Source organism: Rattus norvegicus, chromosome 1 (assembly GCF_021556685.1).
Source record: "Rattus norvegicus strain SHRSP/BbbUtx chromosome 1, alternate assembly SHRSP_T2T, whole genome shotgun sequence".
Taxonomy (NCBI): Eukaryota; Metazoa; Chordata; class Mammalia; order Rodentia; family Muridae; genus Rattus; species Rattus norvegicus.
The window spans coordinates 254,207,091-254,337,972 of record NC_141534.1 but is presented as its reverse complement, the minus strand read 5'-3'; the positions used below and the strand labels follow the sequence as shown (position 1 = coordinate 254,337,972).

Genomic DNA, 130,882 nt, shown 5'->3' with positions numbered 1-130,882 from the left:
GTTAGAGCACTGACACGTAGTAGGTAGGAGAGGCTCCCAGGATCCCTTACTGTTCTCTCTTACAGTGTGTAAATTTGCAGTTACCTCAAAATGAAGAGCTTAGGAGTGTAGAAATGCTGTAAAGTTTGGCTTTGCAGGCCCAACCTGAAGGAGGTGGGAAGATTTCACCTTGCCTGAGTTAGTTGCTTTTTCCAACCATAGAGCGGGAACAACTTCACAGGGCAAAACTAAAGTGAGCAAAAGGATGGGAATCCTGTTTGGTTTGGTTTGGTTTCTGGTAGGTTTGTTGTTTTGTTTTGTTTTGTTTTGGGTTGTGGGGTGGTGTTTCTTCCTTTGAGACAGGGTTTCTCTGTGTAGCCCTAACTGTCCTAGAACTTGCCCTATAGACCAGGCTGGCCTCTGCTTCCTGAGTGTTGAGTTTAAAGGCCACACCACCCCGCTCCCCAGCATGTTTTCAATGCTCAAAACCTGTGGACTGGCAAGATGACTTGGTGGATAAAACACTTGCTGTATGTATTAATCGGGTTTCTCTAGAGTCACAGAATTTATGGGTAGTCTCTATATAGTAAGGGAATTTGTTACAATGTCTTACAGTCTGTAGTCCAACACCACACAACGGTCAGCTGTGAATGAAACCCCAAGGACCTAATAGTTGCTCAGTCCCACAAGGGAAGCAGGTGAAGAAGAGAGAATCTTCCTTCTTCCTATGTCTTTATATAGTTCTCCAGCAGAAGGTGGGACCCAGATTAAAGGTGTGTGTCAGATGACCTTGGGCTCAGATCTCCTTGCCTTAGTCTCCTAGGATTCATAACCACCATGCCTCAAGATCTCCATGCCAAGATCCAGGTCAGGAACTTGCATCTCCCAGCCTCAAGATCTGGATCACAGGTGAGCCTTCCAATTCTGTAATTCACTCCAGATATAGTCAGGTTGACAACCAGGAATAGCCATTACTCTGTACAAACCTGAAGGACTGAGTACAATCCCCAAGTCCCATGGTGAAGGAGAAGAACCAACTCCCCAGAACTCCCTCTCACACACCAAAAAGACACATGCACACCCGCACACACACACACACACTCTCTCTCTCTCTCTCTCTCTCTCTCTCTCTCTCTCTCTCTCTAATGTTTTTTAAATGTTAGTAGGGGATGGGGACTGAGAAGTGGCTCATCAGTTAATAGCACTTGCTGCTCTTGCAGAGGACCTGGGGTTGGTTCCCAGCATCTGAGTGGTGGCTCACAACCTTCTGTGACTCCAGTTCCAGGAGATCCCATGCCCTCTTCTAACTTCCACAGGCACTGCACACATGTGGTGCACATATATACATACATACATACATACATACATACATACATACATGTGTACATGCGGCAAAACACTCAAACACATAAAATAAAAATAAATTAGTTTCTATAGTGTGAATTTTGGTTTCTTAGAAAAAAAAACAAACCAGAATTGCTGTAAGAATAGCATTTCATGTTAATCCCAGGTGTGGGATATGAGGCTGCTTCAGATTGTCCACAGCAGCTGACAAGGATTTTCCTCGTGCTCTAGCAGGGGTGTGATTTTTGCCAGCTGCAAACAACTTCTGTGATTGTGTGATGTTTGGAGTTCTGGGGACTTTTCAGAGGGTATATATATATAAATGTTAGGGCCCTGAGAGGCAGGGTGGAATTCTGGGGGCTCTATGGAGGGTGTATAAATGTTAGGGCCCTGAGAGGCAGAGTGATTGTTGGGTGGTGTTGGTTGTATGCAGTTTGTTAAGAAGTTGTACAAAAGAAGAAGAAATTAGGCCCTGGGTTCGATCCCCAGCTCCGAAAAAAAGAAAAGGAAAAAAAAAAAAAAAGAAGAAGAAGAAATTAAATATCCTGATGGTGAAGATGAATCTTACCCCAAGGAACTCAACATTCCTCATCAGCAGGAAGTAATCTGACAATAATGTCACCCTCCAGACCCCTGACTTTATTCAGGGATCGCTTTTCCTTCCTCACTATCCCTTCTCCTCTCTTACCCAGTGTTAAGGGATGGGAAGGGTAGAAAAGGGATGGAGAAGGGTGAAAGAAAGGAGAACCCACAAAGTAGCTCAGGTCAGATACAATTTTTAAATGTTAGTAGGAGGTAGAGAGGAGGCCTAGCAGTGAGGAGCACTTGCTGAAAAATCATGAGGGCTTGGACTAGAGAGATGGCTCAGCGGTTAAGAGCCCTGACTTCTCTCCCAGAGGTCTTGAGTTCAATTCCCAACAACCACATGGTGGCTCACAACCATCTGTAAGGGGATCTGATGCCCTTTTCTGGTGTGTCTGAAGACAGTGACAGTGTACTCATATACATAAAATAAAAGTTCAGCTTTCACTACCCGCATAATGAGTCTTAAATAGGCCTACATCTGCTGGTCTACAGGGCCACAGATCTGGCGCCCTCTTCTGGCCTACATGCACACAGGCAGGCATTCAGTCATTTCTACGCTCTCATTCTTCCCAGTACTATCCCGGCCCAGCAATCAGACAGGAATCTTTGGAAATCCAGAGTTAATGATGCAGCTCAGTTGATATATTTGCCTAGCCCTAGGTTTGCTCTCCAGCCTTAACCCCAGGTACATGCCTGTAATCTCAGCACTTGGGGATGGTGGTAAGAGTCTCCGGAGATGAGGTCCATCCTCAGATACATAGCTAGTTCAAGGCCAGCCTGGGATACATGAGACCTTGTCTAGAAGAAGACAAGGAAGACGATAAGGAGGAGGGGGAGGAAGAAGAGGAGGGAGGAGGACCATCACCGTCGTTGGAAATCCAGAAGTCTAGAGTGCTACACATTCTAAAGCTGTCTGCTGGAAATGTACCTCCTCCGTTAGATGACTGCTCCCAGGGGCCCCCTTAAGTTTCTCATACATGCAACCTCTGCAGACTCCCCTTCTTCCTCTTCTGACCCAGTTCATCCCTGAACCTAGAGAGGCCACAGCCATTCCCGCTCTCCCCTCTTCCCTCCCGCACACACACCATTACCCATTCCTCTGCTCAGATGAGACATCTTCGGGGACACAGTGACATGTCAGCCCCTTACCCCAGGCCCTGGCATATTCAGCTCCTCCAGAACCTGCTCCAGTGTATCACATCTCCTCCCACCGCTGTGCCTTTTCTTCCACCTCCTGTTCTTTCCGCAGCTTGACTCAGACTCACCTCACCCCTTCAGGGAGTCTCCCCTCACAACCCAGTGGGATAGGCATCCTAGGCATCCGTGTGGCTTGGTTCCATGGGGATAGGTGTCCATCTGGCTTGCTTCCCTGGGCTTGCCCGTTCCCGCACTTGGCACATGCAGGGTCGCTGCCTATTTGCTTAATGGATCCTCTGCTAGATGAGGTTACCAGGGGAACTGGCTGGAGTAACGTCAGTGCATCTAGCTTCCAGCACAAATGTCCCCCAAATGATTCATGCCTGTTGTGTCTCCCCATGGCCCTGCTACTCACACATGTGTTTTCCAGTTGCGCACGTTCTTATGTCTTCCGATCTAAGACCCAATATAATATCTCTTCCCTTAAGATGGTGATGTGGAGTCTGGCAGGAACGAGAAGTCTCACATCCCACCCTCTGTGAGCTCTTAGTTCCATAGGAGACACTACTCCTCCAGCGTAGGGAAGAGTTAGAGTTACCTGCCTGTCTCCAGCCAGGTGTGGGAGAGCAGACCTGTAGTCCTATAACCACTGGTCAGCCTGGGCTAAATAGCAAGATCCTGTCTCAAAGAAAATAAGCCCTCCCTCCTTAGAGAAAAAAAAATCGCTTATTTCAGTGACCTAACCACCTGGAGTTCTATCATCAGCAACTCTCTCCAAAGGCAGATCTCTTTTTCTTGGCAACTTTTCCACCTGCGTCTGACCTGATGCTGGCTGTGACCAGTGGCAGTGTTAAATTATATTTATTTTTCCCTCCAGATACTATCGGATTGCGGAATAGGATTCCCAAACTCCTAGATATTATTTGGGACAAATATTAGAGGATACAAGAAGGCTTTTAAGACCAGAATGGGACAGTAGTCACGGCCAAGAACAATAGCAAAGTCTTAACCTGTTCTTAAGACACTGGCTGGGGTTGGGGATTTAGCTCAGTGGTAGAGCGCTTGCCTAGCAAGCACAAGGCCCTGGGTTCGGTCCCCAGCTCCGGAAAAAAAAAAAAAAGAAAAGAAAAAAGAAAGACACTGGCCAGCTTGGGGGGTGATCTTAGTTATTTTCAGTACTGGTAATGGAACCCAGGGCGTGGCATATGCTAGGCAAGTGCTATCGCATTTAGATACACCTCCGGGCCTAACTCTGACATTTTATAATTGAATTCTATTTATCCCCTCTTGAACATCATGAATCAGCAGGCTTTGTGCCTTACAGATAAAAGCAAGAGGCTAAGAGAGAACAGAAAATGATCCAAGAGGACACTTAACACCTTAACTTGACATTTCAGAGGATAGTCTTGCATCGCTACAGAAATATGGTTATGAGCCACATAAATGAGTCATAAAATTCACTGTAGCCTTTGGAGGAATTCTAGGCAGACTGGCTGAGTGCAATGGCTAAACATACCTTCTGCCACGAGGGGGCGCCCTCGCCTACTATTCCTGGGCACCGTGGGTTTCCGAAGCATCTCTGCACTTCCAATTCTAGTTCCTGGCTAGATTTCCCAAGCTAGCCTCTATGATTTTCTCATCACCTTCAGAATAGGCCTTATCTTTCTCATGTGTCCCAATAATTGTTCAAATTATTTCAAAACTTAACAACTCGGGCTGGCAGAGCGCTTGCCTGGCATGCACAAAGCTCTGGGTTCAATCCCTAGAGTTATGGAAACTGGACAAGATGGCGCCCACCGGAACAAAGCCAAAACTCCTTAACGAGCAATAATCATGCATTCCCTCACACCATTCTAGGGTTCTAGGGTTTGGAGGTGTTTGAGTGGGCAGCTTGTGGGTTTTGATGACACCAAAGCTAGATGTTAGCTTTGCCAGCATCTGAGGCTGGACGAAACATTGTCCCCATGAGCATTGTCCCGGTGGCAGCTAACTTGGTGCTGGCACTAGCATACTGTCAAGCTGGAAGAAGGTTCTGGTGCTTTTCATTTGGGAATCTTGAGCGTCTTAGTGGCATGATGACTAACATCCCCAGAGCAAGAGATCCAACATGGAACAAGGAAAGAAACCAATCCCCAGAGAGCACTCCTGGTCATTTTTACAACACTGTATTGGTTTGCATGTGGAAGTGGGGTGGCGAGATGACTACGGTGGATCAAGATGCTTGCTGCAGGAGCCTGACAGCCTGAGTCTGACCCCCAAAGCCCATGTAAAGGTGACTGAAGAGAACTACCTGCAAAGTCATCCTCTGCACCCCCACATACGTCATACGCAAGAGCGAATATGATACAGAAATTAATAACTTTTTATAAAGTGTGGAAGGAGTGTTATAAAACGTAAGATTAGAAGCTGAGAAGAGCGGAGGGCATGCTGCTGACCGCCTCCCATTCACCGTCCACATCCTGTTAAATAGCTCAGCCCTCGGTGGCGTCTCTATGCAATCCCTCACTTCCTTTTCTATGCTTGTACAGAACTCTGCCCTACCTCTAGTAGACACCCATCACCCTGTATTTCTCCCGTGGTGCCCTGTGCTTCTGAGAGCAGGGACATTCTACCAAGACTAGAGACCTGAGACACTAGGTGGTCAGTGGCTGCTTAAAAATGGACGTCTACCTGAGCTTGGTGGCTCATCCCTATAACCTGCGTGCTGGTGAGTCTGAGAGGGGGGATTGTGAGTTGGGCCAGCTTGGGCTACATAGTCAGACTCTATTAAAATGCATTTAAAAAAAAAGTAAGGGTCAGTGAGGCTGTAGGGAAGTTGATGCCCTTGTGTATTGTCATAGGGATTATAAGTGGTGCGGCCACTAATAAGTGAATTAGTGAATCTGCTCTAGTTCTGGATTCACAAATGGGGGACACACACATGCTAATTTTGCTATGACTTGATTTAGCTTAGTGGCTGGGCACTTCAAAGTCTCACACAGCCAGTACATTCTCACCTACAGTGTTCCTGATTTAACATCTCTTAAATCTATTTTTTCTCTTTTTTCTTTTCTTTTTTTTTTTTTTTTTTTTTTTTTGGAGCTGGGGATCGAACCCAGGGCCTTGCGCTTGCTAGGCAAGTACTCTACCACTGAGCTAAATCCCCATCCCCTTAAATTTATTTTTTATCTTGTTGCCCTGGCTCTTTCTGGACAACCCCCTTATCTGTGCTACCCAAGACGCTTCTGGGCAGCCCTTCTTGGGGGCGGTGGCGCTTTCCTTCTTGTACCTACATTTCGGCCATTACTCCCTCCTGTATCTTCCTGGCATGGTTTGTCCCACTCCCTTCTTCTCCAGGAGATTCTTTCCTTCTCCTCCCTGTGTTAATTCTCCCGGGAACCTAGAAGTCCTCTCTCTCCTCTCTCTCTCTCTCTCTCTCTCTCTCTCTCTCTCTCTCTCTCTCTCTCTCACTGCTCAGCCACTGGCCATTGGCTCTTTTTTTTTTAAAGATTTATTCATTTATTATATATGAATACACTGTAGCTGTCTTCAGACATACCAGGAGAGGGCATCAGATCCCATTACAGATGATTGTGAGCCACCATGTGGTTGCTGGGAATTGAACTCAGGACCTCTGGAAGAGCAGTCAGTGCTCTTAACCACTGAGCCATCTCTCCAGCCCTGGCCATTGGCTCTTTATTGATCAATCAAAAACCAATTAGGGACAAGGACCTTCAAACTGGACATGCAGATTCCCGATTTGGGAGCCAAATCAAGAGAAGACAAAGCATTAGAACCAATTCCCAACAGCAGCCTGTGTGGAAAACAGCATAGAAATTTGAAAATAGAATTATGTACTCCAACAATTCCACTTTTGTTTACACACTGCACCTAAAAGAATTGATCCGAGGGTCTTAAAAGATGTGTGTATGTCCATGTCCTTGGTGTCATTTCTCACACTAGCAGTAAGTGGACATACCCAGGTGTCCACCACTAGATGAATGGACACACAACACTAGAATTCACATACTAGGATAGTGTTCAGCCTTAAGTGAAAATCTGTCCCAAAGAGTGTGTGTGGGGATTCTGACTTGTGTCACAATATGGATGAACCTGGGCAACCATCACAAAAACTGTGCAGATTCCCTTCATGTGGGGTTCCTGGAATGACTAAATTCACACAAACAGGAAGTAGAATAATGTGAGGGGAAATGAGTTGTTTAGTGAGAATTGAGAATTTCCATCCTGTGAGATGGGAAGAACTCTGCAGATGGGCAGTGGTGATGGCTGCCCAACTATGAACAGACTTTGTGGTGACCAACAAATCAAATGGTGTGAACAGACTTCATGCTGCCCAATGGTGTGAGCAGACTTCATAGTGCCCAGTGGCGTGAACAGACTTCATGCTGCCCAACAGTGTGGACTCAAAAAATGACTGCAAAAGGCAAACTTTATGTTAGCACAAGTTTTTTAACATTTTTTTTGTTTTGTTTTTTAACATTTTAATGGAGAGTCTTTAGCCAAGGCTGGTATTCACTACGTAGCTGAGGATGATCCCCCTGCCTTCACCTCCCCTAAGAGCTAAGATTACAAGTATGTCTGGTTTATGCGATGCTGAGAATCTAGCCTGGCGCCTTGTGATTGCTAGGCAAGTGAGTTGCATTCTGAGCCCCAACTTAAAAATATTTTAAAGGAATATGTAACAGGTAAACAAAATATATAAATATATCCTGTTCATTCACAAGAACATTATTCATTACAAAAATAAGTGATTATTAATATTGCCCACATCATAAACACATCAAAACAAAAACCTTAAGCCATTATGTCGGGATGAGTCCATGAAGAAGTTTCCAGATTTTATTTTTATTTTATTTTATTGTTTATTTATTTTTTTAATTTTTTTTTAAATTTTTGGTGGCAGAGTTTCTCTGTGTAGCACTGGCTGTCCTGGAATTCACTTTATAGACCAGGCTAGCCTCGAACCCATAGAGAGAAATCCACCTGCCTTTGCCTCTCGAGTGCTGGTATTAAAGGCATGTACCACCACTGCCTTTCAAGTTTCCAGAAGTTTTCAACTGAGGAGAGAACCATCCTGACAGTGAATAGCACCATCCCGTGGGCTGGTGTCCCAGACTGAGTAAAACAAAGAAAGTGAGTTGAATACCAGCATTCATCTCTCTCTGCATTCTATAGGATGTGACTAGCCACCTCACTCTCCTGCCACCAAGGAGTCCCCAGCTACCCTGTCTTCTCCTCCATGGTGACTATACCCTCAGTGTGTAAGCTGAAATAAGCCCTTCTTCCCTTACATTACTCTTGTTGGGTATTTGGTCATAACTATAAGAAAAATAAATGATGCTCTAAATGGGAAACAATATGCTCGTCCTTACCCTAAATACACAGAAGAGGTGAGTCCTAAGACAAAGTTTGTGGTTAGTGACCAGGGACTGAAGATGGAAATCAGAGCTACTGACAAGACACACAGTGCTTCTTCTGAGGGTGAAGTTGTTCTGGAACGGGCTCTTATCAATGGCTGCATAGCTCTGTGAATACGCAAAAAAATCTCAAAATCACACATCTTGAAGTGGAAACTGTTCTGTGGAACTCTCCATTGTATGAGTTGTGCATCCCTTTTCTTTTAATGAATGGAAAAAGGAAAGTACGTTTGGCACAAGTCTTTGGGTTCTCTTTAATATTTACAATTTGGTTTCCTGTATGCAAACATACTCTTGGACTGGCACAATTCTTTTTGATCAACGGCTTTGCTGCTGTTGCCCTTGAGTGCTGTCCCATAAATGTATCTTTATGTTCTTGTACCTGGGAGAGAAGCGCATGAGTAATGAGCTTTCCAGCTGGGAGACAGTGAGTTGTTGGACAAACATCAAGGAAACAAATGTCTGCAGTTACATTCTTACTCAGTACTGCAGTTACATTCTTACTCAGCAGCAGCTCTTGGCCGCCATGAAAACAAACATTCATCAAACACCTGCCCAAAAATTCTCTCAGCGGAGAGCAGGGACAGCCTCCCTAATAAACCTCATGGCTCCCACGAAAGAGGCAGTTAACTGTCATCTACAAAACCTGTCAGGGCTCACGCCCCTCACAAACACTACACTCCTCCACAGAACCACACGAGGGATGGGACGATGGCTCTCAGCCCTTTGCGTAGGCTAGAACATACATGTAACTTCAAGGAAGTGACTGGGGTTGCTGAATGTTGCTTGCAGACCAAGACTTTTGAATTGGAAACTTACATAAGGCTGCCTCCCTCCTGGAGCAGCCAGCTCACGGCAAAGGGAAAGGACCTCACAGAGACCACCCTCCACTTCTAGAGACAACCCACAGTGAACAGTTGTGAGAGGAGAACCTCAGTCAACATTCTAGCATGGGGTGGGAATGGATTCATGAGCTCTGCCCCTAACTGACAGGGAGGGTCATGGGTTTTGTTTTAGATTTATTTAATTTGTATTTTACTTTATGTATTTATGTGTATTTTATTTTGTGTGTATGATGTGTTTGCTATGTGTATGTATGTGTACCACATGTGTACCTGGTGCCCACAGAGGTCTGAAGTTCCAGATAGTTATGAGTCACCATGTGGATGCTGGGGACAGAGAACCTGGGTCCTCTGCAAGAACAACAAATCCTATAAACCGCTTGGCCACCCTTTTAGCCCAGAGAGGTTTTGTTTTTTGTTTTTGTTGTTTTTTATTTTGTTTTTAGTTTTTGGGGTCTTTTTGGATACAGCTCCTGGTGGGTTGACTATGCTCCAATGGATGGCCCTACACCTAGAAATGTGTGGAGCAAAAAATGGAGTTTTTAAATGAATAATAAAAGGAGGTTGGGGTGGATCTGGGAGGAACTGGAAATTCATGTGGTCAAAATACATTGTGTGAAATTCTCAAAGAACTGATAAAAACGTTTATTTTTTTAAAAAAGGAAGAGCTGGAGAGATGGCTCTCCATTTCACGATTGGATTCAGATTAAGCACTGGTTGCTCTTGCAGAGGACGCAGGTTCAATTCGTCACACCCACTTGGCAGCTCACAACCATCTGTAACCCCAGTGCCATCAGATCGGACACCCCCTTCTGACCTCTGCAGACACCAAGAACAGACATGGTGCACAGACATATGTGTAAGCAGACCGGTCATACACATAAAATAAAAATAAATAAAATATCAAAAAATTAAACTTAAAGTATGTATGAACATAAATCAACTGTATTCTGTTGAGCTCCTGAAATGTGTTTCTGTTATAACAGCTGGACAATAACATTCGCTAATTTTCTCAAGAATTCATAGTATATTTTTCATGAGACATAGGAGTAAATACCTCAGAGTTTCCCTTGGAAACAAGTTCTTGCTATAAATAGCCCAGGCTGACCTCTAGCTCTCAAACTCTCAACCTCTTGGTCCCCTGCTTTAACCTTCCACACTCCCAAGTGCTAAGGTCACAGGCGTGTGCCTGCATGCCTGCCTTAATGGCCTTCGTGTTTCTGGGGGAAAATCACACTCTGGGCCAAGAATAGTAGATGCTTGCCCAGTGTGCACAAAGCCCTGAGTTCAATCCCTAGTACAGGCGTGGGGGTGCACACCTTTAATCCCAGCATTTGGGCGAGGCAGGCAGATCTCTGTGAGTTTGAATGGCCAAAGGCTACACAAACCCTGTTTGAAAACACTGAGGAATAGTGGGGTGGCACCAAGGCAGATTTGTCTGTGAGCTTGAGGCCAGCTTGGTCTACACAGTGAGTTCCAGGCCAGACAGAGCTACATAGTGAGACCCTGTCTTAACCCCTTCCAAACAACGAAACAACAAACAAACAACAAAAAATCCTTATAAAACAAAACAAAAAACAACCAAAGCCCTTCCCTGCAAAATCTAACATATAGATTAAGATGAAAAAACTCCTTAATTTATCCTGAGTCCAAACTTACCCTGCTTGATACAAATATCAAGCAAACCCACAATCCACCTCATCTCAGAAATCAAAACCTACTACATGACTGACCATCACTGACAGGTATCTTTTTTTATTTTTTTAGATTTAATAATTTATTCTATATAAGTACACTATCGATGTCTTCAGACATACCAGAAGAGGGCATCAGATCCCATCACAGATGGTTGTGAGCCACCATGTGCTTACTGGGATTTGAACTCAGGACCTCTGGAAGAGCAGTCAGTGCTCTTAACCACTGAGCCACCTCTCCAGCCCCACTAATAGGTAGCTTACTCAAGAGAAACTGAAGTCTGAATGAAGACTTGTATAGTCATGTTGTCATGATAACTGATCAATAAATGGTTAAGAGAACTGGCTGCTCTTCCAGAGGACTCAGGCTCAATTCTCAGCACCCACACTGTGGCTCACAACTGTCTATAACTCAGTTCCAGGGGATCTGACACACTCTTTAGGCCTCTGTGAGTGCCTGATACACTCAAGTGGCACACAGACATACATGCAGGCAAAAACCCATACCTATAAAATTAAATTGAAAAGTCAAACGCAGCAAGAAATTTACTAGTTTCCAGGGACCCAGGGAGGAGACAGCAAACAGCTGATACATTCGACCACTGATTATCTGAGAAGCAGAAAAATCGTGTGCAGAGGGAAGATATGTACCAGCTAGGTGACTGAAAACAGTTCCCTTTGCCCAGATAAGTCTCAAGATAGATAAAAACATATAAACCAACTCCTAAGGCCTTTCTATTAATGGCAGCTGAGGTCAGAGGCTACTCCCCCCCCCTCCGCCCCCCAGATAAGGTCTTCATGAGAACAAGTCCTTTGCTAGCTGAAAGAAGGCCAGAGAAGATACGTTTGGAGATAGAGACAAGGCAGGGGATTGCGAGGGAACAACAGGAGGGGACAAAGAGGGACCTCAGGCTACAGGAAAGCAGTGCACCTCCAACCACCTGTAGATGCTAAGACTGTCATCTCTCAGGTGGGGAAGAGGCATGGTGCCTTGGGCAGAAGAAAATTAACATTCCTCATCACTACAAACTATGGGGCATGATATGGGCTCTGCTTTTATTCTGCAAGGTAGAGAGCAGCCATTCTGCTTCCAGCAGAGCTATATAGATTTCATTGCCAGGCCCTCTGATCTGTGGTCTGGTCAGCATCTCACGATGCTCTTTCTACGTCCAGTAAGGGAGGCACAGCCTTCTCCCCATTGGCTGAATGATGAAGTTCTGATCCACAGAGGCTTTGAAAATGGCCTAAGACCAGACCAACTAACACTCATTGGATTGACCTGACTGAAAGAGAGTCAGCTATGTTAACTGCTCGGGAACCACAGAAGGGGTTTTGAGGAGCCTGAGCAAGGCAGGCAGGACTGAGGAAGAAGAAAGTTGCGGGCAGGCCAAGTGGTTACACTGAAGGATTGTCTGGGTTCAGGGTAGTCTCTGCACATCTGGCAGACAGGAACTAGCACCCAGGAGCAGGAGCGCTGGGCTCAGTACACTGAGGGAGCCCCTAACCTGAAGGGAACTCTAGCATCCCGCTCAACCAGGAAGAGAAAAGTTGATGTAATCCAGATTTGTAATAGCTGGTTTTCTTTACAGTCCTTCCGGCTCGGGACAGAAATAAGCTCAAATGAACTTTATATGGGGGAAGTTTTTGTGTAACAGAACAGGCTAGAAATTACAGAGGGAAACACAAATGAACTCATAAAGGAGCCGTGTGTACCAGGAAGCACTAGCACTTCCTTAGCTGGCTTTGATAGGAAATGCATGTAAATAAAGCCCCTGCCAATCGCTCTTCTGCTGCTCCTCAGGATGAGCTGGTCCTTCCCTCTCTGCTACTCCAAGTGCCAGGAAGAGTCCTTAAGCAACACTTCCTCCTCCTCTGCCTGACACCATTTTCTTCCCTCTTGCAACAGGAGCTCTACACATCGGGCAAAGGGACATTTCTTTTTAAAATCACTTTATTTTGTTGTATAAGTGTTTTGGTTGAATGTGTATATGCAGACCACGTGCATGCCTGGTGCCTGAGGAGGTCAGAAGAGGGGGTCAGATCCCCTAGAACTGGAGCCACAATGTGAGGGCTGGGAAACTGATCTTGGGTCCTCCGAAAGAGCAACAAATGTTTCAAACCATTGAGCCAGAAGCCAGAAGGGAAATTTCAAAGAAAAAAGACAGTCTCCACTCTACAAATCCTTCCAAGTACTTATGGGGAAAAACCTTGGAAACCAAGAGATTTCCAACCTTTCAAAGCACATGAATACTCCCCCATCATCCCATCAAAGCTCCCCATTTTGAAAATGGGGAATGCTCCCCCCCCCCGGAGCTAAATCCCCAACCCCGGGAATGCTTTTCTATGAAGCAGAACACTACCCCATTTTCCAACCCCAAACTTGAATAAAATCCTCTGTTCCAACAGTTTTTGTCCCGTTTTGATAGGCGGCTCTCCACACCAGTAACATGCGGATAGTTAGGGGAAAGCTTGTCTACTGGGAGGCTGCAGACATCACTCAGTGGTTAAGAGCTTTGACTGCTCTTGCAGCGGACCAGAGTTTGTTCCCAGCGCCCACTTCTGCTCTGATAACCATCTGTAACTGTAGCTTCAGGAGAGCCAGTAAACACCCTCACCTGGACATCCCCACACTCATATACATAATTAAAAGTAATTTTTTAAATAGGGGTTGTCTTAGGGTTGTTGGCCTTTCGCCTAGGCTCCACCCCACAGTTCCCTGGCAACAACCAGGTGTTGGCCGGCCTCTATTTCTCTACTCCCTCTCTCTATTCTCTCTCTCTCTCTCTCTCTCTCTCTCTCTCTCTCTCTCTCTCTCTGTCTCTCTCTCTTCCTCCCTCCCTGCCTTTCTCTGTCTCCACTGCCCTCTCAACTCCCCTCCCCATACCCTGAATAAACTCTGTTCTATACCATACCTGGTAGTGGCTGGTACCTCAGAGGGGTAAGGGATGCCTCAGCATGGGCCCCCAAAGGCACCCCTTCCCCTACACCGTACCGAGACACCAAACATATCCCTTCTCTCCTTATCATTTTATAAAACACAACAAGGATTACCATTTCTGTGATGAAACACCATGGCCAAAGCCACCTGGGGAGGAAAGGGTTTATTCAGTTTATGATTCCACAACACTGTTCCTCATCGAAGGAAGTTACAACAGGAACTGGCCCAGGGAAGAAACCTGGGAGGAAGGAGCTGATGCAGATGCCGTGGAAGAGGGCTTGCTCTTCATGGCTTGCTCAGCCTGCTTTCTTATAGAACCAAAGATCATCAGCCCAGTGATGCCATCCATGATGGGCAGGGCCCTGCCCCATCCAATCATTAATTAAGAAAATGACCTACAGGCTTGCCTATGGCTCAACCTTATGGAGGTGTTTTCTCAATTGAGGCTGCCTCCTCTGATGGCGCTGGCTTGTGTCAAATTAACATAAAACTGGCCACTTACAGGGGCTGAGGATGAAGTGCAGTTAATATCTCTATCAACATGGGTACCGTACCAGGCACCACGCACTCGGTTCAATCCAGCAACACGTAAATATACTTGATGTGTGCCTGTAATCCCAGCGCTTGGAAAGGGAAGGAAAGCCAACTTGGGGCCATCTTAGGCTACAGTAAGTAAATAAGGGGCCATGGAGTTGGCTCAGCAGGTAAAATTGCTTGCCTCACAAACCCACAACTTGAGTCTGATCCCAGGAACCTACGGAAAGATGAAAGGAGAGAATCAATTCCTCAAAGTTGTCCTCTGGCCTCACACTCAGACTCTGACTTATGTACCCACATACATCATACACAATAATGAAAAAATATAAATTTAAATATGTTTTCAATGATCAGATATTGCTGTTGCACTGGCTAGTTTTATGTCAACTTGACACATGCTAGAGTCATTTACCAAAAGGACTCACAATTAAGAAAATGCCTTCTGGCCGGGTGGAGGTGGTGCATCCCTTTAATTCCAGCATTTGGAAGGCATCGATATTGATTGATGTTGGTCCTAGGTGCTCACCAAGACGCTAAGACTTCGTTTTCCTGAAGGAGCAGAGAGGTACAGCCTCTCTCTCGGGAAGACTGACATCCAGCTAGCTCACTCTAGTCACTTTATTTAAACATCATACAAGGTTAATTGGGGCTGGGAAAGGTTCCAACTATCTAAGTTCTCTTGCCCTTGTTGCCCCTGAGAACAGACCTCCCACACAAATCTCGGTCCCTTTGGACCATAGTCAAAAGTAAGAACTCCAGGTTTGCCAGGGGTGGCTCAGGACCAAGATTACCCCAACAGCAAGCTCTCACATAGCACCAAGTGCAGACTCTCTAGAGAGACAACATTTCTTCAAAGTTCAATCTCATAACAACTTCTCAGCCTCTACTGATTGATCTAAACATAGCAAAGGTTTTGCTGAAACATTTCACTCAAAGCCAGACATAAAGGCTTTACTATACCACATCACTACAGCTCTCCCTCCATGTTTGAGGCCAGACTGGTCTACAGAGCGAGTTCCAGGACAGTCGGGGCTGCACAGACAAGTTCTGTCTTGAAATAACAAAAAGAAAGAAAAAAACAACAACAACAAAAAAAAAAAAGAAAGAAAGAAAGAAAGAAAGAGAGAAAATGAAAAAGAAAATGCCTTCTTAAAGTTGGTCTATAAACAAGTCTATAGTACATTTTCTTAGTGTTTAATGTGGGGTGGCCTTGCCCATTGTTCATGGTAGCACCCCTGAGCTGGTGGTCCCTGGTTCAATAAAAAAGTAGGCTGAGCAAGCCCTGAGGGAACAAGCAAGTAAGCGGCTCTCTCTGTGGCTCTGCTTCAGCCCCTGCCTCTGGGTTCCTGCCTTGCAGATCCTGCCTTGAGTTCCTGCCTCTGGGTTCCTGCCTTGAGTTCCTGCCTCTGGGTTCCTGCCTTGAGTTCCTGCCTCTGGGTTCCTGCCTTGAGTTCCTGCCTCTGAGTTCCTGCCTTGAGTTCCTGACCCATCTTCCCTACCTGTTAAGTGTAAGCAAAATAAACCCTTTCCTGCCCAGCTGGCTTTTGATCATAATGTTTCATCACAGAAATGGTAACCCTAATTAATACATACATATTTTTAACTAAATGCTATATTAGTTATTTTATTCTCCAAATATTGTAAAAAAAAGAAAAGGGGGGGGGAGGGAAGAAAAGAAACAACAAATACATTATAAACCACATTAACCAGAGTTTTCTCTTTCATATCCCTGCTTCTTCCCTTTATGCTTAAAAATGGCAGCTTACTAAATCTTTCTTACCCCCCACATAGAAAAAAGAATGGGAAATGCCACGGTCAAAAAGCGAGCAACCCTCTGGGATTTCCCAGACTGAGAAAGTGGTGTCTTATTTCAAAGAGCCACTTATCCAAAACACACAGACATACCACAATTCTAAAAGAGGGGAGAGGGTGCCAAAGCACAGCAGCCCCCACCTGCCACCTTAGAGATAGGGTTTCTCTGTGTAGCCTTGGTTGTCCTAGAACTTACTGTAGACCAGGCAGACCTTGAACTCAGAGATCCTCCTGCCTCTGTCTCCTGTGTGCTAGTATTAAAGGCATGTGACACCCACCCCCTCCCCAGCTAAGCACTTGACCTCAAATATGGAAAACCAAACTCCATTTAGGTTTCAAAGCCTACCAAGGACAACAAGGGGTTAAGAGGCGTTCTGCTTCTCTGCCGGTCAGCAGTCAGCTGTGTGAGCTTGGACAAGGCCCTTCCTTCCACAAGGCTCCATTTTTTTCTACAGGGGCAGAGGCAATAATAGGTGTTGACCCTCTACTAGGATTAAGAAGCCCAGCAGGGGTGTGGATCTTGCCACTAGAGGAGTTGGCACAGAATTGGCAAGGGAGAGCAAGTTCAAACCCCAGAAATCTCAGAACTTGAGACTGGCGTGAGTAGAGCTAGCTAGCTCCTTCCCTGTTTGCGTGTCTGCCTCAGGGTATGTGCGTGGACCATCTCCCACCACGTAGTCACATACGCAGCAGTCAGTCACATACGCGCTGTTGAGGCATCTCAGTAGCCTTATCTTTGAGCCAACTTTTCCCTCTGTGGGTATACTTACATCTTTCCCTCGATGTACACGTTCAAATCTAATCCCAATTTAAAAAACAAAGACAAAAACAAAACAACAAACAAGCTAAGATCATCTCAGAGAGCTGCTTCGTTAAAGATCTTCGGAGAAGGCCTTCCCCCACCCACCTCACTCATCAACCGGACTGGAATCCTGCTCATACTGGACTCCTCTTCACTCACTCCTGGCTTGGCTGACAGCAGGCATCGGACAGTAGAACAGCAGCTTCTCACTCCCTGATGGAAGAGGCCGACTTCGGACCCCACCCAACCCAAAACCATTCTGCCCTGCTCTCTCAGAGCGAGTGTAGCGGCGCCCGGACATCCTAAGAGGAGAGGCAGAACAGGGAACCACAGTAACCATGCAAGCAGGTTTCCGGGACCCTTGTGAGAATCCGTGTAACTTTTAGTTTTGTCTGAGAAATGTAAGGACCTGGGAAGATGGCTCAGTCCATAAGGAGCTCGGTGTGCACGCGTGAGGACCTGAGCTCAGGTGTCCATCACCCAGACTAAGACCTGGAATCCCAGAGATGAGAAGGCAGAGACCGGAAGATCCCTAGGGCGTGCTGGACAGCTGACCTAGCCAATTGGTGGCTTCAGGTTCAGTGAGAGCGACCCAGCTTCAGAAGAATGAAGTGATGGCTCAGCAGGTAAGAAGAGCACGTGATGGTCTTGCAAAGGGCCCAGGTTTGTTTCCAGCCCCTGCATGGTCGTTCACAAGCATCCACCTTTCTGGTTCTGGGATGGACAAGATACCCAGTTGTTGGGGTTGGTCTTGTGCGCTGTGTATTCAGAAGCTGAGTTCTGTGCTCCTGTCCTGATTGTAACCTGACCTTGGGGCACTGTATTAACTAATTTATTAATTAATTAACTAATATTAAAAAATGCTCCCCAATAATCCCTGACTGGTTAATAAAAGGCTGAACCTTATGACTGGGCAGAGAGGTTGGGAAGGCGGAACTTGAGATCAAGTGTGGGGTCTCAGGTAGAGACCAGGAGGAGAAGGAGAGAGGAGAGAGAAGGAGGAGGTTGCTGTAAGGCAGGATGTGGCCAAAAGAAGCTCTCCTTGAGGACAGTCATAAGCAGAGCAAGATTCAGTTGGCGAGTAACAGGGCATTTACCTGGTTATCAATAACCTAGCGGGGTTAGGATAGTCTCGGGACCTGTCCAGTTTAGGTATGTAGCTTATTAATAAACTCTGGTGTTTCTGTGTGATGAGCTAAATGGGAGAGAGTGGGGCAGAAAACCCCCAACAAAAATATTTCAATATAGTCATACATGGGAACAAAACACTCGTACACATAAAATGAAATAAACATATCTAAAGAGATAAGGTCGAAACCCGGTGTGGTGGCAGAGGCAGGTGGATCACTCTAACTTTGAGGCTAGCCTGGTCTACATAACCAGTTCTATCCCAGCCAGAACTACATGGTGAGACTGCAAGTCTTTACAATTGAGGAAGATGAGGAAGACATTCGAAGTTGGTCTCCATGAGCGTTTAGCCGTACGTGTGCACACACAAGCACACAAAGAAGTAGACAAGAGGAGAGAAGACAGGGGTGCAGCAGCAAGTGACACAAACCTTCACCCTGGAAATCCCAAACCAAAACAAACAGAGAAGGGAGGTGGGCATGTGCCCATGCCACTTACTGTGACTCTGGAGAAGGGGCTCGGGAAGAGCAGGCAGGCTGGGAGCAAATCTGGCATCAGATCCCAGCTAGCACTGCCCCCAGTGACTTAATGCTCTGATGGCCGAATCCCATTTTTCAGCAGCAGGAGGAGCCCAAGACACAGCTCCCTTCTGCTCCAAGTCTCAATATTCCGGGGCATCTCCGTCTGCATGGAACAGCCAATAACCTCTGGGGGGTCAGGGCCACGGGCCAGACACAGCAGGAAAAAAACCAGGCCTGAGCCCCAGGCGCCTCCAAGTTTTCTCATATGGCATTAGACACTGCTGCCTCTGTGCTCTGGACTAACTCCTCCTCTGTATGATGGGGCTGGACCAGAATAGAGCCCCGCTGGCTCTACAAGAGTCACTCCCAGCCTGACAGGGAATGCCACTCATAAACAGGGGCCAGAAGAGAGCAGACAGGAAGGAGACAGGTTCCCTTCAGTATCAACCCAAAACAGAGTGTTTCTTCTGGATCCTGTCCTCAGACCCTGACTAGCCACAGTGGAAAGCTGTGAGCTCACGTTCCCTTCTCTCTCAGAAGGCAAGGGTTGAGTGCTGGGGGAAGCCAGCGGAAAGTTACCACAGAGGACCAGGAGGTGAGACCCAAACACAAGATCAGACAAAACAAACTTTATTCCGAAAAAGCATACTGGGGTAACCTTGAATACACTACTGGATAAGGCACATGGCCCCTCTCTCTAACCACCCTCCCTACACCAAAACCCACCCCTGCGTGGCCTTCGTACACAATGTAGAAATTGTCTCCCGGGCCCACAAGAAGCCCCAGATTTATGGTTGGGAGCTGTCTGGGTGGTCTTGGCTTGGCCCCAGTCCTGGTTGTCAGAGAGGTAAGCCAGGGAGAGTACTGCCAGTTTCCAAGTGCTCTGGGCCACATCAGGGTGATCATACTATGCCATTTGAGGAAAGGTGGGTGTCATAATAGTCTTATCTGTGCTTCTCACATCACCAAGCTGTTAGAAGCAAAGCTGGAAGGCACACCGAGAAGAGCTAGAGAGCCCCAGAATGCTACAGGCACAACGGGGTATATGAGGCATCAGAAAGGCCAAGATGTGTGCTCCTGAGTAAGGTTGGCTGGCCTCAGACCCAGAGCACTGGGCCTGAGGAGATCCTGAGGGGGCTGGACCTGAGCTTAGACAGTGATCTAAAAGAGGCAACCAGGTAAAGAATGGGAGCTAGAACTGAGGCCCATCGTTTAGGGAATGGGAGGCGGGCAGAATTCTGTCCCAAGTGACCAGATCTTGTGCCTAAATTATAACACAGGAGCTTGGGAATCCTCTACCATCAAGAAGGAAACCAGTCTTCTCTCCCATGGCTCTTCCACCAGATGGTGTGCAAGAGGCTGCTTGTTCCCCACCGCAACAGCAAAGACTCCCAAACCTGCTGCTGGTCCCAGGCAGACCAGTTCAGCCAATCAGGGAGGGCTGTAGCATTCTGCTGGCTCTGGGAATCTTCGAGCAACATGCCCCAGCAACATGGAAACCTGCAACATAAGAACAAAAGTCACTGGCTACCACGGTGTCCCAGCAAAGCTCACCCCAGGCACAGACTACTACTGTCTCTGGTTGTAAGGGAGGGAAAATCACTCTCTGTGGAGCTGGACAGCAGACGAGCACAGGAGGTCATGCTGTGGGATTTCCCAGAGGAAAAAAACAAACAACAACAGACCTTCTTGTTGTTTTGTTTCTTTGGAGGATAGGGTCTTACCCCATGACTGAGGCTGGCCTGGAACTACGTAGCCCAGGCTGGCCTTGAACTCATAATCCACCCTCCATAAACTCCAGCACCCTAGGATTACGTGCCTGTACAAGCTCAAACTCCCATAAGCCCAGTGGGTACGAACTTTCTGTTTTGCAAGATGAGAAACACTCTGGAGGCACACGGTGGTGATGGCTACGCTGTGTGACTGTTCTCACTGCCACCAAACTGCTCTTAAAGCTGGTTATAGGGGGGTAAGTTTTAGGACCTGCTTTTTTTTTTTTTTTTTTTTAACCAATTTAGGAAAAAAACACTTCTGATGCTGGGTCCTGAACCAGGGACCTCATACATATTGTACATTATGGCACCACCAAGCCATACCTTAGCCTCAGAAAAAGTATTAGCTGTATCAAATATGTACTGACCCTTACTACATAGCCTGGTACTGAAGAAACTGGACTGTGAGGGTTCAAAGTCAACCTCCATCACTCATCGCCAAGGGGACTTGGGGATCTCACAAAAGTATACAAAGAATACATGCATTCAAGCAGTGTGCCCAGGCAGTAGGGCTATAGTGAGTGCTACATAAAATTTATACTCCACTCCAGCCTTCATAATAGCCGCAGACAATCCCACCTCTGCCACTGAGCTTGGAAAATGCACTTGCGGGGACTGGGGTGTGGCTCTTTGTCAGGTGCTCTTTGAACTGGACAGGAGCTCTGGCTTCCATGTCCTATGTCTTGTGTTCCCAGAGAAAGCTGAGCTTGAGTTAGGACCCAACATCCCTGGGTATCAGGGCTGCTGCTCATCCCTGGCCCTTGTAGGTATCAGAGCTGCTCTTCAGACACTGTGAATGAAGTTGCTTTCAGTTTGGAAGAGGAGGTGGCCCCATGCTCCCTACTAGAGGCCTATGGCACTTCCCGGTTATCCAAAATGCCTTCCTTACCTTAGAGGTGGCACCGGCTGTCCACCCCAGGTCCAGGCAGTTCTCAATTTGGTGGCAGAACTCACCCGCCATCTGCTCAGTCAGTGCCAAGATCTCTTACAAGCGACTGTCCTTTGGACTCGGACACCATCTGGTTATCCTTGGCTTCGTGTTCCAACAATGTGAACCAGTATTCAACTGTTCTCAGGTCTCTGGCTGGGAAGTGGGTCTCTAGCTTGTTTGTCATTGGGTGGACACCCAGTTAGAGAAATTCTCAGGGGAAGAGGAGCTTCCTAATCTTCAATGGGTCAACCTGAGGGAATGACCAAGACAGCATAGGCGCAGTCTTGTGGTGGGAATAGTCCAGTAAACTGAATTACCACGTGTGGCCGTGATACCTCTGGGATTTCTCAGAGACCTCATTATGCTAACAAACATTGTGAGTCTGTGCAGGGAAGGCAGCACCAGTGACAGACCCATTTACCTTCTAAACCTTTTGGAGGTAACACACGAAGGGCTCCCTAGACAACTCGCTGATTTAGAGGAAAGAGTGTGGTTGTAATCTTAAAACAGCTGTTCCTAAGAGCAGGATCTGGGTTCCCAAAGAGGCACCTTAACAGTCGCCGTCGGTCACGTGGGATCCCCAGTGAAAACATATTTAAAGGTGGGGTGCAGCAGAAGCTGGTGAGTGACACCTGAGAGGCCAGGGAAGTTAGTACATTTGGCCCAGTCTGGATGAACGCCAAGGATAAAGGCGTAGAGAAGACTTGCGTCGTTAAGTAAGGTATAGCCTGCGGGCCTTTGCTATCCGCCACTCCCGTAGGTGACCCCACCCAAAGACTTCGTTGAAGTCGTAGGGCTGTGCAGGGAGAGAGCCAAACTACAGCTAGCTAAGGCCTGTCCCCAGCTCCACTTGCAGCTGCCTGACTGCATTCTACACCATCCATGGCTGGAAGAGGGGGCAGGGAAGGGATGCTCTTCCTGCAGGGCAGGAGGGAGGGGGCAGTGGCGCAGTCCAAAGACTGTTTTCAATTTGAGAGCCTCCCCCGGATCTACGCGGCGGCGCCTGTCCACGTCTAGCTCTCGACAGGGAATGGGGAAAGGGACTTCCAGGCTTCGCCTGGAGCGGCCCAACTGGGTGTGTGCGTCGGCGCCTGGGATGGCTGCGCGAGTCCCTGGAAGCTGATATCTGGGCTGAGCTGAGCCACAGCAGTCAGACTAGAACTGAACGTCGGGGATCCAGGGCGCGGGCAGTGGAAACGCAGGCAGGGAGAGGGTGCAGGGGAGCACCGGCACGGGGCGGCGGCAGGAAGGGCTCGGGAGGGATCCCCGCACCGATCTGGGCCGCGGTGGAGCGGGTGGCCTCACACCACCTCCTCCTTGCCCTGGTAGCGACGGCAGCAGCCGTAGAGTGCCGAGAGCAGGTAGAGGCCGAGGCAGAGACCCCCGCAGACAGAGGCCGCCAGGAAGGCATGGTAGGCGCAGGGCAGCCGGTAACTCTTGAGGTTGCAGTAGCTGTGGCGCTGCGTCTGGTCGATCATGATGCCCGTCGCGGCCCCGTAGAGGGCGGCCGCCAGCAGGTCGTGCGCCACGTTGACCACGAGCCAGCGCGAGCCCAGCACGGGCACCAGCTCCTGCTTGCCCAGCAGCGTGATGAAGTAGAGCCCCAGAGTGAGAAGCCAGAAGAGCACCGACACGAAGAGCGCGAAGTGCACTGGGCCCTGGTACTTGCTGGTCGCGATGGTGATCCAGAAGGCGGCTCCGGCCAGCAGCTGCAGCAGCCGCAGCACTCCCAGCGGCCCGCGCAGAAAAGCCCGCTGCAGGCGCAGGGAGCCGCGGGCCGTGCGCGCCTGGGGTGGCGGCTGGCGCGGGGGCGGCGGGAGCATGGCCCCCGGACGCGGTGGCGGTGGCGGCGGCGGCGGCGCCCCGAGCAGCGGAATGGCGGCGCCTTGCTCGCGGGGGCGGCCCGGCCCCGGTGCTCCCGCTGCTCCCGCTGAGGCCTGCCCTCCTCACTCTACTCCGAGTCTTTTGCGCTGCTTCTCGTCAGCACCCTTCCTCCCCTCTCTCCTCCTCTTTCTCCCTCTCTCCAGCCCTCCTACCCGCTCTTTGGCCGTCCCTCTCGTTGGTCTCCACCCCTGCTCGCGCCTCCGGGCTTCCTGCCGTCGCGCCCTCCACCCTGGCTACCCCCTCCCCTTCTCCTCTGCTCCCATTCCTTCGTTCTAAGCTGGGACTGAATGCCCATACCCCTTACCCCATGACAGGCCTTCTGCCCAGGCTGCTGGGCCAAGTTTGCCATATCTGGAGCAACCTCAGCCCTCCCTGTTTTGCAGGCCTGGTTGATCTTAGGTCTTCGAGAAGGAAGCTACGACAGTGTCCTCCCAGCCTGTGACTAGACCTCCTTGATTAACCCTCTCTCCTGTCACAGGAGACTGGAGACATAATTCTCTTCCATAGAGGCGTTCGGGCAAGCCTGAGTGAGGAGGAGGTCTGAACTGACAGCTGTTCTCACTGGGACACCCTCAGTACCCCGCACTCGCCCCCCCCCCCCCCCCACAAACTCGTCCTGTCCAAAATTAGCCTCAGACTGTCTTGCCACGAAGGTCTCTTGGTCAGAGTAAGAAACCATCACTCGCTGGAGGCCCAGCTGCCTCACCACTGTGTACAGAGCATAGCCACGCCAAACATTTTGACCATTCCTTCCTGGCCACCTCCTCGTCTTGCTTAGATTAAAAATATGTCACCTAACATGGTCAGGACAAGCTTAGGTCTGAAAAATGACTTCTCCTATATGCTCTCGATGGCAAGGAGCCCGACGGTGCCAAGGTTTGTTGGTATCTCAGGGTCCATGCTTAATGTGTATTCTCATGTAAGCCTCCTAGGACACAAGACATGAGAGCACCCATTTTCTTCATTGTCCTGAAGCCTACAGGGTTTCAGGCCAGGGCACCGGTGATGGCTGCTGATGTCTCTTCTCTCCCACCCCACCAAGGAGTCAACCTTTGGGCTTCGGCAATGTTACAAAGCTGACCTGGCTGTTCCAAACACAGCACAGAGCTGTGTCTTGTCAATGTGGCATATTACATAATCTGTCCCCAACCAACTTCCAATTTCTTGGGTTTTTTCCACTTCCTTCCCCAACCCATGCCCAAACTCTGTCACTTCTTGCAAGTTTCCCACATGATCTCAGAACACCCTTTATTTTCCAGACACTCCTTAGCCAGCAGACAACATCCAGTTTAAGCACTTACTGGTTTCCCACACTCCATTCCCACACTGACAATTATTTGCTTGTCTGGGCCTCCATTAGAATCATCCTCCTGCAGTAGTTCTGAGTCTGCTACATCACAAACTGTGGTCTATTCTGACTTATCCCTCTTTTCCTGAGCCTGGCATATAAGACACCTGAGTACATATACATGGAGTTGCTTACCAATTGGCTACAGGAACAATATTGGACCTAAGTGTGGTGATTGGAATAGGTATAATCCCCACAAACTCTTCGCTTGGCCTATAGGAAGTGGCACTGTTAGGAGGTGTAGCCCCGTGGGAGTAGGCGTGGCCTTCTTGGAGGACTGTGTCACTGTGGAGGTAGACTTTGAGGTCTCCTATGCTCAAGCTATGCCCAGTAACACAGTCTCCTTCCAATGCCTGCAGACCAAGATGTAGAATTCTCAGCTCCTTCTCCAGCACCAAGTCTGCCTGGATGCCACCATGCTTCTTGCCATGATACTAAACAAGTTTTCAGTGGGAATGATGTCTCTTCACAGCCATAAAACCCCAGCTAAGACCCTAAGCAAGTCACATTTGCCTACAAGACAATGCCTGCATCAGACCACATTGAATCCTACACTTAGAGCCCCGCCCCCTTGGCCTGGAACAGCAGGTCCCTTCACCAGCAGCCCGGTTCCCCTTTGGAGAAAAAGAGCTTCGGCCTATCACTGCCACCCTGGTATACACTTGAGTACACACTACTCAAGAAAGCTCCAAATATATATTATAATTATAATTATAAATGCTTAAATCGTGGTGTGTAACACACCCACACAAGACAGCACAGCCTTTGAGTTAAGGCTGCCATTGCTCAGGCCACTGTCAGGCATGGAGGAGGGATTGCCCAACCCTCGGTGCCCGATTACTTCATCTGTAAAGTTATTTCATGCTGCAAGCAGATGGTGTTTGCTTATTAAATACTGAGAACCATTTTAGAGGCCAAGGCTGTGAGATATGTGTGGTTCGGGGAAGGGGATGTTTACTGTGTTAGGCCCTGTGGCGAGAAATTGTATTTACTGCTCCAGTTGACGGTGTTCTTAGCTCTGATCCACCAATAGGGACAGGAGTTCAGAGTGTCGAAGCAGTTGACCTTGTTCCAGGAGCTGCTAGAGACTCAGGAGAGCACAGATGAAGCTGATTCCTCATCCACAGTCCAGCACTTTTACATAATTCTCATGTTCTGTTTACAGATACTCTATCAGGGACCCAGAAAAGTGACCCAGAGTCTGTGTCACACTGGAATCAAAACCCGTGTTCTGACAGCCCCTGCAGGGATGTGCTCGGTGCCCTTGACTATGGTTGAGACTCTAACGTGCTTCTATCAGCTGAATCTGGATGCTGGACCGCTGAAGGCATTTCTATGAGCAGGGAGCCTAAGCCAACTGACACGAAGAGGAAGGAGAAAGGATTCGTCCATCTTACCAAAATAAATAAATAAATAAATAAAGAAAGAAAGAAAGAAAGAAAGAAAGAAAGAAAGAAAGAAAGAAAGAAAGAAAGAAAGAAAGAAAGAAAGAAAGAAAGAAAGGGTGGGGGCAATCAGGAGACGTGTGGGTTAGGGCGCCACCTGGTGGACACGAACTTTCAGCTTCAGGAGTCTCCACTGGTCGGTCTCCTTACATGGAAGAGTTCTTTCAAAAGCTTTGGGACGATTATTTTTAGCCCCTGGAATCTTGAAAACATTCTAAGAGGAGGCGGAGCAGACTCTCTGGAAAAGTGTAACTATACAGTCTTAGAGAAAAGCTTTGATTCTGTCCTACTCATGTTTGCCAGATGCAAACATGTAGACCGAAGGAAGGAAGAGGACTCATTCCTGTTCTCAAGTGTGGGCACTCCCTGGTTGCTAAGGGACAGAAGTCAAGTAAAGGAGGGTTATAAGCAAACTACAAAAGAGGACTGAGTTGTGACAGGACGGGAAGACTGGGGAATTTTTCAGTCACAAGCGTCAGGAAAGGTGGGTGGTACTGAAACAAGAAGGAACCGAAGACAAACTTCGGGTGGGGCTATCCCCTGGGGCTCTGAGCTTGCCGGATGTCTCCCCTAGGCATACCTAGAATACAAGACCTAGGCACACATACGATCCCTCTTTGTGTGTGTGTGCAGCCTGAGACCTGGGAGATAAGCAATATGTTTCTCCATAGAGGAGAAGAGTTTTGCAGTTAGGTGACTTACTCATCTAACCCCTCAAGGGGTCCCCAGGCCACAAAGAGCCTGAATTCTGGATAGCAGCAGGTGCTAGGGACAATAGTCTGGGCCTGGACAAGTGGTAAAGGAATTTGAATGGCAGTCTTAGCCCAGCCCCTGCTCACTCCGTGGGTTGTTAGTGAACTAGAGCAGAAGCCACAAGGTCCCCAGAGGCTCACTATACCATGTCATCAAGAGACCCAGGAGTGTTAATGGAGCCTTTCACTGGACCTCATGTTCTAGGGTAGCCTGGACTACACAAAACTCTCCCTCAAAATAAAAAGGAAAGAAAATGATAAATCATTTGCCCATTAATTGTGTGTGTGTTCATGTTTAAATGTTTGCGAAAAGGTATACATGTATGTGGAAACCAGAGGTTGACACTGAGTGTCTCCCTCTATCTCTCTAAATTATTTTTAAAACCATATCTGTGATGGTCTGAATAGGAATGGCCCCCATAGACTCATAGATATGAATGCTTGGTCACCAGGGAGTGGCACTACTTGAAAGGATTAGGACAAGTGGCCTTGTTGGAGTACATGTGGTCTTTTTGGAGGAAGTGTGGTACTTCACTAGGAGAGGGCTTTGAGGTTTCAAATGCTCAAGCCAGGCCCGATGTCTTTCTTTCTTCCTGCCCGCCCCACCCCAGCTCTAGATGTTGAACTCTGAGCTACTTCTCCAGTATCCTGTCTGCCTTTGTGCCGCCATGCTACCCACTGTGATAGTGAACTAAACCTCGGAAACTGTAAGCAACCCCCAGTCAAATGCTTCCCTTTATAAAAGTAGCCATGGCCATGGTGGCTCTTCCCAGACATAGAACAAAAGGTTTTATTTGAACATGTGTACATGCGTGTCTGTGTAGGGCTCCGCACAGGTATATGTGTGCAAGTGTGAATATATGCATAGAGAGAAGCCACAAGAGAGCATCGGGTGTTCTCTGGTACTCTCTACCAATTCCTCTGAAGCGGAGTCCTCTGAAGCTGAGGCTTGCATTTTGATAGGCTGGAAGCCAGAGCATGGTAACATCTACCCATCTTGTAGCTGGAGTTGCAGGTGTTTGTCGGGACATTTGCCTTATTGTGCTAGTGCTAGAAAACCATAGTTTTTGGGATATGTTTGGCCCCCATAGACTCGTGTGCTTGAATGCTTGGCCCATGGGGAGTGGCACTATTAGGAGGTGTAGCCTTGTTGGAGGAAGTGTGTCACTGTAGAGTGGGTCTTTATGCTCAAGCTCCACCCAGTGTGGAAAGAGAGCCTTCTCCTGGCTGCCTGTGGAAGACACAGTCTCCTCCTGGCTGCCTGCAGATCAAGATGTAGAACTCTTGACTCCTCCAGCACCAAGTCTGCCTGCACGATGCCATGCTTCCCACCGTGATGAGAACGGACTGAACCTCTGAAGCTGTAAGCCAGCCCCAGTGAAATGTTTCCCTTTGTAAGACTTGCTTGGTCATGGTGACTCTTCACGGCAATAAAACCTCAACTAAGTCTCTCTCTCTCTCTCTCTCTCTCTCTCTCTCTCTCTCTCTCTCTCTCTCTCTCTCCAGGGCATATGTGTATATATAAAAAGCAAACAAACAACAAAAACAAATAAACGACAACAAAACCATGACAGTGTACACTTGTCTCCCAGTACTGGAGAGGCAGAGATAAGAAGATCCCCGGGTTACTGAACAACCAGCCAGTCTAGCCAAATTAGAGAACTCCAGGTTCAGTGAGAGCTCAAAAATATGCCTCAAGCAATAAGGCAAGGGCTGGAGAGATTGCACGCGCGCGCGCGCACACACACACACACACACACACACACACACACACACACACACACACATTTCTGACTGCCCTAGAACTCTACTCACTATGTAGCCCAGGCTAGTTTTGAACTCACAGATATCCTTTTGCCTCAACTTCCCGAGTACTGGGATTGAAGCCATGTGCCTCCATGCCTAGCAGGGCGCCTGGATCTGAACTCTGGTTCTCATGATTTGCAGCAAGTGCTCTTAACCACGAGGCCATGTCTCCAGACCTTCTCTCAACCTTATTGTTTCATTTTTACTATTTGCTATTAACTGTGCCTGAGTGTTTTGTCTGTGTGTATACCTATATATCACACACATGCTTAGTGGCCTCAGAGGCCACAAGAGGGCAAGTTAGATCTTCTGATTGAGTGAAAGACGGCATTGGGCCACCATGTGGGTGCTGAGAATCGTGCCCAGGTCCTCTGGAAGAGAATCTAGTGCTCTTAATCACTTAACCATCTCTCCAGCCCTCGCCTTATTGCTTGAGGCATATTTTTGAGCTCTCACTGAACCCGGAGTTCCCCGATTTGGCTAGACTAGCTGGTTGTTCAGTAACCCAGGGATCTTCTTATCTCTGCCTCTCCAGCACTGGGAGACAGGTGTACACTGTCATGGTTTTGTTGTCGTTTATTTATTTTTGTTGTTCGTTTGCTTTTTATGAATTCTGGCGGTTCAAACTCAGGTCTTCAAGCTTGTGTGGAAACCACCTTACCAACCGAGCTTGTTTTTGCCTTGCCCCTAAAGTGAAAACAAGACCACAATGTGTCAAATCTATACATGTTGTTTTGTATCATAGAGAATAAAATCATGACTTTTCATTTAAAAAAAAAAAGAATTGCTAAGGGGAATCACAGTGTGGCAGTTTGAGTGATAAATGTCACAGGCATTTGGATATTTGGCCACCAGTTGCTGGTGCTGTTTTGGGATGTGTAGGAGGTATGTCCTTGTTGGAGGAAGTGTGTCACAAGAGGTGAACTCACTCCATTCCCAGGATGGTGTCTGCTTCCTGCTTGTGGCTCAAGATGTGAGCCCTCAGCTCCAGTCTCGGGGACCCGCTGCCTCTTGCCACCATTCCACCGTGATAGACTATTATCCGTCTGGAACAATAAGCACAAATGAATCTTTCCTTCTACAAGTTAGTTGCCTTGGTCATGGTGTTTCATCACAGCAATAGGAAAGAAACTAAGGCAGCTCGGTAGTGGAAAGGCCCCCTCTGAGTCTGTGGCTGGCAATCCTAGCAGAAGCATTGTGGGCAAGGAAGGCAGACTCCGACCTGGAACCCTAATCTTTACTGTCAACTTGACCGGATTTGGAACCACCTACCAGGTGCACCTAACATGTCTGCAAGGGTGTTTTCAAAGATGATAAACTGAAGGAGGAAGACTTACCCTGAATGTAGGGAAGACCATGTCACGCACCGGCTGGCGTCCAAACTGAAGGAAGGGCTTATTTTGGTTCACAGCTTGAGGGTACAGTCCACTGTGACAGAGAAGACATGGTGGGGGGAACATAAGGCAGATGGCCACATTGCGCCTGCAGTCAGGAAGGAGAGAGAGACGAACGTCGGTGGTTGTGCTGTATAGTTTTAGGTCAGTGTAGGGGCATCTGGAAGGAGGGAATGGAAGTCAAGAAGATCCCTCTATCAGATCAGGTTGTAGGCAAACCTGTAGAACATGCCTTTCCTTCTTGCTTAAGTTGCTTTTTGACAGTATGTGGTCTCACAGCAAGAAGAGTAATTGCTATGTATCTACCCCTTCATGATCCCGAAAATGACAATGAATTTGCCGCAGGTGCCTTGCTGGTCCCTTGGTGCATGGTGAATGGGGGGATGTAGAATAGGGGTATTTAGGTCAACTTTAGTGAGGAGGAGTCCATATAGTTGTAAACTATGGGGGATGGTAAACTATGCCAGGAAGCTTAGTGGGTAGAGTAGGTCTGAGACCCCGGAAACTTGGTGAATACACAGCTGAGATGGAAGGCACCTCTCTGCTCCCTGCCAAATCCCTGTCCTGGAACTCGAGTCACACTTCCCATGTAAGGAAACATGACCTGTAGGCCCAGAACTGAGTTCTCTGTGCTAATGAGGTACCCAGAGGCCCTGGGGGTTTAGTCAAATAAGCTCCCCCTTCCTGGACATTCCTCTCCGCAAAAGGTATTTTAATCTCAGGTCCACTCTGAGAATTCTGTATGCATGCATTTTCCACAATGAAAAACCAATAAACAGTTTGGAACCAAGGACTGTATCTTTTATCTACCACCACCATGGGGGGCGGGGAGCAGGCCTTTGCCTACAGAGCCACTGCCTATGTCTCCCTAAGGCCCATCTGCACGCCCAGACACAATGGCAACCAAGATAAGGACCTTCACCGATGACCAAAGCCAGAGCTCCCATTCTCCCCAACTAGTCCCCAGCCTGCGACCCCTGGCTCTGCTCTCAACTCCTCACGACTCAGAGGTGCCTGTCCATGAGTTTGAGAGTCCCTGGTCCCAGCCCCATAGCAGGTCCATGGATACTCCTGACACTTCATTCCTGACTTCTCTGACTGGGTGCCTGGAAGCCAGGGAATACCATCTTTGGCTTCCTCATATCCCCAGAGAGGTGTCTCAGCACTTCCCTGAAGCCTGGTGTGGGGTAAGCATAGTCATACTACCCATGTTTCACCTCCCCAGCTGCTGTGCCCCCATGGCAGGCTGGAGAGCAGTCCCACAGTGGACAGCCTCCAGTTCTGACACCACAGTTCATGAGCAACTGAACAAGAACTTGAGAGCTTGTGAAAGGCTGTCTGTCTGTTATGCTGCCAGTTCTTTGGTCCCCTGTCATGAATCGATAACCTTGACAGTGTGCCAACCACCACACCTGTCTATCACATTACAGTGTGATATTGTATCACATGCAATGTGACAATATTACATGTAGTCGTTCTGATAGTTAGGGAATGTGTTAGCAACTCGATTGTTCAGATATCAGGCCACATTGCGTCTGCAGCCAGGAAGGAGAGAGAGACAAACGTCGGTGGTTGTGCTAGATAGTTTTAGGTCAGTGTAGGGGCATCTGGAAGGAGGGAATAGAAATCAAGGGATATGTGAGTAAAACTTGCACGACTTGGAGGGTAGGAGATGGACCCCACAAAAATTCAGGGGCTGGATACAGAAGTCCCAAGGCTTTAGTACACTTTGAGCCTTGTCACACAGTGGGCTTCCTATGGTGTAAACCATTTATACTTCATACCACCTATGTCAACAAAAGAGGCGTGATATTCGGTAAGACCCTTTAAGAAGTTCAGACTGCAGAAAGAACGCACACACTAAGGCCTCCTGAGTTCCCAGACCCATTACACTCAGTATCTGTGGTAAACAGGACTCGCTTGCCTGCTAGCCGTTTCCCCTTGCTCTTGTTAGCAACTCGATTGTTCAGATATCAGATGGCAATGTGTGCAAAAGTAAACCACGGGAGTGGACTGGTTTGGATTGTTATGACAATATGTCTCTCTATTTGGACTAGCTTAAGACTGAGTAGATGATCCAGTGTCAGTTAATGAAATGTGAGGACAAACTTAATGGATAAAGTTGAGGGAAGACTGTCCTCATCTAAAATCAGTGCATGAATACTATCAAGGAATGAGAAGACAAAGACAACTGGGAGAAAAGATTTGCAGAAGACATCTGATAAAGGACAGCTGAAATAAACAAAGAACTCTCAAAAGTCAGCAAAGGAAAACAAATGCTTTATTAAAAATGAGCAAGGAGGGGGCTGGAGAGATGGCTCAGCGGTTAAGAGCACCCGACTGCTCTTCCAGAGGTCACGAGTTCAATTCCCAGCAACCACATGGTGGCTCACAACCATCTGTAAAGAGTTCTGATGCCCTCTTCTGGTGTATCTGAAGACAGCTACAGTGTACTTATATATAATAAATAAATAAATCTTTAAAAAAAAAAAATGAGCAAGGAGGGGCTGGAGAGATGGCTCAGTGGTTAAGAGCACTGACTGCTCTTCCAGAGGTTCTGAGTTCAATTCCCAGCAACCACATGGTGGCTCACAACCATCTGTAATGAGATCCAATGTATCTGAACAGAGTGGCAGTATAGTCACATACATAAGATAAATAAATCTTCTTTTAAAAAAAGATTTAAAAAAATGAACAAAAGGAATAAACTGCACCAAGACTTATGGATGGCAAAAAAACATATGAAAAATATTTAACATCCTATGTCATTAATGAATTGCAAATTAAAACAATGTATTGAGTACATTGAAAGCGAGCAAAATCCACAGCTGTGTACAGGATGCATACTTATAATCCCAGCTTTGGAGAGGCGGAAAGGCAGATGCAGGAGGATGGCGGCCAGTTTAATGTCAGGATATCTACATAACAAGACTTTATCTAAAATATAAATGATAATAATGACAATAAATCAAATCCAAAGCAATGGCAACACCAAATGCTTGCAAGGATGTGAAGAAGAAAAGGCTCATGGGAATGCAAAGTGGAACAGCCACTTTGAAAGACAGTTTGATGCTTTCCTATAAAACTCAGCATAGCCTTTCTAGAGTAATTATGGGTTTAATATCCACACGAAAGCCTGTTCATTGATGCATAGAGAAGCTTGATTCATTATTTCCCAAACATGCAAACAACTAAGATGTCCTTCAGTGGATAGACGGATATGTGAACTGTGGTACCCCCGCAATGGACTATTATTCAATGCCGAAACAAGATGGGTTATCAGGCCACAAGGAGACAGGAAGGAACGTTAAATGCAGAAAAGCAGAAGAAGCCACATTGAAAGGAAAAGGATATTCTGGACCGAGGAATATAGTTCAGAGGTAGGATATTTGTCTCCCAAGTAAAAGGCTCTGTTTAATCTCAAGTGTGGGATGGAATGAAGGAACCCCAAAAGCTATGTTTTGTATGATTCTATGTATACGTCACTCTAGAAAAGACAAAATGGTGGAGACAGTTGCCAGAGTGTAAGAGGGATGAGTGGGATGGCAGAGGATGGTTGGAAGAGCCGAACTACTCTGTATGGTATTACCATGGTGGATACAAGTGTCAAAGCCCAGCAGAGGAAATGGTAACAATGTTTTGTCAGTGTAGCCTCGGTGATTACAGCAAACACGCCCTCCTGATACAGGACCGTGGGAGAGGAGAAGGATATGCAGGCATGAGTTGTAAGCTAGGAATTCACTGGTCATGTATTCAATTTGATTGTGAACTAAAACTGCTCTTTTTTTTTTTTTTTTTTTTTTTGGTTCTTTTTTTCGGAGCTGGGGACCGAACCCAGGGCCTTGCGCTTCCTAGGCAAGCGCTCTACCACTGAGCTAAATCCCCAACCCCTAAAACTGCTCTTTTATAAGGTAATACGTCATAAAGACCTACGCTACCGTGGGTGGCATATACCTGTAATTCCAGGACTGGGGAGGCTGAGACAGGAGAATCTCAAGTTCCAGACCAGGTTACATAGTAAGATCTCATCTCAAACTAATAATTAAAAACAAACAAGAAGGGGCTGGAGAGATGGCTTAGTGGTTAAGAGCACTGACTGCTCTTCCAGAGGTCCTGAGTTCAAATCCCAGCAACCACATGGTGGCTCACGACCATCTGTAATGAGATCCGATGCTCTCTTCTGGCTTGTCTATGCTCATATAATAAATGAGTCTAAAAAATATTAAAAAAAAAAGAAAAACAAGAAGAAAACAGTACAACAAAGAAATAAAACCTGTGATGCTTGGGAAGAAATAGAGTCCTGATTGAATCTTGCCCGTATAACTTCGGCAACCGCATGGGTTTATGGGAGTCAATGTTGCCAGAGTACAGAGATAATTTAGCAGAATAATGATCAATTCTGTTGCCCTACTTAACAGGTCATTCAGAAACTCCCCCCTCCCCTGCCTCTGGGCCTCTGGTGGTGAGAGAAATCAAGCTTCTCTTTGCTTACATCATTAGCTGGTTAGGTTAATTACCTTCCGAGTTGTGACAAAGTATGTTGGGAGATTGGTTTGGACACTGCTAATTCAGATGCTGATTTCACTGCCCAGAGATCAGATTACAGTTTGGATGCTTGCTAGTTACAATCTGGGCTCCAGTATTGAGTCACCTCCTGTATCCATGTTTTATAAAGAATGCTTCCAGTTATCTCTGATTGGTTAATAAAGAGCTGATCAGCCTATGTCCTGGCAGAGAAGGCGGGACTTCCAATCCTGGGGGAGGGTTCAAAAGGGGGAGAGGGAAGAAGAGAAGAGGTGGCCACGAGGAGAGGGTCTAGGAGGAGTCGTGATGATCAGGTGGCCAAGGGATCCTCCATGAGGACACACATGCCACAGAGCAAGCCAGGACAAGACTGTCTTCAAACTGCAAGTAACACAGGGCCTGTGGCTGGGAAGTAGATAGCTTAGAGGGTTAGAATGGGTGGATATTTGTCCTGTCACAGTGCTTAAAGCTTGTTAGTAAACTTAATAGGTCTTCGTGTCACCTATTTGGGAGTTAGAATGGAAACAGGTAAGTGTCTCATCCTTAAAGTACTGCCTACAAAAGTGCCTGGCAAAAGCAACTTAAGGGAGAAAGGGTTTATTCTGGCTCCTGCAGTCCATCGGGGCAGGGAGTCCTGGTGGCAGGAGCCTGAGGTAGGTGGTCATGTTGCTCCGCTGTTAGGAATCAAGATGCTGGTACTCAGGTCCCATCCTTTGTCTGTAGGTCAGGATGCCCCCTACCCCCAGCCATGGGATAGTACCATTCACATTTGGGGGGATATTTCAACCTCAACCCACTCTAGATACTTCCTCACAGAGATGCCTGCTGGCTAGTCTCCTAGGTGATTCTAGAGTCTGTCGAGTTGACACTCATATTAACCACACAGTTGGCCCACCATGTTCTCTGTCCTCTTCCTGGTCCCTCTCCACTGTTTACTACTCTGCACCTGCCCTCTGAGGGACAGGGGGACAACCTACTTCAACCACATCAGAAAGCTCCTTTCTCTGTCTGGCTTTCAACTGGACTTGACTGATAAGATTTGCCCACAAGAAATGGGAGGGAGAGAAACAAGTCATGAAACATTTCCTCCCAATTTCATCCCAGATAGTAGTAAATTCATATTCGCTCTCTCTCTCTCTCTCTCTCTCTCTCTCTCTCTCTCTCTCTCTATCTCCTATCTCTCTCTCTCTGTCTCTCTGTCTCTGTCTCTGTCTCTGTCTCTCTCTCTCCTCCTTCCCTCCCTTCTCTTTCCCCTCCATTCCCCGTAAGAGCAGGTCACCATCTATAAGGAAGGCAGTACCAGAGTTCTTGCCACTTGTTTTAAACATTTATTTTATTGTTTTTAAATTGTGTATATGTGTACATGTGTGCCCCAGTATGTACAGCTGAGTGCAGGTGCCTACGGAATCAAGGGGCATTAGACACCTTAGAGCTAAGTTATAGGCATTTGTAGAAGTTGAACTTAAATCCTCCACAAGAGAAGGAAGTGTTCTTTACCACTGAGCCATCCGTCCATCACCAACCCCCCATTTTACCACAAACGGATTCACCCGGCACCTTAAACTTGGACGTCTCAGCCTCAGGACTTGTGAGAAAATAGATTTCTCAGGTTGGATGGAAGCTCACTTGGTCAAGTGCTTGCACATGGAAAAGCTTTGGATGTTTGCGTTTGCAATTCCAGTGCTTGGGGGTGGAGACAGGTGGGTCTTTGAGGCTTGTAGTCCAGCCGGCCTAGTCCTCGAGGCAAGGTAAGTTTCGGGCCAATGAGAGACTCTGTCTCCAAGAAAGATAAGTAAATCAATAAACAAAAATTAAAGGTGAGCAGCACCTGCAGGACACCAGCGGTTCACGCACCCCCAATAGATACCCAAATGAACACCCAATGTGTACCCAATGCATACCAATGCACACCTGATCCATACCAATACACACTTGAACACGCACACACTACGTACAACACAAACTCACCGAAAGAAAAGAAAATTAGCGTCTCTTGTTAAGCCATCCAGTCTTTGGTATCTTGTGATAGTAGCTGTTTTTTTTGTTTGTTTGTTTGTTTGTTTGTTTGTTTGTTTTTAGATCATCATGACAAAATATTTGATAGAAACCTTTCAGGTGGAGAGAGAGAGTCTTTTTTATGGCTCATGGTTCTAGAGAGACTTTGGTCCATGAGGACAGGGAAGCTGATTAGGAGGAGCTCAGTCCACTGGCAGCAAATCAGGAAGCAGAGAGAGAACAGGTGGAGTGAATGAAGGTAAAAACCTTCAAAAGTCTGTCCCTCAAAAGTCTGCCTCTGGAGAGCCACATCCAGCCAGGCCTTTCCTCCAGCAGGCTTGGAGCCTTCAAAATTGTAACACAAACTCGGTACCTAGCATTCAAAACATGGGCCTGTGGGAGACGTCTTAGACTCAAACCACAGCAACGGCCTGCCTATGATCATGTATCAAGAAAAGCCGAATCGTGGCTGGGGAGATGGCTCATTGGTAAAGTTGCTTGTCAGTAAGCCTGATAATCTGAGTTCAATACCCATGATCCCACGGTGGAGAACCAAGTCCCGCAATTGTCCTCTGCCCTCCACATGCATCCGTACCCACACAGAATTGACTTTCGAGTTACACTGTCGTCAGCCAAAGGTGAACATTCTCTTCGCTCTCTCACACCAGGAAAGCCATGTGAGCAAGTCCCAGCATTTGGGAACAAGAGCTGCCTAAGAACGCCAATGGCTGCAGGGCAGGGAGCAGCAGGGAGGGGGTCTGATGCTAGTCTAGCATTTGTAGGGAGATCAGGGATCTCCCAGGGTCTGTGGGGGATGGGAGGTGAGAACAGCCCCTATAAATACAATAACCTGTAGATGCTCACGTCTCTTATATAAAATAGCCAAGTATTTGTGCTGGAGTGTGGCCCCATAGCAAAGTACATGAATAGCATTAGGAGGTCCTAGGTTTGATCCCAGCATAACACACACACACACACACACACACACACAGAGAGAGAGAGAGAGAGAGAGAGAGAGAGAGAGAGAGAGAGATGTTACATGTTTTTACAACGTTCTTGTGTTTTTTTACTTTTTCTATCTCAAAATAAAATTATCTTTATTTTATTTAATTGAAATCCCAGGACTTAAAACATAAGACCTTATATGTGCTCTCCCACTTTTAGGTACCCCATTTGCTTTTCAAGCATTTACAGAATTTAGTTCTGGATTCAATTCCCAGTACCACAAAAACTAGTGCTGAAAGAGAATCAGAAGTTCAGGGACATCCTTGATTCTATATTAAGGTAAGAGGCCAGCCTGGGCTACATGAGACATTCGCAATAGATAAGTAGACAGACAGACAGACAGAAAAACAATTGGAAAATACAGTATTTTCAGTCTGTGGCTGTTCCAAGCACTCAGGCTGTAGTATTTCCTTTGGTTGTCACGGTAACACACATATTAAATTTCTTATTAATCACCTTATTTATTTTATGGCACACAGGACTGAACCCCTGATGTCTTTCATGCTAAGTCACCCTTTACAACCAAGCTGAGACTCCAGCCTCAATCGCTCCTGTTTTAGGGAAAGAGAGCTGAGTCACAGAAAGCTTCCATCACTTGCTTAAGGAAGAATAAGCAGAAACCTCTCCTAGACTTTCCTCGGGGGAAACAGCCCCAGGTTGAACCACACTGGAACACGAATCAGAAGGGCAAACACGTGCTCCATTTGCCCTTATGCAAACATCTTCCCAGGTCCTGAGCCCAGGGGAAAAGTGGATGAAAACCCCCAACTGAAACTAATCCAAAGCAGAGTTGCCCCGTGTGTCCCCAGGCTACCTCCCGTCTTCCTGAAGCCACGGCTGTGACAGCCTGAGTGGGAACTGAAGGCTGCTGGGAAACGGGTATCTATTACAAAATAAATCAGAGTCATGAAAACACACAAAGACCTGTCTGTGTTTTAAATTTTCATATTATGCTCATCTCAGATGTTTTGATGTTCTCCCCAAAGAGGTCTTATTTACCTTAATTGCTGAGAGATTTTTTTTTTTGAAGTCTATTGCAACCCAGAAGATTTCTTCATTATCCTCATCTTAATTTTTTATTGTATTTTATTTATTATTGATGTACTCGTGTGTGTGTGTGTGTGTGTGCGTGTGTGTGTGTGTGTGTGTGTGTGTGTGTGTATCCATGCTAATGTCAAGGTGTGTAGAGGTCAGAGGACAACTTGTGGGAGTCAGTTTTCTCCTATCATGTTGGTCCTGCCGGTCAAACTCTGGTACTCAAGCTTGGTTTTGGTGCCAGTGCCTTTACCCACTGAGCCATCTCACCTGTCCCCTTCATACCACCTTAATCTGGGCCCTGGATGAAAGCAAGTCTTTGTCTGAATGACCCTAGAGGGAAACTCCTCAGTGCCAACCTCCTTTAAACAGGGTCCCATAAAGCTCATGGAATGGTGACCCAGATTTGTAATCCCAGAACCCAGAAGGCTGAAGCAAGAGAATCTGGAGTTTGAGGCCTGTGTGAGCTACAGGAAGAGACACTGGCTCAAAACAAACCGACAGGGCCCTTTTTGTTGGTAGTTACCGTTTCCGGCACTGTTCTGTGATTCTCAATATCCCCATGTCTGACGAGGTTTCTCATGGCCTACATGCCGGAGGGGAGTGCCCTGCCTGCTCATCAGAAACACTGAATCATAAAACCAAGGTGACGGAAACAGTCCCATTGTGTGGTGAGCACCAAGCACTTGCCTGCAGAACTGTATCCACCCTGCCTTAGTCACATCTGACCCAGAAGTCACAAGTCCCCGATTCCAGCATGGTGTACCCATCTGAGCTGGTGGCATCAGAATTCCCAGGTCCTTTAACCATGGGTGTGCTGAGAGGCTGAGAAGCCCATCCTTCTGGTTTAAGAGCCTGGCACTTCCAAGCCGCACTTAAGAGGAATGTACTTGGCTAATTTCTCTTTGACAAGCTTGTTCTTGAATCTCTCTTTCATCTAATTATCTCTAACTCTCTTCATTGCCCCAGAACTTCAAAAAAATATCAGACAACCCGCCCATAGAGATATATTCTTTTGTTGTTTTGTGTTGTGCAGAGAGGGACAAGGAGGAGCTAGACACTGGGTGAGGAAGAACAGAAAATTCCCCTTCACCTTGCAAAAAGGATCCCACAGGTCCCAGCTGGTGGACATTTTGAAGTTACTTTTTACCTGTGTGTTTTGCTTGAGTGCATAAGCACCAGGTGTGTGCTCGGTGCCCTCAGAGACAGAAAGGGGCATCGGATCCTCTGAAACTAGAGTTACAGATATTTGTGAGCTGCCATGTGGGTGCTGGTTAAGTGCTCTTAACCACTGGGCCATCTCTCCAGCCCTCTTCTTCTCTTCCCTACCTGGAACGTTTACAGAAGAGAAACTAAACTTAAAACGTCAGCTTAGCTTTGATGTGAGAAAAGTCAGGGAAACTTGCTGCCTACACCTGCAGCACTGACAGGCGCCTGTCCTGACATTTCTAGACAAGAGCAGGAGCCCTCAATGAGGGAGACCAGTCTCTCCGGGCCTAACAGCTGGCTACATGTCTATCAACCCAGCACTCAAGAGGCTGAGTCAGGAGCATGGACGCTCCAGGCCAGTCTGAACTACAAAGTAAAACTTATCTCAAAGAAACAGAAGACAGCCGGGTAGACAGACAGACAAGAACTGACACATAGTAGCTCGGTGGCAGAGCATTTTCTCAGAATGTCCACAGATCAGATGTCCAGCGGTGAAGAAGAAGAAGAAAAGAGCCGCATGGAGCTCCTGCAATCCTTTGTCCTCTCCAACCCAACTTCTGAAAACCACGGGGGAGAAATGAGTTTACACTTGTAAAGTGCTGACTGCATTACTGCCACTCCGTAAAGGCCGCAGAATGCCTTTTCCTAAGTACAAATCACTCTGTTTCCTTGCTTACAGACCTTCAGAGCGGCAAGTGCAAGCAGGCTTCACTGGCTGCCCCACGCCTTCCCATCATGGCTACCTTGCTATTTAGAGCGAATCTCCAGGCTTTACTTCATCTCTCTGGAGAAGGTTTGGACTGGCTCCAGCGTGCTTTCTTCGCTCTTTTCCTTATTCTACCCAGGTCTATTCTTCCTCGTTCTAAAAACTTTAGCTCCTTCCTTTCACTGGTTATGTTCCTGCTCATGGCTTCCAGGGCCTCTCAAAGATAGGCCTCCTCTTTTTTTTTTTTTTTCGGAGCTGGGGACCGAACCCAGGGCCTTGCGCTTGCTAGGCAAGCGCTCTACCACTGAGCTAAATCCCCAACCCCGATAGGCCTCCTCTTTACCTTCTTCCAGCTTCATGTGACAACGATTGTAGCCACATACCAAGTGGTGGTTCAGTGTTAGCCCTCTGTTGCTAGGTTAACTACCTCAAGGCAAGGGTTGCAGTTCTCTTACTGCCCATCAAGGAAACTGAACCAGAAAGGGTCGCAGTGAAAGATGTCCAAAGAACTGTTAAGTACTTCCTCCTTTAGGTAACAACTGGCCCAAACTCTCACCGTTGCTACAGGATTTGAAAATCATTCTGAATGCAGGCCCAGGTGGCCCGGGAGGTGAAGTGAGTTTTAGGAACTGTAGGTTACAAGGATCTTAACAGCGGAACTCGATGCCACGCGCGCTGGACTCGGCCCAGAGGAAAGGGGCATTTGTCACGTGTACCCTGCAAGACGCGCCGTCTCCGGCCGCACCCGGTGTCAGGAATGCGACCCCACCCCGCCTCCGTGCCGGCCAAGCAGAGCCCGCCCCGGGTCTGACGTCAATTAAGGGGGCTCCTCCGGGCGTGGGGAGGGCGGGTGGGCAGGGTAGGTGGGGAGGATCCGGAGGACACGCCCCTCGCCGATAATCCGCGGATGATTGGACTCAAGGAATCTCCGCACTTGATTTGGAGGCGGTCACGGGAAGAGGGAGGGATAAGGCCGGTCCCTCCCCCTCTGCAGCAGCTGATTGGCTCGCGGAGTCTCCGTGTTCGATTTGGTGAAGTTGGCTCGGCTGCTCGCTGGAAGGCTATGACGGAGGATTGGCTGTGGAAGGGGCTCGGAGCGCTTTCTCTTAGGAACTGTGGCTGTGATCCAGGTGGCCCGGCCAGGCTCCCCGCTGCGTTCCGCCCGCCTCGGGCAGCCAAGACAACCAGGTAGGTAGGCCACGGTCCGGCTCAGCTCTGCGTGGGAGCGCGCGGGCCGACGGTCACAGCCAGGAATCCACTGGGTCTCACACCCTAGATCCACTTAGGGCTTCTCTCTGTCAGCCGCCACCTCTGAGCCCTGGGGCCCACTGTGTTGGGGATGTCGCCCTATAACTTCGGCCAAGATACCCTCTCCCAAGCTTTTAGCCAACCAGTCACCTCTGCTTGGCCCTTGTGATCACTTTCAGGGCAGGAAGCCCAGAGCTGCGCTCGCCCTTCCCCTAAAGCCCGAGAGGTGTTACAGTAGGTGTCTTAGCTGCCGATCTCGATTTGGGGGTCTGCTGGAACTGGCTGTAGGTTGACAGAACACTAACCTAACTTCCTATGGAGCTCTGGTCTAGCTCTGCTTGCTCTGACTCCCAAGCGAAGAGGCTAGTGTGGGAATCCTGCCTGTGAATCAGTGGCGACCTCCAAAACCCCCAGATGAAGATGGCAGAGTCTTAGAGATTTCAGAACCTTCTGGCCCCTTGTTTATTTGGAACACCTCAGCCACCTGGCAAGAATGAAAACACTGGTAGGCGCCCAGGTCAAACCACCTGGTTAATAGCCTGAGATCACCTACCAGCCTTGTGGAATTGAGCAAGTTACCACTTCAAGAGCTCAGCTTTTTCATCTGGAAAGTGACTTTAATAATAGTGCCGGCTATCAGAGGGGATTAGGATGCCACCTCACATGAGGAACAAAAGGCCCTCAAAAGTGCTGTTCTTGCTTGACACAGCACACTTCCTTCTATGAAGTTCGTCGTAAAACCGTGGCTTTAAAAGTGCACAGATGAGCCTGTCTCTCTGAAGCCCACTGAGTTTACATGTCAGTGTTAACCATGACCACGGTTCCATATAGCCCTGTTAAATAGCCTTCCCTTGGCGTCGTTTTTCATTTAAGCAATGTGCAATGTTGAGTATCCACAGTATGCCAGGTACTAGGATGGACACTCATTTCCTCTCTGTACCCAGTCAGGATTTTTTTCCCCCTCACTGTTTTGATGAACAAATGAAGCCAAGGAAAAGTGACATGTCCAAGGTCACTCAGTGGTCAGTGTCACGGCCACCGTAGGGGTTTTCAAATTCTTTCAGAAGGAGCTATTCCTTGCTCTACTAGTTCAGTTTTTCAGGCCATGCCTGTAAATGGGTCTGGAATAAGGGCCTAGTTTCTTTCTTCACTTCTGAGGCAGAGAAGCCCCGTGTTGAGCTCTATAGTTAGTTTTTTTTTAATGCTTTTTATTAATTTTTATTTATATGAGTACACTACAGCTGTCTTCAGACACACCAGAAGAGGGCATCAGATCCATTACAGATGATTGTGAGCCACCATGTGGTTGCTGGGATTTGAACTCAGGACCTCTGGAAGAGCCGTCAGTGCTCTTAACCACTGAGCCATCTCTCCAGCCCATTAGTTCTTCCTTTAACGACCAACTCAAAAATAAGTTGAACTTGGTCATCCTCAACACTCAGTATTTACTCAGGGGGTTCATTCCTAAGCTCTCGTGTCCATTTGTAGCTTTGCGATGAGTCCTTACTCATCTGTGCACAGAGCTGAGCTTATCTTGTCAGCTCTGGAACGAAAGCTCCATCTGTAATCTTAATGGCCCAGTGCTTTCACTTCCCAGTTTAAAATGTACCATTGTTCAAGTATGCACTGAGCTTCTTGGCGTAAGGTCTTGTCCAAGAAATTAGGAAGCGATTAATGATTGAACCTACTGAATGAGGCAGGAAGTGTCTCCTACCAAGTGTTCTGACCCCCACTTTATCAGTGTTCCTAATGTTTACCACCTGGCCCTACCTGGAATCCTTGCTTCACTCTGTTGTCTGACTCCCAGGGTAAGGCTTCCCACCAGGGAGGGGCCTCCATATCTAGAGGGGTCAAGGTTTCCCAGGGTTCATAGAGCACCGGGATTGTTAAGTGCTGGACACCAGACTGCCTGGTGGTTTCTTGCTTGGGTGTACTCAGCTCACTGGGACCTGGCCATTATAAAGCCCTGTAGCTGGAATAAAGTGGGCAGCCGTTTCTTCCTGCCAAAGGGCTGCTAGTCGATCCTTGGTCTGTCAGCTAGCTCTACAGAGAACAGGAGATTGGTGATTCTGAAAAAGGGACATCACCCTTTCTTCTACCACCCCAGACCAGCCTAAGAGGCTACCTAGGGCTTGACCGCTTAGCAGTGTTCTGCTCCTGCCAGATTCTGACCCTTCCACCGACTGTAGCCAAACAGTATCTGGTCTTCAGGGAGGCTAGGGGTGGGGAGGAGAAGGCTAACTACTAGTTGAGGCATTTTCTGGAAGCTAGTTAGACCTGTCCACACATGCAGCTCCCAGCCCACAAGGAGCAGGCAGCAGTGCTATCCTTCAATATAGGCCTGTCCCTGTCATGCATTGATGACACCAGTGCCAGCGCTGAGATGGTCAGCGTCAACCTGCTCTAGAACAGCAGACGGAATCAGCCCAGAGGTGATGGGCATTCCTGAGGCCTATCAACTACTGAGTGGCAGAACCAGGGCTAGAACGCTGAGTCTGAGTCACATGCCAGCACCCTGTGTGCTGGGCTCCACTGCAGTCCTAGAATTCTTAGTTGAAGCTGGAGATCTTCTGAAAAGGGCCTGTGGTTCAAAGCTGAGGATGATGTCATCTAGTCAGCACACAGCCTTGACACTGGTGACTGAACTAACCACTCCACAGACTTCACCCTGTGGGATAACTGATGCCCTTCACTCCTCATGGAAACGAAAGGAAGTGGGAAAACACCAGGCCCAGTGGTTTAACTGGAAGCCACAGTCAAAAGACAAGAAGGTCCAGCTTGGGCCCCCGCCTCTGCTGCTTTTGCAGTATTATCTTCTGGGGTTATTTTGAGCATCAGTGATGTCGTGCCCATCAGCCAGCGCACAGCAAACACCCACGCTTGCCTTTTCTTTCTCAGCCTCAAAGCGTGCCTTGATCACTTATCTTTTCTTATAGAACACATATAGAGCCCCGCGTTCCTGGGGGCTAATTACCACATGGGCTTTAAGTGGGCTCTGTAATAGTGCCTGAGAGACAGGTTTTCTTACTCCGGTTTTCCAGGTACAGATACAAGTTTTATGATTTTACCTTGATGCCTTCTGTGGGTTTATCTTAGGTAGTAGGTCTTGAAGAGTGAGGTTCTTAGGATAGAAACTAGGACAGTGTGAGCATGGCAACTACTGGAATAATGTTTCTGAATAATGAGGTGGACAGAAGGCCAGACAAGGGAGGGGGTAATGGTTCTGAAGGGGGTGATGACTCAGACTCTTCCAGAGAACAAAAGACCAGCAGGTGAGGGTGAGGGAGGGCTACTGCTGTGAGCAGGTTGAGGACCAACTGGAAATACTTGTATTTGTGTCACTTTTTCTGTAAACGTGGCATCATGTAGTCCCAGCTGGCCCCAGACTAAGGATGGTTTTCTAGCTTTTTAAGGTTTTTTTTTCATGTGGTGTTTGAGTGTCTGACTGCATGTATGTGTACATGCCTGGGGCCTGCAGAAGCCAGAGGACATCAGGTTCCCTGGAATTGGAATTACAGATGGTTGTGAGCAGACATGTGGATGCCAGGAACTGAACTCCAGCTTCTGAAAGAGCAGCCAGTGCTCTTAACTTCTCCCATCCTGACTTTGTACTTTAATCCTCCTGTCTCCACCTCCCAGATTACAGACCTCTACCACCATACTTAGTTGATGTGGTACTGGGGAGTGCTTCATGCATGCTATGCAAGCACACTGAAATAAATGAGCTATATTCTCAGCCCCCATTCCACACTCTGCCAATTTTTAGTAAATATGTACGTGTTTTTCTGTGAATGTATTTACTCGCTCTTGTCCGATACATGGCCAGCTTCTGGTTGACAGTGCCTCTGAAGGTCGGCTGTGGGAGTGCTCATGTCTGCCTTTCATTGCAGAGCACCTGTGATGGGAACTCCAGCCTCTGTGGTAAGCGAGCCACCCCTGTGGCAGGTTTCAACAGCTCAGCCCCGGGACCGGGGCCGCGGCCGCAAGCAGGCCTCTGCCAACATCTTCCAGGATGCTGAGCTGGTGCAGATCCAGGGCCTGTTCCAGCGCAGCGGGGACCAGCTGGCTGAGGAGCGGGCCCAGATCATCTGGGAATGTGCAGGGGACCACAGAGTAGCTGAGGCGCTGAGGAGGCTGCGCAGGAAACGGCCGCCCAGACAGAACCATTGCAGCCGGCTCAGGTACAGTGCCTGGGACTGGAGGGCTGCCTGTTCCACTGCTCTGGCTGTGTGGCCTGGAGCCAGTGACTTGGCCTCACTGTTCCTGTTTCTAGTGCTGTGGTGCTGGTGCTCTTGTGAAAGTCACATGACCCTGTAATCTCCCTAAGGAGGAAAGCCCAGTCGAAGCAGCACTACCTTATTTCCGTGACTCTCGGCCAGGTAGAAGGGAATCCTGTTTGAAAGAAAAATAAAATGACCAGTAGAAGAATTCAAAGCAATCCTGGTTAAAACCTTAGGGGGAACTAAAGAATTATGGTCTAAGATTTCGTGGAGATCCTACGGTGACAAAGCAGTAGAGATTTTCTCTGGCCCGTGTCACTGCCAGCCTAGGAATAGTGACCCTCAGGGGACCCAGGTAGACTACCCGGCCTTGAAGCCATCGCTACCTCACTTCCTCTAGGATCTTCCCTCATAGTCTGAACAGCAGAGACTGAACAGATCATCCGGTCTGACAGGGCAAGTGAGTCTTCACTGTTTGCACTAACGGATGTCATTTATACCTGACTTATGGTGCCACGAATGCAAGGCAGAAAAAGCAGGGGGGAGCCGGGCGGTGGCGGTGGCCATGCCTTTAGTCTCAGTGCTCAGGAGTCTGAGGCAGGAGCACCTGCGAGTTCGAGGTGATCCTGGTCTACAGAGTGAGTTCCAGACAGCCAGGGCTATAAGAAGAAACCCTGTCCTAAGGAGAACAAAAAGAAGGTGGGGAGAGACTTGAGTGTTCCACCCCTCCAGCCCCACCCTGTTTTGGAAAGGTGTCATACAGTTCTTGGGGCAGTCAGTCTCATTTTATAGTGACAAAACTCCATCCTGCTCTCCGTGCTGACCTGGCTTATCACACACTTGTTTCCACAGAGTGCCAGAGCTGGGTTCTACAGCGGCGGACCCACAGGCCAGCACCACTGACACGGCTTCCAGTGAGCAGTTTGGGAACTCCCGGAGGACAAGTGCTAGAGTCCACCGAAACTGGAATAAGCCAGGCCCCACTGGTTACCTCCACCAGATCAGACACTGACCTGTGAAGGGTGGGGAGGTCCTCCCCAAATACTGCAGGGACTTTCGCCAAAGGGCTCATGGAGTTGTAAGAAGGACATCTGTGCAGGCCCTGCCTAGGTGAAGAAAGTAGTAATAAGAATGCCCTCAGTTCAGCTCAGAACCAGCATGTGCTGGACTGCACTTTCGGGACCTGTTCTTACTAAGTGATGCAATACCAAGGTTGCCCACGAATCAGCCTTTCCGACCTAACAGTGTAACTGGGCAGCATGGCATTCCCCTGGAATAAAAGTAATATGTACTCAAATGCAGCATCTCGCCGTTTCTGCCACTGACAATTACTGTCACCACCCAGCAGTCTCTCAGTCTTGTGCCACAGGCCAGTGCAGAGGGGAAACTTGTTTAAGTGGAAAATAAAAACATTTGCATCAAGATTTGTCTGAGTCTGTTACAGAAGAGGGGAATCTCAAAACAGACGTAGCCAGATAGGGAAGGACAGGGTATTCTCCAGGAGATAAATCTGGGCTAGATGTTTTGTTTTTTTTTTTTTTTCCCCCCCCTGGAGCTGGGGACCGAACCCAGGGCCTTGCGCTTGCTAGGCAAGCGCTCTACCACTGAGCTAAATCCCCAACCCTGGGCTAGATGTTTATGTTTCTAAACTATAAGCCCTGGAGATCCTGGTCTTACAGCTTTCTCTTCCAGAGGTGGGTAGGTTGCAAGAAAAAAATGAGGTCTCTGCAGACAGGCCTGTTCCAAAGGAGCAGATCCAGGTCAGCCCATGTCAGCTCCACACTGCGGGCACGTGGGCACTGGGTCCTAGGTAGTGCGAGTAGTTGTCGGGAGCACCATCTCTCAGTGCCATCAAGGGTGGGATGGCACAGGACTAATCAATCTCTTTTACCCACTGCAGCACAATGGCCTGGTAGCCTAGGAGTCAAGAGCTCTGCCCATTATCCCAAACCATGTATGTGTTCATTAGTGTTCACGTCTCTCTCTTTGCCAGTCCCCACCCCCAGGGACAGTGATGTGCCTATATGGCAGGACTGACCTCTGAGGGCCAAGGATAAAAGCAAACCTCTCCTAAATTTGCATCTAAACCGGTGGTACTCAAATGCTGCGATCCTTTAATACAGTTCTCCTCATGTGGTAATCCCCAACCAAATTACTTTGTTCGTACTTCATGACTTTAAGTTTGCTACTGTTATAAATCATAATGTAAATCTCTGTTTACCGATGGTTTTAGGAGACCCCTGTGAAACGGTCATTCAACACCCTGCAAAAGGGTTGCAACTCAGACTGAGAACCACTGCTCTATACCTAATCCCGAATTCTGACTTTAAGGAAGTAGCCAGGACAAATACTATAGAGTCCCAATCAGAGAAAAATCTGTAGTAAGTATTCATACCAAAAGAAGTGTGTGTTCTATAATGCAGACTCAGGCCAGCTTTTGCAATGTTTTATGAAAACACTTAGTTTTCAAGAGCCAAGTCTCTGTAACTCCATGATGTCTGTCTTTGTCCTTAAAACTGCATTTACCTTGTCTTCCCACAAAGAAAACTGGACAAAGAGGTCAGAACTGAATTTGTTATTCATACATTTGCAATGATTTAAATACAATACATACAATTTCTACAGTGCATTAGAAGAACAGGGCAGCAGCGCTCACCAACCAGCTTCTGTTCCTAGACATAGGGGACAGGCCTTAGGCTGGCAGAGGGACGGCTGTTCTGAAGTACCTGGCACTCTGGGCTCCTGGCACTCCCAAGTCCACATTCAAGGCAACTTGAGTACAGGCTTCAAGGGAGGGAAGCAGGGAAGGCCGCCTGTACCCTTGCCCACCGGGCCTGGCACTGGCTCCCTCTTCCATTGGACCCAATTTCCTCCTGATGGCAGACCTGATCTGGAGCAGGACAGGACACAAGAGTCTCGTGCAGCACTAAGTTCTCTCCAGCACTCCAGCCAACAGGCTGATGTGAAGATAACTGTGAGGACCCTGGACCCCTGGACCCCTGCTGGCTCCTGTGAGGAGGAGGCAGGGATTCTCTCAAACGTGGTTCTGAGGCCAGAGTCCACATGGGCTGGATGGGATTGTCAAGTCGGGCAAACAACAGTGTCTTTGTCCACAGGGCATGCATAGCCAGTGCTCAGAGATTCATGGTGCTGAGTGGAAGCCCAGAGCAAGCTGGCTCCTGGGTTGGAATGGACAGGGAGCAGTCTGCTCCACCTGATGGAGGGCTGTGTCTTCTGCCCTGCCTTTGGGCGATGGGATTCAGGCAAGCAGTTGAGGCAGGCACAGCTGTGCTCCTCACTCCTGTTCTTTGGTTTTTTCAGGCCTTCAGGACGTTTCTTTCCAAGGCTGACTGACCAATTGCAGTGTGTGAGAATGCTCAAGGGTCCCCAGCATAGGGTGTAAACACTTCTGCTGCCTCTCAGCCACACGCGGCCCCCTTTCTCTCCCTCCTGACGTCAATTCTTTGCTTTGGTGTAGAAAGGGTTCAAACACCTGGCAAGGGAGAAGACAGGGAAGCAGGAAGATGCACATTGAGCTGGGCAGGCACTGGGGGACTGTTTGAAGGCCTCTCTTCAAGAAGCTGAGCAGAAACCAGCCCAGGACAAGAAGGCAGGGAGCCAAGGGGCATGGCAGTTAGGAGGCAGAACACAGGTCCTGTTTTTCCAGGCAGCAGTGACACATGAAGAACAGAGATGCTGTCCTGGCTGCTCATGAACCTACTGACCCACATCCCTGCTGAGAGCCACTCGAGAATTCAAACTGAACTCCTCACTTAAGAATGGGGAAAATAGAGTAACAGAAACATAGGATAGGATGAAACTAAGGACCAGGAGTGAGGCTGTGCCAGGCTCCCCATAGAACCCTCCTAGCACCCAGCATGCAAGTAGGCTAAGTCAGTTATCTCCGTGTTACACAACCACTCCTAGCAGAACACAACTGCCAAGGCTAGCCTTGCCCACTTCAGCTCAGTGCCGGGCAAGTTACAGCAGGGCAGAGAAAAGGGCTGTGTGCAGAGCCTCTTAGAGATGCAGAACACAAACCTGCTCATTGCCACAAGAAGTCAGTACCAGTGTGGCAAGAGGAGGGTCAATTTGGCAAAACCAGAAAGGAATGGCTTCTGTCTCTGGGCCAGCGATGGGCTTCTGACAGCTCAGTTCATGGAGTAACAACTGCTAGGTATCAGGGCGCCTGTGTCTGAGCGAATTTAGGTTCTAGGTTAAGGGCTTCTGATGTCAGAGGATTAATATGGGTTTTCCTATAAGTATTTAAATTTGTTTTTGTTTTTTTTCTGATGCAGAATATATTAGGGAACCTGGGTGGAGAGGGTTGTCAGGGAGAGATGGGACTTTCCCAACCAGCCACCAGATGCTAGGAGGGAGCTGCTCCTCTCAGCCACCTGGGCTCCTTGCCTGGACATCAGCCTCCCCAATACTCTGAAGGTCCAGGAGCACTCTGTCCCTGATTGTGCTTCTCCCTGTCGGTAGGAAAGCCCTGAGGGAGGTGGCAAGCAAAGAGGAAGGGCTCTGAAAGGCTCTGCTGTGCACCAGCTTCTCTGGCTTCCTGGAACCTGGGTCTCCAGGCTTTCTCCCAGCCTGTCACCTGCAGGATTTCTTCTGCCTGCCTGCCTCTGGGCTACCACCATGAAAAGAAGGGCTTCCGACTCTGGAAGCTCTGTGTGTAGGATTCACTTGAAGACCGCTGATGAGAACGGGCCGTCTCAACAATCACGGGTGGCATCTGGACGAGGTGCAGGGGACTCTTATTGTCTTTTAGGGCCTGGGTCAAATTTAGGATCTGCATTGAAAAAAAAAAGGTGAAAGGCCTAGTATTCTCTGCCTGCCTCTGTAGACAGTACCATTCTTCATGTCAAACAAAGCCAGTGGAAATACCATGGAAGTAGGCCATTTACAAAATAGGAATGGAAGGATGGAGAGGGCACCACACCCGAATGCACAAATATACACAGATGTAAACACAGAATTTTAAATGAAAATTTGAAAATGTGGGGGCTAGAGAAATGGCTCATACTTAAAAGGCACTGGCCGCTCTTCCACAACATCTGGGCTCAACTCTCAGTGCTTAGAACCATCTGTTTTTCTAGTTCCAGGGGGTCTGGTCCTTGTTCCTGGCCTTTATGTGCACCATTCATACAAGTGGGGTGCAGATAAACACACAAGCAAAATACCCAGATAATAAATAAAAGTAACTGAATTTTTTAAAGAAGAAAGCAGGAATCTGAATGGGCTCTCCATGGCAGTGGGTACAACCTCATTAACACGTTTTAAAAACTGTGTTTGCCTACGTAAGGCAGGAAGGTGGCTGGAAGGCCAGGAATCTGAGACCAACAATATGGTTGTATCCCTGCCTTAAAACAAGCAAGCAAACAAAGAAGACATTATAACCCCAAGTGGAGACAAATACTTCTTTGCCCTTTAAGACATCAGAATTAGAAAATGAGACCTGAGAGATGGGGAGAGCTCCAAGTGACAGACTGCATGGCCGTGGGGCTGGAATGTGGAATCATCACATGGGAAAGCTGAAAAGAATCCCCTTTGCCCTTGTAATCCTCTCTCAAAATCTGTGGTGCTGGGTTACAACCCAAAAGCTTCATACACACCAGGCAGGCGCTCATCGGCTAAGCCCTTCCTACCTGAGCCTCCCAAAGGTTCAGAGTATCCCACATGCCTGGTCCTGTCATTTTGAAGGGTAGGTAAATTGGCTGTGTGTGACTAAGCAAACTATGACTATCTGAGTCAGTCCTACCCTATGATTATTTACCCACAGGTCCATCAACTGATCCAAAAAGTTTCAAAACAAGTGACACAAAGTCAGACTACTCTGCTGGGTTCCTTGCAAGTTTCCCCTCCATTGTCCTTTGCCAGAACACACCGTAGGTCTGCCCGAGTGTGCAAACAGATTTCAATTTCTATGCTCAAACCAATGCTTCCTCTGCTTACAATAACACTCCTGCTGCAGAAACTGTTCTAAAGACATTACAAACACAAGGTAGAGAGAAGGTAAAATTTCACCTGCCATTCTCTCCAGCTTTACCCCTATCTAGACAGATGGTAACCCTAATTGGGTAAAATGGGAAGGCTACTACGATGTTGTCAAGAGACCGAGATGAGAAATGACTGGAGAAGGTATGATATGGACAGACGAGGTGCCACCAAGATTCTCCTAGGAAGCAAGCCAGTTCTTTATGCTGAGGCCTGTGATACTGGAGTCTACAATGTAGCTTTCTAAGTTGTGCCAGCCTCACTGGCCCATGATTTACTTGGAAAGGCAGAATATTGGTATTTAGATAGGTTAATAAATGACAGCTCTTAAAATGTCCCATTTCCAAAGAAAATGAGGGGTTGGGGATTTGGCTCAGTGGTAGAGCGCTTGCTAAAGGCACAACCGCAAGGCCCTGGATTCGGTCCCCAGCTCCGAAAAAAAGAAAAAAAAAAAAAAGAAAGAAAGAAAGAAAATGAGCTCAGGAAGCCCAAAGACTCTCTTTGGGAGCCTTTAGCTAAATGGCAGGAAAGTAAATAAATACTGTGGTGAAAAGACTAAAACATTCTTTGAAGATTCAAGTTAGTAAGATCATTATAGTCTCACACCCATCATCTCTTAGCACTTGGGAAATGGAGCCAGGATGTCAAGAGTTTTGGAATGCACAGTAACTTTAGGTCCAGCATAGCCTATACAACAACCTGCCACAAAGAAAGAGGTCCAAGAATCGGGGCATGTTAGCCCATACCTTTAGTCCCAACACTCAGGAGGCAGAGGCAGGTGGATCTATGTGATCCAACCTGGTCTACAAATTGAGTTCCAAGAAAGCCAGGGCTGTTACACAGAGAAACCCTGTCATTTAAAAAAAAAAAAAAAAAGGATTCAAGAAATTAACCTTTCTATTTACAACCATTTCCAAAACTCTAATTAGGGCAGGCAATGGAGCACCAGGCTCCAGAGCCAGGCACTCTGATCAGTTTGTATCCTTCAGTGCTGAGCTCTCCTTTTTTTTTTTTTTTTTTTCCGGAGCTGGGGACCGAACCCAGGGCTAGGCAAGCGCTCTACCGCTGAACTAAATCCCCAACCCCAGTGCTGAGCTCTCCTTAAGTGATACTTATGACACCAATACCCTACAATTTTGCTTAGTCTTTAAGATAGGGTCTAACTACATAATAGCTCTGACTACCCTGGAGCTCACTATGTAGACCAGGCTGGCCTCAAATTCACAGAGATCCAACTGCCTCCTGAGTGCTGTAATTACAGATATGCACCACCATGCTTGGGTCTACACAGTTTTGACAATACCAGGTTTCTATAGTTCCCTCTGAAGATGAAACAGAAAGGAAGAATACAACTTGTAACTCAAACACAAAACTAACTATGACGAGTGATTGCATGCTCACCATGTGCCCTGCAGTATTTTTACTTACCACGTACCATGAATTCTCTTATGCACTTGTCCCCACCAGAGCACAGCACAGTCACTACCCTATTTTATAAGCAAGGAAGTGCAGAGCCTTGCCCAGCATCACAGAACCGGTAACTGATGTGACCTGCCCTGATCAAGGCATGCAGCCTTCAGTGATTCAAGGCCAGTGTGCTGGTTTATTTACTAATAATGCACACAGCAACTAGTACAGGGCTAAGCACTCAATGAGTACTTCAGCAAACCCTGGTGTCAACATTAGGGAACAGGAAGGAGACTGCAGAAGGCTACCTTTCCTCTCCAGTATTTTAGGGCAGAGTCATAATTATATAAGGCACACAGTGAAAAGGGTGTCAAACACAATCCTGCTCTATCTGTTCAACATGAGCATATATAACGCTTCCAGAGAGAAAGAGACAATGGAGGATGTCCCAGGCTTACCTGACCTCTCATGACAGCAATCTGCTTATGGAACTGGCCCCTGTCGAAACCAGGATCTTTCTACAAGAGAAGGGCAACAGGGAGATGATGGAACCATGTGAAGGAATGTCCCTCAGGAACCCAGCTTTTTTCTCCCCAGTAAGTTTCTAAGAGTAGTTTACTCAGTACCCAGAAAGGAAGCAGAGGGCTGGGAAGTAACTACACTCACTATTTCCTTTCCCACTTAGAATGCTGAATTTTTGATCCTCCTGCCTCCCCTGGTTGAGTACTTAGCCCACAGGCTTCATATGGTGCTAGAGATGGAAAGAGGGCTCTCTGTATGCTAAGTAAGCACTCTGCAAACTGAGTTACAACAATGATCGGATTGCCAGGGCTGACACTTCTTTCAATCCCTCCAAACCAGCTCCAGCTGGCATGTAGGAACCTTGCTCTTCTGGCTAACTCAAGTGAGAATGGTGTAAGACAATATCCTTCTTGGCTTGTGTCAGGTCTAAGAAGAAAAACCAGAAAGAATGGCCTTTTTCCAAAGGGCTGACCTTGAAGAGTTCATATAGGTCCTCCTCCAAGTCCTTGACGAAGTTAGGGTCTGAAATCTTTGGAAGAATCAAATCTTTGATCTCCTGAGAGAATGGGACTTTCGCCTGTGGCAACCAGGCCCAGTAAAAAGGATCTGAAAAGAGAAAAGGGACACAGCAAAGCTGGTGCTGGAAAAGTCTCCCATCCTGGGTCTTCTATCAGGGGTATTCCAAAAGCAAAACAACTCTTCCCTGAAATACATCACCAACAAAATCCACATTCAAGAGTTGCTGATCCTAAGACTGCACAACTAGTAAACACAGGACTCAGACATCACACCCAGAGATGCCTAATCTCAGAGTTCTGTCAAGGGTGACAGAGGACCTTCCACAAACAGACCTATCCAGATGCAACTTCTTGCTAGACTTTCAGATGGCCCTGAAGATGAGGGCCTGCAGTACAAAGGACGCTAGTGACTACTCCTGTCCTCTCCAGAGTCTCAGTTACAATGTGGTATGGAGCACAACAAGGAAGACAGGGCACCAACAATTTATCTGCAGAGACCCAAATGAAATAAAAGATGAAAAGATAAGAAAAAACATCTTTACACTGATTCATTTACTTTGCAAGAATTAGAAATGGAACCCAGGGGCCATACACATGCTCCACATCCAGCCCATATGCATATAACTCTCTCATTACCTATATACGTCTAGTGGAAAAATAAAGGGTAAAAACTAACAGTTTATACTATGGGACAGTTGCTCTATGCTGCTGGCTATTGTGTAAAATGCCTGAAGCTAGCTACAGTGTTTCATCCATTCTTAGGCCGATCCTACCGCAGCCCAAAGAGAGCAGACCCCAGCACTGTTAAACTTACATGCCCTCCAGGAGTCAGGGTGCTTCAGTGGGAAAGCCAGTCCATTGTCTATGGCGGCCACCTTGATAACAGGCTCCCTCACCATCACCCAGTCTGTGTCCTGCAGAATAAAGAAAACACATGCTCAGGCCCTTTAAAATAGCAGCAAGAAGGGAGGATGGGGTAATATATAACTCCAGGACTCCGGAGGCAGAGGCAGGAGGATCTCTGAGTTCAAGGTTAGCCTGGTCTACATAACAAGTTCCAGACTAGCAGCCATGGCTACATGGAGGGTCCCTGACTCAAACAAACAAACAAACAAACAAACAAACAGCAGCAAGATGCCTCATCTCACCCCCCCACCCCCACCCCCACCCCCACCCCCACCCCGTTAGCTTAGCACCTAGATCTAACCTCTACTGGTTTTCACACTGTTCTCTGGACCTGGTTTATTAGTGGCATCTGAGTCTGTTCAAGATTCTCTGGAATTTCTCCCTCTTACCCTACCCCTTACTCCCACAGACAGTTGTCTTACTGTGTTGCTTAGGCTGCTCTCTACCCCCTGAATGCTAGTGTTACAAGTATGTACCATACACATTGCTAGAGGTCCTTGCTTATTCTGGAGCATGTGCATTTATTTACCTAGAACTTGCCTGAGTCCTTAGTAGGATAATGACAAAAACAAAAATAGTTGGAACATAGTCTAAGGTAAAACTTGAGAACAGAAGGAAAGAAAAGTTTGTGTCAGCCGGCCAAGGTCTTTTAGGGTGGCCCGTAGCTCAAACATGACTTCACTGATAATGGTAACAATGTCCCTGTTTTCCATTGAGAATCAAGGTGACAGGTGGCTGGTTTCTATACAAGGTAACCATCATGCCTCAGCCATACACAAAAGTGAAAAGGACAAGCCTGGCAGTGATGTGCACGCCTTTAATCCCAGCACTCAGGAGCCTAAGGCAGGCGGATCTCTGAGTTCTAAACCAGCCTGATCTACAGAGCTAGTTCTAGGACAGCCAGGGCTACAAGGAAAACAAAACAAACAAAAAAAAGTAAAAGAAACGACAAAGGGAAGGGAAGGGAAGGGAAGGGAAGGGAAGGGAAGGGAAGGGAAGGGAAGGGAAGGGAAGGGAAGGGAAGGGCAGGGCAGGGCAGTGCAGGGAAGGACACGACAGGACAGGACAGGACCAGAGAAGAGAGAGCCAACATTCCTGGCAGGCCACACGTGGAACACTGGGCCACTTATGTGGCTCCAAGGTTCCTTCAGGCTCAGTGGCCCCATCCCTGGGACAGGAACCGTGGCAAAGGTAGCCTGAGGGTCAAGAATACTAGCTGCTCTTGCAGGGAACATAGGCTTGGTTTCCAACACCCACATGGTGGCTCAGAGCCGCAGATCAGATGCACTCTTCTGGTCTCTGCAGACACCAGGTACACATATGGTGCACAGACATCTGCATAGGCAAAAACTCCACATGAATTCAACCTTCAGAGAGAAAAGGCACTGAAACGTTTTTTAAACTTGTAGGATCTGATTTATCTATTAAAAAAAAAAGAGTGCCCCATGGCTTACAAGGGTGGAAACCACTGGGATGAATCAGGCAGATCCGTTCACTGTTGTTACATTCCTCAAGGCTTTTACTATGCTATGGAAGCATGAAGCTCAGAGGAAAGAACAGAAAGGGTAGGTACTGTGCTCCAAACTTACTCCTTTCCTTGATGCTATCCCAATTAATACCACTCAGTATGATGTTCCTCAAACACACAAAAAACTATACCAATTATTAACTTTAAATCCTTGTGTTTCTCTGACTCTTCTGAACTTCTGTGACCCAAATCTCTATTCTTTGTTTCCAAAGTTTAAGGGTTACTCCTCCCATCCTCCGCTTTGATATTGAGCAACTTCTTACCCGACAGTTAGGATTATCCATCGGATAGTCATATTTGATCAACCAGTTGTCATTGCCTCGGTCTGCAAACAGAAACATAGTTAGCAGAAATAACTTGTCTGACTTTAGAAATGATGGATTAAACATTCGGGATGTAGACCACCCCTCCAAATGAGATCAACTATAAGGCAGGATAAATATTTTAAAGTCTCTGAAAGGCGTTGGTAATTTTAATACAATCATAAAAATTTGAGTCAAAAATCCCAGCACTCGGGTTGGGGATTTAGCTCAGTGGTAGAGTGCTTGCCTAGCAAGCGCAAGGCCCTGGGTTCGGTCCTCAGCTCTGAAAAAAAGAAAAAAGAAAAAAAAGAAAAAGAAGAAAAAAAAAATCTCAGCACTCAGGAGGCTGAGGCAGGAAGATCATAAATTCAAGGCTAGCCTAGTTCTTACCACAACACTGTACTGGAAGAGAAAGAAGGAGGGAGGGAAAGAAGAAAGGAATCTAAGAGCTGGAACCAGAAGAGACAGCACACACAGAAAGTATTCCGTACCTATGGCTTCCTCCCCTACAGCACCCACTGATTTGGAAAAGGTGGCTGGAAGGCTGGGAAATGAGACAGTGGCTCTTTTTTTTTTTTTTTTTTTTTTTTTAGATTTATTCATTTATTATATATGAGCTGTCTTCAGATACACCAGAAGAGGGCACCAGATCCCATTACAGATGGTTGTGAGCCACCATGTGGTTGCCGGGAATTGAACTCATGACCTCTGGAAGAGCAGTCAGGTGCTCTTAACCGCTGAGCCATCTCTCCAGCCCCGAGACAGTGGCTCTTGAGAGAGAACTTGAAGCCCACCCTGGAAGCAACCGAAGCTCCTCTTCAGTATCTGAGGCTACTGTGCCCCTGGGTTGCCGGTGCCTTATGTGCTGGCCTTCATAAACTCTACTCCCGACATGATATACTCAGGCATCTCTACAGTTCTGAAAAGTACCTGACAACCAAGCAAGCAAACACAGAAACAAAAGCAGACAGAACAGAACTGAGACCACGAACGCAGACCTGTAACACCTCCAAACGAGGGACCTGTCTTCTTCAGACCTGTAACACCTCCAAACGAGAAACCTGTCTTCTTCAGACTTTTGGATGGCCAAGTAGAATACTTAGCATCTTCGAGAAGATAAAAGGTACAGCCAGGAGTGGAGAGACAGGCCTATAACCAGCATTCAGGAGGTGAAGACAGGGAGATTGGGAATTCAAGGTCACCCTGAGTTAAATAAGACTTTTAAAACATCAGGGAAAAATAAAATTAAAGACAACACTAACACATTAGCAAAAGAGGGGAAAAAGAAAAGAAGCAAGTAGCAATTCTAGAACTGAAAACTCCCAAGCATGGGAACTGGAACCCAGCCACAGGCTGGTGGAGCACACTGTTAGACCCATCATTGGGGCCCAGAGAGCTGGATCACTGTGAGTTCAAGGCCAGTGTAGGCATACAGCAAGTTCCAGGACAGTCAGGGCTAAAAGGTGATACAAAACAATACCAGAAGGAAAGAGAAAGGGGGGGGCGGGGCGGGGAGGTGTGGAGAAGGGCCTCTCAGAAGGCTGAATCTGGACTATATGCTACGGAAAAGGCCACCCATAACCCCACTCCCAAAACAAACAACAAAAGATTTGTCAGAATGAGAATAACTGAGTCTGGTAAGCCATTTTTTAAATATGAGTACACGTTATGAATAAAATGTCCTTCCAGGTGGGCAAAATATTCTGGTAGTTTGGTACAGTGTCACATGCCTATAATCCTGACATTAATGAGGCTTGAGGCAGGAAGATCAAACATTCATGGTCACAGGCTGTCTCAAAAAAAAAAAAAAAAAAAAAGGAGGAGGAGGAAGAGGAGGAGAAAGAAAAGAAGAAGAGTAGGAAGAAAGGATTGGGAGAGGAAATAGAAATGAAGTGACAAAGCGGCAGGAAAGGAACAATGATAGTAGATAATTCTGCTGTTTCGGGAAAGGCAAATGGCTTTACAAAGTCTCAAATCTACTTAGCATGTTTGTCTTCCCTTTAGCGATTCTGAAACTACGTTCTGTGCTGTATAGGATTAAACAAATAAGTAAATTTATCATATTGTTTTACTTATTGTGTTACAAATAGTTGTAATGGGAGCTAGGTCAGTCTATATCCAGAAAGGAATTTTAAATCACAAGCGGCTAAAATGAACCTGTGTCAGAATGAAAATGGAGGCATTCATATGAACTTACAAATTCCTGTAGCTGCAAGTATATCCTTTTTAAAAAGAGGAACCTCAGAGAAACGGCAATTCCAGCTTGGAACCAGAAGATAAACCCAGAACATTTTGTGCCAGAAATCAAGGAAGTACTTATAGCACACACATATCAACAGAGCACAGGAACACTAGCCAAACTAGGGACGATTTGAGCATCAAAATAAAGACAGAAAGTGAGTGAATATATTAAATAAAATTATGTGGCTGGGTGATGCACACCGTTAGCCTCAGCACTCAGGAGAAAGAGGCAGACAGATCTCTTGAGTTTGAGGCCAGCCTGCTCTGGATACTGAGACCCTGTTTCAAAAAAAAACCCTACTTTTTCCATGAGACAATTTGGGTATATGGCACTTGAATGGTGTTCTACAGGACACCATCCAGGGGGCTTATTAAAAAATCACAGCATAGGGGGTTGAGGATTTAGCTCAGTGGTAGAGCGCTTGTCTAGCAAGCGCAAGGTCCTGGGTTCAGTCCCCAGCTCCGGGAAAAAAAAAAAGCTTAAAAAAAAAAAAAAAAAAAACACAGCATAGTAATTAAACAGAGGCAAAGGTCTGTCGGTCGGTTGGTTGGTTGGTTGGTTTTTCAAGACAGAGTTTCTCTGTGCAGCCCTGGCTGACCTGGAACTCACTTTGTAAAGCAGGCTGGTCTCAGACTCGGAGATTGCCTGTCCCTGCCTCCTGAGTGGTGGTATTAAAGGCAAGTGCCACATGTTTGGCCTCTGCCTGGTTTTCTAATTTCAGCATTTGCTCGTATCTCTGGTATTCTGGCTTCCTTTGTTACTTTAATTATTCTTCAAAGGAATGTGCACAGGGAAAATCCAGCAAAAGGTCTAACAGACACACACACACACACACACACACACACACACACACACACACACGGAACTCTTCTTCTCACGTTGCTTCTCATTGTACATGAGATATTTTCCAGGATGATCAGTTATGAAGTCACAGACTTAATGGACTGAAAAAATAGGTAACAAAGTACAGTCCCCCCTTATACAAGGGTGTGTTTCAAGACTCCCAGTGGATCGTAAAGCTAGAGCACCAAACTATATAGAAACTGTTTTCCCTCCTTCCCCCTTACCTATATGCTCCAATAAAGTTACCTTTTCACTTAAAGGAAATATTTATGCTTGTCTTGATGAGTCCCAATTGCTAGTGTTAATAATCTTGTATTTAGGACCTAGTGTTCAGCACAATAAGGAATTCTTTTTTTTTTTTGGTTCTTTTTTTCAGAGCTGGGGACTGAACCCAGGACCTTGCACTTCCTAGGCAAGCGCTCTACCACTGAGCTAAATCCCCAACCCCACAATAAGGAATTCTTATGGCAACAGCCAAGGGACTAGCTGAGATCACTAAACCAACAGAAAGGCAACTCTGCAGTGCAGATGTGCTGGGCAAAGGAACGATTCGTGTGCTGGCTAAGACAGCACGAGACTTGAAGCTACTCAGAGTGGAATATTTTTACAAGTTATATAAAACATATGCATTATTTATTTCTGAACCTTCCCATTTAATATTTTCAGACCACAGTTAACTACAGGTAGCAAACAACAGGAAGTAAAACTACAAATAAAGGAGGACTATGGCATAAAGTCAGTCATCAAGCAACAGCAAACCAACAACTGGAAGACTGGACACAGGAGCTCACTCCTGCTTTCCGAGAAGCAGAAATAGTGCTCTGAGTTCTAGGCTAGCCCGAGCTACACATCCAGTTCCAGTGTAACCTTATCTTGAAGAGGAACAGGAGGAGGAGGGCAGGGAGGGAGGAGGAGGAGGAAGAAGAGGAGCAGGAAGAGGAGGAGAAAGAAGAACAGGAGGAAGAAGAAAAAAATTCATAAAATTTCATAATTAAACAACAAATTCTTTAACCAATGGATGAAAGAAGAAATCACAATGGCAACTAAGAAAAGCTTATGAGACAATGGGAGCAAACAGACACTTTACCAAAATGTATAGGATAGAACAGCATAGCATTTGGCGACAGATTTATAGCTATAAATACTTATATTGTAAAACGAGAAAGCTCACTAATCAACAGCTTCACCTTATATCTTACAGAAGTAGAAAGAACAAACTGAAAGCTAATGGAAGAGAGAGTGTGACACTTGGGCAGATACACCCTGAACAGAGAATCAATAAAAAACAGAAAGCAAGGACACCAAAAGTTGGTCCTTAAGACCAGCAGGAACTTGTGGTGGCACACGCCTTTAGTTATGGCACTTGGAAGGTAGATGCAAAGGACCTTGGTGAGTTTGAGGCCAGGCCTGGACCACATGGAGGCTTCCAGGACAGCCCGAGTCACATGGTGAATGGTGAAGCCCTATCTTAAAAACCAAAACCACATAAACAAACCAAGATCAACAAAAGGGACAAAACTCTAGCTAGACAGAATAAGGGAAATGGATAAAAACAAGCACGGAAATATTACCAACAACTCTATAAACATGAAAAGAACTTAGCACTAAAAACAATTTTATGCCAAAAAACTCAATGACCTAGATGAAATGGAGAAATCCTAGACAACACAAAAACTGCCATGATTAAACCACAAAGAATCAGAAAATCTCCTAAGGAAACTGATTAGTCATCAAAATGTCATGTTAAGAAGGCACGGATCTAAAGCTTTTATCCTCAATACAAGAACTGGTCAGGTCAGATAAATTCAAGTTCACCAACATATTAAAAAAGAAAATCATGCCAGGCATAGTGACCCACTTAATCCCAGCACTTGGAGGCAAAGGGAGGTAGATCTTGGTGAATTCAAGGTCCCAAGGCAACCAGAGATAAAGAAACCCTGTTTCAAAAAGAACAAAAGAAAATTAATGATCTCAGAATCTACTTCAAAAAGTCATAAAAGTGACAGACTCTAGAATGAATGTAGTTTTCACAGGTAAATCCCAACTGAGGCTTTACTACCACTGATAACTTGCAGATACTACATCTGGACAAAATTTAACCTGGAAAATTGATCTGCCAGGCTCTCTCTAAATAATCATACCATTCAAACACAGGAAAACACCATCCTCACAAGGCAATGACTTCAGTCCCTACAGAGCTCCAGGCCCACCTCAATCCTTGGAGTTTGGAAAAAGCACAGAAGCACCCTGGGCTGCTCACCAGTGTTGCGGATGATGTAGTCCAGGACCACCAACCGCTCAAACTGCAATAGTAGCTGTCGGTTCGTGTTCTCGGGAAGAGGTTCTGCTTCAAAACGCCGTAGCCAATAGTCTGCATCTTTGTAGCCTTCAACAAAGAGCTGGAATGACCCGACCTACAACCGAGAGGAAGGAACAAAAGCTCTGTAGAGGCCAAGTTAAAGACCTCACAAGTAAGCCAGAGATCCACAAAGGCCCTGTGGAATTCACACCAGAGAAAGGAGCATTTCCAGAGTATCATGCCTTTATCTCCTTGTAGGTTCAGGAGAAAATGGGTGGGGAGACTCATGCACCCAAGCTGAAGAAGCCTATTCAAATGGTCTAGACTCTAGACGAATAAAGTGAGGACTGTTAGGTCCCTGACAGAAGTGAGAAAGACAAGAACCTCAGGCAGCCATTCACATGCACAATTAAAGTCTGTAAGCACCCCGCTTCCCGCCACCATCAACCATCCACTTTGTTAAGACACACAGGTGCGATCTATACCTTTGGTGGTAGCCCAATGCGGTTAAACCGCTGCCCAACTTTTGGCACTTTCTCTAGTGCAAGTCGCTTGCCCCTGGACTTTACTCGGTCAATGGCACTATAGTTGAAGGTTTCACTGGCCAGGTATACTACCTACAAGGTAAAGAGAAAAATACTTAGGTTAGAGTAAAGTTTAAGAAAGGAGACTAGCATGGCAGAGAACAGTGGGATGATCAGTAATAGTGTTTCTCTTCCAGGAAAGAGCGTTTCTCGGTCTTATGGTCCATGGTAACCAATATGGCTAATTCTGGATAATAGAATGTTGATAAAATGATGTATATCTCCCACAACTCTTAGTTCACATTTCCTAATCTGTGTTGCTGTAAAGAAAGGGCTCTGAGATGACAGAGCCACACCATCTCACAGTCTCAGATCTCTTGTGATATGAATGACTGGGGCATGGGAAGTCATGTCTGTGATCTCAGCATTTAACAGACAAAGGCAACAGACTCCACGCAAGGTTGAAGCCAGCCTTGTCTACACAGTCAGTTCCTGGCTAGAATGAGCTACAGAGTGAGACCTGTCTCAAATGGGGAATGGGAGGAAAAGAATGGGAAGGTAAAGAAAAGAGAAGGGTCTAGGCATAATGTTTTTTGTGCATTTTGTAAAGCTTACCCTTGTGTTATTCAAATCCTGATTTCTCTGCTCCCATATCTTGTTTCAACCTGGACATGGCATTGTAATGCTAGGACAAGAATCTCCTGCCTCAAGTTTGTGTAAACAATTCTTACCATTTATTCTCTGCCTTGTCAATAAATGCTGATTGATCACCCAATGGCTGGGCAGAAGAGAGAACAGGCAAGACTTCTGCCAGTGGGGTGGGGAGGGGTGGGATGGGTGTTTGCAGGGAGTTAGAGTGGGATGAAGGAGGGTCAGGAGAGCAGCTTGGCCACGGGGAGAAAAGAGAGGTTTTTTAAAAGACTTATTTATTTTTATTTATATGAGTACACTGTAGCTGTTTTCAGACACACCAGAAGAGGGCATCAGATCCCATTACAGATGGTTGTGAGCCACCACATGGTGTTGGGATTTGAACTCAGGGCCTCTGGAAGACCAGTCAGTGCTCTTAATTGCTAAACCATCTCTCCAGCCTCCAGAGGGAATAGAGACATGACAGTGGTTAAGAGCACTTGCTGCTCTTGTAGGAGTGGAATTCAGTACCTGGTATCCAAATGAGAAGACGCACAATCACCTTATAACTCCAGCTCCAGAGGATCCTTCACTGGCACCGCACACAAGAGCACATACACACATAAACACACATCATTTTTTTAATTAAGAGAGAGAAAGAGAGAGAGAGAGAGAGAGAGAGAGAGAGAGAGAGAGAGAGAGAGAGAACGAGAACACTCTGGGCATGGTGGTGCATGCCTTTAATCCCAGCACTCAGAAGGCAGTCAGATATCCGTGAATTCTAGGCCAGCCTAGTCTATATAGTGAGCTCAGGACAGCCAGGGCTACAGAGAAACCCTGTCTCAAAATCCCCCCTTAAAAAAAAAAAAGAAAGAAGAAGAAGACGAAGAAGAAGACAAAGACGACGACGACGAAGAAGAAGAAGAAGAAAAGGGAGAGGGGAAGGAAGAAAAGACACTATATACCTAAATCTTGGTCCAGAAGTCATTGAGAGTGAGCAGTAAAAGCACCTAGGTTTATAACCAGCTTGCCTGAATACAAAGACCAAGGAAGCTCTTAAATGTATATACAAGGCATCTGTGCGATCTGAGATTGTATATTAAATTCATCTGTGTCCTGAGAGTAGCTTTTATCAGGAGGAACTGTAAGCCTGTTCCTACCATCCATCCCCAAAAGGCTGAGTATCTCAGATTTAAACAAGCCCTCCCTGGACCCTCTGTTCCACTAACAGAACTCAGGGACCAGGCAAACCTGTAGCAAAAGAACTAAGGCTCCCCAGAACTGGGTCACTGACCTTTGTACGGGGTACAATGTTGAGTTCCAGTTTTTGGTCCACCAGGCTAGCCCCTGCTTCTGAGAGATAGCCCTGGTTGAGAACAAGGCAATCTCGGCCAAAGCAGCAGGGGCAGCACAGCTTCTGAAGCCATTTGGTCCACTTAGGGTTAAGGTTCCCGTATGGCTCTTCATTCTTGGGTTTGAAGACAGCAATGATCCTCTACATAGACAAAACAGAGAGAGGGCAGGGAAGGAGTTTAAAAGTCAGCCATAGCTCAGTAGAAAATCACATACTTAGCATTTATGAGGCCCTGATTCAGTGGAGACAAGCTGCTGGAAAGAGCTACAGCCAATGATACCAGACTCCTCAATCTTTCTTGCTTCAAGCCTTTGCTTTCCCCATCTTTCTTCTCTGATGTAACTCTGTGCTTCAATGTAAATGTGTTTGTAAGAAACAAAGTAAATGTATGTTTCTAGGAGAAAGACCAGAAGCCAACTTGGTAAGACAACTTTGGGGGTGGGCTGAGGAAGGGGTGGGCTCAAGACAGATTTTTCTGTTAACTCTGACAGTCCTGGAACTTGCCCTGTAGATCCAGCTGGCATCAAACTCAGAGATCCATCCACCTGCCTCTGCCTCCCAAGTGCTGGGAGACACTGGGAGGGTGGGGGATTGTCTAAGAAAGACACTCTAATAACAAAGTAACCAAAGAAGAAACAAAAATCATAGTAGGAAAAAGACTATGCTACATGATTACAACTGGGGCTCTCTTAAGACAGTCTGATAGGCAAAATTCAGGAGAATAGTACACACAATTCATTTTCTCTAACCTACGATTTAATCTGTTTTCCTGGTTTTATTGTGAGTCTTATTGTGTATCTCTGGCTGGCTTAGAACTCAGTGGTGTAGACCCTCTGAACTCGAACTCAGATCCAGCTCTTTTACCTCTTGAGTGCTGGGATTAAAGTGTGCTCTCTATACACACCTAAGCTCTGAATGCTTTCTTCCTCAGAACCTCAGGCCCTCCGGACTTGCTTTACATTTATCTCATGCCTTCTGTCCCCAAACTGCTAATTCAAAGGAAGAGAAGCAGATATGCTAACCAAATGAGTCATCTTATGACTCTTTTTTCTTCCCTAACTTAATTCACAGCCAACCCAAGGATGCCTGGGTCATAAAGCATTTTTTTGTTATCACTTCCAGAGTTAGTAGGTCACAGTAGACAGCTTATACATATCTGCCTCCATTGAGTACTAGTGAACTGACTTATCCCATTACTAATAATGAATTAAATATTGAGGCCAGATCCTTCAAAATCTTGTAAGGATTTGAAAAGATAAATAAATAAATAAATAAATAAATAAATAAATAAATAAATCTTTTTCGGGGCTGGGGATTTAGCTCAGTGGTAGAGCGCTTACCTAGGAAGCGCAAGGCCCTGGGTTCCGTCCCCAGCTCCGAAAAAAAGAACCAAAAAACAAAAAAAATCTTTTTCTTTCTAAAAAATACATTTATTTTTAAGGTCAAATTTATTGATAAAAATAAATATAAATATTATTTAAGTCTTTGTAATTACTTTTTATTTGAAAATACGGTCTCACTATGTAGCCCTGGTGGGCCTTTAACTTGTTCGATAGACCAGTTTAGTTGAATTCACAGAAATTGGCCTGCCTCTGCCTCCCCAATGCTGGGATGCCCCCACACCCTGCGACAGAATTACTTTCTCAACCAAAGTGCCTAGTAAGAAGCCTTGGCATGAAGTAGCTTCTGTGTTCATCTGGAACCCAGTCTCAAAAACCAGAGAAGCTGCCACAGGTTCAGCAGTACAGCCTCCAATGAAAGGGGGATGAAGACGTTCCAGATACCAATGAGGGCTGGAAAGTACTGGGGAATAAACTAAATTCTTCTCAGAACTTGAAGGTCAACTGCAGACAAGTGTCATTTATGTACTGACCTCCCAGGCTTCTCAACATCCTCCCACCATGAGAAAAGCATTAACTGACTCTTCAAAGGAATAAAATAATATGGTTATCTCAGTAACACAGGGTCATCATTGGAGAATACTGTCTAGATTAAATGATTGAGGGGATTAAAGGGGAGGGAGAACAGAGAACGAGAAGGGCATCTGGCAAGGGGGAAACAACACACCTCTTAGGACTAAGTACAGACCTCAGTGCAACTCAGCTCTGCTAAAATACGATCAGGACCTAGTTTGTGCGAGTGTGTGGTAGGTTTCTTCAACACCAAGCAGCCTCTGCCCTAATTTTCAAAGCAATGTTGACTGCATATAGTGGACTATGTTGCTGACAAATCAAAAATACTCTCCTCTCCACAGAGGACCAACTCTAAAACATTGCTGTGAAGGACACCACGATCAAGGCAACTCTTATAAAGGCAACCCTTTCACTGGGGCTGGCTGACAGTTCCAGAGGTTTACTCCATTATCATCATGGCAGGAAACTTGGCAGCATGCAGGCAGACATGGTGCTGGAGGAACTAAGAGGCACCCAGGATGAGAGTAACCTCCACACTGGGTGGAGCCTGGGCATAGGAACCCTAAAGCCCACCTACACAGTGATATACCTCCTCCAACAAAGCCACACCTCCTCCTAATAGTGCCACTCCTTATGGCCAAGCATTCAAACACATAAATCTATGGTGCCTAATCATTCAAACCACCACATCACTGACATTTTAAAAACATACCAAAAGAAAAAAAAAAAAAAAACAAGAAAAAACGGGTTGGGGATTTAGCTCAGTGGTAGAGCGCTTGCCTAGCAAGCGCAAGGCCCTGGGTTCAGTCCCCAGCTCCAAAAAAAAAAAAAGAAAAAAAAAAAAAAAACATACCTACCAGTACTCAGCTAGGAAAGAAAATGACTGATTTCCTCACCATTCTCTCTTCCTAGATACTTATCTCTTGTCATATATAGGAGAATGGGTCTGTATGGATCTGATTTTAAAAGTATCTTTCCTTAACCCTCACTTACTATGCTCCCTATTTAATATAGAATATGCAGATATCTTAGGAAGTAGCAGTCCATAAATAAACAGAACTGTACCAGGACCTAGGGACTTCTCACTAGCTGGTGTCAGAACCCACAATTACTAGAACCCAAGTTTCCTATCACTAACAAGCAATGACCAACATAAGGTACGAAAGAGACCCTGAAAAGGTGACGTGTCCATACATGTGCAGCCCAACTACCCACTAGAAAGACTGACGATCGGGTTGGGGATTTAGCTCAGTGGTAGAGCGCTTGCCTAGAAAGCGCAAGGCCCTGGGTTCGGTCCCCAGCTCCGAAAAGAAGAACCAAAAAAAAAAAAAAAAAAAAAAAAGACTGACGATCTCCTGGAGTCCAGGGTACAAGGTCAGCCTGGAAACAATGCTGAGCAAGCGGCAGGGTCAGATTCAGAAACAATGCTAAGACTCCCCTCTTAATAGACAAAACAGTCCAGATGTGATGGCACACAAACAAGGCCAGCCTAGGCTATAGAGTAAGACTCTGGTCTCAAAACAAAAAAAGAAAAAAGAAAAGAAAAGAAAAAAGGAAGGAAGGAAAGAAGGAATTTATTTCTTTTTTTCCAAGAACTCAAAACCTGAGTTTGTTTATTTGTTTGTTTGTTTGTTTATTTATTTTGGTTCTTTTTTCGGAGCTGGGGACTGAACCCAGGGCCTTGCGCTTCCTAGGTAAGCGCTCTACCACTGAGCTAAATCCCCAGCCCAAAACCTGAGTTTAAATAAATCACTCATACACAGCAATATATCCAGAAGTGAGTTTTGGTTTAAAATTTTTTTTTTGTTTTTTTTTTTCTTTTAAGTTCAGGGTCTAGCCTGAGTGCTCAGTGGGTTAAAAAGTACTTGTCATCAAGTCTGATGATCCAAATTCAATCCTTAGAACCTATACAGTTTGAAACAGAGAACTGACTTCACAAGTTGCCTTCTGACCTCCAACCTCATTCTGTGCATATGTGTGCAAAAATTCAAAATAAATTTTGTTTGGTACACACAACGTGGCAAGGTTGTCAAACTTCTTCCTTTTAAGATTTCCTTCAAGGGGCTGGAGAAATGGCTCAGAGGTTAAGAGCACCTGACTGCTCTTCCAGAGATCATGAGTTCAATTCCCAGCAACCACATGGTGGCTCACAACCATCTTGTAAAGAGATCCGATGCCCTCTTCTGGTGTATCTGAAGACAGCTACAGTGTACTCATAGATAATAAATGAGTAAATCTTTAAAAAAAAAAAAAAGATTTCCTTCAAGATAGGCATGGTAGAACAGAACTAGGATTCTCTTTAATTAGTAAGATCCCCCAAGAGAGGGAGAGTCACTCTTTTTAATGGTGTGATCCCTGGTAGGTCAACCACACTCCAGGTTGGGCCAGATTAGATTAAAATAGTTTAAAAGAAAACTCCAAGGGAGGTCAAAGTATTGAGGATTAACCTAGGAGGAATGGGGGGAAGGGGGTACGAAAATGATATATGAAATTCTTATATAATTAATTAAAATATTGTTTGTTTTTTTAAAGATTCTGAGGCTAGAAAGATGGCTCAGTGGTTCAGAACACACTTTATAACCATCTGTAACTGCAGTTCCAGAGACTCTGACCTCTGACATCCTTGGACCACTGCAGATAGCAGACACCACACATATATGCAGGCAAAACACTCACGTGCATAAAATAACATCAATAAAAAACGAAAGATCTCCTAAAGCCTTCATTTTTTTGTGGGTAAAAGCTCTATTTACTATATTGAAATTAAAGCTGAAATGCTAATAAAAATAAACAATACATAGTAACACAACCAATATTTTATGAAAAATAACCATTTCAAAACAGTATTGCAAACCCTGTAGTATCTGAGTTAACAGACGAGAACCTCATCCTCTATCTTCCTGGGTAGTCAAGGTTTCAGTATCTCCCACCATCTGACCTCCAGTCTCTGCCGTACATACAAAGGAAAATGACTGAGAGCAGGCAAGTAAAGACTAACATGTATTATGAAAATACTCATCCCTGAGCCCTCAAGAGACATTTCCAGTGATCCTCTCAAAATTATACTATTACTGCCTTACACAACACCATGTATCCCAAAAAGGCCTATTATGGACATCAGTAGGCATACAATTGTAAAACAGAACAAGACAACTAGTCATAGAGAAATATGCCCATAATCCAGGAATTCAGGAGGTGCAGGCAGGAAGATCAAGAGTACGACTCATTTTTGGCTAAACAGCTAGAGTGAAGCCAGCCTGGGCTACCTCAGACCTTGTTTCAAAAGAGAAACAAAAACAAAGGGGTCATGAGAAACTCTTGAATAGGTAGGTATCTGCTAAGGACAAGGAACTACCTACAAAGGGCTTTCCTGCGTGATATTTAACCCCCACCCCCCCTTTACTTTACTATGCAGCCCTGGCTGACCCGGAACCCACTCTGTAAATCAGGCTGACCTAAAATTCACTGAGCTCCACCTGCCTCTGCCTCTTGAGGGCTGGGGTTCCAGGCCTGCACCACCATGCCTGACTCATTAACCTTCTTAAAACTGGTTCTATCACATGTGCTGCAATTCCTGGGACGATGAATACCATCAAAGAGTAAATGCTAAGAAAACACCTCTGTAGTCAAGTGAGATCTGAAGCAGCAAGCATGTAAGTGAGGAGGGGTAATGTGAGACACATCACCATGACAACCGCTAATCTAGCACTTTCCAGTTTACTGTTCCAGGTCCTTACTTAATCATCTGTGGCAGAAACTACCATAAACTGGGAAGTAGAGTCAGGGCTGTCATAGTCAGGAGTCTTTCAGGATGAGCTGGAGCACTTGCTGCTCTTTAGAGGAGCAATTTCCAGCCCTCATATCAGATGGCTCTCAACTGCCTGGGGCCCTGGCTCCAGGGGACTCAACACTCACTTCTGACCTCCAAGAGCACCCACATACAAGTGACATAAAAACCTGCAGACACACTCATAAATAAAATAAATTAAAATTAAAATAGGCTGGGGATGGTGCTGCATACCTTTAATCCTAGCCATAACTAGGTAGGTGAACCTTTGAGAGTTCAAAGCCAGCCTTGTCTACATAGTGAGCTCCAAGCCAGCCAGGGCTACATAGTGAGACCTTGTTTCAAAAACGTGTCAGACTGTTCCAAAAGTAGTTATCACACACACTACTGGGTCCCCCTTGCCTGACATAACACGTCTAATTTATTTTGTAGGGAAGATAAAAGTTACAACTCCCAAGCACTAACCACTACAACTATTTTCTAGACAATAAGATGTAGGCAGAAAAATCTGGTGCAACTTCTAGGAAGGGCCGGAAAGGGTGGAGACACACATTCTTTCTCTCCCTTCTTCCAAAGGCTGACAAACAAGTAAGCTTTAAGTAGCCATTAGCAGAGGAAGTGTAGGCCACACTCTAAAGACTGGAAGTGAGGGGCTGGAGAGATGGCTCAGCGGTTAAGAGCACCCGACTGCTCTTCCAGAGGTCATGAGTTCAATTCCCAGCAACCACATGGTGGCTCACAACCATCTGTAAAGAGATCTGATGCCCTCTTCTGGTGTATCTGAAGACAGCTACAGTGTACTTATATATAATAAATAAATAAAAAAAATGTACTTGCAAAAAAAAAAAAAAAAAAAAAAAAAAGACTGGAAGTGAGAAGCCATGCTGGTTCTGAGGAGCTGGTTCTGTAGACTTCCTTTACATTTGAGATAAATAAACCTTTTCCACCTTTGGTCATTACTATTTAAAAATATCTGTCACACACAGGCAAGCCCAATGCTAACCGACACCAGAGCTGAAAAGAGAAACTGAGTTCACACAGCTGACTGCTTCTGAAACAGCAGAGTACCCAGGTGAGGAGCAGGACCTCGGAGCCAAGATGCCTTCCTTGGGGACGGACCTTGTACAGATCAGTTACACTGCAGCCAGTGTCACCTGTGGAGATGGAGCAACCTTCAAGGTAGTTATGAGGAACAAGTGTTAATATTCATAAAGCACAGCTCTAGCATAAGGTAAACACTACTTCAGTATTAATTAAATATAAAGACATCTGGTGCAGACTAAGGTGACAAATACCAAACTGTTTCTGTGGACCAGTCTAACCCTCCACAAACATTCAGGAAGTGGTCCTTGGTCCTAAACCACAGTTTCAGTGGGAGCAGGGCAAGGCAATCATATTAGTAATTTTTTTTTTGAAATTTGTATGTAGATTTTACCTCTAACGGAGAACAATAGCCAGATAATTAGAGCCTGAGATCCTAAACACCACCAAAAGCAAAGCAACAGTCTCAAAACCCTCGCTCGACCTACGGTCTGTCCTCCATAATGGACTGAGGTAACAGAAGTGACAGATCACATTACTCCCATTTATCAGAGCACCAGATCATTTCCCAGATGACCTGACATACTTCTAAATGAGGAAAAACAAAAATCTCCTTCCTGTGGCTATCAAAAGATCCAGGCAACATGCTACCCATTACCCACCCCCACCCACCCACCCACCCCAACACAATTTTTACTTAAATCCCATTTTGTTCTGGAATAAAAAAGAAAAGTCTTGCTGACTTGGTTAGTTGTGCCAGAGCTGAATCAGGGACCTTATATATATTCTCAAAGTTTTCTCTAATCCAGTATACAAACAACAGTTGACAGAATTGCTCTGTGGTTTTGGTCCTCTCAAGGGCAACTCTGGGAGAAGGGATTATTCAGTGAACTCTATCAAGAGCTCTAAGTCACAACCTATCCTGGCCACTTAACACAACAGCATGAAACCTATCTAAAGAGCACACATGGGGCTAGAGAGATGGCTCAGAAGCTGCTGCTCTTCTAGAAGACCCAGGATTCAATTCTCAGCACCATATGATAGCTCACAACCATCTGTGACTCCAATTCGGGGGATCCAACCATCCTCTGTGCACAGACACATACATAAAGACAAAATATCAAGGCACATAAAATTTTTAAAAATTAAAATAAGAAAAACAGGGAGTCCACACAGCACTTTGGAGGTTCAGGCAAGGGGAATGTGAGTTGGAGGCCAGCCTGGGCTACATAGTGAAATGAAACAGGGTACCTCTAGGTAGCCCTGGCTGTCCTAGATCCTCCAGCTTCTTCTGCCTCCTGAGTGCTGGGATTAAAGGCTTGGACCACACCTGGCTAGTTTTTAAAGTTTTTGGTTTTTGTTTTAAATACACACACACACACACACACACACACACACACACACACACACACACACACAGAGCAAGTAACCAGCTGCCCAAGGGTGGCACATGCCTTTAATCTCAGCACGAGGAAGGCATAAACAGTGTGATCAAGGTCAGCCTAATCTACAGAGTGAGTTCCAGAGACAACCAGGGCTACACAGAAAAACGGTGTGTGTGTGTGTGTGTGTGTGTGTGTGTGTGTGTGTAAGGGAATTTTCATACAATGTTAACAGTTTTAATACATATAACAATAGTATAGCACACTTTTAAAATGAACCATTTTGGCACATTTGAAAATATCAACAAGAAAGAGCTAACATATCTTGACCTACTAATCCTCTAAAAGCTCTGGTCTAATCTGTGTCCAAAGTTTTAAATTCTGATGAAGGTCTCAAAAGGATAAAGGTCACTTCTTAGCTGCCCTGGTCACCTCATGCCCCCACATTATCCTGCTTTCATACCCCCCGTACAAAAGCAGGTGACAAAATTAAGGTCAGCAAAACTGCCTTAGCTAAGTAAACTGCTGATATAGAACTGAAGAAAAATTAAAGGGCAGCAGACAGTTCCGTGTTTTTAAAGCTCCACGTTCTGAACTGAGGAACCATAAGCAACGATGTGAACCTTTTCCCAGAAGTGAGCAATAATCAGGACAGATGACACTGACGAGTCCACCCACGCTGCCACCAATGACTGTTAAAAAGAAACCTGGGATCCCTGCAAAGACAACCCCACAACACAGAAGCTGGAATTAAATCCTCAGAGCCCGCGGTGGGTCCACACATGGCTTTGAGCCAAACTAAAATAATTAAAAGGTGAAAGAGAATAGGCCTAAAGCCCCGAATCTGGAAGCAATGACTGGATACTTGTTCCAGTAGTTTGAGGTTAAGGGACCGACTGGAAAGCAGCACGAGTCAGGACTTTTCTGCCCCGTATCTGGTCAATTTCCTCTTTTCACTTTCCGCTCACGCCTCCTGCAAAAAGGTTCTGATTGATTTCTTCATCCCGCAAGGTTTCTCCATCTCTAGTCCCCAGAAGGATCCTCAATCTCGCCGGGGGCTGGCGCTGAAGTTTCTTTCCTGCACCCTTTCGATTCCCTCTTTCCCCGGTCCCGGGGCTCTGCCCCCACTGCGCCCGCACCCCCGCGCTCACCCCCTGAGAGTCCTTGACGAAGTAGCTTCCACTGGAGCCCTGGTAGATGCGCTCGGGATAGATGCTGCACTCGATGGCTATCTCGGCCTGCCGCACCACCACCTCGAACTCGGGGTCCTCCGGGAAGTCGTTTCGCTCGCGGTGGGTCTGAACGGCGTGCACCGCCACGGCCGCCTGGGCGGCCAGGGCCTGGGCCTGCGCCGCCACCGTGTGGGTCTGACCCTGCGCCGCCGCGCCCCGGGCCCGGTCCAGCAGGGGCTGCCGCTCCCGGTCGTGGCCCGGAGAGCACGGCGGGGACGGGCCGGAGCCGGCCGCCGCTACGCGGACCGCGCCCCCCGGTACCTGCGGAAAGTGAGCTCCCGAGACCGACGGGAAGGTGTACTCAGGGGGTTGGGCCCGCTCGGGGGACACTAGCGGGCTCGTCTCGTCCATCCCTCAGACCGCCGGCTCGGGAACCCGGCGCGCTCCACACCAGCGAGCTCGCGGCCGTGACCAATCCGCGGCACTCCCCCACCTCCCGCTTGGCCAACCAGGGCGCGGTGCTTCTGTAGCTCCGCCCCTAGCCTGTCCTGTTTACTTGGCGACGCGTAGGCACGGCCCCTCGCGCTCGAATAGTGGCCAATCAGAAACTGCGCCTACGCAATCGCGGCCTCCTCGGCTTTCGCGTCACCTTCTGTGAAGACCGCGCATGCTCTAGGAGACAAACCCGGGTCAGGTACGCCCTCTGCCCTAAGCCCGCCCCAGCTTCCAATTGGCAGACAGGTCTTCGGAAGCTTTCCTAATAACCGCTTCCTTACTAACTTGTAAATTGACTGGCTACACTGAGCTGGCCGTGAAGCTGCAAAATGTCATCTTTGTGTCACTAAGCACCAGTTATGGACAAAGAATTGAAACGACAACAATCAGATAGGTCACCTGTGCTATCTCAGAAGTTAAAAAATCCCAGTATTCAGCCAAGCGGATGCCTTTAAACCTTGCACTTGGAAGTCAGACGCTGGTAGAGGTCTTTGAGTTTGAGGCCAGAGTGGTCTACAAAGCGAGTTCCAGTACGGCCAAGACTACACAAAGAAACCCTGTCTCGAAAAACTAAAACAAAAACTAAATAAAATATCAGTCTTTGTGCAGTTTACATGGTGTGTGGGCAAATGACTCAATGCTTTATGCTTTGATCGTTGAAGAAAGCTTTGGTCCCTTGAGAATAAATTAGTCCGTGACTATTCACCTCAGTGTCTAGACACAAGTTGGTCCTCGTTTTCGTTAATAAAAGGAAGAAGAAAAATATGGCTTTGTTCACTCTGTATAAACACCACCTGGAGACAATCGGTGATATAAAGCTAACTATTAGCTGAAAGCTCACAATATTTTATAGACTTGAAAACGGGTTGGAGAGAGAGAAAAAGCTGTATACAGAGTCTGTACTAAGCGCCAGCTGCTAAAGGAAGTACCTAAATCACAAGTGGAGAAGGAAAGAAAAGACATACCATGCACATAAGGCATTGCCAACGAGAAAGAGGAAGAAGGTTAAAGCCTATTTAGAACAGTGTGCTTGGCTGAAAAGAAGCAGAGCTAAACACCAAAGGTCTAGCGAGGCCAGCAGAGGGCATGTGACATCCGGGAACTTCGGAGGAAAGAGCTTCCAGGTGTGAGCACATCCACTCCAAACCTAGACAGGAGTGGCGAATAGAGGCTGCAGGTATGGACCGAAAGTTAAGAGCATTTGTTGCCCTTTCAGAGAAACCAGAATCAGTTCCCAGCACTCATATCAGGTGGATCACAAAAATCTATAACTCTTGCTGTAGGGAATCTTGACAGCCTCCTTTTAGCCTCTTCCAGTACCTTCACACAGAGAGACAGAGACAGAGAGTTCAGGAGGACAGAGAGATAATAATAATAATAATAATAATAATAATAATAATAATAATAATAATAATAATGATGATGGCTGGAAAGATGATTCAGTGGTTGAGTATAGCACTCACATGACAGTTGTCTATATAACTGTGTGACGGTGTCACACAGGCATAAGTGCAGGCAAGACACCAATGAATATAAAATAAAATTTTTAAATCTTAAAAAAGTAATTAATTGGGGTTGGGGATTTGCTCAGTGGTAGAGCGCTTGCCTAGGAAGCGCAAGGCCCTGGGTTCGGTCCCCAGCTCCGAAAAAAAAAAAAAAAAGAACCAAAAAAAAAAAAGTAATTAATTTTAATAAAATTCAAGTGTAAAATGTAATACATCAAAAAAATGTAATTCGGGGTTGGGGATTTAGCTCAGTGGTAGAGCGCTTGCCTAGCAAGCGCAAGGCCCTGGGTTCAGTCCCCAGCTCCGAAAAAAAGAAAAAAGAAAAAAAAATGTAATACATCAAAACATGGGCTTGAAGATCAGAGACACTTGAGGTTAAGCTCTGCTCTATAAATGTCTAGCATTTCTTTAAGAAATTGTTTTCTAACATTTCTAAAGTTCCTCATCTATAAAATGTGAGTAATCACCATTACCTGTACTCAGGACACAAAAAGCCCTCCACAGACATCCCCCCCCTTCATAACCGCTGAGATCATTGTTAATGATATACTTCTTTTTTCTTCTCAGAACCACCAGCAGGTAAAACAAAGAGTTTTCACAGAAGATGACCAATCCCATAATCACCCTAGTGTTTTACATTTATTCGATTTTTGAATGTATGCATATACACATGTGTCACATATGTGTCCATGTGTGGAGATCAGAGGACAGTAAGCGTTTCTCACTTTCTGTTATGTGAGTTCTAGGGATCAAACTCAGGTTGTCAGGCTTAGTGACAAACGGCCAACCTGGTGACCCATCTCAGCAGCCCCCAATAACCTATTTTCTTGAGTCAAATTATTGTCCCAACCCAATAGAAGTACTTAATCAAAAGAGCTATTGTTTGACTGTATTGTGAGAATGCCTTCAACTTCCTTTTTTCCAGTGAACCCTAAAAGGGCTGAGAGGCTATCTCAGTGGTAGAATGTTTGCTTACCATACAGAAGACCCCGTGTTCACCTCCAACACAACAAAAAATAAACCATCCTGGCTAAAGATCTCTATAGCATTCCACTGGCCTTTCAGTCACAGGTAAAGTAGCTATGTAGGGATGTCTATGTAACTAATGTAGTGATGTCTGCTTTGTGGATCCTCAGAACCATGGAAATGGTATGTGATTTCATTCGTCTCATTTAGTTAATGGATTTTAAAATATGGGCAAGGAAAGATCCAAGATTCTGAGTTCTCCCTGGGATTCTGAGTTTTCCCCTCAAACTTTATTTCTGTGTTTACCCCTTGGAACTATATTTCCCCCTTAGGTAAGCGTGTGTCCTAATACACATGTGCTGGGAGAGCACTTACCCAGTGCTAAGTCTGCACTGGGCATTGTTTTAAGTATCTTACATGGATTAGCTCCATTAACTGCCATTAAAACTCCTATGATGTTGGATGCTGTGTCCCGACGAGACAAGGTAATTTGCTCTGACCTAACAAGCCATCTTGCTGAAACTACAGTTTCAAGCCATCAAAGAAACTACAGTTTGCAAACTCTTGTGCTAATTTATAAGTCTTCCCATAATTTGGTCCCGCACAATCTGTGATTTAATCTCATTTTTTCCTTATTATTTCCTAGCACGAGTTCTAAGAAGATCCCTTTCTTTCCAATCCATTTCTCAGTGACTGCACTTTAATCTACAATCAATTCCACAGTTTAGCTTACATTACCAAGTGAGTAATTAGTACCACATTGAATGTATTGTCCGATCTCATTTTACAGGCTAGAGAGCTTACTAAGTTACTCAAAACACACACAATTCGTAAGTAGCAAAAGATAGGATTTGAGCACAGAAATCAAATCTTTAAAAAACAAAGCAAAACTACCGTCCCTTTGGCGTTGTGTTCTCACACAAGTCCTGTAAAGCCCTCTATCACTTTCATCATTATTACTTTCTAACCTGCGGCTGAAGGAATCCTAATCCAAAAAGCAATTTGAACCAGTTTGCTTTGTCTTTCAACGCCTCACTCGTGTCATGAGTCCCATGAGAGACGCATCAACGACCAGGGCTTTTCCAAGCCCTGAAGAACTTGCTTCCCCCGCATGCACTTCACTAAACAAACATATGGCTACACGGACATCCGGGAACAGTATTTGGGAAGATTTGCTCCAATAGTGGCACTAGGTTTTAAATACAAAAGATGTGGAACACAGAGAGTCCCTATGAATGGAAATGTGCAGCGCATCATTAATTATAAAGCTGAGCTTCTAAATCTGGGTTTAGGTTTTCTCTTCATACTTAGCGGTGGAGTTGTTTATGAATCTAAAAATCACAACCTTTTGAAATGTAGCCACTTTGAACACACGTTCGACCTTATCTAGGATTAAAGTCTCTGCCTGGAGGTGTCTGAAGACGTGAAACCTGAGTCCTTCTTTTCGGTTGGGGTTAATGAGATTGGACAGCAGGCTCAGCCCCACCCCTTTTTCAGATCTTTGGCCCAGACTCCCAAAACACTGGGCCCCTCACAAAGATGGCACGAAAGAGGGCTGGACCAATGGGGAGTGGCGTTGCTCGCGGTTGCCTAGGTAACAGCCAATGAACAGCGGGAATTGTGCCCAGTGCGGCCGTAAGGGATGGCGGCGTCCAGTGGGGCTGAGGCGGGTGGAGGTGGCAGAGGGGAAAGTGGCAGTGGGGAGCCCGGAGCAGCAAAGATCCTAGCTGCTGGAGCCCCGCGTCAAGTCGGGGCGTAACAGTCGTCTTCGAGAAGCCGAGCTCAGGTTGGCCTGCGGCGCGGGTGGGAAGAGGACTTGGGAGTGCGGTCCACCAGGTAAGGACTGAGGCGGCAAGCAGGTGACTGGGCTGGGGAAGGAGCCTCTGTCCTGGCTGTACTGACAAGAAGGTGGCTACCAGTGGGATCCCAAAATTGGGTTTGGAGTTTCGATCCAGAGGTCGTAGCCCTGGAGAACACAGGACACTGGTTATCAAGAGGGGTGTGCCGGGCTGTGTCTGCAGGGAATGCCAGATCTGTGGGAGCTTGAAGAGCCTGTGGAGTGGGAGCCGACACCCCCCCCCCCAAAAAGGACAGAACCGGGCTGAAATGAAAAATGCAGTGGAAGACTGGGTTGCGTGGCGAAGTCTGGGGTTTTGTTTAATCTAGGGCGCGTCTGTGCCACAGGTAGGGAGATGTCCCACTTACTGAGGCTTGGGGAATGGGTTGTCATTTCTGTAATTCAGCATCCACGAACTACTTAGGACCCAACCAGAGTAACTTCACTATATTAGAGCCCGGCCCAGACACTGTCCCTTCCCTTAGCATAGATAGAATAGTGTTGTGACAATATTACTCCGGAGAGCCTATCACTCTTTTTTTTTTTTTTCTTTTTTTCGGAGCTGGGGACCGAACCCAGGGCCTTGCGCTCGCTAGGCAAGTGCTCTACCGCTGAGCTAAATCCCCAACCCCGAGCCTATCACTCTTGTGTCATTGTCTTTTTAAAAACCTTCTTCTTGGTACCAGTGTTCTCTTTTCATCTTCTTCAATCTAACCATCCCACATTCTCCCTAAAAATAAAACCTGCTTATCATAACAGTGCCAGTGCTTACTTTCCAGATAGGAAGGAGATTATAATTTTAAAGTTAAAACCCTAATTATTTCATATTCATTTAAAAACACGTTTTATTAAACAGTATTTCCAGTTTCCTAATCTTTGTTCATCAGAGCTTTCATTTTCCCCTCTTAGGACTCTAAAAACTTATGGTTGCTTCCTTTGTAACTAAAAGAATTTTTTGTTAGCTTGCCTACCCAAGGAAGTGGCTTTGGGAACAGTTCGGAGATAGTGTGGATAGTTAGGGTATCTGCTTCCAAACAAAAGGTCTCTAACTGGGATATGATTATTCTCAGGTTGGGGAGGGAAGAATTGTTGTTATTTTGTTTTAAAACTTCTTAATTTAAGCTGGACATACATGGTGGAGCCTCAGGAGACAGAGGCAGGTGGATCTTCTTGAGTTCAAGGCCAGCCTGGTCTACATAGTGAGTTCCAGGACAACCAAGGACTACATAATCCTCCTTCAAATAACAAACAAAAACGTCTTGATTTAGACAAAAGTTGCTGCAAATGCATAAATGTTCTTTAGTTAGCTTGGTTTTATGAGAGAGAGACAGGGAGAAGGAGAAAAGTGGGGGAGGCATGGCAATAGTGTTTACTGCTCCTGCAGAGGGCCAGGATTCAGTTCTTAGCACCCACCTGTAACTCCAGTTCCAGGGAATCTAAAGGCCTCTCAGGCCTCCACAGGCTCTTGTACACACATAGCATACAAACATTCATGCAAGTTCACACAGAGACACATAAACTCAAAGCACTTCTAAAAAATGAAAACAATTTCTTATCACTGTCTTCGAGTTCTGTTTGGAGCCATCCACTGAAGAAAAAAAGTAAGAGAGCAAAAGATATAGTCTCTTTCCAACAGTCCCAGAACAGTGGATTACAGGGACAAAAAAAAAATGGTAATTTTAGGTTACGTTTCCATCTGATCATTTGCAGCTTGTCTGTCACAAGCACAGAAAGGGCCTCTGTGGGAATGTGGATCGTGTTGGTTTGTGACTGGATTCCAGGTATAGATCTGAAGCCTAGGGCATCAATTTTCTCCAACAGGATTATTTAAGCAAGTATTATAGACGTCGATCTGTGTTCCTTATTAAAGTATTGGGTTTCCCATTTGCATTAGTACTGGATACACTTTATTAATCTATATTTGCCTCAGTAACTATGGATAATCTTGGTTACTGGTGAAATTCCCAGGATGTGACAGTATCACCTGTTTGGACACATGTTGCAGTTCCTAGACAAATGTATTCAGCCATAGCCCAAGACCCCTGAGTTCTACATATGTTCCTTTTAATTAGCACTTCTGATTTGAGTCTTGAAACTGTTCATGGTTTTAAGAAACCACTGCTGAATTTACTGTATCTTTCTAGATTGAAAAGGAATGGAAATTTGTAATATATACTCTTGAAAACCAGCACGGAATGGTGTCGGGGTAGGTTGGCAGGTGGTACTCTGCTTATTACCACTAAACAATGAATTAACCCAGCCCTTAGCAGCTTAAAACCACCCCACGATACTCCCAGATCCTAAGTCAGGACTCTAGACCTGACATCATGGAGATGGCTTCTGTTTATTCCATAGATTCTCCGGTGAGTGGGTCAGTGTCTGACTGGGAACTGGAACCATTTGACTGACAGCTCCTTCACTAACGACTGCTCCTGTCAGAGCTAAGATGACTGACAAGTGAGGATGCAGGGCGGTGGTGGCATACGGTGCTAGTGCACGCCTTTGATCCTAGCACTCGGGAGGCAGAGGCAGGCAGATATCTGTGAGTTTGAGGCCAGCTTGATCTATAGAGCGAGTTCCAGGACAGCCAAGACTACACGGAGAAACCCTGTCTCAAACCTTCTCCCCAATGCCCCCCAAAATTGGAATATCAACTGGAGTAACAGTACGTCCTATAACTGGCTACCTCAGTACTTGGGAGCCTTCCGATAATATATTTTATCTTAGAATAACATTTTTATTTCCATATATTTTAAAGACTTATTTATTTATTTTATAATACACTAAGTACACTGTCACTCCCTTCAGACACACCAGAAGAACACATCATATCCCATTACAGATGGTAGTGAGCCACCATGTGATTACTGGGAATTGAACTCAGGACCTCTGGAAGAGCAGTCAGTGCTCTAAACTGCTGAACCATCTCTCCGGCCCATATTTACTTATTTACCTGTGTAAATATATATGTTTATATATGTTCACATGCTATGGTACGCTTTGTGGAAGTCAGAGAGTAACTTGCTGGAATTGGTTCTCTCCTCCCCCGTGTGGGTCCCGGGATCCTGAGGGTAGGTTCCTTTGCCTGCTGAACCATCTCACCGGCTCCAGTCAGGTGTTCTTAGGCTGTGACTCAGGCCTCAAGCTATGGGTCTAGTAACGAGCAGAATGAACGTTCATGATGCTGTATTTGGTGTACATAGGTGATTAAGCATTTCTTCCATGGTGCTGTATTTGAAGCAGTCCAAGTCTGATCCAATCTAGGGAGACACTGCAAACATCTTTAGAAATAAGACTAAGCACATTAAGCAATAAAAAAAAGAAAGAAGTTTCAGTGGCTGGAAAGTTGGCTCAGCGGTTAAGAGCACTGGCTGCTCTTCTAGAGGTCCTGAGTTCAATTCCCATCAACTACATGGTGGCTCACAACCATCTGTAATGGGATCCTCTTCTGGACTGCAGGTAAAGCACTGATATATTAAATAGATAGACAGACAAACAGATAGACAGATAAATCCTTTTTAAAAATTTAAATAAAATTTCTAATTTTATCACCTTCCTTAAAATATTTAAGATATTAGCCCAAGAACTGACAGCATAACAATATCAACCAAAAGACAGCTTTACACTTAGGAGCATAGCTAGTACTTTGTCCATAGAGAATCCTCAAATACTTCCTTGTTTTCTCCCTGGTCCCTGTCCACCATGTGAGATCCAATTCTGGAGGTTCCCTGTAGCTTCCGTGAAGAGTAAACAGATATAAAAGCATTGTCCCCAGAAGCCCTGCGTGCCCACCTCTCAGTCACTGCAGTGACCCACCAACATTTGAGGAAAGAGAAATTGGTTAACCCCTGGCAAACATTTAAAGAAAGTTCCCTTATTGTACTGTCTTCTAAGTCTCCTGACTGACTTCTTCATGACAGTACAGTTATTAAATGTAGTCAAAGATAAACAGTTCTTCAGCCAAGAAGGGCAGGGCTTGCCATAAGCCCAGTACTCAGGAAGCAGAGGCTTTGTGAATGCAAGGGCAGCCTGGTCTACACAGCAAGCTCAAGGCTAGCCAAGACTTCATAGAGAGAACCTGTCTCGGAACGTCAAATATACCTACATACATGCTAATACACACACATACACACACACACACACACACACACACGCATACTCATTACATACACACATACTAATGCATACACACTCACAGACATACACACTCAGACATATACACAATCATATATACACACATGCTCATATACACAAACATACACACATTCATATATAAACATACACATATAAGCATACTCATTTTTATACACTCATTTATACACATACATATACACTCTCATATATATACACACACTCATATATACACACTCATATACACTTATATGCATACACACTCATGTACATACACACATTCATATACATACATAAGCTCACCTATACACACACTGATATGCATATACACAGTTATACCCATATGCATTCATATTATACTCATGCATACACATACTGGTATGCATACACACACTCATACTCACACATTAACATGCATACATATTCTGATATGCATACACACACACTGATATGCATACACACACTGATATGCATACATGCACAATCATACACATGCATTTATATTACACTCATATACATACACATTGATACGCATACACACATAGCCTACACATATGTGTTCATATTACACTCCTGCATACACACACTCATATACATACACACAGCTCTTCAGATTCAGGTGGGCATACTTTGAAGAGTTATGGAGCAATTTGGAATGTTTTATTTTGTTGCTTGAGATAAGACCTCATATGTAACCCTGACTGACCTGGAACTGAAAGGCATCTGCCGGCCTGCATCTCCAGAGTGCTGGGATGAAAGATGTGTAACGCCATGGCCAGCGTGTTTGCAATTTATATCATCATTTGACTTTGAAAAGCTAAAGATGGCCTGTAGCTAGCAGAACACCTTAACTCCACTGTGAAGAGTTTTCTCTCGAAATTCTTACGGAAAACTTATCTTCCTCTCATTAATGTTGTATTTGCTGTGAAGTCTCACTGACCTCAGCCCAAGCCTGCTCTGATCTGGGCTGATGATAAGAGTTTCAGTTTCTGTGTGGCTTGAAGGAAAGGAAGCTGTTGACTGGCACCAGGCCCACAAGTATTTAAAGATCCTCTCTAGTTTGGTGCACCAGACAGTACAGTCCCTATACTCTCAAGGAAAGCTGCACTTGTCCTGTTAGCATCAGGCAGGTGCCTGCGAGGGAGACTTTCAGTTAACTCTTCACCATGGCATCTTTAGTTGTAACTTTGTGTCTCCCTCTGGTTCAGTCATAGTCCGCAGGCTTTCCGATGGGAATCTAAAGATGTGCTTGTTCAAACTATAGGTTCCCAAAGCTTACACAGAATTGGACAGGTTTGAGGTCAAGCCTACGAATCTGCATTTTATCATTTGAGAAAACATTGTAATACTTAACTATAGAAAAGACAAAGGGGTGAATAAAAAGATCTAGAAAATGGAAAAATACTTCTGTTGTTTATTGATTCTGTTTATACTTTATGGTGACTTAAACGTCCATATCCCTTCTTTTTTTTTTTTTTTTTTTTTGGAGCTGGGGACCGAACCCAGGGCCTTGCGCTTCCTAGGTAAGCGCTCTACCACTGAGCTAAATCCCCAGCCCCTCCATATCCCTTCTTATGGGATATCCTTGAACACACAGTTTTTTTACCACCCAATAGTCCGCAGTGCTATTGAGATGGTGATGACACCTCTAAGACGTAGTGTCCTGAAACAACTATTATTTCTTTGCCCGATGAAACAGTGAGTCATTAGTGTAGGCCCCCGGCTCAGAGCCAGCACCTTCTATGTCTTGCTGAGTTCAGGTGTCTGTGATCAGCTGGGACAATTACTCCACATGATCGCTCCTCATCTAGAATATTAGTCTAGACTCCTGCATTTAAATATCTGTATCATCACCTTTGGTAACACTCCATTAACTAAGTAATGCACACAGCCAACCCAGACCAAGGCAACTCTGTCTTTTGGTAGGAGGATATCTCTTCCTCACCAGCGTCTCTGAAGGGACTCGGCTGCCCCAACCCCTCCTGTCATTTTTCTTAATCACTGCTTTCCTCCTATTCCAATCCTTGTTCACATGCCCCACCCCCACCCCCAGACACCACAGACTCTTTCCCTAGCTTAGCTGTCCAATTTTCAGAGAGCACCGTGAATGAGTCTGACCTAAGCCAAGGCTCAGCCTGAAGGAAGGAGGGCCAGCATAGTCAGGGAGGGTTGTGTGCTCATCCCTTGCTTAGGCACCAACAAAACCTTTGTTATGAGTAATGTTTAGGGTTTGGCTTTGTTTTTTTTAACTTTATGTCTGTGACGATTTGCCTGTGGGTCTATGTGTGGACTGTGTGCTTACTTGGTACCTGTGGAAGTCAGAAGGAGGTTTTTGGATCCCCTGGAACTGGAGATTAGATGGTTGTGAGACATGATGTGAGGTTGGGAATGAAACCTGGATCTTCTGCAAGAGCAACACGTGCGCTTAACCACTGAGCCATCTTGTCAGCACCACCAAAAAACTTCTTAACCACTCTGAGCTTGTGTTTCTTCCTCTGTAACACAAAGGAGTTTGCATTACATCTGTGTGGTTCTTTAACAGCTCAAGATCTCTGTGTATAGTCTCTATCACCCTAAATAAGCCGTCTTATCTAAGCGGACCAGATAACTTGTGTTTCCGTTGCTCTCTTACTGTCTTTGCTGCTTGCTTTTGCATTTAATCCTTTCCCCCATTGATTTATGTGGAGGCAGGTCCGCATAGCTGAGGATGACGTTGAATGCATGGTCCGCAGCGTCTGCTGAGATTACAGATGTGCACCACAGTTGTGCTGAGGGCTGCTCACCCCTGTACTTGACACAGAATTACCTTGTCCCTGGTATAGCCTGGTGTTTCACCTGCTGAGCCTACCGACCTTATTATAACTTCCCTGAGGGGACTCTGTTGATGCATCCACAGAACACAGCACGTGTCAAGTAAATATCTGTAGATTTAGCTTCCATTTCCATCACAGGAAACAGGAACTGGCTGAAAACGGAAGGGGTGAGGGCGCTTTAGCCGAGGTGGAGGTGGGGGGCGAGGATGACATTTTAAGTGACCTGAGGTAGGATTGTACTTGAGGTAAATGTGCACTTGCCGGAGCTCAGCCTCTAGTCCTCTCGCCATCCCATGACTCTGCTTTCTCTGTTTATCATAGTTGGCATCCTCTTCTATAAGCTGCCGCCATGACCCTGACGAAAGGCTCCTTCACCTACTCCAGTGGAGAGGAATACCGCGGCGAGTGGAAAGAGGGTGAGAAGCTGCCCTGGGGCAGCCAACTCCAGGGCGCCATTCAGTCCCCACTGCGGGACTCAGCTCCACGTAGAACCTTTCCTTTATGTCAGGGCTCAATGAAGGAACTAGAAATGAATCCAGTCTTCCCACTCCTTCATGTATAGTGCTTGGACACAGTCTGTTGTCTTAAATATGAGGTGCCCAGAAGAGCCAATTAAATTCTTTTGGGTGCAGTTTAGAGAGTTCAGGATTCGAGAATTAGTGAAAACCCTCAAAAACAAGTGACACTCCTTCCCTGACTCCTGTGACAGCTTTTGACAGCGGAAGTGATCCTAAATTCTTAGGAAGAACAAAACGCTTTGGAGCCGTGACTTTGCTGAAACGGCAGCACAAGCACTTTAATGGCTCAGTTTGGAAAGAAAAGCTGGCCACCTTAAGGTCTCTCAGTGTTCAGTCCCAGCAAGCCACGAAACTGACCCAAGGACGAAGGCCTTTCCACACTAAAGAGGGGCGAAGGGCAGCTTTTCGTGGGTAAGGCTGTGGAAAAGTGTGGGCTGCTAAGCCAGTGAGAACAGGACCCGGAAGCTCCCCCATTCCAACCTGGTGCCTGTCCTTCTCTTTGCTCAGGCCGGAGACATGGTTTTGGTCAACTGATGTTTGCTGATGGTGGCACCTACCTGGGTCACTTTGAGAATGGGCTTTTTAATGGCTTTGGGGTACTGACCTTCTCAGATGGGTCAAGGTAAGTATTAAGTCACTCCTCCGTCGTTGAACTAGCAAGACTCTGATACAAGTATGAGCCCTGGTGGTTGTCTGTCCAACCCCGAGCTTGCCCAGGCACTAAAGGAAACAGAAAAGGGATGAGCAGTTCTTTTCTTGATTCCTTTTCTTTTGAAACTAAGCTTTATTTATTTCTCTGTGTTCTTTATTTGTGAAGGATGTGCCACAGTGCTTGTGAGGAGTGAGTTCTCCCCTTCCGCCATGAGGGTCCCCAGGATTTAACTCAGTCATCAAGTGTGGGGACAGGTTTCTTTTGTCTACTAAGCCATCTTGCCTGCCTTTGTTATTTTAAAATAAATGTCAGAGCCAGGCACTGTGGTGAATGTTTGTAGTCCTAGCACTGGAGAGGCAGAGTAGAGAGTATCCTGAATTTCAGGTCATGCTGGTCTAGGTGGCACTGGTAGAGTTATGAGATGAGCTCCACCACAGAGCTCACCTTGACTGACAGACACACGGACGACTGCTCGCCTCAGTTACCCCACACAGCCAACGTACCCACTGAAGGCTAACTAACCTCTTGGTCTCTCTGCAGGTATGAGGGGGAGTTTTCCCAGGGCAAGTTCAATGGTGTCGGAGTCTTCATTCGATATGACAACATGACCTTTGAGGGGGAATTTAAAAATGGGAGAGTGGATGGCTTTGGTAAGTTTCGGCTCAGCAGAATGGAACATAGGTGGAATGCTCCTGTGTCTTAACTCTCCGGTGGCTCTCTCCAGCAATCTGCAGTGCCCATGCCTGAAACTCTCTCCTCCTCTCCAGTCTCTGCGTGTCAGGCTGACCCGTCCTCCCCTCTGTCCTCCTCACAGGCTTGCTGACTTTCCCAGACGGTTCTCATGGACTACCCCGCAATGAAGGCCTGTTTGAGAACAACAAACTTCTGCGCCGTGAGAAGTGCTCCGCCGTGGTTCAGCGGGCTCAGAGCGCCTCCAAGTCAGCCAGGAACCTCACTGCCTGACGGAGCTCTGGGTGCAGCCGGAAAGTATCTGTAAAGCAGTGGTGTCCCTTGTGTGCGTGCGAGGTGAACAAATGAACCGGAAGTGAGATGAGAATGACCCTGATGTCACAGCCTGAGAGGTGCTCTGTCCCCTGCCAGGCAGGAGTTCAGTGGCAGGCAAGAGTGGAGGGTTTTGGCCCCAGGACCCTACGGCGGTTATGTCCTCCCTGGCCCTGATGCGCTCAAGCACAGGGCCTGCCCCTCTGCCATGTCATTCCCAGGACCTTGGGTTTCCCAGTGCTGTGGCCTTCTCTCCATCTGCTGTCAAGCCACAGGGAGCATCTTCATTCCACCCAGATAATCCCAGTCCTGTGTGCTGCCATTGAAGAAGTCAGAGAAAGACAGGAGTGACATAAATCACAGCAGCTCTGTGAAGCCCAGGCCAGAGCTCTTCTGGGTGTTACCCACTCATTCACTGCATTTGGAGGCCTGGCTCTGGGCTGGTCTCTGTGTCTTCTTATCCCTCCTCAGTGTAAGAGTGTGGTTTTCTTCTCCCTCGGCTTTACCTGACTCCTCCTTACCTGAGTTACAGCAGACAGCCCAATCCCCCTCTGTGCCTCTCTCCTCCCTTAGATGTCAGACAGGATCCCTTTATAGAAAGCCATGTAAGAAACTAGTGTGAAGGAAACGTATGGCCCACATTTGTTACTCACTCCGGGGCAGAGGGCAACCCTATCCGGGCATCTGTGAAATGATCTGGAATCGCACTGAGAGAGCATTCCTTCCCAGTGTACCATGATCACACTCATTGTCCCTTGCGTGTTCAAAGATTTGGATCCATCCTAGTGTGAGCTCCATTTGACTCATGACTCTAGAAGCAAGAGTCTTGGCTCTCAGGCCTGGGACAGATCTTCCTGCCAAAATCATCATGACAGGGTCTCCAGTTAGCCTAGGTCCTAGCCCAGCCTGAGCCCTAGCCCCAGGCCCCATCCTCAAATCTCTCTCAGCAGCAGACTGTGGTGGAGATTATAGCTGTGTGCCTCTATTTATCATCTGATCCGTACTGTAGAAACAAGTGTTTATAGGAATAAACCAATCACAGAACTGCCTAGAATTAGTGTTATGGATTTTCTGGACTTCAGGCCTCATGAATATCGACCGTTTGATATTTGTGGAAACTAAACAGAGAGGTGCTTGGAGCTAACACTGAACACTTCGCGACATGATGCCATCTGTTTCTCAGAGCCCCTGTGGGGAGCTGCAGAGAGAAGCCAGCCGGTGGAATGCTTACTCTGTAAGTGTGAGGACCCGAGTTCAATTCTCTGCACTCATGTAAATAACTGGATGTGGCTGTGCACGCTTAGACTCCCAGGCCTGGGACTCAAAGACAAAGAATCTGTGGGGCTGATTGTGTAGCCGGCTTAGCCTAGCCTAAGTAGTGGGTCCCAGGCACCAAAATGGATGTCTCCTGGGAGACACAGAACGTTTACCTATAACTACATACACATCTGCTGGGAAGTAGAAGGCATGAGATCTTTAAAACCAGCAGGCTCAGTTTGTCCAGGCTAGAAATGGCAGGGTGGATGGGGTTCCTGTCCGACATGTTCTGACTATAGCTCCCTTCCACTGGATTCTTTTCACCCTGAGCATCAATGTATACAAGCCCCGGTACCAGTCACTGCCAGACTTACTGTGACCTCAAACAAGTCATCTCCTGCCCATGTTTCCCTTTTCCCACACCCAGCAGCAGAACATCCCCACCATCCCAGCTCATTTACTTACAGTTCTTACATCAGTCTTCCCTACAGCTCTGGGAGAAAGGTTTATTCTAGCCGAGACCCGGGGAAATTAGAGGACTACTCTAAGACCTCATAAACGCCAGGGGTCCCAGAACTTAAAGCCAGGGCTGTTGAAGCCCGAAGGCTGAGCTCTTAGCCAGCTTTGTGGGCTGCCTCTCCTGGCCCTAGATTTTCCCATCAGCCCTAAACCTCCTATTCTAAAGCCCCACTGGTCTGGAAGGTGACCATGAAAGAAACACAAGAGCCATGCCCCAGGCTTTGATGCCATTAGACACCTACTTCTGGTGATTAATAGTCTTTTCTCGCCTCTGCCCCAAACAGGGCCCTGTTCTCTATTTAATGAGTAATTTAAACTTTTTGTCTTGGCTTCTCTGCTGCTGGTCCTACATCACCACCAAAATGAGCTGAGCATTTTGGAGAAGGTTCTCTTTTTGATCGACGTGTCAAGTGTTTCTAAATATCTCAGCTGAGCTCTTTTGTCTCTTACTCTGTCATTCAAAGCCCATGGGGAGTTGGGGAAATGGCTTACTTAGTAACCAAAGTGTTTGCTACACAAACATGAGGACCTGGGTTTGAGTCCCCAGGACCCACATAAAAAGCCAGGCATAGTGGTACGCCTGTAACCCCAACACTGGAAAACAGAAACAGGCAGATCTCAGATGTTTACTGCCAGCCAGTATGACCAAAATGACAAACTCCAGATGTAATGACAGACCCTGCCCTAAAAAAATAAAGTGGTGAGTGATGGAGACCACCAACATCAGTCACTAGTCCTCACATTGTCTGCATGAATAATTGCGTATGTCTATACACATTTAAAAAAATCAAGTTTTCCTAGACTAACCCTCTAATAGCTGGCCTTCCCTTAAAATTACTAAGGCTTCTCTCAGTGGTGAGAAAAGACTGACCATGAAGGTCGCACAGCCTTAGGAAGATCCTTGGTATCTGGCCAGGAAGTCTACTACTATAGGCAGGCATTCAAGTCTCACTTGTTATATTTTATTATAGTAACAACGTAATCGGTTTTGATAATAGACAAGTGCCTTCAGAGAAGAGGGTGATCCTCTCTCCGTCCCAGTCTTCAAGATCCATACCTGGGCTTGTCTTCTAGACTGTACATCAGGTGTCTATCCACCAGGTGTCATTATTTATAAAGGTGACAAGGTGCTTGGACCGTCCCAGTCACCCAACAGTGGGGATCAAAGTTAGAGACAAGACTAGGATGTGAGTTAGGAAAGGACATCGTGGCCAGAGTGCAGCTTGGATGCCTTTCAAAAAAAAAAAAAAGGGACACATTCCGATGAGGCCATCCCTGGCTATCTGGCCACATTGTGCACAATTAAGATTTCTAGCTTCAAGTTAGAAGTGAAGAAGTCAGTTTCCTTGGTTTTCAGCTGCACCCCTTACCCTTTATTAGGGTCCCTGGTTTACTCATCTTAGTACAGAATAAAGTACCTACAGTAGAGACAAGAGATTGTTCCTTCCTGGTAGGGGGTCTCCAGGGATTCTGTGCAGGGTGCGGAGGCGAGAAGCCACAGTTGGAAAAGGAGCCTTGTGTGTGTGGGGGGGGGGGGGTGGATAAGAATGGCCCCCATAGACTCAGATTTGAGGGCTTACGAGGTAGTACTGTTTGAAAGGGTTAGACGTGTGGCCTTACTGGAGGAAGTATGTCACTGGAAGTGGGCTTTGAGGTTTTCAAAAGCCCAAGCCAGAGCGAATGGCTTTCTCGTCCTGCTTCCTTCAGATCGGGAGCTCTCAGCTCCTCTAGCACCATGCCTGCCTGTGTGCCGCCATGCTTCCCACTGTGATGACAGTGGACTCACCCTCCCAAACTGTACACTCCATCTCAATGCTTTCCCTTACGAGTTGCCGTGGCCACAAGGTTCTGACTTCAGAGTCAAGGATACAGGAAACGGGTGTGGACTCCCCTCTGTGACTAAGGAAAGCTGCGGAGTTTCCCTTACAAGAGCTGTTCACAGCAACAGAACTCTAAGACAGACAGACGTATCGGGGAACGGGGCATTGCTGTAACAGGCCTGACTGTGCTTCGTGTTTACAGAGTGTGGACTTTGGGACTTAGGACGAGGAAAGCATCTGAACACTTTCAGTGCGGTTCAATGGGCCATCCTAGTAAGAGCACGGAAGAGAGGTGCTGAGCGCAATGTATGCCATTATGGCCACAATCAAGAGGTTTCCGAGGAACAGAGCAGTATTACGTGGCCTAGAGATAACTGTTCTTGTCATCATTCTGTCAAAATGTGGCTGCTTTTTGCCTCGTCCTAAAAATCTAGAGTCTAAATTGAAAAGTTTTGGATTAATACAATTGGCAGAGATGTCAAGACCACCTAGTTTTGACTTTGTCACATGGTTATTAGTGTTCGGCCTTAGGCAGATCTATAAGGAAAAGGTTAAGTGGGGCAAGGGAAAATGTAAAATGTAAACAAAATATTAAAATTTGAGGAGAAAAAGAGCTCCAGTATAATGGAGTTAAATCCAGTGCTCAAGGATATTTAAAAAAAAGTTTAACGAAAACTCTGATGTTAAATGGAATAAAGGGAGCAGTGACCTCAGGGCAAGACCCCACCCAGCTAAGCTTCCAACTTGTGAAACAGTTTTAAGGAGAAGCAGTGAGGGAAACCATCAAAACCAGAAAGCTGATGGAAATGTATTTGAACGAGGGGGGAAGTTCCAGCCCCACCAAGCAGCAGAATTTGGCAGCTTTAGCCACACGGTTCTGACTTTAGAGTTAAGGATACAAGAAAAAGGTTATGGACTCTCCCTCCATGACTAAGGAAAGCTTCTGAGGCCAGACGTGCATCAAGGACATCCCTGCGTGGGGGCCCAGAGAGGACATTGCATGAAGCTGCGAAATCGAATTCTGGAAACGATGCGATGTTGGAGATGCCAGAGCCATGGGATACCATGGGATACCGGCTGAGGAAACCTATGAACAGGGTGTGGAACCAGCCGAGAGAAAGAAGTGTGCTGCACTCCACAAAGCTGAAAGGAGTTGGAGATCCGAAGAGCACTTTGGTATCAGAGAGAAGCAGAGTTTGGAGTTTGCCCAGCTGAGTTTTTTTTTGGTTCTGTTTTGTTTTATTTTTAAAATTTTTTTATTAATTTTTATTTATATGAGTACACTATAGCTGTCTTCAGACACACTAGAAGAAGGCATCAGATCCATTATAGATGGTTGTGAGCCACCATGTGGTTGCTGGGAATTGAACTCAGGACCTCTGGAAGAGCAGCCAGTGCTCTTAACCACTGAGCCACTTAATCTCCAGCCCTGCACAGCTGGTTTTAAGGCTTCTTTTGGTCCAGTATTTTCTATGTTCTCCCTTTTGGCATAGCACTGTATATTCTGTGACATTGTATGTTGTAAGTATCCGACATGGTTTTTTATTTTGATTTTACAGTGAGCCTCAGAAGAGACTTTGAATTTTGGACTTTTAAGCAGTCTTGAGCCTGTGAGAGACTATGGAAAATTTTGAAGTTGGACTAAATGCATTTTGCATTATGATATGGCTACCAGCCTATGAGGCCAGGGGGCAGAATGTGGTGGTTTGAATAGGAATGCCCCCCCAACATATATAAATGCTTAGGGAGTGATACTATTTGAAAGTATTAGGAAGTGTAGCTTACTGGAGTCAATGTTGCTGGAGGTGGGCTTCCTGGTTTTTCAAAAGTCCAAGCAAGGCCCAGTAGCTTTCTGTTCCTGCTTCCTGTGGATCTAGATGTAGACCTCTCTGTTACTTCTCCAGCACTGTCTGCCTGCAGGCTGCCATGCTCCCTGCCATGATGACAATGGACTGAACGTCTGAAACTGTGAGCCAGCCACCATTAAACACTCTCTTTTATGTCATGGTCATGGTGTCTCTTCACAGCAATAGAACACAGACAAAAATAAGCCCTAATTCCAATGCCCTGCTCCTCCTCAGACTGTGGGAACGAGAGTCTGAGACAGCTCAGACCAGGTGTCCCCCGCTTGTCATTAAAGCCAGCCATTGTTGCTGAAATCCAAGCGAAGCGCCTCTTCCTCTGAGGGGCTCAACTCCTGCAAGGGGGCACGGCAGGGACCTCCATAGTAGCCAAACCAGTCCATGGTTTTCTTCAGCCCTGGTATTCCGAAGCGCCGGGTCACCTGAGAAGAAGCACGTGTTAGAAAAGACTGCAGAGCCCCCCTCACCCACCCTCACCTCTGACACATATCTACCGAGACCTTGGATCAGTTCCTTCATAAGTCTCCCATGTAAGAAACTCTAATCAGGACTGGGGAGATGGCTCAGAGATTAAGAGCACTGGCTGCTCTTCCAGAGGTCCTGAGTTCAATTCCCAGCAACCACATGGTGGCTCACAACCATCTGTAATGGGATCTGATGTCCTCTTCTGGTGTATCTGAAGGTAGCTACAGTGTGCTCATATACATAAAATAGATAAATAATTCTTAAAAAAAAAAAAACTCTAATCAGTGGTGTCTGGGGGACATTGAGAATCCAGATTGGACCCCAGAAGCTGGTCAGGTATGGAGAGACTCAGACTGAATAAAGAAATTCCCTGTGGGGGTTATGGAGAAAGTCTTCCCCAACAAGCATATGGGCATTCAGCCCTCACGCTGGGATAGATAGCCAGCCTAGAGGAAGGCAGCAAGGCTGGGGACCAGAGCGTGATCTATGTCAGGTCCCTGCAGCACAGCAGCTCTGGTTAGCAAAGAAGGGGACGGCTCTGACGCCTTGAGCACACCCCAGACCCTTAGCCCCCAGCATCCTGGCCCGCCTAACACCCACAGGTTTTCCCTGGCCCTATTTAAATGTTTTCATGGAAAATGATTTATCACTGGACAAAAGAGGTTTATTGTAAAACATATGATTTATTACGTAAACAACTTCTCTTCCCTAGAAACATGAACGGCCTGAACAACACGGTAAGTAAAGGCTTGCGTATTACAGTGGGGCACCGGCATCTACTGTCTGCGTCTAAAACTACATGGGGACTTTTATATATTAAATGAGGCTTCCAGCTTCTTTCCTTTTGTCATAGCAACTGGTCGGAAATATTGGGATGACTCTTTGATGACCCCCAAATTAGGAAAGAACCCATTACTTAATAAAGTCCCATTGGGGGGGGGGAGGAGGGAAGGTTTAGAGGTACGGGTTTCATAAAGAGTAGAAGCACTGGGACATTACATTCAGTGGAGAAAGGTTGGGACAGATGCCAGATAACTGGCTTACAGCTATCCACCACTAGAGGCCAGCCATCGTCAGCAAACAGTTTTCCCACCCAGGATGCCTTAATTGCCTGGCTTTTAAAATCCCGAAGCTTCAGATGGTAAAAACCTCCCGAAGAGGACAGAACCACACAGGACCTGGAGAACACTTTGTTTCTACCATCAGTTTCCGAAGGTAGTTCATGTGCTTTCTCCTCAGCCCTGGAGAAGGGGCCAGTGGTTTGGGTAGCAAAGTCCTAAATATAGCCTAGGACAGGAGGCTGGCTGGGTGGGAAGGCAGGACATCCCCTTGGACAAGGACAGGGCAATAAAGTGACATCAGGCTGCTGTTGGAGTATGTGAGCCTATATCTTAGGCAGCAGCAGCAGCAGCAGCAGCAAGATGTTCCAGGCATTCCTGAGTGTGTGCCCAGAGCTGGCACATGAGGGCATAGCCTGAAGGTTGGGACAGGATAGGGTGAGATGACCTCAGAGAGCTTTAATGGCAACTGGGCTTCCCGTCTTTCTGGGGGGACAGCCAACTTTGCTTCCTCTGTAAAGTGAGATGGTATCTACACTCATCATAGACAGGACTCCAACATCAGAGGAGAAAATGCTGCTGGCAACATTTGGAGTGGTCCCCAAGACCCCTGGAGGCCCTCCCTCCTCCTGTCCTGGCAGGATGCAGATGTAGGGCCCTGCTCTCATGTGGTAGATGGAGTGAGAGAACCATGCCTTCTCCCCAGTGGAATGGCCAGAGTGTCCAGGGCAGCCTGGGCCTAGCTTGGTTAGAAGGCTTTATTTCTACAAGTTCTTAGAACCTGTCGACACAGTCACTTCCAGGAGAAGCTCAACATCCAGGAAGAGGCCTGCTTTTCTTCTCAACTGTCTTTCCTCTAAAACTGAGGAGAGGATCCAAGCTAGGAAGAAGACAGAAGGTTCACCCACACCTTGCTACAAAGAGTCAGCTGCTGAGTAGTGTACAGACAGCTTGAATACTTGCCTCTGATGCAAAACTTACAAAGCAAAAATAAATCAAGGTAAGGTGGGCCCAGCAGCACAGGCCTACCATACTAGCAATTCAGGCAACTGAGGCAGGAGGCTCACGTCCTGGCCTGCATGGGTTATAGAGAAAGTTCAAGGGTATCCTGGGCAATGTTTTGTTTGTTGATTTGATTTTGTTTCTAGAAACAGATTTTTTAGGGAAAAAATGTCTTAATGAGGAAAAAAAGTCAGGAAAGTAAATGATAATAAATATATCTTAATATATTCTTAAGTCTATATCAGATATTTAAACCTAAAGTAAGTAATGCCCTAAGTTTTATATATCCAATTTGCTACGTATTGTTTTCAACTATGAATGTTCAGAGTGAGAGAGGTCACAACCTGGGAAATTAAACTTTCACATTTAAGAGGATTCATTCTTTCCAATGAGTACAGATGAACACTCTGGACATCACAGAAAACAGGCAGGTGAATCTGTTCTAGGTGTAGGACACTTGTCTTCAATCCCAGCACTTGGGAGGCAGAGGCAAGTAGACCTCTGTGAGTTGCAGGCCAGCCACAGTTACACAGAGACCAAGTTGTGTGTGTGTGTGTGTGTGTGTGTGTGTGTGTGTGTGTGTGTGTGAGAGAGAGAGAGAGAGAGAGAGAGAGAGAGAGAGAGAGAGAGAGAGAAGGAGAGAAAGAGAGAGAAGGAGAGAAAGAGAGAGAGAGAGAACTCTGAAAGATAGATTGAAGAAGGAAGACCAACCAGAGACCTCAAGCCCCTGGGCACACCACAATGTTGAGTCCCCTGGTTCAGAGGTGGGACTGAAGATAAATCATAAGTTGCCAGTGGGCACAACCAATAAAAACTCCAACATAAGTTGGGGAGATGGCTTAGTAGGTAAAGCACCAGCCAGCCAGGCCTAATGACCTGAGTTTGATCCCTGGAATCCACATAAAGGTAGAGAAAAAGAATCAATGCTATGAAGGTGTCTTCTGACTTTTACATGCGCAGCAGGCACAACCCAATAAGAAAAAGATTTAAAATAAAAGTTCTGCAGTTGAGAACACTGGCTGCTGCTTCAAGAGGTCCTGAATTTAGTTTCCAGGACTCACATGACGGCTCACAACCATCTATATCTGTAGTCCAATGATCCATTAATCACCATGGATAGTTTCAACTACAGAACTCTACACAATATTTGAAGATTTAGTATCAATTCTACATCATTTCTGCTAGGAAACAGAAGAACAAAGAACATTTCCTAGTTCATTTGATGAAGTTAAACCAGACTCAGTGGAGGAAGAAGGAAGAATGAGAGGAAGGAGCGAGGGGAGGAGGGTGGGGAGGAGGGAGGGAAGGAGAGAGCGGAGGAGGGAGGGGAGGAGGGTGGGAAGGAGAGAGCGGAGGAGGGAGGGGAGGAGAGAGAAAAAGGTAAGAGAAAAGCTAGATCATATTCCTCATGAATGGGGCATAAAAATCTTAGCAAAATATCAGTAAATTAAATTTCAGCAATATATCAAAATAGACACATACTGTGACTAAATGAGGTTTGTCCCAGGAATGCACATCTGTGTTAGTATTTGAAAAGTGGCTAGCCAAGAGCCCACCTTTAATCCCAGCATTCGAGAGGCACTCTGTGAGTTTGAGGCCAGCCTGGTCTACATAGCAAGTTCCAGGATAGCCAGGACTATATAAAGACACTCTGTCTCAAAACATAAAACAAAGCAGTGATTTGGGGGCTGAAGAGATGGCTCAGCAGCCAAGAGCACGTGCTGCCCTTGCAGAGGACCCAGGCTCAGTTCCCAGCACCGGCATGAGTAGATTACAACCATGTGTAACTTCAGTTGGACTTCATGGCCACCAGGCATGCACATGGTGCACACACAGACATACAGGCAGAACACCTACACACATAGAATAAGAATATATAGTCCACCACGTTAGCAGGCTGAAGAACAGTCACAAAATCAGAGAAGTCAATATGAAAAAATTCTGACAAAATTCAGCACTTAATGATTTGTAAAAATTCAAAGAAAACTGGGAACAGACAGCAGTGATCTCAAGTTATAAAAAGCCTCTACAAGAACTCAGAGCAGGGCCGAAGAGATGGCTCAGCGGTAAAGAACCCTAACTGGCTGTTCTTCCAAAGGTCCTGAGTTCAATAGTTCAATTCCTAGCAACTACATGGTGGCTCACAACCATCTGTAATAGGATCTGATGCCCTCTTCTGGTGTGTTTGAAGACAGCTACAGTGTACTCACATACATTAAATAAATAAATCTTAAAAAAAAAAACAAACGACAAAACTCAGAGCAAGCGTTATACTTGTGAAAGCCTGAGTGCTTTCTCTTCAAGATCAGGAACCAGGAATTTTATTCAGCCTAGCACAGAAGTCCTAGTCAGTGCAGAAAGGTAAGAAAAGCAAATAAATGAGAAAAGTCAAAACAAATACAATTAACTCTTCATACGTGTACATGATATAACGCCTATGGGTAGGCCACATGACATCTCTTTGTAGATGATATGATGCTTATGTGTAGTTATATGACGTCTATGTGTCGATGATGATGTCTATGTGTAGGTGATATGACGTCTGTGTAGACAATATGAAGTCTATGTGTAGATGATATCTACGTGTAGATAATATGACATCTATGTGTAGATGATATGAAGTCTATGTAGAGCACAAGAAACCCTTCCTAGAACTACGAATTTGTCCAGCAAAGTTACAGGAGGTAAGATATTTAAAAATCAGCTATAGGTCTGGAAAAGTAGCTCAGTGATATGGCAAATTTCCTAGCATGCTTGAGGTCCTGGGTTTCATTGTCATCACACATGCCATGCATGTTTGCACGCCACGTGTTCAGGTACACACACACAGAGAGAGAGAGAGAGTCATGTTTCTAAGCACTAGAATAGCAGCAATGAACATTCAGATAGTGAAATTAAAATACAATTTCACTTGCCCGAAAAAAAGATGAAGTAGTTGGATATGGTAACATATGCCTTTAATCCCAGAACTTGGAAAGCAGAAATAGGCAGATCTCTGTGAGTATCAAGCCAGCCAAGTCTATGTACTGAAACATCGGTATGTTTTCAAACTATGTCTAGAACTTCTTTGGAGAAAAAAAAAAAACCTGCAAAACACTGAAAACAAAGAAGATTCCAGTGAGTAGAGAAGGCGCTGTGTTTAAGGATCAAACGAGGACACGGGGGGCATTGCCCTCCCAGACTGGTCAGCCATTCCTAGCAAGAGTGTTTTTGTAGATATAGAAACGATTGTTCTAAAATTAATATGGAAAGACGAAGGAAGCAATTACCTAAAGCAATATTGAGGAAGAAAAACAACCAGAAGGAAGCAGCCTGCAAAGGACATTGGACCCCTTCCTCTGCAGCTATAACAACCCGGGCTGTAACACAGGGGAGACATGGACACATAGATCAATGGAGAGAACAGAGAACCCAGAAACAGACTCTTAAATCTGCTCAACAAATGGTTTTGGAGGCACTGGATATCCATTAAAGAAAAAAAAAGGAGCCTTGGCCAAAGTCTCAGGCTTTACACAAAAATTAACTCAACAAACTTTTACAATGTTACTATAAAACTTTTAGGAAAAAAAAGTAGGAGAATATATTTAGCAACAAGAACTGAACAAAGTCTTCTTAGACTTGACATTGAGAGTGTGATTCAAGGAAGAAAATTGACTTCATCAAAATCTCATTTTTTTTTTAAATTTGAAACTTGATGGGTCAAAACCATGTAAAGAAAAAGGACAAGCTAAAGACTAGGGGGAAATATTTTAAACACATACCCAACAAAGGACTAGTGTGTATCTCTTCAAAATGTAACAGTTAAGAAAGACATTCACGAGCTGGAGAGAAGGCTCAGTGGTTAAGAGCACTGACTGCTCTTCCAGAGGTTCCGAGTTCAAACCCCAGCACCCACATGGTGTCTGATATGGATATCTGAGTGAAAGGACTGTGCCAAGCAAATGCAGAAAAAGACACTCCATGTCCTCAGCCACGTGTCACTGCTATCAAACGAGCTGGATGAACTAAGACAGTACAACCTGCATGCTGGTGGACACACACACATTCATGTTAGGCTGAGGCAGGAGGATCTCAAGAGCCAACGAGTTCAAATCCAACCTGGGCAATGTAGTGAGATTCCATTTCAAATAAAATAAGAGTATGCAATTTTTTTTCAGTTTGCTTCGGATTTCAAAATAGCTTTGATCCAGATCAGCCTTCCCTGCTAAGTCCTCCTTGATCCGCCCCCCAAGGAGCTAGAACACAAGGTCTGAACTGCAGAGTACCTTACTGGACAGCTTTCCTGGAAAATCAAAATATCTCCAGTTCTCCCCTGCCAGTCACTCTGACTTCTGGTATCTGTACCTTGTAAAGGTCACGCTGCACTGTCTCTAGGCTTTGAATCTCTAGGTATAATCGCAGACTTACTGATGTTGCCATCTCTCAGGACACTTGTTTCGATGCATGTTCGGAGGCAAAGACTGCCTATATATCCAAAATGAGAAGGGATGGACCATTAACTGGCCTACACGGGAATTCCAGTGAACTCCAAAGCTTGAATTCACAGAGTTCACTCTCTCTGCAATCAGGGTTTCCTGGGGGAGGCTGGAGGGGTTGCCACACTGGGACATTCTCTAAGTGAACATTTTGAGAGGGGAGGATTGAACAGGGACCCCGTGCCAGTACACCCTGGGAGCTCACCGCAGTGTTGGGCTCGATGAGGCGGTGCTGCAGTCTCTGGGCAGCTTCCCCCTGCCCTGTGAGGCAGAGTCTCTCCAGCTGGCACACCTGGGCCCCCAAGACATTGGCCAGGCCACATATGCCCCCAACAGCTCCTGCCCAAAGGAGACACAGAATAACCATCAGGGAGGAAGGACCACTTGCTATACAGAACCCCAAACCTCGGGACCCACACCTTTTCATTTGGGGAACATGGGACGTAGATTTCTATAACCCTTGGGTGTGTTCTGTGTGTCCAGAATATGCACGTCCAGAGGCAAAAACTCCTGTATGTTCAAAATGAGAAGTCTGCGTGCCAGTTGCTATTCAGAGCCAGCCACAGGGCAGGGAACACAGCCTGCAGGGCAGCCCTTCCCTACCTCCCACCCACCATGTTCCCCCTACCAGGATCTTGACACCTTAGAGGTTGAGGAACTAGGAACTGGAGTTCTGAAATCTCTTTCCTCCAGTTAACTAGTAGGGAGGAGGAGAGCGCTCCGGTCATGGGGTCAGGAGCTTGGGCATTTCCCCCGATTGCTTTGTGATGTGAAAATCAGCCTTCGATTGTGATTTTAAGATGATCTAAGGGTGATCCTAAGCAGAGCTAGAAGGGAGGAAGACCAGAAGGAAGACAGATTGGAATGGTATGTTTGCTGGTTGTAAGATACCCACTATGGGGCCAGGAGAGGGTTTTGTGGGTAAGAGAGGCTTACAAGTTAAGCTTGGTGACCCAAGATCAATCCTTGGGACTTGAGCGATAGGAAAGAAACATCTTCTCAAAGCTGTCCTTTGACCCCCACACATGTGCCATGAAGCATTCGTACCTTCATACATACACATGCATGCAAAATAGCTAAGACAATTTTAAACACGGCAGTGATAGTGCATGCCTTTAATCCCAGCGTTCGGGAGGCAGAGGCAAGTGAATCTCTGAGTTCAAGGCCAGCCTGGTCTATAGAGAGAATTCCAAGACAGCCAGGGCTACACAGAGAAACTCTGCCTGTGTTGAAAAACAAAACAAAACAAAATACAATTTTTTAAAAAAATTAATGAGAACAAATTTATTTAAAAACAAAAGATACGTAGAGAGATGTGGCAAAAATGGAAGCGGGCTCCAGACAGGGCCAAAGAAATCTAACACTTAAAGAGGTCACCTAGCATGGGAATATCTGAAAAGAGACAGTCCAACACACAATTGTTGGCATTCCTTCTAGACTCTGCCCAACAGTTACCTGGCAACAGCTGTGTAGGCTGGGCTTGCCTTGAAAGGGACTGTTTGGCCTCATTTTGCTCTCTCTGACTCTGAATCTCTTCTCTCTCTGACCCCTTTCTCCCTCTTTCATCTTCCCCCTCCTCTCTCCATGTTCTCCTGGCTGGCCTCTTCTTCTCTCCCCTCTCTTCTCTCCCCTCTCTCCTCTCCCCTCTCCTCTCTCTCCTTCCCCTTCTCCCTTCTCCCCTCCTCCCAGTCTTTCTCTGCCTCTACTCCCTTCTCAACTCATCCTCATCCCATACTCCCAAAAAACAAAAAACAAAAAACAAAAACAAAACAAAACAAAACAAAAACCCAAAAGATACTCATAGACAGGCATGGTGGTGTTTGCTTTTAATCCCAGCACTCGGGAAGCAGAGGCAGGTGGATCTCTGTGAGTTCAAAAGCCGGCCTGGGCAACATAGCAAGTTCTAGTATAACCAGGGCTACCTGTCTCAAAAAAAAAAAAAAAGAAAGAAAGAAAGAAAGGAAGGAAGGAAGGAAGAAAGAGAAAGAAAGAAAGGAAAGGAAGGAAAGAAAGAAAGAAAAAAGAAAAGAAAAGAAAAGGAAAGAAAAGAAAAGAAAAGAAAAAGTACTAAGGTGCTGGACACTAGCAGATGGAGTTGGTCTTCTAATCCTCACAGACCACTTCTACTTTTAGGGTAAAAGGGCAGGCCCAGTGAGGGCTGGTGTCTGGGGGAATAAATGACATGGTTGCTCACACCTCCAGAGCCAGTGCCTTCCCCATCTGGATTCTCAGGAAAGAGTGACAAATGCCCTACCCCCACCCAAATGCCCCACCCCCACCCCTTCACTTTAGAGACAGCTGAGTGGTAAAGGGAGAGAAGCAAGGACCTTGACCAAAGGCAAGTCTGCCTGGCCTTGAGCTAAGGGAAACAATCCACTATTGCTCCCCCACAGTGCTAAAACTGCTACTCAGATCTCAGGTCGTGGATGCGGCTGCCCCTTTGCTCTACCCACCCAGGGTTAATCCCACTTGAAGTCAAAGGGTGACGCTGAAAACAAACAGGAGCGGCTGGTCTCAGGACTGAAGAGTCTGATCAGACAGCTGGAGATCCCATCCCAACCCCCCCAGGTCTGACAGTTTTCTCTGTCCAACGCAGAGAGGCAGAGGAAAGTGGACTGCTGGCCTGGAACAGAGGCCCGAAACCTCTGCTCTGAGAATGATTTACAGGGTGAGATTAGAGGAGTTAATTTGGTCGTCTAAGCATGGAATTGCAACTTCACCAACTGCAGGCATCCGTACAGGCCAGCACTGTCCTCATACGCCCACCCAAAAGGGTCAAGCCTAAGCACCCATCATTGAGACAACTGTTTCCTGCAGACCCAGATGCCTGGGAGCGTCTTGGTTGGTCAGGGTGGTTCCAGAACAGCAGGAGGCTTACCCACAGCATAGCTGGCCAGGAGGAAGCCAACTGACCCAGCCAACACCTGGAAATCCTGCTTGCTGGTCTTGTGAACAATCAGCCCAGTCCTGGTCACCTGTAGCAGTAAATGCGGTCTGAGAGCTGGGTCCAGAACCGCCAGCCGGGATGTCAAAATACAGCCCAGTACACAGCCCCAAGTTCCGGCAGTGCCTCGGGGAGCCCACCCAGCAAGGCCTGACATAGGTCTCAGAGGGACTGACAGAGTCCTCAGAGCTGCTCTGGGTGAGAAGCTGCCATGCTGGAAAGGGAAGGAGGTCCCAGTCTGGGAGTTGCAGTCACTCACATCTCCACCACTGTCCTTCAAGCCAATGATATTTGGGTGCTGAGACAATGTGACCACGGCATCCACAGGCAGCTCTAGACCCGTGTTGCCTGGGACACTGTACAGCACCACCGGGATTGGAGAAAGATCAGCAACCTGTAGGCACAGAGAGAAAGGAAGGGGAAGGCAATCGCTTGGGTCTGGAGGGCTTCAGGCTCACCCTTACAGGCCCAGGACTGGCTCGCTGTGCAGGACTATGTGGCAGGTCTGCCTCCTGAAGTATGGGTAGCAATGATGGGTAGCAAGTTTCTGAGTGCCGTCTGCACACAAGGCACAGCTTGAAGCTATGTATGCTGCAGACCTTGTGGAGCTCTGGAGAAGCGCACAAGCCAGATGCCATTATTCTCCCTGTCTCGATTTACTTTATTATTTTTAATCACAGGTATATGCACTCAAGTGCTGGTGCCCTCAAAGGTCAGAGGTCGATCCTCTGGAGCTGGAGTTGTATGTGGTTGCAAGCTATGCAACCTGGGTGCTGGGAATTGAAGTTAAGTGCTCTGTAGGAGCATTATGCCGTCTTAACCATAGAGCCATCTCTCCAGCGCCTATTCTCCCTGTTTTAAAGGAAAGGAATCTGATAGCAAGAGGTTAGGTAAATGGTCTACTGCCACACAGTTGGTACACGATGACATCATACCTATGTCCTAGAGTGCCTATTAACATGGCATATGCTCTCCACTCCTAGCTTCTCCTTAGGCACCGCCTCCATCCCTGTCAATCTTTTGGTCCACACCCACCCCTCCCACCTACCTTGGTGTAGTGGTGAATGAGGGCAGCGCTGTTCATGCGGCCGCGATAGTAACAAGGGGTCACCACCATGGCGGCATCAGCACCCACCTGAGCCATGCTGACAGTCATCTCTACTGTGGCTTGCGTGGCTGCAGTGAAGGAGACGGGAGAAGGCAAGCAAAGCTGGCCTCAGTACATCCCAGCAGAGGCCCAACCTCAGGGCCAAGGAGCCCGGACTCCGCCCCCATCCCACCCCCACCCCCCGCCCAGGGAACCCCAGATCCCATGGCACTGTGTCCTCACACTCGCAGCCAGAGCCGGCTATCAGGAGCTTGTCCTTGGGTATGGCCTGGCGCACTCGGCTCACCACCTCTAGGCGCTCAAGGCTGGTCAGGAATGGAAACTCTCCAGTAGAGCCCTGGACCACGAAGCCTGCAACACAACCCCATCAGTTCATCGCTCCCATTCCGACTGTTTCAAAAACATCAGGATGCTGATACATTGCACAGTGCCCAGGGTTACTTTCCTACCACACCCTTCCCATCCCTGTCCAGCCGAAAACAGAGGGTTCTCATAGAGGCACAGCAGTTTTCTTCTTCTTCTTCTTCTTCTTCTTCTTCTTCTTCTTCTTCTTCTTCTTCTTCTTCTTCTTCTTCTTCTTCTTCTTCTTCTTTTAATTTATATATTTTATTTATATGAGTACACTGTCACTTCCTTCAGACACACCAGAAGAGGGCATCGGATCCCATTACAGATGGTTGTGAGTCACCATGTGGTTGCTGGAATTGAACTCAGGACCTCTGGAAGAGCAGTCAGTGCTCTTAACCACTGAGCCACCTCTCCAGCCCAAAATTTCTGACCAATTTCTTTTTTCTTTTTCTTTTTTTTTTTTCTTTTTTTTTTTTTCCCCAGAGCTGGGGACCGAACCCAGGGCCTTGTGCTTGCTAGGCAAGCACTCTACCACTAAGCTAAATCCCCAACTCCTGAGGCACAGCAGTTTAAGTGAAACATTTTAATTATACCAGAAAGAACAGTCCATAACTTACCCTGCACCCATGTTCCCAGGGCCCATAACAACCCTCCCACTACCTTCCACTTGGGCTTTCTGCCCCAACTCAGGTGTTTATTGTTCATTGTCATGTCTTTCTACACTTGCAATAATAAATGTTTAAAAATTATTATGTAAATACCACGAACAAGATTATACCTCAGAGAAATGGCCAACCCTGTTTTATTTTATCAACCATTTTTGTTTGAAAGATGTCTAACACGTATCCCTTACAGGTGTCCACATTTTCATTTCTTTGAAAGTCAAACAGAACTGATACCCTTAGCAGAACCCAAAAGGAATGAATGTTAGCAGAATCACTTCCTCTTGTGTTTTTCCATTTACTTTCTTTTCCTTTTTTCTCTTCTCCATGCCTATAATGGTTATCTCCCTGTGATGGTTAATCTCAATTGTCAGTTTGGTGAGATCTAGAATCACCCAGAAGACAGGTTTCACAGGTTTCTGGGCATGCCTATGAGGGCTGACCAGCCCATTGTGGGTAACGCCATTCTCTAGGTTAGGATTCTGAGTCATACATAGAGGAGAAAGTAAGCTGAGCACACAGTCATTGCTCTCTGCTTTTTTCTTTTTCTTTTTTAAAATTTATTTATAATATTATAAATATATTTATAATGTGTGTGTGTGTGTGTGTGTGTGTGTGTGTGTGTGTGTGTGTGTGTGTTAGCACACTGTTGATGTCTTCAGACACACCAGAAGAGGGTATCAGATTCCATTACAGATGGTTGTGAGCCACCATGTGGTTGCTGGGAATTGAACTCAGGACTTCTGGAAGAAGAGTCAGTGCTTTTAACCACTGAGCCATCTCTCTAGCCCTTTACTTTTTGATTGTGGGTACAATGTGAGCCCCTGCCTCAAGTTCCTGTTTTTGTGATGCTTACTCCTCCAAGATGGAGTTGAACCTTATACAAGGAGCCAAAACAAACCCCTTTTCCCTTAAATTGCTTTCCTCAGTGTGACTATCAAACACCGCCCCCAAACAGTGGCTGAGATGCCTATTTAACATATCAAAAGCAGACCTGGCTGCCAGCTTCTTCCAGCACCTCCCAGTCTCTACCTGCTACAGGTGATGGCTGGCATACCTCCCCTCTACCCCCAACTCTTCAGCCCAGGGGCTGAGAGGCCTTCCTCAGAGGCTCTTCCCTTTACCATCAAAGTCCAGCCATTTGATTGTCTGCCCCTTTTACTCTTTCCCTTTTTGGTGACTCTCAGATCTCCTCACATGACTCAGGGTCGAGTCCACTCTGTACTCTCCCAATGTCTCTGCCTCTGGCTGTGTTCTCCCTTTTATCTACAATAAACTTTCTCCTCCACCACACCTATGAGCAGTACTGTCCTGTCCTGTCCTGTCCTGTCCGTCCCTCCCTCTTTCCCTCCCTCCCTCCCTCCTTCCTTCCCTTTCTTCCTTTCTCCTTCTCCTCCTTCTCCTTCTTTCTTCAGTCAGGGTATTTTATCAGTGTTAGGAAAGGTAACTAAAACAATGCCCTTCTACAAAATCAAACTACCCCTCCCCAAACAAAACAAAACAAAAACAAAAACAAAAACAAAAAAACCAAACCCACCGTATTAGTAGTCCTGGCACATGTCATGTGCAAAACAGAATCAAGAGTTCAAGGGCAGCCTGGGGGATATGGGACACTCTGTCTCAAGCAATAAAAAAATTGTAAGTAGGGGTTGGGGATTTAGCTCAGTGGTAGAGCGCTTGCCTAGGAAGCGCAGTGCCCTGGGTTTGGTCCCCAGCTCCGAAAAAAATAACCAAAAAAAAAAAAAAAAAAAAAAAAGGTAAGTAGTGTACAATCAATTACAGTACACCTGGATTTTAAGTAGAAGAAATGGATAGTAAATCTGGGAGCTTATCAGCATACAAAATCCATGTCACACAGCCCTGGGTGATAAGCCATAAAGTTAGTGGGAACTATCAGCAGTCACCCGAGAGTAAGGAGCAAAACCGCTGCCCAAAACTGCTGCCGGGAGAGACACACAGTTTCCTGGCACTGAGGCTGAGAGAGTGTGTTCCTGTGAGTCAGCCTGTAGGGAACACAGCGTGATGGGCATGCAGCTCCTTACCACACACCTTTTCCATGTTTACTGAGGCCTTGGGTTCCTGAGAGCTGCCAGGAGCTTTGTTCCCCTTTGTAATACTACAAAGAACCATGTTGAAACTAAAAGGATTTGGATTCAGCTAGATCGAGTCCTGAGGTTTGTTCCTCAGGCCTGGGAAGGTAGAACCTCTTGTTTTGCTGCTTCCTGCTCATGCCCCACTCCTTTGAAGAAGCTGCGCATCCTGGTGAGGGCTTCCATTTAGCCAACATGGGACCAATCCTCAACTATTTCAAGACCGAGATCTTGTCAGTTCTGTTTAGTTGCCATAGCTATCTATCTGCTACCTCAAGAGGCTTTTACTATGGTCTCAAAGCCAGCCATAGTCACTCCAAAGTCGCTCTTCCTCTGTAGACAATCCCAGAACCCCCTGGGCTCCACAGGCAGAACAACGGTAGTGTGTGACACCCTGGCAGGCAGCAGCCAGCTCCGTATTCCAATATCCTGAAGCACAGCCTTCTGCTCTCAGCCCCCTGCCTCTGGAATCAGGCACTAGACCTACACCCCAGGCCTTACAGAGTTGTTTTAAAGGCTCAGCTAGGAAAATATCCCAGCAAGTACTTTGATGTCTAAGATCTAAAAAAAAAAAAGCCCCTCCTTCACCCTGGCCACATCTCCAGTGGCAGGCCAGACACATTGCATCAGTCTGAAGAAGCTCAGAACAAAGGACCTTATGAGGAGAGCAGGAAGAGCATCGGCAAAGCAACAAGTAAGATGATTGGAGCACAGGCTCTAAGTTGGGAAAACCAGGACCAGCCCTCGGGGTGGCCCTCTCACCAACTGAGGGCTTGAGAAAAACGGCTTTGCCACCAGGCATGGAGGCACACACCTCCAACCCTAGCTCTCGGGAGGCCAAGACAGAAGGAGTATGAATACAAGGCCAGTCTGGGGTACTAAGAGAGAGCCTATCTCAAAATTATAATTTCCAAGGAAAGGGGGAAGAGGGAGCAGGTTGGAGACGTGGTGATTCAGTGGTTATGAAAACTTGCTGCTCTTCTTGAGGACTGGAGTTCAGTTCCCAGGCCTCAAGTGGGGCCATATTTAACTGCCTGTGACTCCACATCTAGGAATCCAGTGCTTTCTTCTAGTCCCCAAAGATAGACAACAGACAGGCAGGCATGCATGTTCATACATACATACACACACATGTACACACACACACACACACACACACACACATACACACACGGGACAGACACATATACACGGACATGTAAAAATTAAAATATTTTATTTAAAAAAAGAGAAAATGGCTTAACCAAACCTTAGCTCCCTTAACTGAAAGACTAAGATATTGGTATTTCTCTCAAACAGGGAAGTTGAAATGAGAGAGTCTTTGTAAAGTATTTATACCAGACCTCCAGATTAGGGGGTACAGGACTTTGGGAGTTAAAAGAAACTTCACCTTAAAGCAGGAGTGTGGCTGGGTCAGAAGGGAGTGCCTCTCACCTCCTGTGTCTCCCCTGAGCAAGAGGAGTCCCTCCCTCTCATTGGAGCTGGCTGCTCAAGTGCGTGAGGCTGCTGAGTGGAGCTGGGGCTTCACAGGAGACCTGGTGATTTACTGTGGCCAACAGGAGACACGGTGTCTCACAGAAGAGGCAATCTTGGTTACTGTTATGGCCCCTTGGTGCTTCAACATCACTTCCTCCTCTAAAGTACCACCTAGGGACCCCTCTCTGGGTCTCTGGACTCTGAATCTTTGTCCTCTGAGCTTCCCTTCTCGGTTCTTTATCATGTTTCCGGTTGTATGCTCAGAGGCGCTCGGAGCCCTTCAACCACGGAAGGACGGAAGGGATCAGACAAGCTTTCTCACCGTAGCCTCTTCTACAGGACGAGAACAGAGAGCAGACAGACACCAAAGTCCTCCTTCACTCTAAGTTCCAGTTTTCTGGCTTTTTCTATAGCCTTCACCGATCTCTTAATGTCCCTGTTTATCAAGACTTGGGGTGTGTCTTAGAGACCACTTTCTTGATTTGATTACCATAGTTAGATTCCTAAAAACCACAGAAGCAAATCTATCATGGTTCTCTCCCGTCTACAACACACTGCCATTCTCCTGCCTCAGCACAGTTGGTCATGGTATGACTTTCTGCTTTGACCCCAGCAGAAATACCTCAAAAATTCAAGAGCTGCCAGGTGTCTCAAATCCCTGTCCCCCTGTGTCCTGCAATCCACAGTATCTTGCTGCCATACTGTGTGCTCTTCTTGCTTGGCCTGGAATCAATCAGGGACAATGGCCCTATTCATGATGTCCAACACAGACTCTCTGAGGTGGGTGTTGATAATTTGCTCTATACTCATCCTATATCTGAGTTGGAGGCTAGCCTGATCTACAGAGTAAGTTCTAGGACAGCCAGGACTACAAAGGAAAACCTTGTCTCCCAAAACAAACGAGCAAACAAACAAAATGGCCATCAGAAACCTGTAGGCCTGAAGTAGAATTTTTTTAAAAGATTTATTTTATGTGAGCACAGTCACTGACTTCAGACACACCAGCAGAGGGCATCAGATTCCATTACAGATGGTCGTGAGCCACCATGTGGTTGCTGGGAATTGAACTCAGGACCTCTGGAAGAGCAGTCAGTGCTCTTAACTGCTGAGCCATCTCTCCAGCCTCCCAGAATTTTTTTTTTTAACATGATCTAATTTATAACCACTCTCCGGGGGAAAAAATGCCTGACAAAATGCTTAAGCAATTTCCCAATGAACTTTAACGGAATTAGGCCTAGAACTGAGAAGTTAGTCACCTCCCAGCTGACTCGGGCTGTTAAGCTGCTTTTTGTGTCTAGCCTTAACTTAAGTCATCTGATTGTCCTTTTTTCCTTAATAAAAATATCCTCTCCAAGAGTCTATATTTGAGTGGCCTGCCTCTGGGCCATTTTGCTTACAACAGGACTGCAATAAAACTTTGACATGTATGTACTTGTGGGTTGACGGCAAGTGTTTCAGCTTTGAATTTTGAAGACAAAAATGGAATGCGCAGAATGCCAATAACATCCTCCTTATAGCACAACAAACAGAACCAAGAATCAACATGGGTGCTAAATGAACACTTAATTTAGTCAACTTGAAAATTTTCAAATTTGTTTTTGACACAGTGTCTCTGGTTGCTTGGGCTGGCCTCAAAAACTATGGAGCTGAGGGTGACCATGACCTCCGGACACTCCTGTCACTCCACCTTTGACGCACAGAGATTGCATTTGTGCACCACTGTGCCTGGCTGAACCTTTAAAAAAAAAACACACACACACACACATGCCAAAACTGTGAGCTAATTTGAAAATGTATATGTCTTTGTATGTGATTTAAGATGTCCCAAATATATTTTCCTTTGGTTTTTTTTTTGGTCAGAGGAACAAACCCATGCATGGCCTTGAACCCGGCAGCCAGGGGCTTTTTCTGTCATGGAACTGTATCTCCAGTCCTGTGCTTGTATTTTTAGCCTATTTCAGATGCCAGATTGCAACACTCTCTTGCTTTTTATGCACGTTTTCAGCCTCCAATACTTCCTCTGTGATTGACTCATGTTTTTTTTTTTTTCTTTTTCCAAATAAAGTGTATTTGTGTCTGTGGGTGGCTGTGTATGTACAGATCCATGTGTGTACACACGTTGGGGGGGGTGTTTATGTGTGCCCATGTGGCATGCAGAGGGTGATCTCAATTGTTTCTGTCCATCCTGTTTTCTGAGACAAGAGTCTTTCCCTAGCCTGGAGCACACTAAGTTATGGCAGCTGGCCAGAAAGCCCCAGAGACCCACCTGCCTCTGCCTCCTCGTTTTAAACTTTTATGAAATATTTTAAAATATGCAATCATATGGCATTCCTTTCATGGAACCCCTCTCACTTGGAGGAATTCTCAGGAGTTCCCCTAAGTTTGTTTATCCTGCTGAAAATACTGTAAATAAAAATCCATGTACATTTGGGGCAGGGGTTCGGTGGTTGAGATGGTTCAGTGGTTAAACAGCTACCTCTACCTTGATAAAAGCTGTCGACCCGAGTTAAATCCCTGGGACCCACACAAAGGTGGAAAGAAAGAAACGACCCCCTAAAGCTGCCTTCTGATCTCTATACATATGCATCATAAGACAACAGAAAATTTAAAAATTTAAAATTTAATTCATAGAAATTCACACTAGGAATGTCCAGAAAATAATACTTCTCATCTGACCTCACTTAAGGTGTTTATGAGCCAGGCTGTCCTCAATGATTTGCCCCAGAGGTCTAAGGCCCACCAACTGCTAACCTTTCTGGTAGCCCTTCTTTTTTTTTTTTTTTTTTTTTTTTAAACAGATTCAAATCTATGTCAAAGATTTACTTGGAGTTCAGCAGTGACTTGGGGACCTGTCCAAAGAATCGCAGAAGTGGCTGCTTGACTTGGGAGTAGAGGGTCATTTCTTATTCTTTCAGGCCCAGGAGACAGGCAGACACAGGGAGAATACCAGGCTTGTGGGAGAGCAGAGGAGGCAGCGGGTGTGTGTGTCAGGGATAGGCTGAGAGGGAGAGTGGAAGAGGACAGGGAGACAAGCACTGAACAGAGGTCAGGGGCCTGTGTGGGACTAGGAGGCAAGCCAGATCTAAAATCTTACCATGACATCCAAGAGGAGTTAGCCTGGTTTGCACATTGAGTTCCAAGACAGTCTGAACTACACAGTTTCAAAAACAAAACCATGAGCTGAAGCCATAAGTAGTCTGAATATTGGTAGCCACAGTCACAAGTCAAGCAATGGTGACACGACCCGGATATGTCTCACAGCTCTACAGCTGTGGGCACATGGATCCCCATGGACCCTGGAGACTTAAGATGGTACCAAGAGGATAGGGCCTAAAGTCCCACCTGGATGACTGATGCTGAAAGCCCGTCCCTGATCCCTCTTTCCAAGCCTCTGGCTGAGTCCTACTCCTTAGCAACATAGGCAGATGGATTTAAGACCTCTGGCCTAGCAGCCCAGACCAGGGGAAGACCATTCTGGTCTTAAGTCTGATGCAATAAAAAGGACCCCCAGCCAAGGCTCACTTCCAGAACTGCTTCGGACATACCCTCTCCTCCAACCCTACCCAGAATGCAGCTGGCTACAGAGCCCCCGGACACAACGTGAGGGTATGCAGGGCTTTATTAGCTCCATTCAGGCATGTGGAGTCAGTGTAGGACTTGTGGTTGCTCCTGTAATCTGCCTCATGTCTTCTCTCATGGGTCTCCGGGGCCCTTGGGCTGTTGGAGCTGCATCCTTTCCTCCCTCCCTCCTGACCTCTGCTGGGGCCAGAGGAAGCAGGGGTTTGGTTGGCAGTCTCTCACCCTGACCGCGTAGGTTTCCCCATAGAAGAGAAAACAGGCCTGTTCATGAGAGCCAGCCCTGCTGGGGGGAAGGGACTCATGGTTAAGTGGCTTTAAGAGTCATAAATTTGGTTTCTGCGGTTGACCAGGCTATGGCTCTGATGGTTTGGGTGTCCTGGCTGACCCTGGTGACTCTGATGACTTGACTGACTTGGATGACCCTGCTGGCTTGAGAGGCCCAGATGACCCTGTTGGTTTGAATGGCTCGAATGACCCTGCTGGCTTGGGTGGCCCGGATGATTCTGGTGACTTGAGTAACTTGGATAACCCTGGTGGCTCAAGTGACTTGGATGATGACCCTGGTAGTGAACAGAACGACTCTGGTTGTTCTGGTGGCATGGATAGGTATTGTGGTTTTGGTGGCTTTGGTTACCATGGTGACTCTGGTTATAGACAGTGTGTGCTTGGTTGGCGCCAGCTACGACGGTTTCACGGTGAGTTAGGAAATTCCCTTTCAGCTTTAACTCCACTTCCTCCAAAGCCTTCAGATCTTCTGGGCTAATGTTCCTGGACTCCGCATGGCCTGTACGGTGATACTCTGGGGAACGCTGAAGCACGGAATTAGCCACATGATGCCCCTTGGCGTCGATCTCCTTTGTACAAGCTGCCACAGCAGCCCAGGTGTCATTCTCCATGGACGGGGACTTTCCTGACTCCCTTTGCATCTCTTTGGACACTGAGGTCCCAGATATCTTCTGTTTGCTGGCAAAGGAATCTCGGTGCAGAGCCACGCCCCCTTCTCCGTGTTTGGTGGTAACGGTGTCCACGTGGAGGGTGGTATTGGCCTCCCCATGCTTGCCTTCGGGTGAGTACCCACAGCTGCTGACACGGCGGTAGGCGGGCAACTTCTCTTCAGAAAGGCGGCTGAAGTGGGATTTGATCCAGCTGTCATTTGGTCTGTGGGATTCCGCAGGCTTGTCTTCTGTAGTCTCTGTGGTGGCCTTCCTTTTCTTCCTCTGAGCCCACAGCATGAGGCCTCCACTTCCTAGCAAAAGAGCAGTTCCCAGCACCACCTTGCATGATGGTTGCTGGAGGAAATGCAAGATGTCCTCCAGGGCCCTAGGCCTCACACAGAGCTAAGAGCACACTGGGAGTGGTGGAGCCCAGCCCAGATGGTAAGGTTCATGCTTGAAGGGGCCGGAGCCCTGCAGGTGTCTGGCGGGCAGGCCCCTGTTTCACCCTCCCTAGGATGCTCTCTGACACCTCAGCAATGAGCCCCATTGTGAGGAAGGCAGCCGGGGGTGGGGTGAGGCAAGCCTGCCCCATCACTCAGACCTAGTTTGGCAAGCCTTGTCTAGGGATCCGGTCTTGTCTCCTGCCCTCCGTAGAAAGACAGACAGTATTATTTAACTCTTCTGCCTCCCGTGTCCAATGCATTCTGCCGTTCTTTCCTCCTTACTTTCCAGTCTTTGGTTTCCCTTGTTCCTGATCTAGTGGGCCCCACAAGATAGAGGATACGAAGTCAGTTTGGCCATGGCAAACTGGGACCACTTAGACTGGCATCCATCCTGGTCAATAACTCTTATACTCCATACCTGGGACCCATCTCTGTGGTCAGCGCAATATCCCTAGCTCTATTACAGGGAAGGGTCCAGAAGGGGAAGGGTCCAGGAAGGAGCTTGTATGGAACAAGATGAGGTCACAATTGAGACTAAAAATAGGCTGAGAAGGCAGAGCAGGTAGGCTACATCTCGTCTATGCGATAGCCTGCAGATACAGAATTTGACCTTGGTAAATAAGCATGACAAAGTTTTGAGCAGGTGACCTGGCTAGCCAGGCTTGCCACGAATGGCTGCACAATCTTGAGTAACCCCCATGTATGTGGGGCTAGAAGCAGGGCTGTGCCCCTGTTTCCCTCTAGGCAAGTAGCACACTTAGAAAATGCCAAAGGTTCCTCGGAGAAGTTGTGTTGTTTGTGGCTGGAAAAATAGATCAGCAGTTAAGAGTACTTACAGAAGTCTTCTTAAGTTCAATTCCAAGTTGGGCTGGAGAGATGGCTCAGTGGCTAAGAGCACCAACGGCTCTTCCAGAGGTCCTGAGTTCACTTCCCAGCAACCACATGGTGGCTCACAACCATCTGTAATGGGATCCAATGCCCTCTTCTGGTGTGTCTGAAGACAGCTAGTGTACTCATATACATACAACAAACAATTCTTTTTTTTTTTTTTTCAAGAGAAAAGCTCAATTCCCAGCAACCACATGGCAACTCACAGTTGTCTAATACAGGATCTGATGTCATCTTCTGACATGTAGGCGTACATGCAGAGAGCTCATATACAGAAGTACTTTTTTTGGTGTTTTTCTAGATAGGGTTCTCTATGTAGCCTTGGTTGTCCTGGAACTCACTCTGTAGATCAGGCTAGCCTCAAACTCATAGAGATCCATCTAATTCTGCCTCCCAAGTGCTGAATTAAAGGAATATGCCACCACAAAAAAAAAAAAGTGCTATCTGAGAGGCTGGAAAGATAGGTCCAGAGCACTTGCTAACCTAAAGGACCCGAGTTCAGTTCCCAGCACTCAAGTCAGGCAGCCTAGTCCTCTGTAACTCCAGTTCCAATGGATCTGACACCTCTTATTTGGTGTCACATGCCCACGCCATATGCAGACACACACATCTAGACAAAATTAAAAAGAAAAATATATTTTAAAAGTCGTGGCCAGATGTGGTGGCATATACTTTTAATCCCAGCGCTCAGAAGGCAAGGGTAGGCAGATCTCTGTGGGTTCAAGGCCAGCTGAGTCTACAAAGTGAGTGCCAGGACAGTAGGGACTATGTAGAGAGTTCCTGTCTCAATCTCTTATCTGCCTCAAGAAAAACTGTTATTTGAAACATTTTCTTTAACCAAATAATACTTTATGTATATACAAAAATGTTTTCTCTTTCAGAAGAAACCATGGTCCACTCTGTGTGGGGAAGGAATAAGACACAGCTAAAAGCTTTAGGGACCTCCCCTCTCCAGCCTTGCTGAAATAGCCCTGTGGTTGTCCCTAACTCACTGGAAATAACAACTCAAAGTCCACCTGTGAGACTATTGACAAGTGTAAGTCCAGGGCCAGTGGCCCTTCTGGACAACCCTGCCCTCTGCTCCTCGTTTGTAACTTGTTAAAAGTGTTATTTTCATTTAAAAAAAAACTTAAATTAAAATATAATTACATCACTTCCCCCTTCCATTCCCTCCCTTCAATCTTCCCTATGTCTCCCCCACCCCTTCTCAGATTGATGGCCTCTTTTTCTTTATTGTTACATAGATGTGCACAGCTACACAGCTATACACAGATATACTACATATAACCATGTGCATTTCACAAATACAGCCTGCACAGTCCATGTGTGCATAATTTCCAGGCTGACCACTTTGCACTGGAAAACTAACTAGGAGTTCATCCTGGGAGAGGCTAGTTCTCGCTCTCTAGGTAGGTCAGTTGTTATCTACCATTCTCTGTCTAGAGGATGGAAGCCATGAACGAGATTCCCTCCTTCCTAGTTTAGCCATGCTGTCATTGCTCGAGTCTTTTTTAGGCATACCTATTTGGTTATAACTTTTATTTTACTTAAAATTTTAAAGGATTTATTTACTTATATGTATTTAATATGTGAGTACATTGTCGCTGTCCTCAGACACACCAGAAGAGGTCATCAGATCCCATCACAGATGGTTGTGAGCCACCATGTGGTTGCTGGGAATTGAACTCAGGACCATTGGAAGAGCAGTCAGTGCCCTTAACCACTGAGCCATCTCTCCAGCCCCTTACTTAAAATTTTTTAAAGCTTAAGATTATAGAAACCTTTACTCAAAGGTCCATTTTTATAATTGGTCACAACATCAAGCCTATATCCTGCACAAGATAGGAAAACGAAAGAGCGGACCCATGCACCATGGAGCTAACACCATTTCCTGATTTTTTGGTCTCAAAGAGCTGCCTCTGTATTAGACAAACAAACTTTTGCAGAGTTTATAATTCTCTTAACTACTGAAGACATTTCTTATTTACAAATTAAGTCCCACTTTCACTTTCCAAAACAGCTGCTGGGGGTTGGCTTGTTGTAGCTGACACTAAAAGCAGCCACTGCATAGCTTTCAAATTCTTTCTTATGATTTGTTTTTTTTGCAGTTCATTGGAACTGTTGTGATCCAGAACTGACATGTATTTTTTTTTACACTGCAAACAGAGGCTAAAGGTTTTGTAGGCTCCTTTTATTAATTATCGTGGTTTTGTTTTACACATTTGATAAAGTATTAGATAATCTGTCCAAAAAATTTAAAAAAAGTCTTTTACATTTATTTATTTGGGGAAGGGTAAAGACACATGTATCATGGCCTGTGTGGAGGTCAGAGGTTGATTTACAGAAGTTGGTTCTCCCCGTCCACCTTACATAGACTCTGGAGATTGGACTTAAGTCGTCGCTTGGCAGCAAGAGCAGTTACCCAATATACCATCTTGACCTTGACTTTAATTTTAAAAGAATACTCTTCATTTAAACAATCAGCATAAATTATCGATACTTTAAAAATGAAGATAAAAATAATCTAGCCAGGCGGTGGTGGAACAAACCTTGAATCCCAGCACTCAGGAGGCAGAGGCAGGGACCTCTGAGTTCAAGGCCAGCCTGGTCTACAGAGGGCATTTCAGGACAACCAGGACTACACAAAGAAACCCTGTCTCAAAAAATCAAATCAAAAGAAACAAACAACTACACAGACCAAGACTATGCCTTCAAGAATATTCTCTATGTTCACTGAAGCATGAAGGTCAAGTTTCCACCTCTTCTTTGGAGGGCTTGCTGCCCACACTGATACAAAGTAGCCGTAGCATTCTGCAGCAGGCTCGACCTGTTCCTGAGCATTAGACTGCAAGGTCTGCTCTAGGAAGCAAGAGAAACATCAGTGTTTGGCTAAGTGCTAGAACCCTGATAGGACACCCCTGACTCTTTGTCCTCTGTGTCAGCAGCATGACTAACCATCTTGAGGGAATTATATTAAGACACGTGGCTAAGAGCCTGAGCGCTTATAGCTTCTGTTCTCAAGTGAGGAAACTGGATTACAGAAGGACCGTGATTTCTCAATTGCTATGACAGCCAGACGAGGAGTCTTCCAACTCCCAACATTGGGCTCTTCTCATAGCTCCAATCTCTTGCTAAGTAGTAAATGGAGGAATTAGACATCAGGAACCCATGAGCTAAATCCCTCCCTCTACCAACAAACAAACCTGCCTAGGGCACCCAATGCTGGTTGCAGGAGTTAGAGAGACAAAGGGGGAAGTCCAAAGACAATTGTGGAGGTCTCTGTGAAATCCTAGATACAGGATTTCAGAAATACCATGGATACGAAGCCAGTCTTCTGGCCCCTAAGCTCTAGTGTCCTTGGTCCTCATGCTGAAGCAGAGTGTTCTATTTGAAGCTAAGGATTACCATGTTTTGCTTCAAGAAAATCAGGCCTTATCTCCCTCCAGGCGGGTATGAGCAAGCTGTAGTAGACACGCTGTCCCCGCTCAGAATGTGCACCCATAGGCCACTTGTCCCCTGACAAACACTCATATCATCTGGGTACTGAGTGATGACGGGGGCTCAGCTGGGCCTGTGGTCACTGTCACCAAGCACAAAGCAGCTTTGCTACAAGGTTGAATGAAATGATACATAATAAAAAGGAAGGACATGTCTGCTCCTGGGTGTGGTGGAGGAGAAAGTTTGTTGTAGGTAAAAGGGAGAGCACAGCCAGAGGCAGGGGCATCTGGGAGAGTCCAGAGTGAACATGGCCCTGAGCCACTGAGGAGAGTAGGGAGGAAAAGGGAGATGGGGGAGAGAAGGGAACTAGGTCCAGGGGCCAAGAGGTAAAAGAAAGGGTGGGTAACCAAAATGGCTGGACTATATAGGGAAGCGCCTCTGTGGACAGGGCAGCCCAGCCTTGGGGCTGGAGAGTTGGGGAGGAGGTGGGCTACGCCAGCTATACCCTGTAACAGGAAGGGACTGAGGGATCCTGGGACCCTGGAAACCAGGTCTGCTTTGATATGCTAAATAGATACTTCAGCCAGTTCTCCTAGGGCCTGAGACTTCACAAACGCCATGTGTACTTTTAATACTCAACACCCCAGGAGTCTAGACCTTCCAATGTATAGCACTCTAGAATTTACACCATGCTTTCCCTCACATTCTTCCAGATTCTTCTTCTGGCTACCCCACGGTAGGAGCGTTATGGCTCCCATGGGTCATTTGGAGAAACAGAGTTAGAGTTTCCCATAGGATAAGACCACTGGCAGAGCTGCGGAGTCCACTATCCTAGTTGCTAGTCTGTACCTTCTCAGTCAGAGCAAGGCCATTTTCAAAACTGGTGCCCACAAAATGACGTTTGTAGGGATGGTCTCAGAGAGATCCGGCCACTTAGAAGGAGGTGTTAGAATCAGTGGGCAGAACAGAGTTTCTAACCAGCAGTTCAAATCTCAGCTCAGTTGTGTGTTAAGTGACCACATCTCTGGGAGCCCACGTTCAACCTGAGATGGTGTCATTGACCAGGAATTGCCCTGGGTGGGTGGGGAGTAGGATGGAGTTGTGGGGTAAGGGGGCAGACGGACGGACGGATGACACAGACTGCCCTTTTCTACCTTCTTTTACTAGACCTGTGACTGTGAGGCATTCTGAACCTCACAAATAGGATTTGCTCTGTGGCCGAGAGGGGACCCATGTGAAAACAAGAGGTGGACCAGAGGATCCAACACATTGAGAAGTAGTTCTGCCAGACAGGCTCCAGCGGGAAGGAGACTAAGGGCTGTCCTGCTGCATGACCCTGTCTGGTTAGTTAGTGCCTTTCCATCAGCAGTGGGCCAGCTCCATGTTTTCACCATAATGACCCTGGGGGCAAAGACCTTAGCCCTTCCCAGCTGGGGAAACAAAGGCAGTTAAGGCTCAGTTCACGGTGCCAGAGCTGGGTCCCGCCCCCCCCCCCATCCCCTACCCCTTCCTGGATCGGGCTCCCCAACTGCCCTCTTACCTCGAAAGGGGAAGGCGGCCAGTTTGTTCAGGTTCTCTTCCAGTTTCCCATAGTCTACTTCTGCGGTGGCGGTGAATGGGGTGGTCACGGGTGGGTAGATGCCGGCAATGTCTATCTTCTTCCCCTTCACGTTCCTAGACAAGCCCCTGCTCAGCCCCTGCCTCATGGAGGCCCAGATTTGGGGGCCCAGCATTTCTGCAGGAGGTCTGAGGCCCAGTCGTCTGTGGCCACAGGAGAACTGAATTTGGACTTTTTTCTCCCCCCACTGTTAATGATCTACATACCCAGTTAAAATTTTGTGTTCCCACCACAAGGTGCAGCTTTGCACTGCGTGTCCCAGGGTCAGGGGCGGGCCTAGAGTCTCCCGGCCTAGAATCTCCAGATAGGCTTTCTTCCCTGCTGTGAAGCCGCTGAAGAGACGCCACAATTATGGCCTGAAAGAGATCTGGCTCCTGGGGTTTCAACACTAAAAACTTTCTCTCGACAGGGACCTCTTCGCACAGCCCCAGATCCCCGAGCCACCCGCCCCCACCCTCACCGGGACCCCAACACGCGCTGCAGAACCCGACGGAGTTGATTGGCTGAGCTGTCCTGGACCCGCCCAACTGTAGCCACCCACTCGCTGTTCCAGAAGCAATTGTGAAAAACCACTCCTCCTGTCTACTAGGCCGCTACCAAGGGCCGCCGCGCGTTAGCCCTCTGCTGGCCACACCAGTACACACAGCTCCATGAAAGTCTTGGAGATAGGGAGCCAAGGATAAGTGTGCCACAGAGTGAAATATATCATAATCCCGGCCCTAGGGATTAGGAGAGAAAAGCAGGATGATACCGACAAAGCGAGGACAGACCAGAGTAGGGAGGCCTACTAACTCAGGACCCAAGGGACTCCACATTCCCCTCGTTCCCAAGTTCACTCTAATACCCAATCTTTGCTCTTACATGCTTGGAGCACGAATGGACACAAACACCACAAATAGCAAAGCCAGCACTTTATTGTGTTGTTGAATCTGGGGATGTTCCTGCTAGCTTGGCTTCAGGCAGCTCATAGTAGGGGTCTGGTGCTCCGGGTCGGGTGCCCAGCTCCGGGTAGATATTTACTGGGCTGGTACAGGCTGGGGTGTCTCCCGGCCACTCCCAGGCCTCTCCAATCCGTTCTGCTCTGATTCTGGTTCAGGGTGCTCCAGGGCATGCCGGGTGTCTGCTTGCCACAGCTGGACCAGGTCGGTAGGGGTCTTCCCCGCCTAGAGAAAATAGAAGCAGACCCACCCGGAACTGCCTTCAGCTACATCAGTGGTTCTCAACTGGAGGCAAAGTCATCTTGCATTCACAACTAGACGTTATGGGTGCTACTAGTATCTAGCAGACAGAGGTCCTAGGATGCTGGGACAGTGCACAGGAACATCCCTTCCTTATGAATTGTCCATCCACACCCTCTCCGTATGCTCCTGTTTCCCTCAATATTCCCTTAGGCTTTCAGAATGTTCCATGCTCCTCTCCTGTGATTGTTCTGGCTTGGGCCAGAGGACATCTATTCACAGAAAATCTGAGACCCACCAAGAACCAACATGAGGTGTCAGAAGGCCACACCAACCAAGTAATTTGATTCCCTTCCCACTGGCCCTCCATTGACTGGGCCTGAATGCTGGGATCCCCTTTGCCCCCTATCTGAGGACCCTGGGAAAGTCCTCTCCCCACCTCTCCTATTGTTTCCCCAACCTTAGGCTCTGGACTTTGACACATGAAGAGAGACCTAGGAAGGCAGGTAATTAGGGTGGCATGGCCAAGAGCCAATGATATGTGTGCCCCATGTCCTTTGTGGCCGCCCCCTGTCCTCTGCAGACTGTCCACCATGCGAAGGCTCACCCTACCACCAAGCCAGAGAAACAGACTCACCATATTCTTAGCCATCATGTCTGCCCCATGCAAGAGCAGCAGTTTGATGATTTTGTAGCGGTTGAGTCTCACGGCATCATGCAGGGCACTGTCCCCTTCCTAGAATCAGTGTGGCACACAGGGTAACCCTTGAGGTTATTGGGTGGGCAGGGTGATAGGAGGTGGGCTAGAGGCCTTGCTTAGAAGCGGCCACCCTAGGGTCCTGTAAAGAAGAACTACTCGCCCTTGGCGGCCCGTGAGCTGCCCTCACACCCGTGTGGCTGAGCAGGGGAGCACACAAGGACTCACTCTGTCTTTGGCATTGATATCCAAGCCCAGGGAGAGAAAATGTTCCACAATCTCCACGTGTCCAGTACGGACGGCCACATGCAGGGGAGTGCTCAGTAGCTGTGTGGGGAAGAAACAGGTCTGTTGGCACATGGGCCTGGACTATGGTATCCTGGGGTGGAGGATATCTTATCTCCAGCTTAATCCTACTTCCCAAGTCTGAGCACCAAGGCCTGAGCCTCAGACGGGAGAGAATGGCTCAGCATGCACTGTCCTTCCCAGCTGCCCAACTGTACAGCTCTAAGTGCCACTTCCGCTGGCTAGCCTACTGCAGTTCCCATCTTGCCCGGCAGTGAGCTATTACTGTCCACTCCTTTACCTTTGTAAAAAGCCAGGGTCTCGCTATGCAGCCCCTACTAAGAAGTCACACATCACCCCCAGCCCATTTATTTTTTTTTAGTAATTTTATTTTAATGAGACAAAGTCTCACAGTATAGACCAGGCTGGCCTTGAACTTAGAGATCCTCCAGCTTCTGCCTCCCGGGTGCTGGGATTAAAGGTGCATGCCACCACCACCAAGCTCCGGATTCTTCAAATAATTATATTAGATGCCATTCATTGAGAAATGACTGTGGTAGATGGGGCAAAAGCTTCTTCTTCTTCTTTTTTTTTTTTTTTTTTTTTTTTTTTTTTGTTCTTTTTTTAGGAGCTGGGGACCGAACCCAGGGCCTTGCGCTTCCTAGGCAAGCGCTCTACCACTGAGCTAAATCCCCAACCCCAGGGGCAAAAGCTTCTTATGTTAAAAAGTAATTCATGGGCTGGAGAGCTGGCTCAGAGGTTAAGAGCACTGACTGCTCTTCCTGAGGTCCTGAGTTCAATTCCCAGCAACCACATGGTGGCTCACAGCCATCTGTAATGGGATCGGATGTCCTCTTCTGGTGTGTCTGAAGACAGCGACAGTGTACTCATGTACATACAATGAATAAATAAAATATTTTTTTAAAAAAAGTAATTCATGTACAATCATTTTCCTTCTACTCTACATAAGAACTCCACAAGTTTTACAGCTAACAAAAGGTGCCTCAGAGGCCAAGGTACTTGTGCAAGTTTTCGTGTAAAGAAATGGATAAATAGAAGATAACAGATTAATAAGTAAATGAATAAATTGATGGGCAGGTGGGGGGGATGATGAAGGAAGGCAGATGCCATGGATGTCGAAACCCCGCATCTTCTCCGTGGACCACATCTCCAAGAGTGTACTGTCTTCGTCTCCTCTCAGCATTTGCTACTCCCAAGCTCCCTGGAGGGCCTGAAGCTTCTCTGCAGCCATTCTAGAAACCAGGCTAGCCCACTACCTGCCCATCACTTGAGCTTGGTTACCACTGGCTGCCCCCATCCTCCCTATGCACCCCAATGGGTACTGAAGCACTGCTTCACCTTGTCTCTCACGTCGGTGTTGGCCCCCCGACTTTGCAAGAGTTTCACCACCTCCAGGTGGCCTCCACGGCAGGCCCAGTGCATGGCTGTGCAGTCCAGCTAGAAGGCATAGATGGGATTTAATGGGAGAACCGAAGGGGGAAACGTTCTCTATGGAAAGGATGAAGGCCAAGAAGGCTGCGGGACAAACCAAAGAAAGGCATAGGGAGTAGGACACACCGTCCAAGGCCCAACTAGTCCAAGTGAGAGCCCCAGAGACTGATGGGGCTCACCGGATGTCACAGAACACACAGAGACAGGGCCTGTCCCCGCCCCCCCCCCCCCCCGGCAGCCCACTGTCAGCCCATTGACACAGATTTGACAGGAAATAGAACCCTACAGACTAGATCCACCTCCCACCTCCCACCCAATATCTGCCCTCTCACCCGATCCTGGAAGTCCACGGTGGCCCCATTCTCCAGAAGTTTCTCCAGTATCTCCATGTGTCCCTCCAGGGAGGCCCGATGCAGTGCTGTCCGACGGAACTGCCCACAAAGAGACTGTCAGGCCTGAGTCCCACACCCCAGCAAACCGAGGCCTAGGCCTTGTCAAAACGGGGTGCCCATGTGTGCTGTGTTCGGCCGACTCTTATCCAGACTGGCCTTGGAGCCCTGCCCTGAGACTCCAGCTTCTTCACTCCTCCTGTGCAGCCTTTGTACAGTAGACAAAGCTGCCCCCCCCACCCCCGCCGGTCATGGCTATTCTGCCCTCACAAGCTATGATGTTTGGTGACGATTCACAGCTGTGTGACATGATTTTATTGAAACCTCTATGCCAAGCTACCCCCAGCTGATTCCTGAGTATAAGGGAACAATGGCAGGGGGAAGTCTACATCCCCTAGTGCTAAGGTATGGCTTGGATGCACAGGTCACACAGAAGTACAGACTCAAGGAAGGAACAAACTTTGCTCTCTGAAGGGCACTTTCTGCTTTGGATTCAGGGAACCCTTACGCCACAATGCAAGTCTTTCCAGGTGCTAATCATATGGTCATGGGCAGACTATCATGATCCTCCTCTTGCTTTTTTCTTATATTTTTCTCTTAAATGGGAGGAGGAAAAAAATTAAGACTCTGGAGACAAAAGAACAGGCCAGAAGTGTATCATACTGTGTATGTGATGTGTATCATACTGCAGAGCAGGCCCAAGGGTGGGTGGCCACTGTCAGGCTTGTTCTCATGATAGGGGTGAGAGCAAGGGCGTCTTACAAGTGCCAAGAGGTAATTACGGAGGAAAAAAGTGCAATGGGTGACAGGAAACTTAAAGAAAACAGATGGTGGCCATTGTTGCACAACATTGTAATATAATCAATGCCACTCTGAATCGACATGGTTAAAATTACATATTTCATGTTATATATTTCCGCAGTAGACTAACAAAAATAGGGGCTGGGTACAATTTAGCAGTAACACGCTTGGTTAGTACACGCGGTGCCCTGGAGCTGCAAATAATACTAATAATATTAATAAGTAATTGTAAGCCAGGCATTGGTGGTGCGTGGCTTTAATCCCAGAACACAGAGGCACAGACAGGTGGATCTCTGTGGGTTCCAGGACAGCCTGGTCTACAGGGTGAGTTCCAGGATAGCCAGGGCTGCACTGTGAGACCCAGTCTCAAAATAAATAAATATAATTGTACCATGAGAAAGAGAAGGTATCCTATCTCAGCACAGTATTTACAGTATTTCTATCCATTCAACACGTATCGAGGCACTCATGGTCCATACTGAGAGGGCAGTAGGCCATGTTCACACTAGTCGGACCCGGGTCATGGAGAGGCAACAGCTCAGCCATAGGTCCCACAGCTAGGGATCCTAGGGAGACATGGGATTTTGGTCCAAATCTCCTGAGTTGTCTTAATAATTCTTTCCCTTCATCTCCCACGCAGAAACATGTGACATTTGTTACGGAGGTGACCTGAGCTGGGGAAAGGTCTGAAAAGGATTTGGGGAAATTGTGGAGTGAGGAAGAAAGCCCACTACGGGGCTACCTAAGTCACCCTAAGAACATCTGTGAGTGCTCTCAAACCAGCCCACAAGTGGAGCTGATTCAAGATCCAACTCGGTTATGGTGTTGGTCCTGAAAGGGCACTGGGTGCAGTGGCGGGGACGTCACCTCATCACAGGTGTCTGCCGAACCTCCGTCTGCCAGGTACTTGTCAATGACTTTGATTTTCCCCTCCACCGCAGCTTTCAGGAATGTCTCCTCATCTACTGGGCCAGTCTGAAGGTAGAACATCCACCAGTAAAGATTAGTGGGGTGCTTTTGGGCCTTCCAGGCTCCCTCTGCCCACATCTGTCCAAACCGGGAGCCTTACGATCTCCTCCGGCTCCGGAGGTGGTTCCTGCGCTGCGGCAAGGGCATCTCGCTTTTTCTGCTTGCGTTTTTTCCTCAGTTCTATGAGGTTCTGGATCCCGCCCACGTCAATGATCTCACGTCGCAAGTCCAGGGATGTCTTGCGCACGCGCTCTTGGCCCTGTGTGGAGATGGCTCATCACCTCCACGCTGGGGCAGAGTGTGGGGGTGACAGGGGATGATATGGGATGATACAAGAGCTGAACTGGCAGCAGGATGGCGCGGGTGGAGGGTCTCGCTGGCCCGTCACCTGAGCACAGACTCTAGTTCCTCTACACTTACCTTAACCTTTTGTAAAGCAGGACTCTGCACCCCGAGGCGCTTCTCGTCCTCTAGCACTAGCATGTCCATGGACGTCTTCCCAGGAGTGGCTCTTCGAAGTTTCTGGAAAGCCATTGAAAGCTACTTAAGATTAAGGGGATGGTTTGTTTTGTTTTGTGTCCAGGTGTGGTAGGTCAGACCTACAATCTCACTGCTTGAGATTGAAACTGGATGATTACTGCTCTGGAGGGCCAATCTGATCCACATAGTGAGTTCTAGGCCAGCTGGAGCCATACAGTAAGACCCTGTCATGGGATAAACAACAACAATAACAACAACAATAACAACAACAACAACAACAAAAACAGCACCACATACATAAGCATACATAAGCTCCTTTATAAAATGTCATACTTCTTTATGAACTACTGTCATGGTTTATATATGCTTGGCCAAGGAGCGACACTATTAGGAGATGTGACCTTGCTGGAGTAAGTGTGGCCTTGTAGGAGTAGGTGTGGCCTTGTAGGAGTAAGTGTGGCCTTGTTGGAGTAGGTGTGGCCTTGTAGGAGTAAGTGTGGCCTTGTTGGAGTAGGTGTGCCACTGTATGTGTGGACTTGAAACCCTTGTCCTTGCTCCCTGGAAGCCAGTCTTCTAGCAGCCTTCAGATGAAGATGTAGAACTCTCAGCTCTGCCTGTACTGCCTGCCTGGATGCTGCCCGTGCTCCCGCCTTGATGATAATGGATGGAACCTCTGAATCTGTAAGCCAGCCCCAATGTAATGTTGCCTTGGTCATAGTGTCTGTTCACAGCAGTAAAGCCCTAAGATGCCTATACACACAGTCCTGTATATTTTTAACCTCACTCTTAAATATAGTGACTAATACAGTGTGTTTTTATTGTTTAGGGGATAAAGACAAGAGGGAGAGTCTGCTTACGTTCCTTACAAATACAAAATTTAAAAAGTTCCGGGGTTGGGGATTTAGCTCAGTGGTAGAGCACTTGCCTAGGAAGCGCAAGGCCCTGGGTTTGGTCCCCAGCTCCGAAAAAAAGAACCAAAAAAAAAAAAAAAAAAAAAAAAACAACAACAACAAAAAAAATACCGAACAAAAATTTCCATAGGGTTATATGGCTCAGGAGTTCAGAGCATTGGCTGCTCTTCCAGAGGAATAGGGTTTGATTCCTAGGGGATCCGACTCCTTCTTCTGGCCTCCTTAGATACCAGAAACGCATATGACGCAAGACAAACGTGCAAGCAAAAATATTCACACACATAAATTTAAAATAAAATTAAAATGTAAGAAAGTTTTTATCTGTGGTTGGTTGAGCCCATAGAAGTAGAACCCAAGGATACAGGGGTCTAATTGGGGGGAAAAATCGTTTTGATGAGATAATTGTGATCAGAGATGGTAATTTTGGTCTCAGTGTCCCCCAGGCCACTGGCATTGAACCTAGGTCTTGCAGATGCTAGGCAAGGACTCTACCACTGAGCTACAGCCCCCAGCTCCATCGTCCCTGCCCCCCCCATACACAACAGCCCTTTTTGGCAATATAAAAGCTTGACAGTTCTATGGTAGACACTGCATTTTCTCAGAAATGTTCAGCCTTGTCAAATCTAGAGCTTGGGTAGGACAGCAGCTTCCTGCTTTCATAGTCATGTGGTCATGGTCATGTGATCATTCATGGTCATGTGGTCGTGTAGTCCTGTGGTCATATGATCATGGTATGATGAGCCTCCCCTCTCTGCATTTGAAGCTCTGGTTTTCTCAGATTGCTTCTCTACTCTTAGTGAAGTCCTGGCACCCCTTCCCCAGCATTTCCCAAGCAGCTTGGGTAGACATATGTGCCCAGGTTGAGGATAACCAGGCAGGAGGGCAGCTGGGGAAAATTTGCCCCCCATGTGGCCCAGGCACCTTGCCCATTCCCACAGAGCCCTAGTGTTAGCCTCTCCCAGGGAAGGTTCTAGGTTTTCGTTCCAACGTTTCCCATTTACTTTTATTTTTTTGTAGTGCTGAGCTAGAACTCAGGCCTTCACAGGACAGTCGGATGCTCTATCAACTGAGCTCCGCTCCTCTCTTCCAGCGTTCATTTTGATGGTCCCCTTGGCTGCCTTTCTTGACAGGCTTATGAGTACACAACCTGCCAGGTTTGTAGGGTATGATTTGGAGTCTCCCTTGCTGCTCTCAGACATCTTCCTCCAGAAGAAAAAGAAATGGCCTTGGACTATAACGACTGCTGCTTGAGGGACCCTGGCTGGATTAATGAGAGAGCACCTAGAGGCTAGACTTTGGGCTTAACCACCTGCTGTTCCCAGCTTTTACTGTGACAGGGCCTGGCATGGAGTGGCTGTTCATCTAACACTTGAACAAATGATGAACAAGTGAACCGGTAATGACCATGCAGATTCAACATCTCTGCCCATCTGGTAGTTCTTAAAGACCTTACCTGGTGAGCAGCAGGTCCAAGGTGGCCTCTGGGCCTTCTACTCCTTCCAATATGAGGAGGAATTAAACTCTAGTGCCGCCCATTTCTTACTCAGACTCCTTTCAGATTTGTTTGTGGGCTGGCAGAGTTTGCACTCCTCGAATGTTTATGAAATTGAATGCAGGTCTGTGAGTCAAAACAAAACTCCCACCTGATCCCACAGACCACACTTCAGATTAGAGAGGAGGCTTGTAAAGTGCTGGGATCTCCCAGACGCTGGCAGGGAGAGAGGAGCTGGGTGAGAAGGCTGCCGCTGTGGGCGCCTGTGTCCCTGCAGCCCTGTGGCTATATTTGTTAGGTGAATGAATGGAAGAAGACCATGACCCCTTGTAGAAGGTTCCAGTGTCTTTGTGGCAATGCTCCAGAAATGACACAGCAGCTGACACTCCTGTCCAGCAGCAACAGCTATGTGCACATGCTCTCGGGGGAGGGAGGAGTGAGATGCCTGGAGATCCAGGGATGCCCTGCTGCTGTCCACACTCCCCTTGATAAATCTGAGCTCATCTCTTCTCTTAAATGATGAAGGCCTCTAAGCCGAGTTCCGATAGGTGCCCCCCTCCCCTCCAATACATTCCTTTCATCCACATCAACTGGCTGTAAAACAGGTCAGACAGCGGCACAGCCCTTCCTCCCTCCCCGCTAACAGTCAGTGGCTCTCACTGCCCATGGAGCCTGCACCTCTTACCTGGCTTTCTCTGGCTTGTCCTCGGCCTTCCTTTCTAGCCCCAGCCCTCGCTGTCACACATTTCCATGACTACCTTTACTTAGCTCAGCTCCTGTTATTCTTTGGCTTCAAATCTCTCCCCACGTCCCGAACCCACTTCTTCATCCTGAAGGCCAGAGTAGTCCCAGAGGACCAGGACTCACCCACCCGTCTCAGCACTACTGCCCATTTTCCCTTTGCCCATTTCTGCCTCCTGCCTTCTACTTAGTTGACAGTGCAAATAAAAAGTGTTGGTTAAAATTAGTGCCCACTTTTGCCCCATGCATTGGACTCTTTTGGTTTTGGGTTTTTTTTTTTTTTTTTTTGGTTTTTTGGGGGGGAGGGGCATGTTACCATGTAGCCCACCTCTGAGATTATGGGTGGGTACCACCACACCTGGCTCATTGAATAAGACGTAGAGCGGGACAAGTTAGTAGTCCAGCCACACTTCTTAACTTATCCAGGAGAAAATGCACCCGTGTGTGCATTAGGCCTCTGCCCACGGTCCTGGCTAAGTCCCAGCTGCCCTACCCATCTCCCTTCCTGACGCTTGTCAGTTTGTTCTCCTGCAGCAACCAGCCCTGGCATCCAGGGGACAATCTGTGTGTGTATGTGTGTGTGTATGGATCTTACCTTGCTGGCTTTCCCAGAGAATACTCATGTCTTCCCTGTATAGTCCAGTCTGTCTCTTCAAGCCCAGGTGAGTGGTGGGCAGGGTCTCTGGAAGGCCTACCCCCTCCAAGTGCCTGTTTTGAGGGGTTGAAGCCCCATCTCTCACCATCCACACCATGTTAGGAACATCCCGGTGTGGAAATGGGCCTGGTTGGGCCCAGGGAAATAGCATATTGTCTGGACCGGACCCTTAACCCAGAGCTCTCCCTCCCCAGCACTTTTCACTTGGCTCCCACCTCAGTCTCTTCCTCCTCGGCAAGCCGCTGCTCGATGAGCTCTGTGGCTCTCTGCACAGCCTCGGGACCCTCCATGGTGCCTTCCATGACTGTTTCTGCAAGCCACAGAGCATGGGGTCTTTATAGGTCTGCACACCCACCCCGCCCACTGGGCGCCTTTGTCATTAGCTCACAGACTCATTTCCCCATTTGTCATGGCTTACGAGCTCAACTCTCCACCTGCCTCCCCCACCTATCACCTTCACCTCGGACAGCCCCAGGGAGTATGGGAAGCCACTGCCCAGGCCAGGGAACTTGCCCCTCCCCTAACCTCTGGCCTACCAGAGCCAGA

The 130,882-nt window shown here is 46.8% G+C and overlaps 7 protein-coding genes and 1 long non-coding RNA gene across 9 annotated transcripts; 3 read left to right on the top strand and 5 right to left on the bottom strand.

The window, feature by feature from the left end:
* Positions 1 to 19,345: 19,345 nt before the first annotated feature.
* Positions 19,346 to 23,397, bottom strand: Marveld1 (MARVEL domain containing 1). Its single transcript, NM_001401781.2, is given in 2 exon segments — positions 19,346 to 20,236; positions 21,398 to 23,397. A coding segment is annotated over 1 exon segment (522 nt). The 5' UTR covers positions 23,263 to 23,397; the 3' UTR covers positions 19,346 to 20,236; positions 21,398 to 22,740.
* Positions 23,398 to 37,749: 14,352 nt separating this feature from the next.
* LOC102554176 (uncharacterized) lies at positions 37,750 to 38,509 on the top strand. The gene is made up of 2 exons (XR_015655453.1): positions 37,750 to 37,871; positions 38,072 to 38,509. It is a non-coding gene; the product is annotated as an uncharacterized LOC102554176 (long non-coding RNA).
* Positions 38,510 to 41,515: 3,006 nt separating this feature from the next.
* Positions 41,516 to 47,434, top strand: Avpi1 (arginine vasopressin-induced 1). Its single transcript, NM_134373.2, is given in 3 exon segments — positions 41,516 to 41,730; positions 45,681 to 45,971; positions 46,863 to 47,434. Coding segments are annotated over 2 exon segments (441 nt in total). The 5' UTR covers positions 41,516 to 41,730; positions 45,681 to 45,690; the 3' UTR covers positions 47,023 to 47,434.
* Positions 47,435 to 48,570: 1,136 nt separating this feature from the next.
* On the bottom strand, positions 48,571 to 74,829 carry Pi4k2a (phosphatidylinositol 4-kinase type 2 alpha). 2 transcript variants are annotated; one of them, XM_087571047.1, is made up of 10 exons: positions 74,360 to 74,829; positions 65,026 to 65,226; positions 63,063 to 63,194; positions 62,539 to 62,692; positions 57,155 to 57,216; positions 55,272 to 55,371; positions 54,412 to 54,545; positions 53,876 to 53,935; positions 50,611 to 50,805; positions 48,571 to 49,503 (listed from the first exon to the last, which is right to left on the bottom strand). In XM_087571047.1, the coding sequence occupies exons 1-9, from the start codon at positions 74,789 to 74,791 to the stop codon at positions 50,644 to 50,646; spliced, it is 1,437 nt and encodes a 478-aa protein (XP_087427173.1). In that variant the 5' UTR covers positions 74,792 to 74,829; the 3' UTR covers positions 48,571 to 49,503; positions 50,611 to 50,643.
* Positions 74,830 to 79,045: 4,216 nt separating this feature from the next.
* Positions 79,046 to 89,353, top strand: Morn4 (MORN repeat containing 4). Its single transcript, NM_001024975.1, is given in 5 exon segments — positions 79,046 to 79,182; positions 86,449 to 86,543; positions 87,153 to 87,267; positions 87,838 to 87,947; positions 88,112 to 89,353. Coding segments are annotated over 4 exon segments (441 nt in total). The 5' UTR covers positions 79,046 to 79,182; positions 86,449 to 86,476; the 3' UTR covers positions 88,261 to 89,353.
* A 4,091-nt stretch (positions 89,354 to 93,444) lies between these two features.
* Positions 93,445 to 120,621, bottom strand: Hoga1 (4-hydroxy-2-oxoglutarate aldolase 1). The gene is made up of 7 exons (NM_001106355.1): positions 120,209 to 120,621; positions 105,032 to 105,160; positions 104,750 to 104,877; positions 103,961 to 104,095; positions 103,636 to 103,732; positions 100,963 to 101,096; positions 93,445 to 94,179 (listed from the first exon to the last, which is right to left on the bottom strand). The coding sequence occupies exons 1-7, from the start codon at positions 120,399 to 120,401 to the stop codon at positions 94,030 to 94,032; spliced, it is 966 nt and encodes a 321-aa protein (NP_001099825.1). The 5' UTR covers positions 120,402 to 120,621; the 3' UTR covers positions 93,445 to 94,029.
* C1h10orf62 (similar to human chromosome 10 open reading frame 62) lies at positions 112,987 to 114,346 on the bottom strand. The gene has a single exon (NM_001044281.1). The coding sequence runs from the start codon at positions 114,194 to 114,196 to the stop codon at positions 113,279 to 113,281; it is 918 nt and encodes a 305-aa protein (NP_001037746.1). The 5' UTR covers positions 114,197 to 114,346; the 3' UTR covers positions 112,987 to 113,278.
* A 562-nt stretch (positions 120,622 to 121,183) lies between the features above and the next one.
* Positions 121,184 to 130,636, bottom strand: Ankrd2 (ankyrin repeat domain 2). The gene is made up of 9 exons (NM_001107589.1): positions 130,552 to 130,636; positions 126,478 to 126,579; positions 126,158 to 126,316; positions 125,956 to 126,063; positions 124,231 to 124,329; positions 123,806 to 123,904; positions 122,390 to 122,488; positions 122,102 to 122,200; positions 121,184 to 121,449 (listed from the first exon to the last, which is right to left on the bottom strand). Exons 1-9 carry the CDS (start codon positions 130,624 to 130,626, stop codon positions 121,303 to 121,305), a joined length of 987 nt encoding a protein of 328 aa, NP_001101059.1. The 5' UTR covers positions 130,627 to 130,636; the 3' UTR covers positions 121,184 to 121,302.
* Positions 130,637 to 130,882: the final 246 nt, after the last annotated feature.

Bases quoted from the DNA above. Each gene is read 5' to 3' on its own strand.
- Pi4k2a (XM_087571047.1), bottom strand. From the start codon at position 74,791: ATGGACGAGACGAGCCCGCTAGTGTCCCCCGAGCGGGCCCAACCCCCT. The intron at 63,195-65,025 runs GTCAGTGACCCA...TTTACCTTGTAG, and splicing joins ACATTGTACCCCGTACAAAG to GTAGTATACCTGGCCAGTGA. The intron at 54,546-55,271 runs GTAAGTTTAACA...TTCTCTTTTCAG, and splicing joins CCCTGACTCCTGGAGGGCAT to ATCCTTTTTACTGGGCCTGG.
- C1h10orf62 (NM_001044281.1), bottom strand. From the start codon at position 114,196: ATGCTGTGGGCTCAGAGGAAGAAAAGGAAGGCCACCACAGAGACTACA.
- Hoga1 (NM_001106355.1), bottom strand. From the start codon at position 120,401: ATGCTGGGCCCCCAAATCTGGGCCTCCATGAGGCAGGGGCTGAGCAGG. The intron at 104,096-104,749 runs GTAGGTGGGAGG...CTGTGCCTACAG, and splicing joins TCATTCACCACTACACCAAG to GTTGCTGATCTTTCTCCAAT. The intron at 94,180-100,962 runs GTGAGCTCCCAG...GCTTCTTCTCAG, and splicing joins TCATCGAGCCCAACACTGCG to GTGACCCGGCGCTTCGGAAT.
- Ankrd2 (NM_001107589.1), bottom strand. From the start codon at position 130,626: ATGGAGGGTCCCGAGGCTGTGCAGAGAGCCACAGAGCTCATCGAGCAG. The intron at 123,905-124,230 runs GTGAGAGGGCAG...TATGCCTTCTAG, and splicing joins CCGTGGACTTCCAGGATCGG to CTGGACTGCACAGCCATGCA. The intron at 121,450-122,101 runs GTGAGTCTGTTT...TATTTTCTCTAG, and splicing joins ACATGATGGCTAAGAATATG to GCGGGGAAGACCCCTACCGA.